At 35.7% G+C, this 144,179-nt stretch overlaps 6 protein-coding genes and 3 pseudogenes across 10 annotated transcripts; 5 read left to right on the top strand and 4 right to left on the bottom strand.

Annotated features, from left to right (window-relative positions):
- Nucleotides 1-15,313: 15,313 nt before the first annotated feature.
- Nucleotides 15,314-25,096, top strand: LOC116142279 (annotated as a pseudogene).
- Nucleotides 25,097-31,739: 6,643 nt separating this feature from the next.
- On the top strand, nt 31,740-38,224 carry LOC116142278 (annotated as a pseudogene).
- A 24,221-nt stretch (nt 38,225-62,445) lies between these two features.
- Nucleotides 62,446-70,522, top strand: LOC116142277 (annotated as a pseudogene).
- Nucleotides 70,523-75,277: 4,755 nt separating this feature from the next.
- Nucleotides 75,278-76,645, top strand: LOC116142255 (hydroxyethylthiazole kinase). The gene is made up of 2 exons (XM_031427696.1): nt 75,278-75,775; nt 75,945-76,645. Exons 1-2 carry the CDS (start codon nt 75,305-75,307, stop codon nt 76,335-76,337), a joined length of 864 nt encoding a protein of 287 aa, XP_031283556.1. The 5' UTR covers nt 75,278-75,304; the 3' UTR covers nt 76,338-76,645.
- A 27-nt stretch (nt 76,646-76,672) lies between these two features.
- LOC116142256 (dirigent protein 16) lies at nt 76,673-77,688 on the bottom strand. Its single transcript, XM_031427697.1, has one exon. The coding sequence runs from the start codon at nt 77,633-77,635 to the stop codon at nt 76,877-76,879; it is 759 nt and encodes a 252-aa protein (XP_031283557.1). The 5' UTR covers nt 77,636-77,688; the 3' UTR covers nt 76,673-76,876.
- Nucleotides 77,689-78,915: 1,227 nt separating this feature from the next.
- LOC116142236 (probable serine incorporator) lies at nt 78,916-86,815 on the bottom strand. 5 transcript variants are annotated; one of them, XM_031427673.1, is made up of 13 exons: nt 86,504-86,815; nt 85,563-85,801; nt 85,072-85,148; nt 84,689-84,848; nt 84,429-84,453; nt 83,730-83,819; nt 83,188-83,359; nt 82,886-82,959; nt 82,251-82,320; nt 81,638-81,709; nt 81,349-81,482; nt 81,149-81,222; nt 78,916-79,741 (listed from the first exon to the last, which is right to left on the bottom strand). In XM_031427673.1, exons 2-13 carry the CDS (start codon nt 85,798-85,800, stop codon nt 79,074-79,076), a joined length of 1,854 nt encoding a protein of 617 aa, XP_031283533.1. In that variant the 5' UTR covers nt 85,801; nt 86,504-86,815; the 3' UTR covers nt 78,916-79,073. The 5 variants fall into 5 exon arrangements, with proteins under 5 accessions (XP_031283533.1, XP_031283535.1, XP_031283534.1 ...); XM_031427675.1 differs by lacking the exon at nt 86,504-86,815 and adding an exon at nt 85,905-85,922; XM_031427674.1 differs by lacking the exon at nt 86,504-86,815 and having other exon boundaries at nt 85,563-85,898.
- Nucleotides 86,816-98,657: 11,842 nt separating this feature from the next.
- LOC116142217 (PHD finger protein ING1) lies at nt 98,658-103,314 on the top strand. The gene is made up of 7 exons (XM_031427653.1): nt 98,658-98,795; nt 99,725-99,796; nt 100,405-100,592; nt 101,611-101,674; nt 101,819-101,918; nt 102,656-102,824; nt 102,921-103,314. Exons 1-7 carry the CDS (start codon nt 98,768-98,770, stop codon nt 103,029-103,031), a joined length of 732 nt encoding a protein of 243 aa, XP_031283513.1. The 5' UTR covers nt 98,658-98,767; the 3' UTR covers nt 103,032-103,314.
- Nucleotides 103,315-118,228: 14,914 nt separating this feature from the next.
- Nucleotides 118,229-118,564, bottom strand: LOC116142276. Its single transcript, XM_031427715.1, has one exon. It carries the CDS (start codon nt 118,562-118,564, stop codon nt 118,229-118,231), a length of 336 nt encoding a protein of 111 aa, XP_031283575.1.
- Nucleotides 118,565-125,519: 6,955 nt separating this feature from the next.
- Nucleotides 125,520-130,270, bottom strand: LOC116142223 (chaperonin CPN60-2, mitochondrial). Its single transcript, XM_031427658.1, has 17 exons — nt 130,204-130,270; nt 129,962-129,986; nt 129,739-129,870; nt 129,011-129,170; nt 128,651-128,826; nt 128,452-128,547; nt 128,215-128,319; nt 128,014-128,100; nt 127,811-127,900; nt 127,615-127,695; nt 127,450-127,518; nt 127,136-127,213; nt 126,862-126,957; nt 126,619-126,718; nt 126,416-126,519; nt 126,009-126,193; nt 125,520-125,891 (listed from the first exon to the last, which is right to left on the bottom strand). Exons 1-17 carry the CDS (start codon nt 130,239-130,241, stop codon nt 125,786-125,788), a joined length of 1,728 nt encoding a protein of 575 aa, XP_031283518.1. The 5' UTR covers nt 130,242-130,270; the 3' UTR covers nt 125,520-125,785.
- Nucleotides 130,271-144,179: the final 13,909 nt, after the last annotated feature.

The raw sequence follows: 144,179 nt of genomic DNA, 5'->3' as shown, positions 1-144,179 counted from the left end.
AACCCAACACGAGTTGCATGTTTGCTAAAATGAAAAAGATATTGTTTATCTTTGTCTCTCACTTTTTATGATCTTTTTACATGTGTCATAACATCCTTAAGTGGTCTTAGGGAGTAAAGTTATTTCCCCGATTTGTTTTGTGGTCCAAACAAAAAGAAGGAAAACTTTCCTTATTTGGACAAACATGCGTCAGTCCCTTGTTGGCTGACTTGGCACTATATTGTTGAGCAAGAAATCCTTCAGTATATAATACCCTTTCTTGCGTGTATGGATCTAACATTTTGACATTTTGTTTCATTGTACTCTGATTTTCTTAAAGTATTTTTCTCTCTTAAAGTTCAAGGTTCATTTCCATATTTGTGCCAAAACTTTACCATATCAAACATGTTATTGATGGCTCTTGGAATGTGGTTCCTTTGTTGATACTGGTACGTGGCATCGGTGCTTAAAGCTTGGTGGTTTACAAGCTATTCACGGATGTGTTCCCAGCATGAAGAAGATCCAAGGCGTTACTGCACATTAAGGGTTAAGTTGAATAAGGAGTTCTTTTTACTATAACTTAGATCAGCTTTGAACTATATCTCGCAATGTGTTTTTAACTTAGTGGATTGCTTCGATTTGGACAAGGTCCCATGGATGTAGGCTAAAAATGGATTTAGTCAAACCATGTTTATGGCTGTGTTTTTTTTTTTTTTTTCCGCACTTGCGTTTGATGTGTTTGAATTGGAAATGTTTAATCTACTTGGTAACTATTCCGCTGCATTTAAAATGGGTAACCACACTCTAACATGAGTTAAATCTCCAACTCTCTCCCCAACAAGTGTTGTATGTGCATGTCCTGATAAGTTGCTTTAGTTGATCCTTACCCATTTTGATTGTTTTCATTTGCATCTGAGTGTCTAGTTGTTAGACGAAATCTGATCTATGTCGCGTTTTCATTTTAGATCCGTTATGTGTCTATGTGTGCACTTCTGATTGTTGTGTTAGCATCTATCTGATTGTTTTTCATCATGAGTTTCTTCTCTGAAGGAGGATCTACTCATAGACCACCTCTATTAGAAGGACTTAACTATTATACATAAAGACCTAGGATTCATGCTTTTCTTAAGTCTATAGATGAAAGAGTCTGGTCCACAGTTGTGAATGGTTGGACAAGCCTGGTTATTGTTGAAAATGAAGTGTCTAGGCCAAAACCTGTTGCTAGTTGGATTGCTGATGAGATAACTCCTGCAAACTATAACTCTAAAGCTCTTCATGCTCTTTTTAATGTTGTGAATGTGAACTAAATGAAAGTCATGGCTAATTGTGAGCTTGCTAAAGATGCTTGGGATAGGCTTCAAGTCAAGAATGAGGGAACTAGTATTGCTAAAAGAAATAGGCTTAGAAGACTTGTCACTAATTTTGAAAATCTGAACATGGAAGATGATGAGACTGTAATTGATTTTTATGGTAGAGTTTGTGATATTTCTAATGAGTGTTTTGCTTTAGGAAGAACATATTCTAATGCTAAACTTGTTAGGAAAGTGTTTTACTCTTTACCTCTAAGGTTTATGTCAAAGGTTTCTACCATTGAAGAATGCCAAGATGTGGATGCTATGGACATTGATGAACTCATTGGCTCTCTCCAAACCTATGAGCTGAATCTATAACTCTGGGAAAAACATAAACCGAGCAAAGGTTTGGCTCTCAAACATGAGGTTGATTTTGATCCTTTTGATGATTGTGATTTAATTTCATTGGATGATAAAAATTGTGCTTTACTTACAAAGAATTTTGCAAAGTTAAAAAAAAAAAACATGAAAAAGCCTCATAATATTTGTTATGGCTGAAAACCTTTTGTACAAAAGTCTTATAACCATCAAACCCCTGGTACCTTTACAAAGAAGTTCTCAAAAGATAAAGAAAAGAAAAATAAAGGTATCAAGTGTTTTGAATGCGAGGGCTTTGGACACATACAATCTAAGTGTGCTAACACACTAAAAAAGAAGAAACGTAAAGCCATGGTTGCCACTTTGAGTGAGAGTGAGCATGATGAGAGTGATGATGATGATTCAGGTGATGATGAGAATGTTTTAGCCTTCACCATGAACCAAGAAGATGGTAAGAGTGAGATTTCGAATGACACTGTTGATATCTATACTAAGTAACAAGAGGCATATGATAAAATGTATGACCAATGGCTAAAGGTTGTGAAAAAGTTGCAATCTCTTGGTATAGAGAATGCAACCTTGTTGAAACAAAAGAAAGCCTTGTCCAAAAAGATCATTATTCTAACTAATAAACTAATTGAGGCTAAGGCCATCATTGATAAGTTGAATACAGGTTCTCTTAAGCTTGATGAAGTGCTTGGTCAAGGAAAATCCTTCGAAGATTGGTATGGTTTGGACTTTAGTCCTGGTGCTAGCATTTAAAAGCTAGTGCAAGCACGTTTGTGAAAGCCACTGAAACTTCTGCTGAAGGTACTATTGTGAGACAAGCTATAAAGGTATCAAAATTCATTCCTATTTGCCATTTTTGTAACAAGAAATGTCACATCAGACCCAAATGCTTCAGGTTCATTGCTTATTTGAAGAAGGTTCTTCAAAACCATAGTTTTGTTGCTAATGTAAATCATAATGCTAACAATGGTTTTTCTTCCAAAAGAATTTGGAAACCTAAGGCTGATGTGAACTGTTTTGTGTCTCATACTTCTTTGCATTTCAAAATGATCTTTGGTATCTAGACAGTGGTTGTTCAAGGCATATGACAGGTAATAAATCTCTCTTGATTGAACTTGAATCAATTGATAGTGGACATGTCACTTATGGAGATGGAAAGAAAGGTAAAATTCTTTGCAAAAGGTCAATTGTGCTACCTGATTTTCCTATTTTGAAAGATGTCTTACTTGTTAACGGTTTAAAAGCTAATTTGATTAGTGTTAGTCAAATTTGTGACAAAGATTTTATGGTTCAATTTTGAAAGGACAAATGTCAAATTTTGAATGGTAAAGGTGTTTTTCTACTTGAGGGAAAAAGGTCAGATGACAATAATTACTTGCTTTCTAACCGTGTGTCCTGTTTTAGTTCTAACATTATTCAACAAACTTGTGGCATGAGAAACTTGGTCACAAGAACTTTAAGGACTTGGTGAGACTCTAAAAAAGGGAAGTGACTACCAAAAGGTAATGTGTTTGTTTGTGTTGATGATTCTTCAAGGTATGCTTGGCTTGATTTTTTGCATGAGAAATCTAATTCATTCAATGCATTTCAAAAATTGGCCAAAAGGTTGCTTGTTGAGAAGAGTTCTAAAGCTACAAAGATAGTGAGGATAAAGAGTGACCATGGAAAGAAATTTGAGAATGCTGATTTTGCTAACTTTTGTGATTTGTAAGGCATAATTCACAAATTTTCAGCACCAAAAACACCTCAATAAAACGATGTTGTGGAAAGGAAAAACAGAGTGCTTTAAGAGATGGTTAGGGTGATGCTTAATGCTAAAAAGCTTCCTACAACACTTTGAGCAAAAGCTAGCTATTAACATGACATGTCATATTTCCAATAAAGTTTACCTCAAAAAAGGTACTGTTCAAACTCCCTATGAGCTGCGGAAAGGTAAGAAACCTAATCTATCTTACTTTCATGTGTTTGGATGCAAATGCTACATTTTGAATGATAGAGAGAATTTAGGTAAGTTTGACTCTAGGAGTGATGAAGGAGTTTTCATTGGGTATTCCTTTAATAGTCGTGCATTTAGGATCTACAACATGTGCTTTGAAAAAAAATCTTAAAATCCATTAATATTGTGTTTAGTGATGCAGAATACTTTTCAGAATATTCTCAAGAATGTGAAATTCAAGACATATATGTTCCTTGTGTGCTCAGTCAAGATAGTGTGAACACATCTGAATCTCATAAACCTAAACCTCCATCAAATGTGCTATCACCTTCTTCTGGTGCTACAGCAATAGGATCTACTCCATGCAAAGAATCATCTACTGATTCATCATTGCAAAATGAAGGGATAGAGCTGGTTGTCGATCTTTCTGATGAAAGCATTCAAAGGAGAAACCAAAGAAGAAAATAGCCACCGACATTGGTTCAAAAGCTCATCCACCTTCAACCATGATTAAAGATCCAAATGAGGTAATGGTTACAAGAGGTAATGGTTACAAGAAGGAGAAGACAAAATGAAATTAGCCATCTTTTTTATGTGTCTCTTGCAAAGCTGAAGAATGCCAAACAAGCTTTGGAAGATGAAAATTGGATTGAGGTTATGCGAGAAGAAGTAGAACAATTCAAAAGGAATGATGTGTGGACGCTTGTACCAAGACTAGAGGGAATCAACATAATAGGAACCAAATGGATTTCTAAAAATAAAACTGACGAGTTTGATAATGTTGTTAGGAACAAAGCAAGTATAATAGCTCAAGGATATACTCAAGTTGAGGGAATCGACTTTGATGAAACCTTCGTCCCCGTTGCTTGACTTGAATCAATTCATGTACTGCTTTCTGTTGCCTATTGCTTCAAGATCAAATTGTTCCAAATGGATGTCAAAAGCGCCTTCTTGAATGGAATGCTTACCAAAGAAGTGTATATTAAATAACCGATTGGCTTTCAAGACCCCCACAAACCTGATCATGTATTCAGGTTGAAGAAAGCACTTTATGGTTTGAAACAAGCCCCACAGGCCTAATATGAAACATTGACAACTTTCCCTTCTAAAGCATAACTATGAACAAGGTAAGCCCACACAACTCTCTTTATCAAGCATGCTAATCATGAAATCATGTGCATATAGATTTAAGTTGATAATATTATGTTTGGTTCTACATTTCATTCACATGCACTTGAATTCATTAGCCTGATGAAAAATGAGTTTCAGATGAGTATATGTTTCTTAGACTTCAAATTAAACAAATGAATAATGGCATGTTTTTTTCTCAATCAAAGTATGCTAGAAACATGTTGAAAAGATTCTGTCTTGAGAATGCAAAGCATGCTAGAACCCCTGTGAGTGCTATACTTAAACTATCCAAAGATGAACATGGTAAAAAGGTAGACAATAAGTTGTACCAAAGCATGATTGGAAGTCTTCTTTACTTAACTGCAAGCTGACTTGATCTATTTTAGTGTTGGTGTTTGTGCTAGGTTTCAAACTAATCCATTTGAGTTGCACTTGAATGTAGTGAAAGGAATCATGAAATACGTTTCAAGTACGTGTGATTTTGGTCTTTCGTACACGTTTGATTCAAACAATTGTTTGGTTGGGTATAGTGATACGGATTGGGCAGGAAGTTTGGATGATCTAAAGAGTATTTTAGGTGGATGTTTTTATCTTGTAAACAATCTTATCACATGGTACAGCAAGAAGCAAAATGCAATCTCCCTATCTATTACCGAGGCTGTGCACATTGCTGTAGGGAATTTTTACACTCAAATTTTATGGTTAAAGAAAATGTTGAATGATTATGGCTTTGATCAAGATTGTGTGACAATTTTTTGTGATAAGACGAGTGCCATTAACATCTCTAAGAATCCAGTCCAGCATTCTAGGACTAAGCACATTGACATAAGACATCATTTCATTAGAGAGTTAGTTGAAAAGAACATCATTGCACTTGCTCATGTGAACACAAAATCCCAATTGGCTAATTTATTTACAAAAGCATTTGACTATGACACTTTTGTTTTCTTGAGGAAGTCCATTGGACTACTTCAACTTGAATAGTTCTTCATTTCTGTTAATGAATAAAGCATGAGCATGCTACTTTTATTTTTGTTTGTCAAGACTCCTTGATCTGTACTAGCACTCTAATTGTCATTAATTTTCTCTTATCTATGTGCTAACTCTAGTATGTTGTGTCCACTAAGACTCTCTCTATAACATGACCTTATTGCATCATGAGTTGATTGTCCAATCTTATCACCATTATGAAAGAGCTACCTTGCATGAAGTGTGAAAGCTATTTTGAGTAATTTTCTGAATTGTGGAGAGACCTCTATATTTTGGAAAATCTACCATTAAGAAGACTACTTTCTTACAAGTGTGAAAGCAGTATTTTGGTTACATTTATGAGAGTAATTTGCCTTTGTTCAAAATGAAAAGAAAAATCCTCATTTTCTATGCTGAAAAAGAAAAAAATACTAAATATAGAAAGGCATGAGGGAAAGGGGAGCTTCTCTTGCAAATCTTAAAAAATTGACCAATGTGTCATTTTACCCCCTTGAGGACACTATCACACACTAAGACAAACTCTTGGAAATTTATCTCACTTGTGTGTATTGAGGAAGTGTTGTTTTGACTGCATTATGTTGACAACTTCCTATGAGTTATTATGCCTTTCAAAGATTGAAAATTTGATCTATTAAGATGATTTGCATAGATTGATTGTCTTGATTTTCAAAAATTCATGTAAAGCATTTCATCATTTAAATTTTATGTTATTAAAATTTGTTTAATAAAGTCTAGTCTTTTGAAAATTTCTGATGTTCTTCTGGGATGTCGTGTGCTCTCATGATTGCAAATGAATGTTCACTTAGAATAGAGTTCTAATTTTGGTATAACTCTTTTTAGGGCATCAGAATCAACGCCTGCCATACATGTTAGCCCTAATTCGTTTGCGCATCAGTCTTCACATTTGATAATCCCTCTTTACGTCGCCTGAGTTTTTTGCTTTCACGATTTTTTTTTTCTCTCAAAATTTTCACATAATTTTTTTATGGATTCAAGGAAGAAAGCATTGGAGGACCCAATGAGAAAAGCAAGGGAAGAATCTCTAAGAAACGGATACCTGACACTGAAAAAGGCGAGACTACGTAGTCAAATGTCGACGAAAAACCCTACTCCTCTAGCGACTGATTCAGATTCAAAAGAAGGAAATCAAGAGGAAGATTCAATCAACTACCCCTGGTTCATCCCCTGTTTCCAGTGATCACCAAGATTCGGAGCTCTCACCAGAAGAGTTAGCCCTTGCTTCACCAGAGAAGTCCCCTAAAAAATCCTCTTCGGCATCGAACAATGCCTCAGACAATAGTCTAATAGCCACTCTAAAATCGCGCAAGGAAGCTTCTACAAAAGCTCCACCTTCAATGTCTTTAACTCTAGCAAAGTTGGCAAAGAAGAAGGGAAAGGTTGTCATGGAGGAACCTTCAACTAGTAGTATCTCTCCATTTGTTTTGCCTACTGCTAAGACTAGATTTAAGAGCCATATTGTCAAGAAGACAATTGTGAGCGAAGCGAATGTTAGGTTAGAAGATTTTGATGAATTTCATGCCATGATGAAGAAAAGAAAATGGCTAGAAACTATCACAGGTCTGATTGCCCCTGTCTAAACTCTTGTTCAAGAGTTTTACGCTAATTTTGGCTTGGACAATGCTGAACCGAATTCAAATGTGCATAATGATCGAGTCTATGTTAGAGGACATTGGGTCCTATTTATTGAAAATGTTGTTAGGGATGCTCTTGGTCTGAAGAAGAGCAAGAAGAACTTTGACTTGAAGAGTTTAGATTTAGACAAAATTGTCAAGGTTATCATTGGTGGCTCTATTGCCAAATGGCCTAGGAATGGTGTTCTGCAACTTGGTGTGCTCTTTACAAATTGTTGTTTAAGACATCTTTGACCAACTGTCACCTTCCATGCACAATTCAACTCTTCGACCAGAACGAGCACAACTCTTTTATGGAATTGCTCAAGGGAAAAAGATTAATTTGGCTAAGTTGATATTTACTAGTGTTAGGGTGGCAACACATTCCACTCATTCTCTACAGATTCTCTCTTTTCCTTCCTTGATTTACAAGATCATTTCCACTTATAAGCCCAAGTTTTACGAAGTGGAACCTGTTTTGAAGACAAAGACTATCACCAAGAAGTCTTTTAGACAAACTATAGGAAATTTGCCTTCAACCTCCTTAGCTGATCAGTTAAGGACTAACACTTGGCAGTCCAAGCTTTTTGTTGCCATGCAGGACTTAGAAACTTCAATGGAGACTGCCCTTCAATATGTGAAGGAAATTCACATTTCCCTCAGTTCTCGAATGGACAAATTGGAGACTGATCTAAAGAAAAAACAAAAGAAAAAGAAGAAACATGTTCTAACAGAACCTATTAATCAGAATGTGATGCCTCATGCTACTCCAGTTGCTCCTGCTGTACCTCCTACTCCTGCTATGCCTGTTGAGGATACTACAGTTGTGATTCTAGAAGAAGAACAGGTAGCTCATGAAGATGAAGAAGACACTGCTCCTGAGGAAGAAGAAAAAGCTATTGATGAGGAAGAACAAGAAGCTACTAATGAAGAAAAAGAAGAAGCACCTGAAGATGCAGCTGCTTAAGATGATACCCATGTGTGCACTAATGATGCCCCTCCAATCCAAGATGAATCTGCTGACACCTCCTCTGCTGCTGTTCCAAATGTTCAAGTGGAGGACTCTTATTTCACCATCACTGCCCCTCTAAAGTGCAAGACTAAGAGGAAAGTTGGTCGCTCTTCACTACCCTCTCGAAAATCTTCAAGACTTATGAACAAAGAGGGGGAGTAAGAAGCATAAGGGAGTATTTTTAAATTTTTTTTGCTAAACTTTGAACTATTTTTGTTGTTATTTCTCCATGGGGGAGTTTGTTGCTTTGTTTGCTACTGTTTTGGATTTGTTTCTTCTGAATTCCTTAGTTATCTTACTTTGATGTTTTATTCGTTTTATCTACTAACCATGTGTTCACATTTGTGTTGTTTTTGGTTGTTTTTGTTTGTATGTTTCTTTTTGCAAATTTACAGGTTTAATTGGTTGATTGTATCAGGTTTGCACTTAATCCTTTTATGTTCTTTGTTCATAAGTTTGACAAAGGGGGAGAATGTGGAAACCTCATATTTGTCAAACTTGTGAACTGTATGTGTGCACATATGTTCTCTATGTACACTGATTGCTAGACTTGAGTCTTGGCTTGTTTCATTTAGAGTGTGTGTGCACAACAATTTGTGCTTTCACTTTCAATTCAAATATTTGCAACCCAACACGAGTTGCATGTTTGCTAAAATGAAAAAGATATTGTTTATCTTTGTCTCTTACTTTTTATGATCTTTTTACATGTGTCATAACATCCTTAAGTGGTCCTAAGGAGTAAAGTTCTTTCCAGTTGGCTAACTTGGCACTATATTGTTGAGCAAGAAATCCTTCATTATATAATACCCTTTCTTGCATGTATAGATCTAACCTTTTGACATTTTGTTTCATTGTACTCTGATTTTCTTAGAGTATTTTTCTCTCTTGAGGTTCAAGGTTCATTTCCATATTTGTACCAAAACCTTACCATATCAAACACGTTATTGATGGCTCTTGGAACGTGGTTCCTTTGCTGATGCTGGTACATGGCGTCGGCGGTTGAAGCTTGGTGCTTTACAAGCTATTCACAGGTGTGTTCTCAGTGTGAAGAAGATCCAAGGAGTTGCTACACATTAAAGATTCAGAGTGTGGTACTAAGTGTAAAGTTGAATAAGGAGTTCTTTTTACTATAACTTAGATAAACTTTGAAACTACATCTTGTAATATGTTTTTAACTTAGTGGATTGCTTCCATCTGGACAAGGTCCCATGGATGTAGGCTAAAAGTGGATTTAGCCGAACCATGTATATGGCTGTGTTCTTTTTTTTTTTTTTTTTTTTTCTGCACTTGTGTTTGATGTGTTTGAATTGGAAATGTTTAATCTACTTGGTAATTATTCCGCTACACTTAAAATGGGTCACCACACTCTAACATGAGTTAAATTTCCATCTCTCTCTCCAACAAACATAACTCACAACAATTAGACAAATGAACATGAACGAAGAATTTTTCTAGCTAGCTTCCAAGAAACCATTCTTTCTTAACGTTATATTTTACAAAAAGCTAAGGACATATCTAAGAATAAATTAAGTTTTAGTTGACTGAAGTGTGATAATACGTATATCATTATAGACCACCCAAGGTTTGCCTTAATGACACTTTCGTATCCCAAAAGTTTCAAAATACCATTTTTCCACCCAACGTTTATATTCCGTTAATACTCAAAATATACTTCACTTTCTCAGCCGGCGTTCGGTGAGTTACCAGGAGCCAGAGTAAAAGGGTTTTTGTAGAGTGGAGGTCGGTGGATCGAATAGTGGTGACCAATTGAATATTTGCCACCAGAATTAGCTAAGAACAAGAAACTTTAGCTTTGTAGTGGCTGACAATCAGCTAGAAATCAGGTGTCGGAGTGAGATGGGTTTTGTAAAGAGGAGACCAGAAATTCAAATGGTGGTGACAAAGAGAATTTTTGTTATGGGAATCGGCTTTGGGTGGTAACGGAATATTAACTTTGGGTGAAAAAGTGGTATTTTGAAACATTTTGTGTGGCAAAGTGTTATTAAGGCAAACCTTGGGTGGGAAAAATCGTCTACTCTATCTTTGCAATAACTAACAATAGACACAGGTGTTCAATTTTTTTTCAGGACAATGAACACTTTTTAACGATTATCATATTCATTATACTTAATTTAATTAATTGAGGAAAAGAGATGATTACAAAATATGATAAATTTGACCCAGATGGAGACATATGTAGTAATAATTTAATAATAGCTATAACAAAGGAAACAGCATCTTCTATCTCAGCATATCCCTTCTCCTTTCGCAGGTCATTAACATATTTTCTAATTAAATACATATTTTTATAAGTGGGGGTGTGCTTTCCAATTTATAAAGAAATCCCAATTTTATTAAGGTACATTAGCGGTGCAATATGATTAATGAGTTCATTAACTTGTAATCTCTTGTATACGTTAGCACTTTTAAAACGCAATTTTTTTAATTAATTTTTACAAAAATTAAAACAAAAACTTATCTTGCTTAAAAATTTGTAAAAAACTTGCCTTTAATCAAACGTCGACTAAGAATTGCATATATATATAGGGGTGAGCACGGGTAGCGGATAGAACCGAAACCGGAACCGGAACCTACCCGGAACCGGTACTGTGCGAGTAGGTTCCGGTTCCAATTTTTTGGAACCGATACTGTGCGATTCCGGTTCCGATTCTTGTGTGTGGAGGAACCGGAACCGAAATCAGAACCGAAACCTATAAAAAGGGTACGCTGTTTGGAATCTATAGGGGATACCCGGTTTAGAACAGATTTTTGGAACCTGTTTGGAACCTGTTTTGGAATCTGTTTGGAACCTGTTTTGGAACCTGTTTTGGAACTTGTTTTGGAACTTGTTTGGAACCTATTTTGGAACCTGGACTACAATGAAATATTTGTTAAATGTGAATAATGGAGGGTTTCTATTATTTTACATATAAAAAAATTTAAAATAGGAAAAGTTAAATTTTTAGAATAACCTAATTAAATAAATATATGAATACAATTATACTTATTACATATAAATTACACCGTATTAAAAGATTTAGTATATTATAATACATTAATATTAAAGTTTTGATTAATTAAGTGAATAATTGGAATTATGATCCAATTAAAAGTGTTTTACATTTTTAATGTTATTAAAAGAATTATTTTTGAATAAAATAGTATATTTGATTAAGGAAAAATATATTAGTTATTACTTCAATTATCAAGTCTAAGTATATCTATAATAAATTAGTAATTAATTAATTATATATGATAAATTGATAGACATTAATAAATTTAATTACTAGTTAAATATCATACTTAATCAATTATAGCATTACATTATAGTTAAATGTACATTAATTAATTATAATTTTTAACATTATTAATTGATTATAGTATAATTAATTATAGCATTACATTAATTGATTACTGCTTAATTAATTGACTTATAAGTTATAACATTTAGTATATACTTAAAAATAATTATAATTTAATTAATTATAGGATTACATTATAGATTTATAGTATATACTAGTGAATTATAACATTTTATTATAAACATTAATACAAACTTAATTAAATGATTAAAAATTTAATTAATTATAATATTACATTAAAAATTTATAGTATGATTACTTAATAGTTAATTCACTATAACATACATTATAGTATGATTATATAATTAATTATAACATACATAATTAAATTATTACTTAATTGGTTATGACATCATATATAAATATTAGTAATTACTAATTACTACATACATTAGCATAATACTAATTAAATGATTAAATTTAATTAATTACAACATTACATTAAAATTTATAGTACGATTATGTAATTAATTGGAACATACATATAATTAAATGATACTTAATTAATTATAATTTCTATAAACAAATTATATAATATTATATTAAAGACTTATAGTATAATTACTTAATTTTTTGTAACATTCACTATTCATTGAGACATTATATTATAAACATTAATTATAACATTACATTATAAACAAATGATTACTTAATTAAATGATTAGAAATTTAATTAATTAAATATTACGTTATAGTTAAATAATTACTTAATTAAATTATAACATTATTACATTACATTATATTATGATCACTTAATAATTATGTTTACATAGTTAAATTATTACTAATTAGTTATAATTTATCAAAAATGCTATACCCACTGAAAAGTTGCACCGAAAAATTGCAACGAAACACGTGGAAGCCGCCACGTTGGACCGATTGAAAACAGAATACATAGGGGGAGGCCGTCCCAATTATCAGGCGGGCGTCCATTCCATATAATATGTTGGACGGGCGTCCATAGAGATGGATGGCCGTCCTGAATTGGGCGGCCGTCCCCTATATGGGTTGGCCGTCCCTAATGATGAACGGTCGTCCTGCTAATTTGGAGCGCCGTCCCATACATGGACCGGCACGACCGTCCCTTAGAATTATCAGGACGACCGTCCACATTTAGGGACAGCCATCCTAAATGAGGACGGCGTCCCCAGTTTGTAAAATTTTTTTATTATTAATTTTTTTTTTTTAATTAAGTAAATATGGACGGCCGTCCCTAGTAATGGACTGGCATCCATCTACTAGGGACGACCGTCAAACTACATGGACCGCAGTCCATCTACTAGGACGGCCGTCCAAAAAAATGGACTGGGTCTATATTTGTAAAATTTTTTTTAATTAATAATAACGAATGGCTTGCCTAATACGCTTCATTTAAGCGCCAAATTTTTTTTTTTTTTCCTTCATCTCCATCATTTGTTTATCTTCGTTCTTCGTCTGCGCCATTTAGTTTTCTTAGCTTCTCTTCTGTGGTTATGATTCCTTGACGGGTACTTCCTCAACAGCCAAGCACCAGCAGCATATCTCGTCCAAGCATAGCAGCAATATCTCGTCCTACAGAGATAACCTTGAAACAAAAGTAAATTCAAAACTGCTAAAGCTAGGATTTGTTTGTGAAGGTAAAGAATTTGACTTATTTATTTCTATTTTAGATTGAATATATGTTTGAATGGATTGATACATGTTTGATAGATAATTTTGTGTGACAGTTGTGAACTAGATTCGTGAACGTAAAACTGGTATTAGTTGTCATGAAATAACTGAATATGGAAGAGTCCAGTTTGCCCGTTTCAATGATGTTGAGGTAATTGTTTGAAACTTTTTTAAATATGGTGTATTGTATTGTTTATATGATGCGTTTACATTCTATTTATTTATTATAAAACCATTGAATCAGGAAATGAATGTGATGAATTAGAAGAGAACGGGATGTGCAGAGGAAGAAGTGGAGCCTCATATTGGAATGGTGTTTGATTCAGTTGATAGTTTGGTGAAGTATTACAGAAGGTATGGGAATAAAATGGGTTTTGAAGCAATGATACGTTCGTCAAAGAAAGGAGATGATGGAATTATGAGATACGGGACAGTGGCGTGTCTTGTTCTGGGAAGGAGAGAAGTATGCAGAAATACCTTGAAAAAACAACCTGTTGCAAAAACAGATTGTAAGAGTCGGATTAGTGCAACTTTGAATGGTGAATACAAATGGGAAATTAAGTCAGTTGTGCTTGAACAAACCAGAGCTTACAAGTCGACGAAAAGAGATATTTCAAAGTAAACCGAACGATACAGCCTTTTGTGAAAAGGGGCTTGAAGTTAATGATCAGGCTGGGATTAGACCGTGTGAAAAATTTTCAGTCATGTTCAGTTGAGGCAGGAGGTGTAGAAATTTGTCGTTTCTACAAAAAGATTGTAGGAATACATTGAAAAATTAGAAGGCTACGACTTGGAGTTGGAGATGCTTCGGCAGTGCTAGAGTATTTTATGAAAATGCAAAAGGAGAATTCCAATTTCTGGTACATGATTGATGTAGATGAAGAGAGTTGATTGAAGAATGTGCTATGGGTTGATGCTAGATGTAGGGCCGCCTATAAAGATTTTGGTGATGTTGTGACTTTCGACAAACGTATCTAACGAAAAAGTATGATATGCCATTTGCGGCTTTTGGGGGTTGATCATCATGGACATTCGACATTGTTAGGTTGTGGGTTAATTTCACATGAGGACACAGAGACATTTGTATGGCTTTTTCGTTCTTGGCTTGAATGCATGGATGTTGCTCCTAATGGAATTATCACTGTCAAGATAAGGCCATGCAAAATGCAATGAGATGTGTTTCCTAGTACAAGACATAGGTGGTGTTTGTGGTATAATGAAGAAACTGCCTGAGAAGTTAAGGGTATAACGATATGAAACTAAAGTTTACGTTCAAAATATTGTGTATGATTCGTTGGCACGTGAAGAGTTTGAATGACGGTGGAACAAATTCATTGATGTGTATAACCTTCATGAGAATGAATGGTTATCTGGATTGTATAAAGAAAGAGTACGTGGGTGCCTGCATTTCTTAAAGATACATTCTGGGCAGGTATGTCTACTAACCAACGTAGTGAAAGTATGCATGCATTTTTCGATAGATATGTAAATTCCAAAACAACATTGAAACAATTTGTGGAACAATATGATAATGCATTGCGAGATAAAGTGGAAAATGAGAGGGAGGCGATTTTAGATCTTTCAAGTCTTGGATACATGCATAACGATACCCCATTGAGAAACAATTTCAAAATGCATACACAACCGCAAAATTTAAAGAGTTTCAAGAAGAGATTGCGGGAAGATTTATTGTGAATTATCTTTTCTGAAAAAGTCCGATTTTATGAGGAGTATCAGGTTTTAGAGATATTTGGTTTGGGATAGTAATCGGCGTGTTCCCTTTCTGGTTTACTTTGAAGAAATTCATGTGATATTCACTGCAATTGTCATTTGTTTGAGTCAAAGGGATTTTATGCAGACATGCCCTTATTGTGTTGATTATAAAAGGGTTTCACACATTCCAGATAAGTCATTCTACGGCGTTGGAGGAAAAACATAAAAAGATGTCATACGAAAATCAAGGTAAGTTATAATGGTGGAGCACAAAGTTGAAGGACATGTTTTGAGAGTTGTCTAATCTAATGTTGACAGTAGTGATAGGCATCAAATAATGAGGAAGACTGTAACATGTTGATGGAATTGATTACTGGAGTGAAAAACAGTTGGAGCAGAAGGAAGATGAGGGGGGGTTTGTTAGTAAAGGGGGGACAATTCAGAAAGAGGGGAATAGTCTAATTAATAGTCCCCGGGTAGCTCGCAGCAAAGGTCGTCCTCCATGCAAAAGAAAACAATCGAAGTTGACGAAATTGTTTGTAGAGCTAAAAATCAAAAACTCCAAAAACAAAGACTTGGTTGAGTTATAAACCCATTCTGACATGATATTTATTTTTAAGATTATTCGTATTTGAAGTTTATTATAATAACTTGATTATTAATGGGTTATGCTATAGGGAAAGAATCATCAGCAGACCGAGCCAACATTGCTGAAACTGTATTGGGAACTCAAGTGTTGTCAAATGATATTGTTGCTACTCAGGTATGTGTTATGTAGTTGGATAATTGTAAAAACTTGAGTTTTCTATAACATGTGCTAAATTGTGGTTATTAAACATTGACAGTTGTCCACTGGTCCGGTTCAGAATCTCGAGCAAATAGTAATTTGTCCTGGACAGGAAGATGTAAATGATGAACATGTTTGTGGGAGAGATTTGTATCGTCCACTGGTGGAGCATTGTTGCATTTGTATTCGGTAGAAATTATTGCATTGTGGTTAATTCTGATGAATGCAGTTGAGCTATATGCGAATCAGTTGTTTGTTTTTATTCTTTTTGTTGCTGATTGGGTAAGAGTAGACTGTTGGTTGTAGGGTGTTGATTCATAATAATAATAGAAATGTATATATTATCCTTATTCGGAATGTTTTCAGTATATTATCGATATTTCATTTAGATTATTCTACATTATTTCAGATTTAGGGTATTGATATTTTTTTGGCATCAGTGTGTATTTTGATTATTTCTGTTGCTAGTTGGGTAAGAGTACACTGTGATTGTAGGGTGTTGAATTCATAATAATAACTTAATGTATATATATCCTTATTTTGGATGTTTTCAGTATATATATCGTCACATTTTATTTCAGATTATCTACATTTCATTTCAGATTATACTGTGCCACATATAATCTTTACATAACATTTATACTAAAAATTAACAGTCATATGAAATTGGAGAAGTTCAGCTAATTGAGATATTGTGAAACAACTATTAAATAACATATTTCTGTAACAATTCAGTATTTGAACTACTCATAATTACAATTAACACGTAGTCGGTGCCCAATTAACTATACAAATGTTGAGAAGACAGAGATTGTTCAGTAGTTCTTCATCCTAGTGTAGGGGGTGAGGCTGAATGGAGGAGGACGAGGCTGGTGAGAATTTCTCATCATGTTGGATATTTCTGTCATGCGTTCCCAAGGATGTCAACCGTTTCTTCTATTCTTGTGCGAACGAGTTGAAATCACTTTGCAAATGATCCTGTTGTTCTTGCATTTTCTCAATATGTGAAAAACTCTCTTCTTGAAACCTTTCAATCCGATCAATTCTGCTTACTATTCATCTAAGGTTTGAGAAGACATTTTTCTAAATTTGAGAAGATCCAGGTTCCATACTCGTTTTTTCTTTCCGCATATAGACTCGTCCTTCATTTTCCCTTCTGGAATAGGGACACCTCCATGCACCGTTGCCTCTCCCTCAATTTCATCTAATCAACAACCATCTCGTCACATTCTTTTTAATCAAACCCATTTTAGACAAAATGACCACACACAAATTATTTGCAGAAAACGTTATCTTATTGGCTTCATCTAAAGGGGTGGTCTGAAAACCAAATTCTGACATATTAGCGTAACAATCATCCCCCAATAAATGTCACTTTTCTGCTTTAATCTCTCCCAACTTTTAATCAATAACTGAGCTGAATTACTTGCTTCCCTGTTACTGCTGCTTCCATCAACAATAAAACTTCACTGTCACATTCCCATTTGTCTCTTTCTGCCATTAAATGTGAATGTTAGAAATCTGTGAAAAACTCTCATGGCAGGATTTCTTAACTTCGTAGATTTACAACGTGGATGATAAACCCTATTCCAGAAACATCCGTCCAAGCTTGTCTGGAATCCACATTTTGGGTACGCATCCAAACCTTCAAAATCAATCCCTATCCAGTTTGCTAAGTCCTGTGGCCTTACTACACAAATCTGATTCTTTAATCTAAAAAAACGTGTATATGGCGGTAAATCATCAGTACTTGTCTCCACAACTTCCAAACTACTAAAAAACTCGTAAATCAAATGCTTATATCCGTCATATGTAATACTCGCCAACTGCTCCCATTTCAAATTACGGATCCAACCATTAATCCATCACCTAAACCCAAACTACTTATAAATTCTATATCCAAACTTCTTCCAAGACAAATCTCTTTTCGCCATCTCTTTGTATTGCTTTTTATGTTGCCTATCCGAAATTGGACTCCAGATGACGAAGAGCCTGCATCCGGAGTGCTTGTGTTTTTTGCTCTTACCTTTTCTGCTTCCTTCTAAAACCCTGCAAAAAACATATCCATAAGTACTATCACAAACACAACACCATAACCATGTATCCACTTTTAACAGTATACTATCAAAATTATCCACATTCTTGGTATGAGTCATATTAAGAGCTGTTTGATTTCTGTATGTGTTTGAATGGGATTTCTTTGGTTATGTGTTATATGATGCATTAAATTTAAATCCAGCCACCTTTACCGCATAATGTGGGCAAAAATGCAGTCCAGAACAATGAATGGAGGCTGAATTACATGGTTCTGGTAGCATTTTGCCCAATTATGCAGGTAAGGTGGTGGGATTTTAAATTTAAAATCCCAGCCACCTTTACTGCATAAATTGGCAAAAAAGCAGTCCAGAACCATGTTTCCAGCCCCAATTATGGTTCTGGATGCATTTTTGCCCAATTGAGCAGGTAAAGGTGGCTGGGATTTTAGCACCTGACCTTTACCTCATAATTGGGCAAACATGCAGTCCAGAACCATGAATTGGAGGCTGGAATATATGGTTCTGGAATTGCAAATTTGAAAATGCAGTCCGAACCATGTAATTCCAGCCTCCAATTCATGGTTTCTAGACTGCATTTTTGCCCAATTGATGCAGGTAAAGGTGGCTGGGATTTTAGCCACCTTTACCTGCATAATTTGGGCAAACATGCAGTCCAGAACCATGAATTGGAGGCTGGAATTACATGGTTCTGGACTGCATTTTTGCCCAAATTATGCAGTCTAGAAGCATGTAATTCCAGCCTCCAATTCATGCTTTTATTCAACAAAATTGCAACCCATAAATGCATATAAAACCAGCCACCAATACATGTAAATTTCGGTCGACATAAAAGTCATAAACTGATGGAACTCGGCACCTTCACAGATCTCTACTCAACTTAAACACACACACACAACTCAAATGCGACAATACAATATAACCAAGCACACATTCAGCAAGATTCCAACACCAAATCCAACGACAACTCAGAATAATGGAAAATGCTATATTGATAATGGAAAAGAGTTAAGGAAACAATGATTGCTGAAATGAAACAGTAAACAAAAACACCACTTCAATTCAAATCAATTCAAATCAACTCCAACTCAACTTATTAAACCTGCAGCTCAACTCAATCCACTTCAAATTTGAACATTAAACCTTCAGCAAAAATGCTTTATAATCCTTATTTCCAACTTACTCAATCAATTAGGAACAACAGCAACAAAAAAAATAAATAAATAAATAAACTGATGTTTTGCATTACAGTGTCTACTGACAAAAACATATGTTTAAGCCTGCATTGGTAGTTCAAGCTCCCAACTCTGATTGTTTATAACACTTGACAGTATTTTGTAGGCTTAATTTAATTGTATCATGCATAATATTGAAAAAAAATTGAAAAACGAAAGTGTAAGCCACACATCCAACAAACGGCCTTCACATAGAGTAGATCACACAACCAACAAAAATGTAAGCATTTTCCAAGCCAAAAACACTCAAAACAGAACACTTCTATTTGTCAATCACACAAACCAATCCCACCAAATGGACTGGATTTCTCTTTATCAAATCAACTCCATTAAACACAAATGTAAATCCAACACATTCATCCAACAAAAAAAAAAAAAAAAATAGAAAATAAAAAATTGAGAAACAGAAGTATCTTATTACCGCGGCTGATTTGCTTTTTTGAGATGAAGAAGACCAAGAACCAGAGCGCGCAGATGGGATGAAGAACCAAACGAACCAGAGCTCAGATGGAAGAAAGAAGAAGAAGACCGCCGCCCGTTTTTTTTCAAACGATTTCCCCAAAAGTGCAAAATAAACCTAAAACGTTTTTAATTCTAATTTTTTATTTTAAAAGTTTTAAATAAACCTAAAACTTTTTAATTTCTTTTTTTTATTTTAATTAGAGGTGGGACGGTCGTCCCATTCCTTAGGGACGCCCGTCCATAGTAAATGGACCCCATCCATATAATATGGACGAGGGTCCATATGAGTGAACGGCCGTCCATATGTTATGGACGGCCGTTCATTAGATCAAATTCAATAACGCCAAAACACGTGGGATGATTTGGATGGTTGAGTCAGCACACACGTCAGCTGGTACAAAATTTCGGTGTAAAAACACCGGTGTCTGTAGCATTGCTGTAAATTTATAACATCACATTATAAACATTAGTAATTTACTACATTATTATTTATTACATTACTTAATTAAATGATTAAAATTTTAATTAATTATAGTATAACATTAAATATCTATAATCTGATTACTTAATTCACTATAACATTATATTATAGTATGATCACATAATTAAATGATTACTTAATTGATTATGAGTTATGATATTATGTTTTAAACATTAGTAATTACTAATTTACTACATAAACATTAGCATAATACTTAATTAAATGATTAGAAATTTAATTAATTATAACATTACCTTATAAACATTTCATTATAAACATTAATTAAGCATTACATTATAGTTAAATAATTACTCAATTAAATTATAATATTATTATATTACATTATATTATGATCACTTACTTAATTATAGCATTATATAGTTAAATGATTACATAATTACTTAATTAGTTATGAATTTATAACATTACATTATAAACATTAGTAATTTACTATATTATTACATTACTTAATTAAACGATTAAAAATTTAATTAATTATAACATTACTTTATATATTTGTAATATGATTACTTAATCAATTATAACATTCCATTATAAACATTAGTATATTAATTAAATGATTTGAAATTTAATTAATTATAATATTAAATTATAGATTTATAGTATGATTACTTAATTCATTATAACATTACATTATACTATTATAGTATGATCATATAATTAATATAACATTAGATAATTAAATGATTACTTAATTGATTATGACATTATATTATGAACATTAGTAATTTACTAATTTACACAATACTTAATTAAATGATTAGAATTTTATTAATTGTAACATTACATTATAAAATTTATGGTATGATTACTTAATTAATTATAACATTCTATCACAAACAATATTACAATACTTAATTAAATGATTAACAATTTAATTAATTATAATATTACATTATAATTAAACCCTAAACCCAAATAGTATATTTGTTAGGGGTGTATTTGTAAACTTTTAAGATATTTTTATCATTTTTTAAACTAATAAGGGGGTAATTATTTTTTATAGGATACCCTGGAAAGGAACCGAAACCTGCATTTTAGGTTCCAGTTCCTTGAATTGAAGAACTTGTACTGTGCGGTTCCGGTTCCGGTTCCCCCGAAAAATGGAGGGTACCCGAAACCGCTCACCCCTAAGATTATTATATACTTAGCCTAAAAGCCACTCTTCAATTGTTCATCTCTCATTTCTCACAACACATTCTCCATATGCAACCTCCTGTGCTTGCATGAATATAACGAAGAGCAAAAAGTGTCTCAATACTTGTAGTTGCGCTTGTTGTTTCATTTGTATTGAGATTAACGTGTAGTAGTAGAGATTATATTCATATTTCCACTACTCTTGACCGACCTTTCAAGCCTCTTACGAAACCTCTCGACAAGAGTTTCCGAGGAAACGCCATTGACTTGCTTCCCACCGACCCTCGTGTTCAGAGAACAGTCCAGGGATTTGAGCCTGAACAAATCTCCGTCTCTCTCTCTTCAACCTATGACTCCGTTTGGGTATCTAGGACCACAGGTCTCCTACTTTTCATCAGTTGAATTTTCTTTATTGCTAGCTTTTATTTCATTTCATTTGGACCATCGACATTTCTAGTATTGCCATAAATTAATGTTTTTTATTTTATTTTTTTATTTTTTTGTGTTTTAGCAACTTAAGGTAGTCAGTGAGTTTTACTTGTAAATGGGTTGTAAAGGTATTTTGTATGCATAAATAGAGAAATCAACATGGAGAGAATATTTAATTTGCATATAACAGATAATAAATCTCTGCAAAAATACTTATGGAAAGTATGAATCAATCACTTAATAAGTACTCTCGCACTTAGAATAGAAATTAGGAATAAATTGTGATTAAGGAACCAAAATGATTACTAATTATTGTAAAAATGAGAGGCTATCTGATCAATCAAAATTTCCTTTTCTTTTAAAATTTTCTATTTCTTTTTTCTAATTTTATGGGAAGATTCTACGTACCAGGACATTAGATAACAATGGAATGATCCCCTTAGTGAAGGAATATACTAGAAGGAAACATTAATGCATAAATTGATTTATTCATACAGATAATCATTGAATCTTTATCTTATTGTGGGCTATTATATTATGGTCACTTCACTTGTCCTTTAGAATCTAATTGACTGATAAAGCTCGGATTGAACTTTCAGGGGACTTCCAAATTGGTGACAACATACAACCATTAGATCCAAAATCTGTGGCAAGCTTTGTTCAATATGGAATGCTAAGATTTCCACTGATTCATCCGGCAGCAGGGTATTCCCAAGTTTACAGTCAACTTTATCCTTTTGAAGGCCTTAAAAACTACACTTCCGAAATCATACACCATGTTCGTCTAAGGGGAATAACTACAATTATAACTACTCTTTCTAATGTTATACCAAATTGATATATTCTGTCTTTTTTTTTTTTTTTTTTTTTTTTTTTAAATACACATATGCTCCAAAATTGAGTCTTCCCTTAATTTATATAGAATCCTATAGACCGAAAGATATTCATTATACATTTCATTTACAAATTTTGAGAGGTAATTCACATGTTCATTATGTGGTTTGGGCAGGGTTGAAACCAAATACCTTGTATTATTATCAATGTGGAGATCCTTCAATACCAGGTTGTCCAATCACAGAAGTTACCCAAGTAGAATTGCATTGTTGGGGACCTGGGGCTCACTTACACAACAACTTCAACAGTCAGCCACATGATAAGCAACCATCCTGATCTTATTCTCTTGGTTGGTGATGTAAGTTATGCCAAGTTGTATCTTACTAATGGAACTGGGGCCGATTGTTATTCTTGTTCATTTCCGCGAACTCCCATTCACGAAACCTATCAGCCTCGTTGGGATTATTAGGGAAGGTAAAACTTCATACTTGTGTTCTCTGATTCTTTCATTTTTTTGATTTCGGAAACTTATTAAAGCAATGTCATAAAAAGTTTAAGAGATTGCTTCTGCCAATTTCTGAGAATTTTGGTTTGTTAACAGATTTATGCAGCCTCTATTGTCTAAAGTTCCAATAATGGTTGTAGAAGGGAACCATGAGTATGAAGAGCAGGCTGAAAATAAGACTTTTGTTGCTTACAGTTCTCGATTTGCATTCCCTTACAAAGAGAGCGGGTCCCCATCGACATTCTATTATTCTTTCAATGCAGGCGGGATACATTTTATCATGCTTGGTGCATACATTTCCTATGACAAATCAGGTGAACTCATGGTCGTCAACCAGTTTATTCCCGTCAACTATGTCCCTTCTCTTTCTGTATTCCATATTCAGTACATATTTGTGGCTAATGATCCTGTTCAAATTTCTCTACTACAGAGGAACAATACAAGTGGTTGAAAAGAGACTTGGCTAAGGTTGATAGACAAGTGACTCCATGGTTGGTGGCGACGTGGCACCCTCCTTGGTATAGCACCTACACCGCGCATTGCAGAGAAGCCGAATGTATGAGAGTAGCAATGGAAGAATTACTATACAAGTATAGTGTTGACATAGTCTTCAATGGACATGTAAGTGCGTAATGTCATACCTCGTCATTTTCTGTTTAATTTCAACAAATTATTTGCATATTAAAAGGATTTTGGACACATTTAACAGGTTCATGCCTATGAGAGATCAAACTGAGTATATAACTACACTTTAGACCCCTGTGGTCCTGTCTGTATAACAGTAGGTGATGGTGGCAATCAAGAAAAAATGGCGATTACACATGCTGATGAAGACGGAAACTGTCCGAAACCATCAAGCACTCCAGATAAAATACTAGGTGGCTTCTGTGCATTCAATTTTACATCAGGCCAACGGTTGGTAAATTTTGCTGGGACCGGCAGCCTAATTATAGTGCTTATCGCGAAAGCAGCTTTGGTCATGGTATTCTAGAGGTCAGTCTCACTCTCTGTCTCTTTGCTTCACACGCACATAATACACAAACTCAACATTTCCAATTCCAGATTAATTTCTCCTATTGCCTGGTGAATTAAATTAGGTGTATATAAGATGAATACAAGCAGCAGAGCTTTGAAATCAATAACATTATAAGTTTATAGTTCCATTCCATTAAACATTACAACTTGCTACTTGCTAGTACTTGGACTTCCTTTAATAGCCTTCCAAAATACTTAATAGATGCTTCAGTTGAAATAATTCTATATTGACATTCAATTTTCTGAATAGTAATGGCAATACGATGGTTTGCAGGTGAAAAATGAGACTCATGCTTTGTGGACATGGCATCGGAATCAGGACTTGTATGAAAGTGCTGGAGATATTGTTAAGAGTCTAAAGAATTATCACAGGATGGCTTTAGGAAGAAATCAGTTGCCAGATTAAACAGATCTAAATCAAGATAAAGCAAGATAACCAAGATAATCAAGCCAGGAAATAAAGGAATGAAAGCAAAGAACAGTAACACAACAATTTATAGTGGTTCGGCTTTGCAGCCTACATCCACTCTCCAAAGCTCAAAATAGGATATCATTGATCATCAAGAGGCCAAGTATTACAGAAAATTTAAGGTAAGAAAAACAAAGAAAGAACACACCCGAATAGAAACCCTTAGGCTCCTCTATGAATGCTCTATCTTTCTCCACAGCCAACAAGATTGATTTATACACAAGAGTCACTCCTAAGATTAGTCTCCACTTGTATGAAGCAATTTTCCAACCGTGAGATGAATAACTAAAATGATTCTTATCCATTTCCATGCTTCACAAAAGAGAATGAGAATGAGAGATGCTTGCAAGAAAGAAGGATCAAATGACACGGCAATAGAAGTTATCCTTATTTGAAACGACGTCACTTGCTGCACCCTATTTTAATTGACTTCTTTGACTCTTATAACAAATGTTGACTCCCCTTCGGCAAAACATAAGCCACATCACCACAGATATAATTTATATAGTGAGACAACCTGAGAGGTGCCCAGTTGAGCCAAAGGTAAACAAAAACAAGCTTTAGATTCACTGCATTGCCAACTTCTATGAAACTAGCTAGCTATAGCCCCTGAGCCTAAACCAGTTCTAGATGAAAAAAAAAATCAGTAATGTATACATAACTCCCATTATATTCAACAAGAAAAGCCTTACATGTTGTAGTAATTATCTTGCATTATGTTATATTTAATCATATGAATGTAATTGATTAGCCGATAAACAATGGAGAATACGAAAAAAGGCAATGATAGCATCGCCGAAGTTTATAAATGTAGATAATTTCACATTATATTGTCAGCTAATTTGTTATAATGTTTCCCTAAGAGTTCTATAATATGAGTAGAAGCAAGTTCCAAGGGATTTCTGGATTCTAAAAAAATTAATGAGTAGATAATTTTTTTGCCAACTGTTAGTTTCGAAAACAAATGGATATTGGGTTAGATTAGCTAAAATCTCAGAGGCAATTATGTTATTCCAATGCATAAAGATTATATAGACAAAAAAAAAAAAAAATTAATTTATTTGTTTTATTTTTATTTTTATTTATTGGGAGAACGACTTACACATACCCAAGATTCATCGTAACGACAAGTTGGTACCCAAAAGGTTTTGAAATGACAAATAGGTACTTTCCGTCATGTTCTGTTAGTGATTTCTGTTTATTACTGTTTATTAATAGTGAAAAGACTAAAATGCCCTTAAAAGTTTGAATTNATCACTTAATTAATTATAGTATTACATAGTTAAATTATTACTTAATTAGTTATAAATTTATCAAAAATGCTATACCCACTGAAAAGTTGCACCGAAAAATTGCACCGAAACACGTGGAAGCCGCCACGTTGGACCGATTGAAAACAGACATAAGGGGGACGGCCGTCCAAATTATCAGGACGGGCGTCCATTCCATATAATATGTTGGACGGGCGTCCATAGAGATGGATGGCCGTCCTGCTAATTTGGACGGCCGTCCCCCTATATGGGTTGGCCGTCCCTAAATGATGAACGGTCGTCCTGCTAATTTGGACGGCCGTCCCCATACATGGACCGGCACGACCGTCCCCCTTAGAATTATCAGGACGACCGTCCACATTTTAGGGACAGCCATCCCTAAATGATGGACGGCCGTCCCCAGTTTGTAAAATTTTTTTATTATTAATTTTTTTTTTTAATATAATGTAAATATGGACGGCCGTCCCTAGTATATGGACTGGCATCCATCTACTAGGGACGACCGTCCAAACTACATGGACGCCAGTCCATCTACTAGGACGGCCGTCCAAAATACATGGACTAGCGTCCATATTTGTTAAAAATTTTTTTTTTAATTAATAATAACGAATGGCTTGCCTAATACGCTTCATTTAAGCGCCAAATTTTTTTCTTCTCTTTTCCTTCATCTCCATCATTTGTTTATCTTCTGTTCTTCGTCTGCGCCATTTAGTTTTCTTAGCTTCTCCTTCTTGCATGTTATGATTCCTTGACGCTGGTTACTTCCTCAACAGCCAAGCACCAGCAGCAATATCTCGTCCAAGCACTAGCAGCAATATCTCGTCCTACAGAGATAACCTTGAAACAAAAGTAAATATCAAAACTGCTAAAGCTAGGATTTGTTTGTGAAGGTAAAGAATTTTTGACTTATTTTATATTCTATTTTAGATTGAATATATGTTTGAATGGATTGAATACATGTTTGATAGATAATATTTGTTGGTGACAGTTGTGACTGATTCTTTGTGAACGTAAAAAACTGGTATTAGTTGTGCATGAAATAACTGAATATGGAAGAGTCCAGTTTGCCTCGTTTCAATGATGTTGGGTGTAAATGTTTTAGAAACTTTTTAAATATGGTGTATTGTATTGTTATTATGATGCGTTTACATTTAATTTATTATTATAAAACCATTGAAAAGAAATGAATGTGATGAATTAGAAGCGGGATGTGCAGAGGAAGAAGTGGAGCCTCAATTGGAATGGTGTTTGATTCAGTTGATAGTTTGGTGAAGTATTACAGAAGGTATGGGAATAAAATGGGTTTTGAAGCAATGTACGTACGTCAAAGAAGGAGATGATGGAATTATGAGATACGTGACAGTGGCGTGTTCGTTCTGGGAAGGAGAGAAGTAAATGCAGAAATACCTTGAAAAAACAACCGTTGCACAAAAACAGATTGTAAGAGTCGGATTAGTGCAACTTTGAATGGTGAATACAAATGGGAAATTAAGTCAGTTGTGCTTGAACAACCATGAGCTTACAAGTCCGACGAAAAGAAGATATTTCAAAGTAAAAGAACGATACAGCCTTTTGTGAAAAGGAGGCTTGAAGTTAATGATCAGGCTGGGATTAGACCGTGTAAAATTTCAGTCATGTTCAGTTGAGGCAGAGTGTAGAGAATTTGTCGTTTCTACAAAAAGATTGTAGAATTACATTGAAAAAGTTAGAAGGCTACGACTTGGAGTTGGAGATGCTTCGGCAGTGCTAGAGTATTTTATGAAATGCAAAAGGAGAATTCCAATTTTGGTACATGATTGATGTAGATGAAGAGAGTTGATTGAAGAATGTGGCTATGGGTTGATGCTAGATGTAGGGCCGCCATAAAGATTTTGGTGATGTTGTGACTTTCGACACAACGTATCTAACGAACAAGTATGATATGCCATTTGCGGCTTTTGTGGGGTTTGATCATCATGGACATTCGACATTGTTAGGTTGTGGTTAATTTCACATGAGGACAACAGAACTTTGTATGGCTTTTCGTTCTTGGCTTGAATGCATGGATGTTGCTCCTAATGGAATTATCACGATCAAGAAGGCCATGCAAATGCAATTGAGATGGTTTCCCTAGTACAAGACATAGGTGGTGTTTGTGGCATATATGAAGAAACTGCCTGAGAAGTTAAGAGGGTATAACGAATATGAAACTATAAAGTTTACGTTACAAATATTGTGTATGATTCGTTGGCACGTGAAGAGTTTGAATGCGGGAACAAATTCATTGATGTGACACTTCATGAGAATGAATGGTATCTGGATTGATAAGAAAGAGTACGTTGGGTGCCTGCATTTCTTAAAGATACATTCTGGGGCGGTATGTCTCACCCAACGTAGTGAAAGTATGCATGCATTTTTCGAAGATATGTAAATTCCAAAACAACATTGAAACAATTTGTGGAACAATATGATAATGCATTGCGAGATAAAGTGGAAAATGAGAGGGAGGCTGATTTTAGAATTTCAAGTCTTGGATACCATGCATAACGAATTACCCCATTGAGAAACAATTTCAAAATGCATACACAACGCAAAATTTAAAGAGTTTCAAGAAGAGATGCGGGAAGATTTAGTGAATTATCTTTTCTGAAAAAGTCCGATTCGTATGAGGAGTATCAGGTTTTAGAAGTATTGGTTTGGAGATAGTAATCGGCGTGTTCCCTTTCTGGTTACTTTGAAGAAATTTCATGTGATATTCACTGCAATTGTCATTTGTTTGAGTTCAAAGGGATTTTATGCAGAATGCCCTTATTGTGTTGATTCATAAAAGGGTTTCACACATTCCGATAGTACATTCTACGGCGTTGGAGGAAAAACATAAAAAGATGTCATACGAAATCAGGTAAGTATAATAGGTGGAGCACAAATGTTGAAGGACATCGTTTTGAGAAGTTGTCTATCTAATGTTGACAGTAGTGATATGGCATCAAATAATGAGGAAGACTGTAACATGTTGATGGAATTGATTACTGGAGTGAAAAATCAGTTGGAGCAGAAGGAAGATGAGGGGGGGTTTGTTAGTAAGAGGGGGACAATCCTCAGAAAGAGGGAATAGTCTAAAATAGTCCACGGGTAGCTCGCAGCAAAGGTCGTCCTCCATGCAAAAGAAAACAATACAGGTTGACGAAATTGTTTGAGAGCTAAAAATCAAAAACTCCAAAAACAAAGACTTGGTATGAGTTATACACCCTTCGACATGATATTTATTTTTAAAGATTATTTACGTATTTGAAGTTTATTATAAATATAATGATTATTAGTGTTCGTATAGGGAAAGAATCATCAGCAGACCGAGCCAACATTGCTGAAACTGTATTGGGAACTCAAGTGTTGTCAAATGATATTGTTGCTACTAGGTATGTGTTATGTATGTTGGATAATTGTAAAAACCTTGAGTTTTCTATAACATGTGCTAAATTGGGTTATTAAACATTGACAGTGTCCACTGGTCCGGTTCAGAATCTCGAAGCAAATAGTAATTTATGTCCTGGACAGGAAGATGTAAATGATGAACATGTTTCGTTGGGAGAGATTTGATATGTCCACTGGTTGGAGCATTGTTGCATTTGTATTCGGTAGAAATTACTTGCATTGTGGTAATTTCTGATGAATGCAGTTGAGCTATATGCCGAATCAGTTGTTTTGTCTATTCTTTTGTTGCGATTGGGTAAGAGTAGACTGTTGGTTGTAGGGTTTGAACATAATAATAATAGAAATGTATATATTATCCTTATTCGGAATGTTTTCAGTATATATACGTATATTTCATTTCAGATTTCTACATTTCTTTCAGATTTAGGGTATTGATATTTTTTTGGCATCAGTTGTTTTATTGATTATTCTGTTGCTAGTTGGGTAAGAGTACATGTGATTGTAGGGTGTGTTGAATTCAAATAATAACTAAATGTATATATTATCCTTATTTGATGTTTTCAGTATATATTATCGTCACATTTTATTTCAGATTATTCTACATTTCATTTCAGATATACTGGGCCACTATAATCTTCATACATAACATTTATACTAAAAATTAACAGTCATATGAAATTGGAGAAGTTCAGCTAATTGAGAATATATTGTGAAATCAAACTTTATTAATTAACATTTCTGTACATACAATTCAGTATTTGAACTACTCATAATTACAATTAACATTCGTAGTCGGTGCCCCAATTAACTATACAAATGTGAGAAGACAGAGATTGTTCAGTAGTTCTTCATCTATGTAGGGGGTAGAGGTGACTGGAGGAGGGCGAGGGGTGAGAATTTCTCACATGTTGGATATTTCTGTCATGCGTTCCCAAGGATGTCAACCGTTTCTTTATTCTTGATGGGAACGAGTTGAAATCACTTTAGACTGGTTGTTCTTGCATTTCTCTCAATATGTGAAAAATCTTTCTTGAAACCTCAATCCGATCAATTCTGCTTACTATTTCATCTAAGGTTTGAGAAGACATTTATCTACCATCTGAGAAGATCCAGGTTCATACTCGTTTCTTCTTTCCGCATATAGACTCGCCCTTCATTTTCCCTTCTGGAATAGGGACACCTCCATGCACCGTTGCTCTCCCTCAATTTCACCCTAATCAACAACCATTCTCGTCACATTCTTTTAATCAAACCCATTTTAGACAATGTGACATCCACACAAATTATTGCAGAAAACGTTATCTTATTGGCTTCATCTAAAGGGGTGGTCTGAAAACCAACTTTTGACATATTAGCGTACAATCATCCCCCAATAAATGTCACATTTTTCTGCTTTATCTCTCCCAACTTTTTAATCAATAACTGAGCTGAATTTACTTGCTTCCTGTTACTGCTGCTTCCATCAACAATAAATCCTCACTGTCACATTCCCATTGTGCTCTTCCTTCCATTAAATGTGAATGTTGAAATCTGTGAAAAACTCTCCATGGCAGGATTTCTTAACTTCGTAGATTTCACCGTGGTGATAAACCCCTATTCCAGAAACATCCGCAACGTGTCTGGAATCCCACATTTTGGGTACGCTATAAACCTTCAAAATCAATCCCTATCCAGTTTGCTAAGTCCTGTGCCTTACTACACAATTCTGATTCTTTAATCTAAAAAACGTGTATATGGCGGTAAATCATCAGTACTTGTCTCCACAACTTCCAAACTACTAAAAAAACTCGTAAATCAAATGCTTATATCCGTCATATGTAATACTCGCCAACTGCTCCATTTCAAAATACGGATCCAACCATTATCTCACCTAACCCAAACACTATAAATTCTATATCCAAACTTCTTCCAAGACAAATATCTTTTCGCCATCTCTTTGTATTGCTTTTTGTTGCCTATCTCGAAATGGACTCAGATGACGAAGAGCCTGCATCGGAGTGCTTGTGTTTTTTGCTCTTACCTTTCTGCTTCCCTCTAAAACCCTGCAAAAAACATATCCATAAGTACTATCACAAACACATACACCATAACCATGTATCCCACTTTTACAGTATACTATCAAAATTAATCCACATTGGTATGAGTCATATTAAGAGCTGTTGATTTTGTATGTGTTGAATGGGATTTCTTTGGTTATGTGTTAAGATGCATTTTAAATTTAAAATCCTAGCACCTTTACTGCATAATGTGGGCAAAAATGCAGTCCAGAACAATGAATTGGAGGTGGAATTACATGGTTCTGGACTGCATTTTGCCCAAATTATGCAGGAGAAGGTGGTTGGGATTTTAAATTTAAAATCCCAGCCACCTACCTGCATAAATTGGCAAAAAATGCAGTCCAGAACCATGTAATTCCAGCCTCCAATTCATGGTTCTGGACTGCATTTTTGCCCAATTGATGCAGGTAAAGGTGGCTGGGATTTTAGCCACCTTTTAGCCACCTTACCTACATAATTTGGGCAAACATGCAGTCCAGAACCATGAATTGGAGGCTGGAATTATATGGTTCTGGACTGCATAATTTGGGCAAAAATGCAGTCCAGAACCATGTAATTCCAGCTCCAATTCATGGTTCTAGACTGCATTTTTGCCCAATTGAGCAGGTAAAGGTGGCTGGGATTTTAGCCACCTTTACCTGCAAATTTGGGAAACATGCAGTCCAGAACCATGAATTGGAGGCTGGAATTACTGGTCTGGAATGCATTTTTGCCCAAAATATGCAGTCTAGAAGCATGTAATTCCAGCCTCCATATCATGCTTTATTCAACAAAATTGCAAACCATAAATGCATATAAAACAGCCACCATACATGTAAATTTCGGTCGACATAAAAGTCTAAACTGATGGAACTCGGCACCTTCAAACGATCTCTATCAACTTAAAAACACACACACAACTCAAATGCGACAATACAATAACCAGCACCATTCCGCAAGATTCCAACACCAAATCCAACGACAACTCAGAATAATGGAAAATGCATATTGATAATGGCAAAGAGTTAAGGAAACAATGGTTGTGAATGAAACAGTAAAAAAACACCATATTCAAATCAATTCAAATCAACTCCAACTCAACTTATAAACCTGCAGCTCAACTCAATCCACTTCAAATTTGAACATTAAACCTTCAGCAAAAATGCTTTAAATCCTTATTTCCAACTTACTCAATCAATTAGGAACAACAGCAACAAAAAAAATAAATAAATAAATAAACTGAGTGTTTGCATTACAGTGTCTACTGACAAAAACATATGTTTAAGCCTGCATTGGTAGTTCAAGCTCCCAACTCTGATTGTTTAACACATTGACAGTATTTTGTAGGCTTAATTAATTGTATCATGATAATATTGAAAAAAAATTGAAAAACGAAAGTGTAAGCAACACATCCAACAAACGGCCTTACATAGAGTAGATCACACAAACACCCAAAATGTAAGCTTTTCCAAGCCAAAAACACTCAAAACAGAACACTTCTATTGTCAATCACACAAACCAATCCACCAAATGGACTGGATTTCTCTTTACAAATCAACTCATTAAACACAAAAGTAAATCCAACACATTCATCAACAAAAAAAAAAAAAAAAAATAGAAAATAAAATTGAGAACAGGTATCTTATTACCGCGGCTGATTTGCTTTTTGAGATGAGAAGACAAGAACCAGAGCGCGCAGATGGGATGAAGAACCAAACGAACCAGAGCTCAGATGGAAGAAAGAAGAAGAAGACCGCCGCCGTTTTTTTTCAAACAGATTTCCCCAAAAGTGCAAAATAAACCTAAAACGTTTTTAATTCTAATTTTTATTTTAAAAGTTTAAATAAACCTAAAACTTTTTAATTTCTTTTTTTATTTTAATTAGAGGTGGGACGGTGTCCCTTAGGGACGCCGTCCATAGTAAATGGACCCATCCATAATATGGACGAGGGTCCATATGAGTGAACGGCCGTCCATATGTTATGGACGGCGTTCATTAGATCAAATTCAATAACGCCAAACACGTGGGAGATTTGGATGGTTGAGTCAGCACACACGTCAGCTGGTACAAAATTCGGTGTAAAAACACCGGTGTCTGGAGCATTGCTGTAATTATAAAATCACATTATAAACATTAGTAATTTACTACATTATTATTTATTACATAATAATAAATGATTAAAATTTTAATAATTTAGATATAACATTAATATCTATAATCTGATTATTATTCACTATAACTTATATATAGTATGATCACATAATTAAATGATTACTTAATTGATTATGAGTTATGATTATGTTTAAACATTAGTAATTACTAATTTACTACATAAACATTAGCATAATACTTAATTAAATGATTAGAAATTTAATAATTATAACAACCTTATAAACATTCATTATAAATATTAATTAAGCATTAATTATAGTTAAATAATACTAATTAAATTATAACATTATTATATTACATTACATTATGATCACTTATTAATTATAGCATTACATAGTTAATGATTAATAATAGTTATGAATTTATAACATACATTATAAGCATTAGAATTTACTATATTATCATTATCTATTAAACGATTAAAATTTAATTAATTATAACATTACCTTATATAGTTAAATATGATTACTTAATCAATTAAACATTCCATATAAAAATTAGTATATAATTAAATGATTGAATTTAATTAAAATTAATATTAAATTATAGATTTATAGTTGATTACTTATTCATTATAACATTACATTATACTATTAGTATGATCATTAATTAATATAACATAGATAATAAATGATTACTTAATGATTATGACCTATATTATGAACATTAGTAAATTACTAATTACACAATACTTAATTAAATGATTAGAATTTATTAATGTAACATTACATTATAAATTTATGGTATGATTACTAATAATTTAACATTCTATAACAACAATAATACATACTTAATTAAATGATTAACAATTTAATTAATTATATATTACATATAATTAAACCCTAAACCCAATATGATTTGTTAGGGGGTGTATGTAAACTTTTAAGATATTTTTATCATTTTTTTAAAACTAAGGGGGTAATTATTTTTTATAGGATACGGAAAGGAACCGAAACCTGCATTTTAGGTTCCAGTTCCTTGAATTGAAGAATTGTACTGTGCGGTTCCGGTTCCGGTTCCCCCGAAAAATGGAGGGTACCCGAAACGCTCACCTAAGATTATATTACTTAGCCTAAAAGCCACTCTTCAATTGTTCATCTCTCATTCTCACACACATCTCCATATGCAACCTCCTGTGCTTGCATGAATATAACGAAGAGCAAAAAGTGTCTCAATACTGTAGTTGCGCTTGGGTTTCATTTGTATTGAGATTAAGTGTAGTAGTAGAGATTATTTCATATTTCCATACTCTTGACCGACCTTTCAAGCCTCTACGAAACCTCCGACAAGAGTTTCCGAGGAAACGCCATTGACTTGCTTCCCCCGACTCTGTTCAGATCGGCGAACGTCCAGGGATTTGCGCTGAACAAATCTCCGTCTCTCTCTCTTCAACCTATGATCCGTTTGGGTACTAGGACCACAGGTCTCCTACTTTCATCAGTTGAATTTTCTTATTGTAGCTTTATTTATTCATTTTTTGGACCATCGACATTTCTAGTATTGCCATAAATTAAGTTTTTTATTTTATTTTTTTATTTTTTGTGTTTTAGCAACTTAAGGTAGTCAGTGAGTTTACTTGTAAATGGGTTGTAAAGGTATTTTGTATGCATAAATAGAGAAATCAACATGGAGAGATATTAATTGCATTAACAGATAATAATCTCTGCAAAAATTTATGGAAAGTATGAATCAATCACTTAATAAGTACTCTCGCATTAGAATAGAAATTAGGAATAAATTGTGATTAAGGAACCAAAATGTTACTAATATTGTAAAAATGAGGCTATCTGATCAATCAAAATTTCCTTTTCTTTTAAAATTTTCTATTTTTTTTTCTAATTTATGGGAAGATTCTACGTACCAGGACTTAGATAACAATGGAATGATCCCCTTAGTGAAGGAATATATAGAAGGAAACATTAATGCATAAAATGATTTATTCATACAGATAATCATTGAATCTTATCTTATGTGGGCTATTATATATGGTCACTTCACTGTCCTAGAATCTAATTGACTGATAAAGCTCGGATTGAACTTCAGGGGACTCAAATGGTGACAACATACAACCATTAGATCCAAAATCTGTGGCAAGCTTTGTCATATGGAATGCTAAGATTCCACTGATTCATCCGGCAGCAGGGTATTCCCAAGTTTATAGTCAACTTATCCTTTGAAGGCCTTAAAAACTACACTTCCGAAATCATACACCATGTTCGTCTAAGGGGAATAACTACAATTATAATACTCTTTCTAATGTTATACCAAATTGATATATTCTGTCTTTTTTTTTTTTTTTTTTTTTTTTTTAAATATAAATCCTGCTCAAAATTGAGTCTTCCCTTAATTTATATAGATCCTATAGACCGAAAGTATTCATATACATTTTCTTACAAATTTTGAGAGGTAATTCACATGTTCATTAGTGGTTTGGGCAGGGTGAAACCCAATACCTTGTATTATTATCAATGTGGAGATCCTTCAATACCAGGTGTCCAATCACGAGAGTTACCCAAGTAGAATTGCATTGGGGGACCTGGGGCCACTTACACAACAACTTCAACAGTCAGCCACATGATAAGCAACCATCTGTATTATTCTTGGTTGGTGGATGTAAGTTATGCCAAGTTGTATCTTACTAAGGAACTGGGGCCGATTGTTATTCTTGTCATTTCCGCGAACTCCCATTCACGAAACCTATCAGCCTCGTTGGGATTATTAGGGAAGGTAAAAAATCATACTTGTGTTCTCTGATTCTTTCATTTTTTTGATTTCGGAAACTTATTAAAGCAAGTCATAAAAAGTTAAGAGATTGCTTCTGCCATTTCTGAGATTTGGTTTGTTAACAGATATATGCAGCCTCTATTGTCTAAAGTTCCAATAATGGTTGTATGAAGGGAACCATGAGTATGAAGAGCAGGCTGAAAATAAGACTTTTGTCTTTACAGTTCTCGATTTGCATTCCCTTACAAAGAGAGCGGGTCCCATCGACATTCTATTATTTCAAGCAGGCGGGATACATTTTATCATGCTTGGTGCATACATTTCCTATGACCAACAGGTGAACTCATGGTCGTCACCAGTTATTCCCGTCAACTATGTCCTTCTCTTTCTGTATTCCATATTCAGTACATATTGTGGCTAATGATCCTGTTCAAATTTCTCTACTACAGAGGAACAATACAAGTGGTGTGAAAAGAGACTTGGCTAAGGTTGATAGACAAGTGACTCCATGGTTGGTGGCGACGTGGCACCCTCCTTGGTATAGCACCTACACCGCGCATTGCAGAGAAGCCGAATGTAGAGAGTAGCAATGGAAGAATTACTATACAAGTATAGTGTTGACATAGTTTCAATGGAAATGTAAGTGCGTAATGTCATACCCTGTCATTCTGTTTAATTTCACAAAATTATTTGCATATTAAAGGATGGACACATTTAACAGGTTCATGCCTATGAGAGATCAAACTGAGTATATAACTACACTTTAGACCCCTGTGGTCCTGTCTGTATAACAGTAGGTGATGGTGGCAATCAAGAAAAAATGGCGATTACACATGCTGATGAAGACGGAAACTGTCCGAAACCATCAAGCACTCCAGATAAAATACTAGGTGGCTTCTGTGCATTCAATTTTACATCAGGCCAACGGTTGGTAAATTTTGCTGGGACCGCAGCCTAATTATAGTGCTTATCGCGAAAGAGCTTTGGTCATGGTATTCTAGAGGTCAGTCTCACTCTCTGTCTCTTTGCTTCACACGCAATAATACACAAACTCAACATTTCCAATTCCCGATTAATTTCTCCTATTGCCTGGTGAATTAAATTAGGTGTATATAGATGAAAACAAGCAGCAGAGCTTTGAAATCAATAACATTATAAGTTTATAGTTCCATTCCATTAACATTACAACTTGCTACGTAGTACTTGGATCCTTTAATAGCCTTCCAAAATACTTAATAGATGCTTCAGTTGAATAATCTATATTGACATTCAATTTTCTGAATAGTAATGGCAATACGATGGTTTGAGGTGAAAAATGAGACTCATGCTTTGTGGACATGGCATCGGAATCAGGACTGTATGAAAGTGCTGGAGATATGTTAAGAGTCTAAAGAATTATCACAGGATGGTTAGGAAGAAATCAGTTGCCCGATTAAACAGATCAAATCAAGATAAAGCAAGATAACCAAAATCAAGCCAGGAAATAAAGGAATGAAAGCAAGAACAGTAACACAACAATTTATGTGGTCGGCTTTGCAGCCTACATCACTCTCCAAAGCTCAAAATAGGATATCATTGATCATCAAGAGGCCAAGTATTACAGAAATTTAAGGTAAAGAAAACAAAGAAGAAACACACCCGAATAGAAACCCTTAGGCTCCTCTATGAATGCTCTATCTTTCTCCACAGCCAACAAGATTGATTTATACACAAGAGTGCACTCCTAGATTAGTCTCCACTTGTATGAAGCAATTTTCCAACCGTGAGATGAATAACTAAAATGATTCTTACCATTTCCATGCTTCACAAAAGAGAATGAGAATGAGAGAGATGCTTGCAAGAAAGAAGGATCAAATGACACGGCAATAGAAGTTATCCTTATTTGAAACGACGTCACTTGCTGCACCCTATTTTAATTGACTTCTTTGACTCTTATAACAAATGTTGACTCCCCTTCGGCAAAACATAACGCACATCACCACAGATATATTTTATAGTGAGACAACCTGAGAGGTGCCCAGTTGAGCCAAAGGTAAACAAAAACAAGCTTGATTCACTGCATTGCCAACTTCTATGAAACTAGCTAGCTATAGCCCTGAGCCTAAACCAGTTCTAGATGAAAAAAAAAATCAGTAATGTATACATAACTCCCATATATATCAACAAGAAAAGCCTTACATGTTGTAGTAATTATCTTGCATTATGTTATATTTAATCATATGAATGTAATTGATTAGCCGATAAACAATGGAGAATACGAAAAAAGGCAATGATAGCATCGCCGAAGTTTATAAATGTAGATAATTTCACATTATATGTCAGCTAATTTGTTATAATGTTTCCCTAAGAGTTCTATAATTGAGTAGAAGCAAGTTCCAAGGGATTTCTGGATTCTAAAAAAATTAATGAGTAGTAATTTTTTTGCCAACTGTTAGTTTCGAAAACAAATGGATAGGGTTAGATTAGCTAAAATCTCAGAGGCAATTAGTTATTCCAGCATAAGATAATAGACAAAAAAAAAAAAAATTAATTTATTGTTTATTTTTATTTTTATTTTGGGAGAACGACTTACACATACCCAAGATACGTAACGACAAGTTGGTACACCAAAAGGTTTTGAAATGACAATAGAGCATACCGTCATTTGTTAGTGATTTCTGTTTTTACTGTTATTAATAGTGAAAAGACTAAAATGCCCTTAAAAGTTTGAATTTTAGTTTTTATAAATTTAAAATTTCAAAAAAACCCTAAGTTTACAAATTTCACTAAATACCCAATATATAAAAATTTATAAAATAACAAAAACACCCCCCACCGCAAGTGCCAGATTCCGGCACACCGCGGAATCTGGCCGAAAGTTGCGTTACGACACAGACCCGTCGGATCTGTGTCGTAACGCGTCGATCTAGCCTTTTCCGGCCAGATCGTGGCTGATCTGGCCGGAAAAGGCCAGATCTCGGCTAGATCTGGCCGTCGACGCCGCAAAACTCCATATGCGGCGTCGAAGGCCAGATCTGGCAGTAGATCTGGCCTTTTCCGGCCAGATCAGCAACGCGATCATGGCGGAAAAGGCCAGATCTGGCTGCTGCTTCGACGGCCAGATCTTGCCTTTTCCGGCCAGATCCGTGGCGGATCTGACCGGAAAAGGCCAGATCGGTACTTTACGGCACAGATCCGACGGATCTGTGTCGTAATACAGTTTTCCGGCCAAATTCCGGCGATGGTGGCCAGAATCTGGCATTGGGGGTGGTGGGGGTGTTTTTGTCATTTAACAAACTTTTTATATATGGGGGTGTTTAATTAAATTAGCAAACCTAGGGGGTTTTTTAGAAATTTTTAAATTTATAAAAAACAAAAATTGAAACTTTAAAGGGCATTTTAGTCTTTTCACTATTAATAAATAAAAATCATTAACAGAATATAACAGAAGGTACCTATTTATCGTTTCAAAACCTTTTAGGTACCAACTTATCGTTACGGTAAACTTTGGGTATGCACAAGTCGTTCGGCCTTATTTATTTATTTATTTGACTTTGATGATGCTCAGACGTAGAGACACAAAGGTATAGTGATAATGATAGAGAAGATAGAGGAAAACGTACAGCATCAAAGGAGCATTTGGTTATAATCTTTTACATTTTAGTTGCAATGTTTAATCAAATGTTTGATTAATTTGTAAAATTAGAAATAAAATGTCTGTTATATTAAATGGCTCTTTTCTATTTTTAGTTTATTTTAATGCCAATTAGTTAAATATTTTTGCTTGTTTAAGCATTGATTAGTCTAGTGTGTTCCAAGGATGTTCAAATTACCTGAAGCCCGAACCGAACCGAAAAATTTGGGTACCCATAAATTCGGTTCAGGTTTGGGTATTAATATTTGAGGTACACGAATATTCGGTTTGGGTACCAAGTCACTTGCAAAAATTAGCCGGGTCAGTTATCGGGTACCTTTAGAGTATGATCCGAATGTTAGGGTCAGTCGGGAAAGGTCCAAACCGGTTCGGGTACCTGTAAATTTGGTTCGAGTTTGGGTATTAATATTTGAGGTACCCGAATATTCAGTTCGGGTGCTAGGTCACTTGCAAAAATTAACCAAGTCGGTTATTGGGTACCCTTAAGTATGACCTGAATATTCGGCTCCGATGGGAAAAGGTCCAAACCGGTTCAAGTACCCGGTTTTGAACACCCCTAGTGTGTTATGTTTATTAATAAAAATATTTTCTATACGAGGTATGTATACTTCTATATGAATACTCATTAAAAAAATTTGGGTAACAATAACATAATCTTCATCCAACATGCCATTTTATAGTAATGCTACATTTAGTATTTTAATAAATGTGATAATTTAAAGGGAGAAAATTAATTTCAATCAATTATCATGTAGGAAGAAAATCAAAATGAAGACAGTTTTTATAAAAACAATTAGAAAGGAACGCAAGTTTCAAAAGGACAAAAATAGGAAACTTAAAAGTAATTTAACAAAAAAAAGGAGTTTATGATATTCACAAGTTTATTATACCCTCACTTATTATCTTTCAGTAATTATATATTTACACCACTTTTTTACATCATTTTTATTACATCATGATGTGATATATGTCTCAATCACACAAAATTTTAATTATTTAAAATTTTTAATATTATAATAGAATTTATGTGGTTGTGGTATAGTCACATCATGATGTAATAAAAATGGTGTAAAAGAGTGGTGTAAATGTAGCATTACTCATCTTTCAGTAATTATATATTTACACCACTTTTTTACATCATTTTCATTACATCATGATGTGATATATGCCTCAATCACACAAAATTTTAATTATTTAAAATTTTTAATATTATAATAGAATTTATACGGTTGTGGTATAGTCACATCATGATGTAATAAAAATTGTGTAAAAGAGTGGTGTAAATGTAGCATTACTCATTATCTTTTATGATATTGACAATTATGATACGGTTTCAAAATATTCAAAATAACTATTCAATCCTTTTTAATTAATAAAATTCCAAAATTGTAAATTAAAAATTATTTTAGTTATGTTGTATTTTAGTACGTCCAATCAAATGACTCTCTCTCTATTTTTTTCTTCATTTTTTTTTTTTTTTTTTTTTGTGAAAAAAGGTTTAATGAATATAATCTCTTTTATACAGATTTTGATATTTCATATTTAATTATTTCACTTACTATGCAATGTAACACATAGATCAAACATTATTTTTTGGTGAAGATTACTAAATCTTTCTAACTTGAAATTTTGACATGTTTGTTACAAATAAGAGTGAGCATAAATAAATCACATATTTAATTTTATATTTTTAAACCGATTATCAAAGTCTTAAAAAAAATACCATTCTTTTGATCAGTTGATTGATTTTTTTTTTTTTTTTTTTTTTTTTTGGTTCTTTTCTTTTTATGTGTTATGACTTTTGACGCATTTTTATCTCTCAACGACTATTAATATTTCTTTTGACTTTTATATTATATAATCATTTAGGTTTACATTTACACCCTTTTTTAAGTTAAATTAAATGGTTTATGGATTCGTTCTTTGTTTAGGGGAAGAGATATTATTAAAGGATACTAACAAAATTGATCAAATTTTTGGGGGTTTTAGTTATTAACCAACTTTCCAGACCCGGTAACTTTCCATCCAAATATTTCAGTTAAATGTCAAAATACCATCATCCCCCAACCTTCTAAAACGTGACTTAAACTTTTGTTCGGGGAAAGTTCTACTAGATCCCCTCAACTATATCAATATCAATATTTACCCAATCGCTTAGGTTTCAAAAATTGCTCTCAACACCCTATTGTTAGTCAAAGTTATTTAATCTATTACCCGATAATCTAAAATCAATTAATTTCTTTATTTAACCCTATTTTCAATAATAATTAAAAAAAATTATTATGCCTGAAAAATCAGGATTGATGTTAGCCTATGTCAGCAAGCACCAATCAGAGTTCATGAAGGCTTTGCACCGTCTAGGAGCTACCATGTTGCTCCATGACAGAAAGAATATGTCTTCGTGTCGCTCGGCCATTTGTTGCCTTTGGAACCAATTTGTATCCCCCTTACAGGGATATCACTAGAGGTCACTCCAACTGGTTCAGTTGGGTTAATCTTGGGGAATGTGAACCCCTTAGGCTTCTTTGTCATCTTTGTGATCTACGGTGGCATAGTTGCTGCATGGCATAAAGATGCGTCAGCAAAAAAAGTCTTCTTGTGTTAATAAAGACTTAAAAAATTTCTGTGTAAGAAATATTTATGAGCTGAACCGTCCAAAGATACGTCGGGACTAAAAAACCCGTACTTCTGAAGGTTGGCAATATTCACAAGTAGCCTTGCGTCGCAACTCTGGTCGGGCAATCGATCAAATGCTTTAATGTGGCTGCGATCAACTAGTGTCAACAATCTAGTCATTTTGTTTCCTGTAAGAAAGCAAAAGATTTGTTAGCCTAATACATTAAGGAAAAGTTAAAGTTAAAAGATGAGCAATCTGGAAATTAGAAGGAAAACCTACTTGGCTCCTTAAATTTACAGACTCGATCGTACTCAAAGAAAAAAATATTTGGTTTCCTAAGCCCCAACATTGTTGGGGTAACCAAATATTCCTCCCTCGATTGTTGATCGCTCAAAGAGGTAGTACAAATCTTAGTCTTTATTCCTTTTTAAATAATAGGCCCAACTGAGTTCCTCTGCTATTGGCTCATCAAGGTTGTGTTCGCCAAATGCGATATACATAGCGACCGTTATCATATATGCATTTGGCATCAATTGGAATGGCACGATTTGGAAGTTGTCGAGGATCGACCTGATGTAGGGGGTGAAAGGGTATCCTCACTCCACATTTAAAGATCACTTCTGAGATCATGGCCAATCCCTCGGGAGGATCCTGAGCAGTGTGCGACATGTGTTGGAACACGTTTACATTGATCGCGTACTGGTCTATTGCTCTGGATTTCTTCTTTCAAAACTATCAACCGTATCACCTTTTCGGGACCCATTGAGGTACCCAGTGGTTGCAAGCTTCCAACTCCGACTGTTCTCACCTTAGGGATATTCATCGTTCTTAAAGTCTATAAAAGGGCGACATGTAGAGATGACTTAAACTCTGCATAAGTTACTGTAAGAATCAGCATGCATGAAGAGTGGTGGAGATGGAGAATGAAAGCATGAAAGCATGGATTCTAAAACCGGTTTTCAAACAAAGCTTGGAAAAGAGATTATACCTACTCCTTTGCTTTGGATTGATGAAGATTAGCTTCAAAAGGATGAAACCTCCACACTTTAACACCACCTTGAGAGATTAGAGAGTGGCCTTGGGTTTGAGAGAGAGTTTTGGTTTGTGTTTTTGTGAACTAGTCAAGAATGAACAAAAATGCAACCTTTTGCACTTATATATACTTGGGCAATATTGCAATTATTTATTTTTCACTTCCAAGCCCAATAAAATCTTATTTTATAAAGGGACCCCACGAATTTAATATGCTACCCTTTGAATAATCAATATTATTCAAGGGCCCATGTAAACTAAACTAGTTTACATTAACAACCCATAAATTTACCCTTTTTACCCTTTAACTATTAAAAGGTTATTTTTGTTCATCTCATTAATCTTAACACTTTAAGATATAATAATTAAATATAATTAATTATTGCTTGACCATTTTAACCCTTAAAATGTCACAAATTGTTTTCTATGTAACTATTACTATAGAAATCCCGTTATTACCCTCGGAAGGTGCTAGCCCTCTTCGGATAATCATTTCTCTCTCTCATCATTCTCTAACTTCTCAAGGCTATTGGTGTGACCATGTAGGTCCACCGTGGATTAGCCGTGAGCCGGTTCTGGATGAATCCGGAAACCTGTCCGGAGGCCCAACGACTATGGTAAACATCTAGCAATGTGCCATAGTCCCTAAACCACGATGAAGAAATACTTCATCGAACCCATTTCAGATCATACGTACCATGCAGGTAAAGTCCCTCCATTGAGATATCCTAATCGAGTATGGATTCATGGAACGTCAAAATCCTAAACTCGATCTTCTACCGAATTGTCGATCAATATGTCCGGAACTTGTCATCACAAACTTACTTTTGTATGACTAATAATAGACTCTGGCCAGAGATTCAGTTTTCCGACATTTATCGATGTTCGTCTAGGAACTCGAATCCGGATGGAGTCAGCGGTACTCCCGATCCTATATTTCCGAGTCAATGGATCCCCTCTTGACCATCGTTCGTTTCCGCATATGAACAACGCATGACCAAATAGGCTTTATTGTACGAAACATGATTAGTCTCGTACTTATACACCGTATGAACCATACGCATCCATATCGGATCCGACTACAATGTCTCAGGTCAAAGGACTACATCGTGCACTGATATAACCAAACGATAAATCATTGACTACATGCTTTTCCAAGTGATTTGTCGTTATTCGGTCACGTTCGAAAAACAGTTCACCAACCGTTAATCCATACCAATGCCCTAGTGACATGACTATCATCGTCATCCATACTTATATCAACTCATGATATCTTTCAAAAGCATCCGGTATGCCTACTGTGCAATATAGTTGCCCAAATTATATTGCTTCCGTAGAGAACCCTTTTCGATAATTCATTTACCGATTAAATGAATCATCTGGACAATTCATATACATACTTTATTTTAAATGCATGACTGAATAAAGGAAGCAATTTACATATATAAATTGAAGAACTCTTTCTTCTATTACTTTATGATATATATATATAGATACAAGACAAAATGCTCTGAAACCGACAACACGAATGGTTTCTAGGGCATACACTAATATACACTAACAGTTGCCTCGTACGATGACTCAGAAGAGTAAAACAACCCTGGTTCCTCTTCCACAACCACCAAAAACCCTAAAAATTCTTGAGAAAGATTTTCTAAAAATCTGTGCCCTAAGTTTTGACTCTTAAAGTGTTTCTTTTCAAACACTACCCAAGATGTTCATCATCTAAGCCTACCAAATGTTCACACCTACCATTATTGTAAAAACTAAGTTTTTTGACAAGAATGAAAAAGAGAAGAAATTTCTTTACCTCTTGATTGCTGGGAATGAATGCTCTGTCGTAGCGTTGAGTTCACATCAACCAGGAAGAGGATGAACTAATCTTTTGAGTGCAAAAATGTTGTTTTTCTCTCTGAAAGTTTGAGTATTGTGAAAAAACTTAGAATGGGCTTTAGGTTTTATAAGGTGGAAGACGACGCTTGGTTTCTTTTATAAGCGACATTTGGGCGGGAACGCGTTTCCAACCCTTGATTGTGACCATGTGTCACTTATCTGCGCGAAGAGTAACCTTCACGCTTTGTGAAAATCAACCAGTATTTCTCTTTATTAAAATTGACTAACACTAGCGTGATTATCTCCTCTACATTAAATGCGCCCTAATCCACATTTAATGCTTCAAAAGGGACTGTCATTTTAGCATGGCTTGCATTTAATGTTCATGGTTGACACTTATTGCACAAAGACATATCTATCAAATAAAGCTCATTTTATTGACTAAGACAGCTGTCAAACGTAATGGATAACATCTGAGAAGGTCGTTAGAATAAGATGTTTTTTCCACATGTCACATTCGAACACTGAGCAAAATAATTCTCAGTTGTCGACAGCAAAATGTTCTAAGTGTTTTCTAGTTGTGAATGACAGGTAGAGTACAAAACACATTTTCATAGCACTAATCATGATCTGGCTCAGGTCGTTAGACCTTTGTGAGTGATCATGTCAGGTTGCATGTGTAGTTCTCGGGACCCATGTCACAATCTACACTCAATTCACTGGTCGAATCAGACTATCAGCCTCATGTCGTTTGTAAAAATGTGACTATTCTCAACTGCTAGTTCGGGCAAACACTCCTCGAGACGAGTCAAATCGCGGCATAATTATGAAGTTCTCAAGATTCAATCTTTGAACATTAAGAACTGGGGAGCTTTTGTTATGCCTAAAAAATCAGGGCTGACGTTAGCCTATGTCAGTAAGCACCAATAAGAGTTCAGGAAGGTTTTGCGCTGTCCAGGAGCTGCCACGTTGCTCCATGACAGAAAGAATACGGTTGTCACCAACTTAGCAGATTCAGGTTTTGTCTATAAGTGATTGAGGACCGCACACCTATCCAAGCCTTAGATAATTTGAGGATATTTCTTAAGTTATCAGACAATGGGAGGCAAGGAAGGACTTGCACGGCACCTACCCACTTGAAAAATTTGTAATCATTACCATGAGTTCCTCTACTATAAATACAGGAAGGAGACTGACTTGATATTCTCTCTGAATTTTCAGAATTTTGATACTGAACCCTCAGTCTGATTGTAATCTTTATTTTCAGAACAAAGATAACATACAGGAAGGAGACTGACTTGATATTCTCTCTGAATATTTAGTTATTGTACCTATGTTTGCTATTCGCTATACGTGACCTCTTGTAACCTCTCATATATAAAACAAATAGTAGACGTAAGATTCACTTTAAGCATCCAAATCACTTTAAAAATCATATCTCTCATTTATTATTTAGTCTTTGTATCTAATTATAATCATTCACGTGTAATTTCTAAGAACGCTTTAGTACTTTGCACATGCGAGTCGTTGGTGTCAATATTACGCATCAACAAAATCTATTTTAATTATAAAAAATGAACCTTTTTTAACATATAGACTAGTTCTCACTGTATAATTATTTGAGTACAATTGTATACGTAATAGTCCCTTAGAAATTGAAAATTAAAATTCCATAAACTTTGTTGATTAATTTGTTGGAATTCAGAGATTTTATATGAATACAGGATTGTATTATTGATGGGTGTTACCCAAAGATGAAGATTTACAATAGGCAAAAGCTGGAGGATTCATCTCCCAACAATTATTCCATGTTGATGATGAGGTTGCAACACAATCCACAGGCAGTTTCGGTTGATTGGTGTAGACGTAAAAATCTACCTATACGGAAGAGGGCTCTGATCCCGTGAGGTTGATGCCACTAGCGATCCGTTGCACCTGCACACGTAGAGAAACAAGCGTGAAGCAAACGGAAAATACCAGGGTGGTGTTAGTGTTTGCCATAAGCACTCCGACGCTCAAGTCAGCAAGGCTGAAAAAGGCTAGTATAGTGAGGGCTAGGGAGTAGAGAGGTTATCAGAAGTCTAGTCGGGGATTGTGACTATTGCAGTCATGTGAAGCTCTTAAGTCAGAGCTTCGGGTGTGAAGGTGTAATGTAATGTGTCTTGTGAGAGGGCTGGCCTCTGTTTATATAGTGATTGTCTGGTCTCCCAATCCTGGTAGAAGTAGGAGTCCCAGTGCGATTCTGATACAACCCTAGAGGAGTTAGGGCAGTGGTGAATTGTCTTACCAGTGTTCGGATAGGAAGGTGATCCCAATCAGGAAAGTAACTTCGAGTAGGAAAATGATCTGAACAAGAAGGTGATCTCAAATAGGAGATTGATCGGGAATAGGAAAGTGATCTGTGGGAGCCGTGGGCTTTGGATTTGTTTGTGGATCTAGGAAGTGAACTGGGATTAGGAGACTTGTGCTCGGATGGTTTGGGCTGGCTGTATCTTGTATCAAATGGGCCCGTACCAGGATTGGGCCCGGTCTCTTCCACACAATCAGGCCTGTTTTCCTATTTGGGTCAAGGGCGATTTTTTGCCCTAACAGTTTGCCCCCTACTCTCTGAGTTAAAAATTTTTAAGTTTGAGAGTAGAAAGTGTTGAAGCGCACTCGGTCTCCCTTCTTGGATGACCGATCGTCGGTGAAGCTGAACAGTTTGACGTAATTGGTTCTTAGTCTTGCATCGTTCGGTATCTATTACCGGTCTGGAGTAGGCCATCATCACTAGAGGGTGTGCTCGATCGGTGTGGAGGACCGAAAGGATTGAGAATGATTTCTGGGACTCATGTGTTCGTTTGGTATGTCCTGCCGACTAGAGAAGTGAGTCGGCATCCCACGGCATGAGTGTTCACTCGGTATGCGGAATTGAGTGATGTAGAGATGGTATCGGGCTAAAGGCTCGTTCGATCGGGGTGCTTGGGTAGGCGAGTGAGTGAGATGCAAGAGCTTCGTCCTTTGGTTTTCCATTCGTCCGCTATGGAAGACTGAATGGCCGAGGCATTCTAGTTTGATCGTCTGTAGAGTGACCGCGAGCTGGGCCATTCCAACTTGATCGGCCAGTCAGGAAGACCTCCTGGGCTTATGAAGACCAGGAGCATGTCGGGTCCACTCCGAAGTCATGAGCTAAGCCGGTCGGGAGGACAGGACGAACGAGCTATAGCTTTCGTACTGGGCTATGGTTTCCTAGGGGCCCTGGATCACTGCCACATGTACGGTTGCCACGTGTACAGTAGCGATCGACCCGTCGTTTCGAGAGCAAGAAGACTATCTGACCGTTGACCAATTGCAAACCACCACGTGTCCAATTTTTTCTTACAAAAATTGAGGAATAGACTGTTCGTCTTCCATTTGTGTTTTCCTTCTATTTTCCTAAAAAAAAAAAAAAAAAAAAAAAAATCTTTCCTTTTTCATTCAAGTTTCTTGAGCGACAGTGGTTTCTCTTTCTGCAGTCTTTCAAGGTAAACATTCTTCTCTTTGGGTTGATTTTCTACTTTGTTTTGGTTGTTTGCTGAATCTTTGGAAGATAGGATGAAGTTTTTGAACTCTTGAGTGGGTTTTGATTGGATTTCGAAGTGTTTTGGAATTAGGATTCTTAGAATAGGCATAGATTTGGATTTTCCAGTGGATTTCCGGCGTGTTGCCAACAATTTTGGTATTTTTCAAATTTTTGGATGGCACAGGGGGGACATCAGGTTATATAACACTTTGGCTCGGTCGGTCTGCCTAACCGAATCAAGCGACGGGCTAACAATTGTGATCTAAGTAGCCTTGCTTGGTCGTCCGTCTCGTCCAACTGAGTGGGGAGGATATCGTATGATTGGTTCAGTCAATCAGGGGCTCGGTTGGTCTGACTAACCAAAGAGAGAGATAACCTAAGGATTTAATAAGACGGGTAGGTCGTCTGGTCCATCCGGCCGAGTTGTAAGGGAGCGTGCTGAGTGAACTGAAAAGGTGATCGGTTATCCAGTCCGAGCAGGTGGTGCAGCCATGCAGGTGTTTTGAGTTGGTAAGTCGATGGCCAAGGGTGAGTAGTCTCGTAAGGTCGAGCTTGAGGGTAGGTCGGTTATTTGGGGCGAGCGAAGAAGGTCTCTGGTGAATCTAGGGCCAGGTCGGTAGCGAGGGTCGACTGGGGCTTAGGATTTGAGAAGTTGTTGGTGGGTAGGTCGGCTGGTGTTGAAGGGTGAGCGATAGCTAGGTATAGTCTCCTTATTCGGTCGATAGCTCAGGGCGAGTGGTCACTTGCCACTTAGTTTTTCGAGAGCTTGGAATTTGAGATCGAGTCAGTTGGTTAGGTTAGGCGATCTGGTCAACATGTCAAATTCTGAATCAACTAGCTCGAACGGGATTGTGGCAGGCACTTGGGATGAGTATGAGCATGCCCCTACCATAGTGATGATGCCCGAGGGGGGCATTCCGATGGGTGTACCAACCAGAGTTAGTGTAGCTGCCCCAGGGATGAGTGCGGCTGGCCCGAGTGGCTCAAGAAGGCATGGGAGAAATGGGGAAGACTCCGAAGGGGTCGGTAGTCCATCCTCGTCTAGTAGTAGCTTTGAGGAAGAGCTGAGCCAACAGGGCAGCAGGATTTTGACCAGGGATTATCTGCCCGTGCTGAAGGACAATGATGTGTGGCGCATTCGGACTCTGTATCACATTTTAAATTTGGTCAAGATTCGAGTGCCGAGGTCGTACAAGCGAGTCGACTGGGCGGCCTAGGGCTGGGTTAGTGTTTACGAGAAGTGGTTTCACGATGAATTGAGGCTACCTGTCCCTCGCCTCGTTTGGGAGGTGTTGAACCACTTCATGATTGCCCTGTCTCAGCTCATGCCGAATGGTTAGAGATTGTTGATGGCTCTGGAGGATCTATGTGTTCGGAACTAGGTGAGGTTCGGGCTACACGAGCTGTTGTACTCGTACTTCCTAAAGGAGAATGACAAGGAGAAGGGTCGGTATCTACTGAACTTGAGGCATGACCGGTCTCACTTGATGACCGACCTGCAGTCTAGCGACAAAAACTGGAAGGACTAGTACTTCTTCATGAAGGGTCAGGCTCTTTTTGGAGAGAGGGGACAGGGCGAGATCCTGAGCGGCTGGTGGGCTACTGGTGAAAACTTTGTTGCCTTTTTTGTACTTTGATTAATAAATATTGATTATGTTTTTTGCTTGCAGAGCTTGAATACAATCGGGCTAGGCAGAGCGGAGACGGCTTGGATGTGGTAAACCAGAGGGTTCTAGCCATTTCGAAGGAGCAGAGGGATTGGCAAGTGGTACTGGCAGAGTCCAATCTCAGGACCAGCATTCTTTGGGCCAGAGTAGAGGCGATCCAACAAGATACTCATTTCCCCTTGCTGAAGTAGACCTGGGACATGCTTCTAAGTCGATACTGCAATCATATCATTTTTGGTGAGTCTGGGCTGAACCCACTAACCGTTGGAGAGTTTGTGCTTGCAGAGACACTGATGAAGAAATTAACCATCCCGAGTGTAAGCGAGTCCATCGCCCGGCATCGGGAGAAGAGGATGAGGGAATCCTTGGCCAAGGAGGACGGGAGAGTAAAGGACGTGTTAACGACACCGTCGAGCCAGCAGCTTGCGGCCAAAGCTGGGTCATCCCAGACCACTGTCATGGATAAGGAGGTCGGGACGATTACATTCAAAATTCCAGCTACCACGTCGACCTACTCTAATGTGACTTCCATGAGCAAGCTGACTAACTCTTTTTTGTTCTAGGCGGACGAGGCACGTTTGAACCAGATGGGTTCAGTTGCTGCAGTTGATTAGGGGGTAGCCCGCCCCTTTCAGGTATGGCAGTAGTTGTCATTATTTTTGTTCCTGAATTTCGTTCTGATAATACTATTTTGTTGTGCAGGTGTTCACTAGTAGTCTTCATCTGAGGAAGTCTGTGGTGGCGTAGGAGAAGCGGATACAAGATGTATCCAAGGTGAACACCAACTTGCGCCAGAGAGAGGTAGTAGCACTTAAGGCCGAGCAGGATAATCAGCAGCTTCTAAGGGACAGCGAGCGTGAGCTAGAGAGGTTAAGGCGTGACTTGGCCGAGAAGACCGCAGAGATCCAGTCTCTCAGAGAGCGGTGTATTTTTATTGATGATGATGCTATCATCAAAGCCTAGGGTGAACTCATGCTTGAGTTCAAGGGAGGACCTCTCACTAGGATCTAGACGAAGACATCCAGCTCATGCGGGAGTTGCTGGAAGAGGGAGATTGTCATCCGAGGGGGGCAGGACGAGGAGCAGTTGCCTGACCTTGCTAGTCGACGGGCTCCGTCAGGTATTGAGGATGTGAGCGACTAAGCTGCTGGGATGGGTGCTGGTAGTGCAAACATGACGACCAAGTCAGAGATGGAGGAGGCGACTCGAACTGAGGATACTTAGCTTAGTTTTCCTTTTGTTTATGTATTTTGGGGCCTACGATGCCCTCTTCCTTGGCGTGTGTGCCTTTTTGTAGTCTGAACTGAGCCATTTGAGGCCTTTTTTGTACTCTGAACCGAGCTGTGTGAGGTTGTATGTATTATACTTGGTTGTTTGTGTTAAAGTAGATGCCCTAGAGCCAATCAATTATTGTAGAATTGACTCTTTGTAATAATGTTCATGAATCAATAAAAGGCATTTTATTCTATATCGCGTAAATCATTATTATTGCAATATGTATTGACATATGTCCTTAGAATGGTAGAACCGTGACGAAGGTATCAAGTGTTTCAAATCTTGATAGTGAGAACCCTATGAGCACATATGGTGGCCATTCTAGAAACGTCCGTAGCCCTAGTATTATTCTAAAGTAAGGGCACAGATAATACGGTAAGGCTATCATAGTGTTGAACAACCCTGTCGAAAGGCAGTGACTGATCTCACTTGTCAAGGTTGTTTGGTGACAACCTGGTGCAATACATGGGTGCTTGCTGTAGGCGATTACACTGCAGCAAGTTCACTGGACTGACCCACCAGAGGATTCCATATGGATGGTAACCCCAGTGTCTATGGAACAAATCCTCTAACGAATGGTGGTGCATGTGATCCTTAGACTTGAGATCACCGGAGCACCTTGTGCACCGATTGGTGTAGTTTGACACTAGCCTAACGCAGTTCTTTTCAGAGCTGTCAATACGGTGGTGATTGGCTGCATCAAGGAGTGTATCAAGACTATGGTGGATTGACAGAGGATTCATCACTCCCGGGTACGGGAGAAAGTTATCTCACGGCGCAATTCAGTATATGGCAATGACACTAAAACTGTGGCCACAGTGGGATTGAGTTGTTGCTCTATCCAGTTTATAATACGGGTCATTGGTCCAGAAACTGAATAAATAATATCGAGAGTAACCGAAGGTTGACACTATTTCTATGCCTTCGTCTCGTCGAGATAACGTATGATGAAAGGATCGAATTGCACGGTAACCATATCGTTGACAGGTAGCTACTTTGCTGAATCCGAATCTATCGGGTGGCCATGATGCCTTGCTAGGGGCCAATCTTGGTCTGTGTATTAGTGAGACGATTAATTGGTGTTAATCGCAATACTATACACTGCCGATATGATGAGGAGCCTAAGGGTCACACACATAGAAGACAATTTAAGATGCAAGAAGAAAGAAGGGCGTTTTCGTCTTTTAAGGCGAAAGGGTATTTTGGTAATTTCACAGTGCAATTAAATTTGCTGAGGTCGTAGCCTTTATTTAATTTGTTAGAAAAATTAAATAAGTGAAATTACGTTTAAATGTGTGTTCGCACATATTTAAATATATTATCATTATTGTTAAATGTTAATATATATTTAAATATATATTAATTGATTTTAATTGAGATAATGATGGAAAATAAAATAAATCAAATTGTGAGTGTTTGGCAACATGGGGCGTTTGGGTTGAAGCCCAAGCCTATTCCGTATGGGATTAGGGCAAATTGTTTTTACTATAAAAAGAAAAGTGTGTTAATTAAATTAAGCAGATTTTTCTTTGAAAAACAAAAACACACAGCCCCCATTTTACACTCCCACGGCAAAAATCTTTCTTTGGCCTAAATCAATTCAATTTGATTTCTTTTCTTCTTAATCTTGAAGCCAAAAAGGATCTAGCAAATACCTCTTTGGTTCTTTTGAGATTGTCTTCGTGTGGACTACGTGGGTTTGATCCTACACTTGGATCGGTAGCAAAATGTTCAAAGACAATCGTGGTGGAGCCTCCAAACGTGCGTTTGTTTCTCTTAACTCATGTTGAATATTTCTGCAAATTCTTATTATGATAAAATTTTAAAATTATACCCTTGATCTTGGCTCATGTAAACGATCCTGTTATATTAATTTTTTGTTTTCGCTGTGTATACTGGACTGTTTACTAACAGTTTTAACTTTTGATGCTTTCTTCATGGATGAGTGAGTTGTTCATTCCCTCTTTACTTGTAGATGCACTATGTTGTGATTGTTACTTTAGTGTGGCCTAGTGGCTAAGGCATGTAGGCCTTATGTTGGGCTAGGTTGGTGCTTTGCTTATTAAAGGTGTAAGAACCATTCCCTCGGTCTGGCCGACCGAGTACATAGTCTCCTGGATTGAATGAAGTCAATCCGAAGGTGTGAATTCTTGGATCGAACAGGGCTGACTTGAAGGCGTGAGTCATAGATCGGGCTAAGCCGATTTGATGGCGTAAATTCATAGATCGGGCAGGGCCAATTGAAGGTGATTCCGTGAACCGAGCGGGGTCGATTCAAAGGTGTTATCGTGAACCGAGCCGGGTCGATTCGAAGGTGCAAATTGGTGGATCAGGCAAGGCTGATCTAAAGGTGTTATCGTGAATCGAGCAAGGTCGATTCGATGGTGCGATTTTGTGGATCGGGCAGGGCCGATCTAAAGGTGTTACAAACAATTGATCGACCGGAGTCGATTTAAAGACGAAAAATTTCTGAATAATACTTCATTAAATGTTTGGCCATGAGGCCGACTGTCTATGAGGAGATGGATAGGCCCACTCATCCTTTTAAATTAAAAAAAATAAAAACAAAAAAAAGATAAGTTCACCTAGAAGTAGTAGCATTTGAGGTGAACGACATTCCAGCTGTTACTGATATCTTTGCCCTCGGGGGTCTAGAGTTTGTAAGCGCTCTTCCCTACTTCTTTGGTTATCTTGTAGGGGCCTTCCCAAGTGGGGCCGAGTTTGCTAGAGTTGATCTCCTTGGTGTTTTGGAAGACCTTGCGGAGGACCCAATCGCCTACTTTGAAAGTCTAGATCCTAACATTGCGGTTGTAGTATCGGGCGGCTTGTTGCTGATAGATTGCGTTTCGGATGCTCGCCCATTCGCGTAGCTCATTGACAGTGTCTAGGTTCTAGCAAAGGTTCTGGTTGTTTGATTCCTCATCCGTCCATTGGAGCCTGGTGGACGGGACTGATACTTTGGCTGGGATGACTGCTTTAGAACCGTATGTGAGGGATAAGGGGGTCTCGCCGGTTGACAAGCGAGTTGTGGTTCGGTATGACCAAAGGACTCCGAGTAGCTCATCTGCCCATGCACCCTTAGCTTTCTGTAACCGCTTCTTTAATGTCTGAATGATGGTCTTGTTCGATGACTCGGCTTGGCCGTTAGACTAGGGGTTACGGGGGGTTGAGAAGCTCAATTTTATTCCCCCCATGTCACAGAAATCCCTGAAGCCTGAACTGATGAACTGGGATCCATTGTCGATGACGATCTCCTTTGGTATCTCGAATTTGCAAATGACATTTTTCCAAATGAAAGCTTTTACCTCTCGATTCTGACTTGTGCGAAGGCTTCGACTTCGATCCACTTGGTAAAGTAGTCTGTCACAGCTAACATGAACACTCGTTGCCTGGGTGCAGTTGGTAGCTTTCCCATAATGTCCATTCCCCACTTCATGAAGGGCCAAGGTGTGAGGATGGAGTGGAGTCGCTCTGGAGAGAGGTGTGAAACGTGAGCAAACCTCTGACAACTGTCATACTTCTTCACATAAGCGGCCGAATCGTTGCGTATGGTTGGCCAGTGGTATCCAACAGTGATCACCCGGTGTGCAAGGCTGTGTCCCCTAGCATGGTTTCCACATTCGCCTTTATGGATCTCGGTGAGAACACTCTAGAACTCTTCTAGGCTTGTGCACTTGAGATAGGGGCCCGAGAATGAATTTCTAAGGAGTTGGCCCTCATGTATGGTGAATATGGCGACTCTTGCTTTCAGTCGGTGTACCTCGTTCTTGTCAGCTGGGAGTTAGTCGTGTTCCAAGTATCTCACTATCGGAGTCATCCAGTAGTCGGCTAGTTTAACACCCATGGCTTCCTCGGGTGGCTTGTTTGGTTGTTGTTCCTTCCAGTTGGTTGGCCACTGCATGAATAATAGAGGGATGGATGATTGGGAAGAACATTTGAGGGTTGAGCCGAGGTTGGCGAGGGCATCAGCGTGAGAGTTCTCCGCTCTAGGGACTTGGATGATGGAGAACTCCTCGAATTGGGCCTGTAGCTCTTTGACCATGCTTAAATAGGATGTCATCTTTGAGTCGCGTGCTTGATACGTGCCTTGCAATTAATTGACCACGAGTTGGGAATCAGACTTCACCTCTAGTCTCTTTTGCTCCAATTTCTTTGGCTAAGGAAAGTCTAGCTATGAGAGCCTTATATTCGGCTTCGTTGTTCATGCACTTGAAACCACATCGTATTGCTCGTTGGATGATGTCTCTTTCTGGTGCAATCAGTACTAATCCAAGTCCGCTTCTATTCACGTTACTCAAGCCATCCACTAAAAGAGTCCATTTGGAGGGTGATCCGCCGTTAACAACTCACTTTCTGCTTGGGTGGTGGTACTCGGGGTGAAATCGGCAATAAAGTCAGCTAACGCTTGGGACTTGACAGTGTGCAAGGCTGATAGGATATGTCGAACTCACTGAGCTCTACTGTTTATTGCAGGAGTTGGCCTGATAGCCCTGGTTTGTGCAGCATCTTCTTGAGTGGGAAGGAGGTGAGTACAACTATTGAGTGGCACTGAAAGTACGGCCTGAGCTTCCTGGATGCATGGATGAGGGCAAGGGCCAGTTTCTCCAGCTGACTGTACCGTGTTTCTGCATCGAGGAGTGACTTGCTTACATAATAGACCGGTAACTGCTTCGTTTCTTCTTCTCGAACTAGTACTGCTGAGATGGTTGTCTTTGAGACCGCTAGGTAAGAGTAGAGCTTTTCCCCATCCATAGGTTTGGAAAAGAGCAGAGGGGAGGTCAGGTACCTTTTCAGCTATTGCAAGGCTTCTTCACAGAAGGTGGTCCATTCGAACTTCTTGGACTTTTTGAGAGCATGGAAGAAGAGATGGCACTTGTCGGCTGATCTGGAGATGAAGCGGCTCAAGGCAGCCACTCGTCCTACCAAGCGATGGACGTCTTTGATGCAATTCGGAGACAGTATGCTGAGGATTGCTCTGATTTGGTCGAGATTAGCTTTTGTCCCTCGCTAAGTCACCATATAGCCCAAGAACTTACCTGACGAGACACCGAATGAGCACTTGGCTGGATTAAGCTTCATGTTGTACTTCCTGATGATGGCGAATGCCTGGCTGAGGTGGTCAAGGTGTTGTTCGACCATCAGGGACTTGACAAGCATGCCATCGATGTATACCTTCATAGTGTCTCCGAGGTGCTCGGAGAACATCTTGTTGACCAGCCGCTGGTAGGTGGCCTCGGCGTTCTTAAGACCGAATGGCATCACCTTATAGCGATAGGTTCCCCTCTCCATGATGAAGGTTGTCTTTTCTTGGTCGTCTGGGTACATCAAGATCTGGTTGTACCCTGAGAAAGTATCCATGAAACTAAGTAGCTCGTGATCTGTGGTCGCATCAACCATCATGTTGATATGTGGGAGCGAGAAGGAGTCCTTGGGGTAGGCTTTGTTTAAGTCCGTGAAATCGATACAGACTCTCCACTTCCCATTCTTTTTCTTTACGACCATGACATTTGCCAGCCATTTGGGGTAGTGGACCTCTCTGATCATACCATTGCTCAGTAGCCTCTCGACCTTTTCATTGACAATTCGGTTACGCTCTGGTTGGAATTTCCTTCTCTTCTGTTTCACTGGTGGGTGATCTAGATCTACCTTGAGTTGGTGAATCATTGCGTCTAGACTGATTCCAGTCATGTTGGCATGAGACCAGGCGAAACAGTCCTGGTTCTATTTGAGGAATTCTACCAACTTCTCTCTTGTCTTGGGCTTGAGGCGAGACCCTATGTGTGTCTTCCTCTCAGGGTCGTCTGGATGTATCTGTACTTCATCTAACTCTTCCATAGATGGTTGATCCGGCTCGGTCGGAGGGGTTAGATGGGACTGTTATTGCTATGAAGAGTTACCCTTGCCCTTAAAGGCATTCTTGTAGCAATCTTTAGAAGCTTTAGGGTCACCCTTGATCTCTCGTATGCCCCATCTGGTTGGAAACCTGACCGTCTTGTGGAAGGTAGATGGGACTGCTCGCATGTCATGGATCCAGGGTCGGCCTAAGATGACGTTGTAGGGAGAGGGGCAGTCGATCACCAGAAAGACGGTCTATTTGTTTACTCTGCCGGCGTAGATAAGGAGGATGATCTCCCCGATAGTGTACTTTTGCTTAGAGCTAAACCCAACCAGCAGTGTCGGGCTCCTATTGATGTTTGCTTCTTCCAATCCCATAGCCTTCACTGCTTCGAGGAATAGGATGTTTGCTGAAGATCCTCAATCTATGAATACTCTCTTTACTAGGATGTTGGCAATTTGCAGGAAAATGACTACAGCATCCTGATGAGGAGCAGCCAAGGTGATCGGCTCATCATCTTTAAATTGAATTACCTGATGAGTGTGTGACCGTGAGACCGGATGGATGGACTGGCCTTCGTGGTGGTGATTGGCTCTGGCATATCGCTTGGCTGATGAGTAACTTACCCCACTAATCTCCGATCCTCCGGAGATGAGCGAACAAAGCCCTTTTGGTGTGGGTTCCCGCGGAGGTGGTGATGGTTCTTTTCAGCTTCTCTGGCTGATGTTGTTCTTCCCCTTATCTGTTAGCAGATCTCAGAGATGTCCCCTCTTCAAAAGTGCTGTGACCTTTAGCCACAAGGCGATGTAGTCTGTGGTGTTGTGTCCATGGTCGCCATGAAACTCGCACCACTTCATCGTGTCTCTCCTTGCTTCGGGATTGAGCTTACCCGGCCACTTAACGGTGGAACCCATTCCTTTCATAATCGCGACGACTTGGGTCGGTTCGACATTGAGGTTGTACTCTGGTATTTTATACCGGTTCGATCTGAACTGTTAGCTCTCGGTCTCAGTTCTTGTTGGTTGGCAATCATAAGGTTTTATGAATCTACTCGTATTACGTGTTGGGGTTGGTAGCGGTGCTCCACTGGTCTATGCTCTGGCTTCTTGTTATTCCTCTTCGAGTCGTATCTGGAGTGAATTGCTTGGTTTATCTTATCTTCATCCCATCTTATTTGGATCACTGCCTGTGCCAGAGCGTCTTCCATTAAGGTGCAACCTAGCTTTGTAAGTTCTTTGTATAGTTCTCCGTCTGGGAGGAGACCCTTTCTGAAGGCATCCACAGCTATCTCGGGGTTACATGCAGGGATGGAGATCTTCTCTTTGTTGAACCTGCTGACATACTCTCTCAGTGGCTCTCCCCTTCTCTGGTATACTCTGTATAGGTCGGTCGACAGCTTCTCGAGTTTCTTGCTACTGGCAAACTGTTCGACAAAGGTGTCGATGAGCTGGGTGAAGGAGTCGATGGATCCGTTCTGGAGATTCGTGTAGCATTGGAGTGCCAGGCCTGATAAGCTTGAACCAAAACTTTTGCACATGCAGGCTTCTCTCAGCGGTCGGGGTATTGAGATAGTGAACATCCACTACTTGTATGAGGCTATGTGATGGTCTGGGTCAGTGGTGTCATTGTACAGTTTCATGTTAGGGATGGTAAACTTCTGGGGCATATCGGCTACGGCGATCTCATCCACAAAGGGTGAATCCGCGTAGCAGTGGGGCCTGCTCTTCTTGGTTGGAACAGGCATTCCTGGGATGCATCTCATCACTACCTCCACATCGGCCAGCCTCTTGGCTAGTACCTGTTCCATAGGAGAGGGGGACACCATTAGGTCATCCTGCTTGACCGAGTCAGCCTTTGCATTCGTCTTCGGCATATTCCGTTGGACCATCTCGCGCGGTGTGATTTGGTGGTTCATTGCTTCGTGCACACCCTGGTAGCCTGGATCTCTGTTTACTCCTTCTGGTTGGATGACTCCCATAGTAATCGATCTGGTGTTTCGCCCTACACGAATGGTCAGGGGGGTTGTTTGATAGTCGGTCGATCCGTCAGGATGGGTGGGCTCGAATGCTATAGTTTGGTTGGGTTGGCTGCCTAACCTGTGAGGGTGAGTCGAGCCGAATGGCGTTTCTGTGAAAATGGTAGATAGGAGGTGAGGCTGGATGGTAAGAAGGGACTAGTCTTGTGGGTGCGGGCTCTCTATCACTGGAGTGCCTTGATCTCGAGACTGAGATGGGTTGGCTGAATGGGGTTCTTCTGGCATATCTTTTCCTTCGTGAGTCATGAAAGAATCATCGACCACCGATGAGTTTAATGGACGCGGCCTTTTACCAGAGACCGAGGGTCGGTGCTCTGGTGTGTGGAGAGGTTGCATGGATGGAATAGGGGCGCGGAACCGATTAGGAGGTACCTGGCCAGGCAGAAACTCCAGATCATAGAATTGACTCACTTCTCTTTAAGTGACTGGTTTTCTGCTCTGATGGATGTGTTTTTGGTCCGGATTGCATTATTCTCGGCTTCCAGTGTGGCTACCTTGTCCGAGTTCTGTTGCATGAGGGCGGTCAGAGCCTATAGTTTGGCCTCGAGGCTGGAGTTAGCGTTGTCCGAGTTGTCAACCATGAAAAGTTCCTCTACGTTGTAAGGTTCGTTAAGCCGAATGATTGCTAGAGGCCCCACGGTAGGCGTCAAACTGTAGATGTAAAAATATACCTGTACTGAAGGGGGGTCTGATCCCGTGAGGTTGAGGCCACTAGCGATCCGTTGCACCTGCACACGTAGAGAAACAAGCGTGAAGCAATCGGAAAACACTAGGGTGGTGTGTGCAGTAGGCACTCCGATGCTCAAGTTAGCAAGGCTGAAAGAGGCTAGTATAGTGAAGGCTAGGGAGTAGAGAGGTTACCAGAAGTCTAGTTGGGGACTATGACTATCGCAGTGATGTGAAGCTCTCAAATCAGAGCTTCAGGTGTGAAGGTGTAATGTAATGTGTCTTGTGAGAGGGGTGGCCTCTGTTTATATAGTGGCTGTCTGGTCTCCCAATCCTGGTAGAAGTAGGAGTCCTAGTGCGATTCTGATACAACCCTACAAGAGTTAGGGCGGTGGTGAGCTGTCTTACCAGTGTCCGGATAGGAAGGTGATCCCAATCAGGAAAGTAACTTCGAGTAGGAAAACGATCTGAACAGGAAGGTGATCTCGAATAGGAGATTGATCGGGAATAGGAAAGTGATCTGTGGGGGCCATGGGCTTTGGATTCGTTCGTGGATCCAGGAAGTGAACTGGGATTAGGAGGCTTGTGCTCAGATGGTTTGGGCCGGTTGTATCTTGTATCAAATGGGCCCGCACCGGGATTGGGCCTAGTCTTTTCCACATAATCAGGCTCGTTTTCCTATTTGGGCCAAGGGCGATTTTTGGCCCTAACAATTGGTTTGGCCGCTTTGACTGTAATTAATGTGAGAAAGAAACGAGTTTAATAGAGAAGTAATTAGAAGACAATTATAAAGGATTGTAGTTTATTTTATATAAATTTAATTCGATACATTTAAAAGAAAAGACATAAAAGCTTTTACGAATGCAAAAACATCCATAATGGCTACAAATATAGTTTATTATAAGAGAAAGTCTATAATATCACGATGCTATTAATATGTGGTATCATAAAAGAATACATGTATGATAAGTAATTATTACATTTAATAACTACCGATTACAATTAATTTAAAGATAGAGAGAAGAGAAAATATTCAAAGATGGTAATATCCCTGTAATATTTTACATTTAACTTTTTGTGAACTAAAATAACATTATTTAACTAAATTTATTTTTGAATAATAAATAATTTCTTAAGATATAATTCTTTTTAATGCAAGTTTAAATCAAAGATAATAAAATCATAAAACTAAGAATAAATTACAAATGTCCTGTCATAAAGAATATGGTTATCAAAGTCGTGTGTGCAAACGTAACATCTTTTACAATCTATTATAAACATATATTAGCTAACCAACTTAATTACAAACCATCCATTTACAATCCTACCACATCAATGAAATTGATTAAATACTTGCCATCCTTTTCCAATCCTACTCACAACATGACTTACACACCTTTAAAATATAACCTAACAAACCTAAGCTCTAGACATCAATACCATCTTGTTAGATTCCGCAATCTTCTTGTAACAAAAAACCTCAAAATTCGTCAAATATCCCTACCTTTAATTATAACCCTTAACACTAGTATTAGCGCCATGACAATTCAGAAGTGTTTTTTGCCTCGTAAAAATTAATCTTCAATAGTTAAAAATTCTATATTTAAATTTCTTTTGTTTTAAAAAAAAAAAGTTTTAATTTATATTTCCCACACGTTATTGTTAGAAATACATTTCCTTTTTAACTATTTTAAACTCCTTGTATGAGCTAAGAGAGAAGAAAGGTACTTATGCAATTTAACTTGCAAGGGGCATTCATGTGATAACCAACGAAAACAAAAACACAAATAACTTCACATGCTTTAGTATTTTAGGTTATAAATACTCACTAACACTTCGTCTAAGATATTATTGGAAAAAGGAAAGCGCAAAACAACATCGCATACAATAGTGCTTCACATTTGCAAACACCCAATAACACTTCATCCTTGGTATCGATAAGAAGACGCTCACTAATGGTTCAAGAAATGAAACAGTCTGCCATTCTTGTGACCTTGTTAACAAAATTTTTATTCTTTTCTCAGCTCTTTCCAATTGCGATATGCGAATTAAGGCTCATCCTCTCGAATGAATCAAAATTGAATAAATGTCTTCACTACAACATCGAAAAATTCAAGGAAGGGAAAGGTAAGTTAAACCAGACAGGCTATAAGTTAAATAAGATGGAATCCAACTTGGACGGAGCTTTGGCCGCGGCAGAGGCTGGTATTAAGGTTATAACTGTTAGGAAAGATGGTAGCTGAAATTTTCGAACGGTGAGTGATGCAATAAACAACATTCCAATGTCGAATGCAAATAGAATGGTTATTAAAATCGGTGGAGGCTCGTATTGGGAGAAGATCACTATTGACAGGTCAAAACAATTTATAACATTTTATGGGGACCCAAATGGCATGCCAAAGATTTGTTTCGATAGGACAGCAGCTCAGTATGGCATGGTGTACAGTTCTACAGTGGCTATGGAGAGTGTTATAATCCCAGCCTAGATCAATCTACTCACCAACAACAATCTAAACACACAATCAATCACAGAAATAAACCACAACACAAGAATTTTACCGTGGTTCAACTATCCTTTAAAGAATAGCCTACATCCACGTTGAGCTCCACAATTGAGGGGCTTCCTGCACTAGAATTAACCTTTGTTCAGTTTATAAAAACATTCAACTCCTCTCAACAGATCTCACAATACTCTCTTGATACACAATTGCAAACTATCACAAAGAAATACTCACCTGACACTTCTTCACAGAGAGTAAACTAAAACCCCCAATATGTGATCACTTGATCACAACTCAGAATACAGCAATCAAGGAGAAAGTTTTATGCAAGAATAAAACCCTTACAGAGAAGAAAAACGCAAAATGAGAGAGAGTTAGATCTGTTTCGTGAGGGAGAGATACTTTTTATATAGTTGGACAGGTGGCACATTCAGAGCCCTTGGATCACTCTTTAATTAAAAGGTCACTAAAGGTGCAAGCCAAAACGCAGCGTTTCTGACTTCACCTTTAAGAATCTCCACCTTGAAGTTAGTCTTCAGTAGTAACACATCATCCTATTCCAGTGCAGAGAACCTTCCCACAATTGCTTCTTAGCTCTTCCAACCCTGTCACCCAATGTGTAGCAAATTCAAGCAGTGCTTGAATTTGGCTATAGTAACCACTTTTGTTCCCATGTCTGCAAGGTTGTCTTCAGTTGAAATCTTCCTCAGTTCTGTCATGCCCTTTGCAATTAAGTCTCTGACGAAATGTAACCTAACATCAACATGTTTGGTTCTCTCATGGTAGACTGGATTTTTGCTTAAGTGTATGGCACTCTGACTATCTAAATAAATGACTGCCATACTGTCTAGTAGACTTACCTCCTTCAAAATTCCTTGCAGCCATAAAGCTTCCTTGAACACATCCGTCATAGCCACATATTCTGCCTCCATGGTTGACAAGGCTACCAATGGTTGCAGTTGTGACTTCCAATTGACACAATTACCTCCTAAGGTAAAACAGTAGGAAGTTGTAGACTTTCTTGTGTCCTTATCCCCTGCAAAATCAGAATCTACAAAGCCAACCAGATCAAGTGTAGAGTTTCTTTTACAATAATTCAATCCCACATGCAAAAAGCCATTAATATATCTAAGCAACCATTTCATTGCATTCCAATGTTCCATTCCAGGGTTAACCATAAAACAACTGAGTAATGAAATAACAAAAGAAAGATCTGGTCTTGTGTTTATCATAGCATACATTATAGACCCTATTGTGTTAGAGTAAGGCACATTTTCCATTTTAATTAGCTCAGAGTCAGATTTGGGACATTGTAACTTGCTTAGGGTGAAGTGGCTTGCTAGTGGCAGGTTCACAGGTTTAGAATTTGACATTCCAAATTTCAAGACTAGTTTTTGTAAGTAAGAACACTGCTAGATCCTTAATTCATGGTTTTTCCTATTCCTTTCAATAACCATCCCTAGGATCTTCCTAGCACACCCTAAATCTTTCATGGCAAATTCTGAATTTAGTTTTGATTTCAACTCAATTATCTTTCATGCAGATTTACTTATTAAAAGCATATCATCTACATATAGCAGCAAGTATATAGGCATTTTATCAATAGAGACAAAATAAAAACAACTATCGTATTTGCTCCTAGAGAACCCAATACTTAACACAAAGGAGTCAAACCTCTTGTACCATTGCCTAGGTGATTGTTTGAGGCCATACAAAGACTTATGCAACATACAAACATGATTAGGCAGTTGTTTATCTATGAAACCAGTGGGCTATCTCATGAATATTTTTTCTTCTAACTCACCATGTAAGAATGCAGTTTTCACATCTAGCTGTTCTAATTCTAGGTCTTGGTAAGCTACTATGGATAACATTATCCTTATGGTTTTAAACTTAACCACGGGTGAAAAAATCTCATTAAAATCTACCCTTTCCCTTTGTGTATAGCCCTTAGCAACTAAACAGGCCTTATATCTTAAGGGTTCAGACGGAGTCATACCTTCTTTCACCTTGAAGAGCCATTTGCACTCTACTAATTTGTGATCTTTGGGTTTGGGGACCAAAGACCACGTGTCATTCACCTTTAAGGATTCCATTTCCTCATTCATTGCTGCCAGCCACTTTTCTTTCTCTTTGGACCTTATTGCCTCTTCATAAGTCTCTAGTTCTATGCTCTATACTTCTGTACCTGCAAGAAGAGAAGTGTAAATTAAATCTGCATAAGAGTACCTAGCAGGTGGCCTTACCTCTCTTTTGGTCCTGTCCCTTGCCAACTGATATTGGGACAGGTCTTTTGGTTGGGGTTCTTCAGCCTCCCCTTCTTCTTCTTCTTCAGTTGCTTGATCAAGTTGAACAGGTTGGGCAGGTTGGGCAGTGTCTTGATCAGGTTCCTCATCATGGTGGAACAGCTTAGGGTAATGTCTTGATGACTCCACCTCAATATGTGTAGTCCCTGGTTGAGTGGGATGCTGATTTATATTACTCATTATACCTGCATCAATATTAGTGGATCTACAAGGGAATACCATTTCATTGAACACCAAATCCCTGCTCACAATTACTTTTACCCCTGGGGATTCTCTATCCAACAACCTATAGCCCTTTGTCCCCTTTTGGTATCCTAGGAAGACACACCTAATTGATCTAGGTTCTAACTTCCCTTCAACTGTGTGTGCATATGCTGCACACCCAAATGTTCTTAAGTGATCTAAGTTTGGCTTCCTTCCTGACCATTTCTCCTTAGGACACATGAATTCTATGGCACTAGAAGGGCTTCTATTTACTAGGTAAGCTACTGTGGCTAAAGCTTCTCCCCAAAATGTTTTTGGTAACCCGGAAGTGAACAAAAGGCACCTCACCTTCTCTAGTAAAGTTCTATTCATCCTCTCAGCGACTCCATTTTGTTGAGGGGTTTTTCTTACAGTTCTATGCCTCAAAATACCCTGATTAGTGTAGAATTTATCAAACTCAGTGTTACAGAATTCCAGGCCATTGTCAGTCCTAAGGGCTTTGACCTTCCTATCTGTTTGGTTTTCTACTAACACTTTCCAGCTCTTAAACTTAACTAGGGCCTCATCCTTGGTTTTAAGAAGATAAACCCAGACCTTTCTACTGTAATCATCTACAATTGAAAGAAAATAGCTATTTCCCCCATGTGATTTGACCTTTTCAAGTCCCCACAAATCACCGTGTAGATATTCTAAGCAATTGGTAGCTAGGTGAGTCCCTTTGGTGAAGTTCACCCTATGTTGTTTACCAAAAACACAGTTTTCACAAAAGTCAAGGCTGGTTATGTTATCTTTACCAAACAGCCCCTGTTGTCAAAGGATGTTCATTCCCTTTTGGCTCATGTGGCCTATCCTTAGATGCCACTTTTCAGTTACATTAGGTTTTGTAGAAACAAGTGCAATATTAGGGTTCTCAATGCAGTGCTGTCCACTTAGTATATACAAGCCATTCCTTTTTATACCCTTTAGGGCTATACTGTTATTTCAATAAACATTCAATCAACCATTTTTAGCCTTATAGCAGCAGCCAGATTCATCTAGTGTACCTAGAGAGATTAGGTTTCGTTTGAGTTCAGGGATGTATATAACCCTAGTTAGCATTACCAACCTACCATCATTCAATTTTAGAGTTATACTGCCCACCCCCTGAACTCTACATGAATTATTATTCCCCATATATACTGTTTCATGATCATCAGTTTCAAAATTTTGGAACCACTCTTTATTAGGGCTCATATGGAATGAACATCCTGAGTCTAGAACCCACTCATGAACCTGATCAGTTTTGGATACAATGAGAACTTCAGTTTCATTTATGCTACCACTATTAGAAGCTAGATTACTTTCAGTATTAAATTGCTTCTGTTTTCTAATCCAATCATAACAGTTCTTCTTTAGGTATCTTGGTTTGTTATAGTGAAAACACTTCTTAGTTTTAGACTTGTTCTTATTAAAACCCTTCCATTTCTTTCTATTCTTAGCATTAGTCACTTTTTGAGCACTACTTCCTGACTGACCTAAATCTGATCTACCCTTCACAAACAGATTACTCCCATTACGTTTCTGGACTTTTAGTTCTAACTCCCTAGCTTTTAACCCAGCAATGATTAAATCAAGACTAGGAACAGTTCCACTATATTGCAGGGTATTTTTAACTACCTGATAATCCTCAGCCAAAGAATTAAGCAAAATCATGGCCAGACTAGTATCTCCTAGTTCTTGGTCAGTCCCTTTCAATATTATAGTCATTTTTTAAAAATCATCCAGGTTATCCTCTATTTACTTAGAACTCTCCATTTTATATGCAAATAAAGCACCCTTTAAGAAAGCTAAGTTTGGAGCAGATTGTAAAGCATAGAGAGATTTGAGTTTACCCCACAACATCAATGGTGTGTCCATACCGTCTACCTTTCTGAGGACGTTGTCTGACAGGTTCATCACAATAAGGTTGTGTGCTTCCTCGTCAATCTCTGCCTTCTTCTTCAGCTTCTCTTCCGACCACTTCATTTCATCCTTCTCCAATGCAATAGCAACCTTATTATGTGAGAGTAATGCCTTCATTTTCTTCTTCCAACTGTTGAAGTCTATTTTTCCATCATATTGGGTAATCTCCATGCATGTAGTGGACATGGAGAAAATTTGTTTGGTACTGGTTTCGAAAGATTTCAAGAAACCCTAGTGTTCTATCCAAGATTGTTTGATATTCTAACAATTGACTACCCGACTAGGAAGCATAACTAATCTAGGGTACCAAAAACTGTAATAGATCAAGAAAGCCCCAAATTTGACAAAGCCTAAGAATTCAAGAACCTATTTGTTTGCTTATTCCTAGAGGTCGAAAACGCCTTAGGTTGTTAGGAAACAATGGATCAAGAAATCTTTAACAATTGCCAAGCACGGACGGAATAATTCTTTCAAGATCGTGAAACCCTAGACTTCCAAGATTCAACAAAATCAACTAATTGGCTTTGATACCACTGTTATAATCCCAACCTAAATCAATCTACTCATCAACAACAATCTAAACACACAATCAATCACAAAAATAAACCACAACATAAGAATTTTACTTTTGTTCAACTATCCTTTAAAGAATAGCCTACATCCACATTGAGCTCCACAATTGAGGGGCTCCCTGCACTAGAATTAACCTTTGTTCAGTTTATACAAACAACATTCAACTCCTCTCAACAGATCTCATAACACTCTCTTGATACACAACTGCAAACTATCACAAAGAAATACTCAACCTGGCACTTCTTCACAGAAAGTAAACTAAAACCCCCAATATGCGATCACTTGATCACAACTCAAAATACAGCAATCAAGGAGAAAGTTTTACGCGAGAACAAAACCCTTACAAAGAAGAAAAATGCAAAATGAGAGAGAGTCAGATCTGTTTTCGTGAGGTAGAGATACTTTTTATATAGTTGGACAGGTGGCACATTTAGAGCCCTTGGATCACTCTTTAATTAAAAGGTCACTAAAGGTGCAAGCCAAAATGCAGTGTTTCTGACTTCACTTTTAACAGAGAGTGATTTTTTTGTGGCTGTTAATATTGAACTTGTGGTACGTACCTTTATTTTCATTATACGTACTCTATTTCAGATTTTCAAAACTTAGCGACAATATATGAATTATATTTTAAGACTTTAACCTTTTTTTCTTTCTTTTGAATTTTTTAATGAGACACGTTGCCATGTTTGCAACCATAACTTACAAAGAGCAGGCGATATAAGCTAAAGTGCATTTGCTACATTTGAGAGTTCATCAATAACTGCACCTTCATCACTCTATTGTGAATATCTTAAATTTTGTTCTTTGTGTGACCTTTTCTTGTAGAATACGGCTCCAATGCCAGACGGAAAAAGAGAGGGTGCACAAGCGGTCGCCATGAGAATATCTGGTCATAAGGCAGCATTCTACAATTGCAAGTTCATAGGTTATCAAGACACACTGTGTGATGATAAAGGCAAACATATCTTCAGGGACTGTTATATCCAAGGCACCGTTGATTTCATTTTTGGAAATGGCCAATCCCTCTACTTGGTATCACACTGCTCATTATTATTACACTCTTGAGTTATTTTAAAATTTATAGTATGAAACATAAATTTAAAAGATGAAAAAGAAAGAAAATATAATTTTTTAAGTAAAGAGCATTTCAAGTAATAAAGGAAAGAGAGTCTAAGATCTAGCTAGCTAGTTAACCATATCTACGGCAGTAAAATGCTTGCACACGGCAGTAAAATGCTTGCACATCAACATATACAAGAAATCATGTTAATAATTTTTGCCACGATTAATTGGAAGCTTAAAACTGGGATGTCGATGCAGAACACCACTATAAGATCAGTTTCAAATGGCATTGGAATCATCACAGCACACGCCAGAGAAAATGAGAGTGAAGAAAGTGGATTCATATTTGTCCATTGTAGCATAATCGGCACCGGTAAAACTAAACTTGGTAGAGCTTGGAAGCAGAGACCTAGGGTGATTTTCGCTCACACATATATGGATACTATTGTCAGCAGCAAAGGATGATCTGACGACATGGTTGACAGTGAACACAAGTATTCGCTTGATCATCATTTCCCTTATGGGCGTTTGGTTGGGGGTTATGTGGGATTACTAGGGTTAAGTCATCTTATATTACTTGATTACCATGTTTGGTTGTCAAGTAATATAAGATATCGGTAATCTTCAAATACCAATAGTGATTATTATTGGTAATATCGGAGATAATCTGATTACCTCTATTTTCTTAGGTATTCTAAAATTACCAGGGTTATCTTTTTTTGTTATAATTATATCCCTTATTAATAAAATTTTAGGACAATAATGCCCTTATTTTTAAATTTATTTACATAAATATAGCTTTTACTATTTCACCCCAATTAATTAACTTTTTTGACAAAATTACCCTTAAATTCAAAACAAATTACAGCCCACCCAAGCCACCACCTCCACCCACCTACTGCCGTCGCCGCCGCCAGAACGGCGCACAGAAGGCCGAAAATGGTGGCCATGCGTCGATATGGCCATTGCCAAATCTGGCCGTTGACGGCCAGATCTGTCACGTCTGGCCATTTTCAGCCAGATCTTTGGCTGAAAATGGTCATACAGCGCACGGAGGCCATTTCCTATCTTCCATGTGCCGTTAGGTTGTCGGCTACCGACGGCCTACGGTGGTTGCTAGGGGTTCTTTGTTGATTTTTCAAACTTTTATTATGGGGTTGTTTTTGATAAGTTTTTAAATACAGGGGGTCATAATAATCCAAATAATAATCAATATTAAAAAATAATAGAATAATAATATTTAATTGAAGGACAATTCAGTAATTTAAATAACATACCCACCAATTTATTCCTCCCAATCAAACATATTAATATAACATACCCACCAATTAACCAAACATATTTTCCTAAAGATTCCCAGTAATCTTTAAGGTAATCTAACTTTCCAGTAATCCAACATTCCCTTAACCAAACGCCCCCTTAGAGTTAACAATGATATAAATTCTTGACAACCTAGTGATTAACTGTCTTTCTTATTTGAAAATTTTTGCAAACCCGTTTATTATGGAGAGTACAAGTGTTGGGGACCTGGGGCAAGTTCTTCTGGTCGAGCCAAATTTGCCAGGATGCTATCTGATGAAGAAGCACAATCGTTTCTGAGCGCAACTTTCCTCAATGGAAACAGCTGGATTCTTCCGCCTCCTAAGGTGTGAACTTATTCATCATTAGATACAACCAAGAAGAATATTTTGTTCAAGATAAATTATACCATAACAATTGGTAGGAATGGGATATATATGCGTGGACCCTTAGATAAAAGAAGATATTCATTAATATTTTGTGTTCTTATTTAAGATAAGACTTCATCCAATTATAGTACTTAGTTTGATCCGTCGTTGGTAATTACGACCCTTTCCATATTCTTATGTCAAAACTTTGTATAAATTCTTTCAATCGAATACATCACAACTGTTTCTTATGTTTAATTAATAAGTTTTATTACATAACAAAAACTCGACTAAATATTCAGACTTAATAAAGAGATGTGCTTAATATGTTATATTGACCTCAAAGTTATTTTATTTAGTAGTGGTAACGGTAATGTTTTTATAAACTTTCATAAAATGTTTAACTTTTAATTATTTTATTCAGCAGTCACTTTGTGAAGCACAAAGATACGAGTATCGCATGGCTTCCTTCCCATCTCTTTGAGGTTTTAAATTTAACTAAGTTAGGGAAATTTGTCTTTTCTATTACCTAATCAATTTAAAGAACAAATAATAAAGTTTCTCCATTTGTCTCTGGACCACATTAAGTTAACTACCATATTAAGCCATAGGAAACTTTCTTGTGGCTCTTTCATCACCCATAAATAATTGTAGCTAGACGCTCGTGCACTGCGTAACAAACATATGTTTGTATTTATTCTTAGGCTTAAGTTTTTTTTACCTTTGATTTTGATTGAGAAACATATGTGCTCCTACGGTGTGAACTTATTCATCATTATATACAAGTAAGAATAATGTTTTATTTAAGAGAAATCATACCATAACAATTGGTTTGATATTGGATACGCATGGACCATTAGATGACGGAGGATAATTATTCATATGTTGTATTTTGATTCAAAATTAGATTTTATCCAATTATAATACTTAGTTTGATAGGTTGTTGGGAGTTATAAAATTCTCCCTTCTTATTTCTTATGTCAAAACTTTGTAAAAATTCTTTAAATGGAATATATCACAGATTTTTCTTACGTTTAATTAAGAAGCTTTATTACATAATGAAAACTCGGCTAAATATTCAAACTTTACGAAGAGATACACTTAATATGTTATTTTGACCTTTAATGTGTTTGGTTTGGGAAATGTTGCATAACTGGGAATGTTATATTAAAGAGAAGATAAATTATCTTAAAGATTACTAGAAATGTTATATTAAAAGTGTTTGGTCAGATTGAAATAAATTTGTGGGTATTTTTAACCCCCAACATTTGAGATTTGGCTAAAACACTCCCACCATAATAAAAGTTTAAAAATTAGCCAAAACACCCTCACCCACCCAAAAGGGCTACTGACCGCCGCCAGAAGTCACTAGAATGGAGCATGACCGACCAAATCGTGTGCTGATTTGGCCTTTTTCGGCTAGATCAATAGTAAAAAAACGGCCAGATGGCCATGGATCTAGCCAGAAACAACCAAAACTATTCTGGCCATTTTTTACCAGATCCATGGCCGTTAACGGCCAAATCATGGATCGGGTCGTGTTTCCCTCCACATCCATTGATCGGGCTGGCTAGAATCGATCTTGCCAAAAACGGCCAGATCCACGTCCATCTAGTTGTTTACGGCCAAATCAAAGCACGACCAACCAAATCCGATCAATCGTGTGCCGTTCTAGTAATTGTCGATAGTGGTGGCTAGCAGCTGGCAGTCCTCTTGGGTGGATGGGCGTGTTATGGCAGGGTTCATGTAAATTGTTTTTAAAAAAATGGGAGGCCATTACTGTCCAAAAAAATTATTAATTAGGGATAAAATCATAACAAAATTAAGATTATTAAGTAATCTTAGAATACCTAAGAAAATTATGGTATTTAGATTACCCCCCATATAACCAATAGTAATCACTATTGGTATTGGAAGATTACTAGAATATTTTATTACTTGACAATCAAATATGATAATATCAGTAACATAATATGACATTACTAGAGTAATGGAAGGTAACCTCCAACCAAACGAACCCTTGGATTACTCCCCTTAGTTTGAAAAAACACATAATGTTACTCTCATCTTTTAAATTCAAATGTTAACTTTAACGGGAGAATGGCATTCTCATCATTTCGTATAAAATACATAGGGATATTATCATTGAGGATACACATATTTACTAGATTATCAATAAGAGGACACAAGTTTTAAAAATATTATAAAAATAAGGGCATTCTTGTTTTAGAATAATTCCTATTCAGTAGGAGATTTGTTTGAGTTTGATTAGGCAAGAAAAATTCATTTTTCTTTCCGTACTTGATTAGGAGTAGAAGTTATTTTCTTGTATCAAATGAGTTAAACTTTGATAAATAAAGTATGTGAGTTCATAGTTTTCTTCAATAAAAGTGCTTAGTTTTGGCTGCCAATTCCAACAAAATCCCAGGTTATCACCCCTGGTTTCATAAATTCCAAATTCTCACCCTTAAATTAACAAAAAAAAGTTTGATTTAACAGATAAAGGGTAAAATGGTCATTTACTCTGTAATAAATATGAAATAAAAATAAAAATTTCAAAAAAAAAAAACCCTTCATATTTCAAATTTCTCTCGCAAGTACCCTTTCTCTAACATTTCTCTCATGGCGGCCAAATTTGGCCTTTGCATGGGTCAAAAAGCAACGGTCAAATGGCTGTTTCTTGGCCCTTGCAATGGCAAGATTTTGGCCACTGCGTGAGGGCTTTGTGGCTCCAAAATTTAGCCGCCATGAGACCCTCACGCAGTGACCAAAATGCGGCCACCGCGAGGGCTAAGAAGCAACGACCAAATGGTTGTTTCTTGGCCCTCACGGTGGCCAGATTTTGCCTGTCGCATGAGGGCCTCGTGGTAGCTAGGAATCTAAGCGCGCGTGCAGTGGGTTGTGTGCACAGCTGCCTGTGCGTGCGATGGACTAGCGCATAGGGGGAGATATGCTTAGGTGTTGGTTGGGGCAAAAGGTCGAGCAGGTGGTGGGTGTAGTCAAAGGTAGGTGGTTTTTGCTGGCCAGAGACGGGAAAACGGCAAAAAAAAAAAAAAAAAAAAAAAAAATACAAAATCAACAACAACAAGAAACACTTCCATAAACAATCAATTTCTCTTCAACCAAGCTTCAAACAAACTCCAATTGAAAACCCAATTTCAACTGTTGTGCAAGTCGTTGGGGAAATGGTGGGTGACAACCAACTAGCAATCACAACTTGGGGTGGTGGGCGTTTTAGAGAGGAGATGCCGATAGATCAAAAGGCGGTGTTCGGATAGGTTTTCATTGCTGGAATCTACCAGAAATTGGCAAGAAGTACACGATTTCACTAAGCAGCGGCAGGTGATTTGGAGGTGTAGAAGGGTGGAATGATAGGAGTTTTGATAAGGGAGGTGAGGGGATGTGTTTGGTGGTGTCGGGGAATTCCAACGATGGTGGAATCAGGCCAATATGGCCTAAAAAATGACAATCGCACGGTGGACGAGGTCATGGGTGGTGATACGAATCCAGTGCAATTGAGCCAAATTTTAGTCAAAAGGGGATTGGGGGAGTTCGAACGATGCTAGGGGAGTGATTCCTACCGAGTTTGGTGGATTTTCCAATGAGGAAGCAACCAAAATGGCCGTCAGAAATTATGAATCCATGGTTGGGTTTTGTCAAGGGCAATAGCGTAATAGCACTCAATAGTCACTCACGACGTTCATTTAAGGGTGGGAATATGGGATTTATGAAACCAGGACTGGTAACTGAATTTGGCTAAACCTTAGGTGGGAACAGTCGTTTACTCTTTAGCTTTAGTGGGCATGCCGGTTATCAATAGTTTAATAACTTTCCCTCTTAGGCTTCTTGGGAATTTGGGTTACCATATTTGGGCTTTTGTGTATTGGACTTATGATTCATTATGGGCCTTTTATTTTTGTCCAACAATGTTTAATCTGAATTCATATTTTTTTCATTAATTTAAATATTTTTATAGAGGGTTATTATTATTCCATATACACATATTTAGAAAACTTAACAAAAAGGACGCAATTCTTTTTTCCTATCAATGAGAGGACAGTTAACTATACATAAGTATTAAAGTTAAAGTTAACTATACATAAGTATTAAAGTTAACTATGCATAAGGTATTTTGGTCTTTGACTTGATAATCCTATATTTGCATGTAAAAACACTTAAAAAGTTTTATAAAAAGAATTGAAAATTGAATAAAACAATTTGAAAAAGTTTTAGAAAAAAACTTTTAAAATAACAAAATTTTAAAATCTGAACAAATAAAATGAAATGATTGAAAATTAAAACAAATAAAAATAAAATAATGAGAAAATTTGAAATAAAAATAAAAAATTTTGAAAAATTTGGAACAGAAATTTTAGAAATAAGATAGTATGAAAGAAATGAAAATCTTACTTTAAAAATATAAAAAAATGTAAATAAAATAATTTGAAAATGTAAATAAAATATAAAATTTTGAATTATAAAAAATTCCGAAAATGGAAAGAGAATCTGAAAAATTGGGAGATTTTTTTTTCGGAGTAACTGAAATAAAAAATCTGAGAAAACTGAAAATAATTTGAAAAAAATAAAAAGAATAAAAAAAATCTCGTGGCATAAGTGTAAACTCTACGTGGCCGTGCCGGTCATTGATGATCACTAACCCAAGAACACCGGTATCTAATCACTATTTGCTTCAACTTTTATAAATAAATTAAAAATAAGTAAAAATTCGCAGAATCGCAGTTCACTCTTTTCCAAGAGGAAGCTACCATGGAAAGCGAACCCATCTCCAACGATCAAAAACAGCAGCAACAACAAGAGCCGATGGAGTGGGCCCCTACAGCGTGGGCCCACCTCTCCGCAGTCCGGAACCAATCGCCGCTCATTCAGTGTATCACCAACTATGTCTCCATGGATTTAGTGGCTAATACTCTTCTCTCCGCCGGTGCATCACCCGCGATGCTCCACTCCGTCGAAGAAATCCCGGACTTCACTCCTCACATCCACGCGCTCTACATCAACGTCGGCACTCTCTCCCCCGACTGGCTACCGGCAATGAAGGTTGCAGCCGAGTTGGCATCGAAGTCGGGTAAGCCCTGGGTTCTTGACCCAGTTGCTGCCGGCGCTTCCGGTTTCCGGTTGAAGGCTTGCTTGGAACTCGTGGGCCTGAAGCCTACCATCATTAGAGGAAATGCCTCCGAGATCATCGCGCTTTCTAATGCCTCTGTGGGCCCCACTAAGGTAATTTCAATTTTATAATTTAAAAGAATTTTATAATTGGAGTCAAAATGAAGTGAAAAATGTTTGAAATGTTGAATTTTTAATTGATGAATGATTCAAGGTTTGTGCCTAAGTGTGTAAATCAAATGTTTAAGTTACCCTTATAGCTGAAATTGGGTTTGGTTTTAAGGGAGTAGACAGCTCTCATGAGTCGATGGACGCGGTGGATGCAGCGAAGAGGTTGGCTGAAGCAGGTGGGAACATAGTTGCTGTGTCTGGAGTTGTTGACATTATAACTGATGGGAAGAGAATAGTTGGTGTTCACAATGGGGTGCCCATGATGCAAAAGATTACTGCAACTGGATGTTCAGTCACTGCTCTAATTGCGGCTTTTGTTGCTGTTGATCCTTCGCATGCTTTTGAAGCCACAGCTTCGGCATTATCCGTGTTTGGTATTGCTGGTGAGATGGGGATGGACATCGCAAAAGGTCCTGCTTCATTGCGAATACACATGATAGATTCTCTCTATGGACTTGATCAAGCAGCTATGCTTTCTCGCGTTCACATCAGGAGTTTGCCATGATAATTGAGGAGACATGTAAATGATATGGATCAGCGATGATTTATTTGAGTTGTACATAACGCTCTTATGTTGAGCCAAAAGAGGACTAATCAATAAGGATGTTGAACACTATGCACACAATAAATTTCTGGGATATACCGGCCAGGGATGGCCACAAGCATCTATGATCCAGTGTCCAGAGCCCAAATTTTCGTTTTTCAGAAATGTCAGAAAAGATCATAGCTTTCATTATCATTTTTTTTAATGGGGTGATGACATAGTTAATCACTGTTATTCGAAATCTGGTATAGACATAATTAGCATGCTATGATGGATATATTCATCTTTGCTGACAAATCAAGTAGGATGATGACTCTGTTCTCAATGACATGATCACATTTCTGCATATGTAAGAGATCATAGAAACAGACAGATTGCTAAAATTATAACATACACTGACTCATAATAGCCATATTGACAGAATGAAAATGTAAAAAACCATGCTCACATTCATCTTCACACCAACAGATGCACATGTAATCTTAAGTTCTTTTACATTTTCAGTATTTGAGATGGACAGTGAATCTCAGCAATGCTTCCGCACCATCTATGACATGTTGACCAGGTGGTATGAGAGGTCGCACCTCAGCAAGCCCACGAGCATTCTTGAACTTTCCGGTACCACCAGTTACTGACAAATAAGACATGGTACCTCCAATCTTGTATACACCATAGAAGTTGAGGCTGTCACCGTACTCCCCTTCTTCAATCATAGCTGTAAATGCCATCATCTGTGTTGTCCCATCTGCAGAGCTTGCCAGATAAACTCCTTGAGCTTTCCCTAGTCGCTGTGTCCCCAACTCAGGACTAGAGGTTAGTATGTCATCTATGACGGTAATTGTTCCGAAACCTAGTCCCAAGCCATCTGCTCCTAGTTGGGTCTGAATGTTGCCATTTTGGTTCTGCTGATTCTGTATTCCAGCAAAATTTGTCCCAGCCAAGCCAGTTCCCAGTGGGATGCCGTTGACACCATTAACTGTCGGAATGGCACCATTAGCATTGGGGATGGCAACCCCGTCTTCTGGGGGAAGGAATCCTATCGACCTGGCAAAGGGTACCTGACCATTGTAGATGTTTCCTAGCAAGCCTGTGATTGGCCTTGCCGTTGGGTTACTGCCTCCAAGTATGTCATGCATATAAAACTCAATGGGTTCTTCTCCGCCAACCGAGGCAGGGTCAACTGCTGACACAAATATCATGATGTTTGCTACTACAAGTAGCAGAGTAATGAAACTAGATGGTGATAATTGCTTTAACATCTTGTAGTGTGCGTATCTGAGGCTTTAAGATCTCTAAGAAATGAAGGCTGAGGGTTTCTGGATGAGGATGCAAGTAATTGGCTAATGTGGTCCTTAAATAGAGAGGCTACAATAAGACTGAGATGGAGTTGTTGGGAATTCTGAAGTTAGTGAAGTTGTTCAAACTATATTAGTTATGAGATGTTTAATCATTTTGTTCCTGTTCACATTCCCCGTTGATTCTTTCTTCTTTAAAAGAAAATTTGTGGCATGCATGGTGGGTTTGGTATGTTATGAGTTCCCCCAGTATCATCCTGTAACTGTAATACTTTAAAGTTGAAATTTGGAAGACCCGGCATGTAAAGTGTAAACTCTAAACTGGAGCTGGAAAAATGCTAGCAGCACTGCTTTTTCGATACTGATGATAATTGATAATAAATATTTCATTTCATTTGAATATCTCATCCAATGATACTCTATTTCCCAATTTTAGTTTTCAGCATTTCTAGTTTAAGTAAAACATAACTTGTAAATATCTTTAATGAGTATTCTTGTACTTTATTGAAGCGACAAAATTATGTGAGTGTGTGGAGAAGAAGTAATTTTAGCTTTAATTTCCATCAAATAGCTTACTTATGAATTACATATTGTAGAAAGGATTCTCTTCATTGGAGTTGGTGGGTGGTGGTGGTTTGACGGAGTGGATAACTGTTCATAACTTGGAGTAGGTGACTGTTTCCATATTTGCAATGACTGATAGACCTTGTAAACTATTACTTTGCACTTTTTAATCACTTGAACAATCTGTGAAAAGTTTTAATCACAGTTCATATGCTGGTTTATATGTATAGTTGAAGTAATTGAGTGATTGTATATATCAACTGAAAGTCTATTTTTCCCCGCGACAATAAGAAAAAGAGATCAGGCTCAAAATTTAGTTCCAGGATGAGGCTTTGCTTATTTCCATAGTGTCCAACGTTCCAACCTTGATTTCAATTCATTAATAATTCTAGGTCTTGTCTTTCTGAAAGAGAGTAGCAATTTTCTTTCAGGAATTAGTTAATGACTTTCTCTCAACAGATGATAAATCATTTGAATTGCTGGCTGCTCTTATTCGGTGGCAATCTTTGTTGACTATAAAGAATAAGTAAGATTTAGTTTTTAGTTGACGGGGGAGTCTGTGGAGGGTTCTGCATAATATTTGGCTTTTGCGTATTAAGATTAAAATCCTTGATTATTTCATAGAAACACCACTGAGAATGATTCCAGAGGGAGAATTTATATTCCAAAATTAAATTTCAATAAAATGCTTAAAATATTTCTGTTACAGAATTACAAATGCAAGGCTAAAAACTCGAAAACATTGATTCGCTGCTACCAGATTGACAAATAACCAATGCCAGGTTCATTTTTCATTTCACACAAAGGATTCACATTTGCTCTGTGTTCAATGCCACTCTCAGTAGCTTAGATGGACAGTGATTCTCAGCAATGTCTCTGCACCATCAGTAACATGTTGGCCGGGAGGTATAAGCGCCCTCACCTCAGCGAACCCGCTTGCATTCTTGAACTTACCAGTCCCACCCGTCACTGACAAACGTGACAGGGGGCTGCCAATCTTGAATATGCCATAGAAGTTAAGGCTATCACCATATTCACCTCCTTCAATCATAACAGTGAATGCCATCATCTGTGTAGTTCCATCTGCAGAGCTCGCCACATAAACGCCTTGAGCTTTCCCTAGTACCTGTGATCCCAACTCAGGACTAGAGGTTAGTATGTCATCAATGACAGTGATAGTCCCAAAGCCCAGTCCTAGTCCATCTGGTCCCAGTTGTATTTGCGGATTACCATTGTTTATTCCTGAAAAAGTTGTACCAGCTAAACCAGTTCCTAATGGAATGCCATTGACACCATTAACAGTCGGAATGGCACCATTGGCATTGGGAATGGCTACCCCATCTTTCGGGGGACGGAATCCTAATGGCCTCGCAAAGGGCACTTGACCATTGAATATGTTTCCTAGCAAGCCAGTTATTGGCCTAGCTGTTGGGTTGACGCCTCCAAGAATGTCATGCATGTATAACTCAAGAATTGGTTCTTCTCCAGTTGCGGTTTCAGGGTTAACTGCAGCCACGAATATTGCAGCTTGCATTTGAGCAATCATCATTGCAAGGAGTATGAAAGCTGATAAACCCTTGAACATCTTGAATGTATGTGTTATATTATGATAAATTGATAGTTCTATGTGTTTAGTCTCTGAAAGCAACTAGGATTATTGTGCAAAAGGGTTTGAGCTTTGCTCTCTTTATATAGACAAAAAAAGATTTGAGTGGAGCTGCTATATTAGACTAAAGAGGTGGTGGAGTTGTTTGAGTTATATACTATTTATGGGAATTCAAACCATTCTGCAAGGATTATTATAAGCAGTCCACTCTTTTGATTTGACTATGAACACCACGGTGGGTGAATTCTGATGTAATACGTGTTCAGCCTCTGATTTTCAGTCAACTTGAATTATTTGATAAAATCACGTTCAAATGCTTTCCCTTATTGCTGAATCATTATTTGAAAAACTGCAGCGAGAGGTAATAAATTTCTTCAGGTGTGTTGGGTACAACTAAACCAAAATCTTGTTTTTATAGATACTATAAACAATGCCAGTTGACCAAGGATCTATATCAGAGAAAAAAAAAGCATTCAATCAGATAGAACTCAAAATCATTTTCATTATAAATTTTAACAATGAAAGTCTGGAAAAGCTGTAAAAATAAACTAAAAAAAGGGTGATAGGCAATCAGTAGAAGACATTTCATTCTCAATCGGAAAAATTTATTATTTTATTTGTTCATATACAATGGCTTGAAGCTTGAATAATATATGATGAACTCGCTAGTAAAAAATGGAGAAAGAATAGTCAAAATACAAGTGGATAAGGAAGATTGTCAATTAAATCATGGCTGGACCGAGTCATCTCTCTGCTGCATAGGCTCTTGATGATCCATGACTTTGGGTTGTCTCACTACAGGGGAAATTAATTTCCATACTGCATATAATGTTTGAATATGGAAGAGGGGAAAGAAGAGAGCTATGTCAGTGCAGTTCAATTTCATGATCAGTGCAGCTTATAATGTTACATACAAGAATTGAGTTATGTTACCACTGGTTCAAACCATGGTGATAACTTGAAGTTGAAGTCAATGCGTTTTTCTAGTCACATAGAAATGGAAAACAACTTTGTATCCCTGAACATGTACCATATGATCTTTGATTTATCAGCTGAATTTTGGATTTGAACTTTTTTATAACTAGAAAAGGGTATTTCTAATTTCCTTTTAGTGTATATGCTTATGATGCATTATGTGTTAAAGCTACTTCCACTAGGCTAAACTGTAATCAGATAGCATTAAGAAAGCAGAAAAAATTATCATCTTAAACTTGATGTTGCAAGGAAATAAAGCCTCAACTCATGAGTATGCAAGAGACAAGATTTAGCATACATGCAATCTGAAGAGACATAAACAATATACTTACAGTATATAGACGCTGCAAACCACTCGTTCACGACTTTCACCCATGTACTTGCCCAGCCGACATCTATGCTCCATCTGATTGTTTTGAAGAGAGTATGACAGTTTAATGCTTAGTTCAAAAAAAAAAAAAAATAATAAATAAATAAATAGAGGAAAATTGATGCAAATGACTGGAAATACCAGTAATTTTTAGTTCCTTACTTTCTCGCCGAATTTTCAAGATTCCAGCTTATGAATAGCATTCCAAAGTACATGGCTCCCAAAGAGAATATCAGGTGGAAAAATCCATACTTATATGGAATGTCATCCTCCAGGTGAACTTTATCTTTGCGAAACTGGCAGCATTAAGAGTACTCACTACTCATTATCTCTTATCAGTATTAAAAATTAACGGTTACTCTAGCTGTTGTTGGAATGTTTGAAAATCTTTGAGTTGCTGAATACCGAAGAAAAGAAGAGAATATAGAACATAGGCAGAGAGAAAAATCACCTGAAATGATTGTGAATCAATTCCAGTAGAAAAGGTTGCCATGACAATGGCACATATGGCAAGCAGGAAACCCTGGAAAAAGCAAAACAAGAGTGTAGGCAGATTAATAAATATCAAAGATTAATAAATGCTTATGAAGCATCTCTTCTAATACTTCTCTTTTTTGGAAGGACTTCTTTTTGTAAGTGAACACTTGATAGATCCAAGAAAAAGATGACGGCATGAAAATTGTCATTATTATGTTAAACCATGAAGAACTATCAGAGTGTCACTTAGACATGGCTTGGTTTTAAGAAATCAGTGATAGAACAAAATGGAATGAATTTATCTTCATTAAGCTTTCTCTGACCCAAGCTTCATTTTAAGGGATAAATTTACAATTTTTGGGGATGAGGCTTGTACAGTAAATAATAGTGCAGTTGTGAAGGATTTTGCATGCTTGTGTATCAAGGGTGACAGCTAGCTATAAGGTTACAGTTGCACAGAGAACTAATGTATATGAGGCCACTATAAGGTAAAACATCATTTATCTGCTAAAAAACTTTCCACTGATTACAAGAGAAATTCAACCTAGGGAAATTGAAGGGAAAAATGGAAAATTTGTAGCTATTACCAGTATTGTGGTCCAATCACCATTCCCATTCACTTGCTTTTGTACATTGCATTTCTCATTAGCCGGTTCACTGCAAGAGCAAAAGGTAAATCCAGAAAATTAGATTTTAATTCCTTGAGGAGGATACTGTTAATTTTTCTGAATAGTATGTGGACGAATAATGCAGAAAAGTTACTGAAATTTTGACCCAGAGAAAGAACAAACAGTTTTCTGGAAAATATAATTTAAAAAAGCATGCAGAATGAAGATTAATTAATATTTTCCCACTGGCAAGCTAACATTGCTAAAATAAAATATTTATTAAAAGCTTTCCTAAAAACAAGGAAAAGATTCAAATGATTTTGTAGTATCGGCCAACACATATGCACTTAACACAGAAAAATCGAGTTAATGTCCCAAATAAATCCAAATGCTGTTGTTTTCCTTGCTGGTGACTTCGTTTTAGGCATACACTGAAAGATCAATTAAACTGTTCTACAGGATGAGAATATGCATCACTCCATAGTTTGATTTACTTTATTGTTTAGTGAATAAATATGAAATTTTGGAGCATCTTAGAACAATGAGCTAGTTCTCCAAGAACCTCAATTATATTCAATGTTCCAAGTAAAAACAAGGGCTGAAGTGATCCTAACCTTCTAATAGCAGACCAACAGAGGAAAACAAGGTAAGCTGCCATGATTCCTGAAGATAATACACCTCTATTAACCTGTACATGAACAGAATAGATTTACATATATAAGATATTCATAAAGGAGGTCCTCTTCTTATCATTACTCTCTAACTATGTCTTCAATAAACAATCATATATAACACAACTAAGTAGGTTGTTTTGAACACAGGAGTTAAAATTCTGAATATGATTCTGTTATTTATTCCAGAAACATTTTTGAATAATTAAATTTGGGGACAGAAGGAGATGCTCTGAAGAACATACCATTGAGTGCAATGATATGGCCATCATCACCATGAGAAGAATTGCAGTCCATGTAATGAAGAATATGTTGAGAGCACATGCCAGTTTTGAGGCATACAAGTAGTACATTAACACAATTCCCATTGCAGAAGCAATGTAAAAAACTTTTGACATGAATAACCCGAGGGAGCAGCTGCAATATATGAAACGAGATGATACATCACCAACTCCACACTTGGTATCTAAAATAAAAATGAGAAAAAAGAGCCTAAGAAGTTTTCATTTTTCTGGTAAATTATGTTAAAATCCTTTCAATGATTACATTAGGCTCTGCAAATCTGACAAAGGTCCATCAAAAACTGTATGGGAACGATTCCAAATTTTTTCTCAGTATAATATGGCAAGTTTTATGTTGCAGTCATTTTTCAAATCATATGCATGTTCGTTTTGTTTAAGAGGTTAAACCTGATGTTTTTAGACTCTTTCACTTTTTCCCTTGACCTTAATGCATTAGTATGCTAGTCAACAAATAAAGGCTTGAGCTGTGGTAGAGAAACTTGTACCTTTGTTTCCTTTCCTGATCAAGCATCCAGTAGTTATTCCACCATGCAATGAACTCAATCACACTCACAAGTTGGAGAGCAAGAAAAATCCTAGATCATGAAAAACAGTAAAAGGAGGATTAATCATTTGACACACTCCTTAAAGATAGCAAGTAAATATGAAACTGTTTCCTTAATGGTGACAGAGTAAGTTTATTATCTCTTTCCCATTGTACCAAAATCTTCAAGTTCACTAAATATTTACTGAGAATGTATTTTGGGGTGCTTCTTTTTACTTCTCAGTTTTAAGGGGTTTTAGGGGCTGTAATTCTTTTTCTTTTAGCAGGGGAAGAATGGATAATTTATTAGATGAGCAATGCAGAAGAGTAAAAACTTTAGTTTGTTCCATGGTACAAGATATGAGAATACAAAAGTGCAAAACTACACTGGAACACAAATTACAAAGGAAGCAGTAAAAACACTAGATGCAATTCAGGAGATGATGTGAAACTATGAAATTGCTATATAATTGGTCTTTTGTTTTCTGCAATGATATCTGAAGCTATATATTTGTTTTGCTTAAACTGGCATGGTGGTATAGGCTAAGGTGGTAAATTCAGTTAGGTAACTTAATTCAAAGTAGGTGCAGTAATATATACAATTATTTGAGATTACATCTTTAGATACTAAATTTCTTTTAACAAAGTATATGAAGCTTACCCAGCACCAACACGAGCAAGTTCACCTGCAACAGATAGCAATGCTTTTAAATTTAAGCAGGCAAAGTAGATGCAGTCAACATTAAATTTGAGCAAAAGAATTAATATTTCAATCTTAGTAGGCACCTTTCAGAACTAGAGCATAAAGAGGAAGCTCAAATGGCTCAAGTTACACTCTTTGTCAATTGTCTAATGAGGGAGTAAAGATACCTTTAAGATAATTTGTAAACATTTGCAACTGGCCCTCAAGTTATAACTTACCATATAAGTGGATGTAAACCGAATTGAAGAAAAATGGAACCGCTATGGATATGATCAACAGGATAAACTTCAATGTCCACCACCCTGTATGCCATTTACTGCGAGCTTCATACAATTTTTGTGTATAACATGTACAGAGAAACATCAAGAAGAAAAATATCTGACCTCATTGTCAAGGATTTAAACTTCAAGAAAATATAAACAAATCAGAGACTTGCAGGCATCTTGTGGGAAAATTCAGAATCAGGTTAGAGAGGGTACTTATAACACTGCCCGTTTCTCAATTCCGAAGATAGAAATCTAATTACTCAAAAGTCAAATATTAAAAAAAAAAGTATTGAAAGAAGAAATGTATTTTCTGTTTCTGTTAATAAGAAGGATACGAAACATCCTAAACTCACACGAAGTACTCCTAGCGTATGAAAGCATTCACGACCCCCAGCTCCGCAAGATTTTAGATCTGCAATAGAATTTTCCCACAAGCAAGACAACAAGAATATCAGCAAGTTTTCCTTTCATTTTCCAACCGTATTCTAATTTGCTTAGGAGATTTGTGCAACAGATACATGTAATATAAGAATTTCATTCAGCAGTTAAAATTTCCGGATGGAGTTTAGTGACAAAAATTTCTAAATAAAATGTTTAGAAGCATTGTTTCCTAGTTACATAATTGTTGAACAACCTCATTGTAATGAAATACAACTGGTAGAAGTATAATTTTTATGCTACATTATTACCAAAGCAAAGAAACAGTATTCCTGATGAAATGTCAGCTCTTATCATTTAATATATGATCTTTTAACATAATTATAAATGAAATTTCAGATTCAAAAATCATATTTCTGCAGTTTTGAAAGGAAGAACAGTAACTCACAATGAAGTTGAGGTAAAACCTTTTGCCCGTAGTCACGAATAAACCAAGCAATAAGATTTATTATTAGGAATATAATGCCATAAAAATAACGAACTTGAAGAGATTTCTTCTTTTCTGCTGAGCAGTTAACGCTCTTTCGCTCTGATGATCCAGTTGCCTCTTCATGATGAACAATCTCAGAGTTGCTTGATCTTATATGTAAAGCTCCATCTTCAATTGCTTCGGCAGACCTACTCATTCTACAATTTCAAGCCCAAAAATCAATTGATTAACTTAAATAACAAATTTGAAAGTTGTAACTTGACTTTACACTCTGTTCTTCCAAAATGGTGGGAAGATTACCACAATATGATCTTTTCAAAAAGAACCCCTCAATGTGAGTATTTATAACAACTCATAGCAAACCATTTAATAGCGACTTTTCCAAGCATTAACAATTGAGTTGTTAAAATTACACTGAGCAGCATTCAAATCCTAACCACCAAGCAATATGGAAAATTTTCAGCATCGGTTATTAAGTTGTTAAAATTACACTCAGAAGAACCAAACCAATTTCCCCCCCTTCTTTTCTCTAATGTGCATCTAAAGAGCATTGCAAACCAGTTACCCATGGGGTCCCGCCTTAAATTCTTACCATTGACCAAAAGGAGTTGGGAAAATTCACAAAATTTGTCAATCTGGTCGAACAAATTTTCCAGTTGAACAAGACTTTTCTTTCATTTCCCAGTCATGTTTATGTTAGGCAGAGCGCCAACTTCTGAAGACTGCCTAAAAGAACCAAAACTCCAATATACAACAATGAAAATAAATGACCCCAAAAAGCATAATAATGGAGAAGCTAATCAAAATATTTATGAAACTTAATAATGCTGAAAGCCTGAAAATGTTCATGTGCACAAGAGAATGAAGAAAGAAATGAGCAGCTGAAGTAAATTTCTAACCTTTCCTTCCTTGTGAGAAGTGTTGTTTGAGCCTAGCTTTGAGGCTTAACCCTCCTCAGGAGGATCAATGTGAATGAAGCTCTTTTTGTTCAATCCCTTTAAGAGATTGAGACTGAGTTCACCAACTTATAGTGAAGTAGAGTTTAGAAATTCCCACTCAAAGATGGTTTAGTGCATAGTAATGTAATTAAACTGGTTGTTGGGCTCGTTCATAGCCGTTAGATCTTTGGTTTGATGCCTTCATTCATGTCCTTTTTCATGATGCCATGATACCTTCATTGATAATTCTTGGTAATTCTCAAGTTTTTAGTATGTTTCTGGCAGTTTTTGATATAGAATTGCTTGTCTGATAAATAAGAATTAGTCATAAGCACAGGTAGACATTAATCTACTATTATATTTACTCTTTTTGTTTCTTTTCACTTAGTTTCTTTCTCACTTTTTGACTTTTGGATGAAGCATTTGACATCCACAGTTGTCCCATCTAGCTTTTTCTTTCTTTAATTAACCTCTTCCAAATAAGCAAGTACATATAAATTACAAGACGATATTAAACCCAACAAGAAATCCAGTATTCAGTAATCGCTTGAGTATTAATATTGAACAAAAAAGAAGCAACTTCGGTGACTAATCATTTCCCAGATACATGCACTAGAATTTAGCAGAAATCAAAAGAGCAAAGGGAAAACTAGAAGATGAAAGTTTTCTGTACAAATATTAATGCAGAAGCATTAAGCATAGGCCAGAACTGGAAAGTTGAAGGTTAGAGACAAACAAAGCAGACAAACTAAAGAGGCCTCATTTATAAAATCAATAAACCAACCCTAGTAGTAGGCTCCAGAATCAGAATTAATGGCAGCGTGTGGGTCCTGAATTACCACGCGGTTGATATAGTAATGGAGGCTCTACTGACCGTTTCTAAAGAAATTAGCATGGTGGCGCCTTCTCCAGACTATTTGAAATGCTGTTGTCCACAAGCAAGCTATTATATTTTTTTATAAAATTGTTTGTCTTTATCTTTGTTATTGAATTGCAGGGGGGATAAGGTTTGGTGAAATTTGGCAAGAATAATTAATGCAAGAGAAGAGGAAGTTTTCTTTTACAAATCCATTCTGTTTCTGCCTCGTGTTCATATAAATTACTTTATTGGTTGGAGAATCAGAATAAGAATGTATTGCAGAATCAGAATCAAGTTAGGGTTTTCAACAAAATCAAAGCAGTTTGTTGAGAAAAAGTATGTTGATAATGAAGTGAACAATACTAGACAATGATTGAAATTGTCCACTGTGTTAGATGATACTGAAAACATGTTGAATACTATTACACACGCTAAACTAGTTTAATAAAAGAAATTAATTGCCTGAGATTCTTGATGAAGTAGGTTAGGATGAAATATTAGATGAGTCATTGTTGAGAAACAGGTGTCGGTTAAATAAATTTTGATAAAATCTCATAAATGTTTAATGTGAAACTTAATTTGTTTTTATGTCTACCGTAATATAGATATCAGTTTTAACTTTGTGGACATAAGATATCTTAACCAAGGTTTAAAACTTGGGCCAGGGTGAAACCCGACAAAATGGCAAAATCCTGGGTTGATCGGTTAAACCAGTTAGACAAACAAGTAAAAAAAAAAAAAAAAAAAAATAAAAAAAAAAAAAAAACAACAAAAAAAATAAAAAAAAATAAAAAAAAATATAAAAAAATAAAAAAAAAAAAAAAAAAACAAAAAAAAAAACGACAAAAAAAACAAAAAAAAAAAAATAAAAAAAATAAACAACAAAAACAAAAAACAAAAAAACAATAAAAACAAACACCTAAACAAAAAAAAAAAAACCCAACACACAAAAAACACACAAATAAAAAAAAACAACAAAAAAAAACAAAAAATAAAATAAAAAAATTTTTGAAAATTTAAATCAATAAAAAAAAAAAAAATAACCAAAATTAAAATCATTAAACAAAAAAAAACAAAAACATCAACAAAAAAAACAACAAAAAAACAAAAAAAACTAAAAAAAAAAAAAAAATTTAAAAAGAATAAAAAAAATAATAAAAAAAAAAAAAAAAAACAAAAAAAACAAAAAAAACAGATTAAACCAAAAAGAAGAAAAGAAATTTTAAAAAATAAAGAAATGCTAAGAAAAAAAGACAAGAAAAAAAAAAAGAAGAAAAAAAAAAAAAGAAAAAAAAAAAAAATAAAAAAAAAGAAATTAAAAATTAAAAAATTGAAAAATTGAAAAAAAATTAATAAAATATACAAGAATAATAAAAAAGAAAAAAAAAAAAAAAAAAAAAAAAATATAAAAAATAAAAGAAAAATAAAAAAAAAATAAAAACAAAAGAAAAGAAAAAAAGTAAAAAAAAAAAAAAAGAAAAGCAAAGGAAAAAAGAACAAAAAAAAAAAAAAATAAAAAAAACAGAAAAGAAAGAAAAAAAAAAAAAAAAAAAAAAAAAAAAAATAAAAAAATCAAAAAAAAGGACTCATGGAAAACAAAAAAAAAATAAAATTATAAAAAATATAAGAAAATATATAGAATATATGAAAATAAGATATATAAATTAAATCAATAAAAAAATATAAGGTTATATAATTAAATTTTAAAAATTATAATTATCGGGTTTACCTTAAAAAAAAAAAAAAAAAAAAATGCAAACGTGCAAGAAAAACTTTTTTACCTCTCAGCACCTCTCTTCATTTCTCTTTAATTTCGTAAAATTACAAATGGGTGGTAGATATAAAGAATCACAGCTTAATGAGATTAATAAGAGAGAACTCATGAAACATTTTTTCATAAAATTGAAAGGTAATTAAATTAGAGACTAAATTGCCGAACTAACAAAATATAATTAATAATATTTTAGAGGCTAGATTCAAACTTAATTAAATTGAAGCGTGAGCTTAATACAACATACTGCATATTCATCAATATTTTTTAATCATTCAACTATATTTAAACACCAATTTTATTTTTATTATTATTATTTTTAATATGTTGTTAATAATATGGTATCTAAACTAAATTATATAGTGTTTTAAATTTGCTACACAATTAATTTACCATAAACCATTTACTGCCAAATAAATCAAAATTCAAATGAATAAACTTAATTAACCCAAAATTTGATAGTAATATTAAATTTCCCATACAATAGATTTAATAGAAAACCAAAACTGAAAAACAAATCAAATGAATAAGCTTAATCAATTCAACAAATTTGTTTGTAACGTTAAAAGGAAATAAAAGCTCACTGGATCCAACACTTAATTATAAAAATTTTAAAAACTAATGACTACACGTTTAAAACACGTTGGACTACTCTTTCATGGCTACACCAAATCTTTTCCTTCCAGAATATGAAATTTATGTTAAAATTCAAGACAAATTAGCAGCAAAACATCAGAAGAATAGCAGTAAAACAGCAGGAAACAACAAGAGAACAGCAGGAAAAACAGCAACGATACTGCAGTGAAACAGCAACGATACAACAACGTCAAGGTGTGCAAAAACACTGTCCTTAAGATCAGAATTTCACCCCTACTAGAAGAATCTTCATGATGCAAAAAGACTCAACAGTGGACTGACTTCCAAGATACAATGACGAACTTTTAGTTAAAGTGCACTCTTTAACAAAAGCTTAGAACAGTATGAGGCAACGTAGAAGTGAAGGAAAGCTGATAGAATAAAGATCCAAAAGTAAAAGTGGATTCTATTGAGTGGAAAGATTGTGCCTCAAAAGCGAATAAACACCCATTTTTATACTTGGCAATCCATTCATAACAGCCCAACTTTTACTTCTGTAACAACCCTTATAATTGCCACCATTAAACTCCAAATTAATACAAGAAACTACCATGCTTTGAATTGCAGTGACCGAAGCAATTTGCTTTCAAATAAAACAAAAAATTGCAATTACTTTTAATTGCATAACAGTCCAAACAATTGGTATTTTGAAATACCAATAACTGCCCAGCTTTTATAACAATCCCCCACATATTTCAAAATAACCAATCACCACTGATTATAGAATTTAATGTTTATGAGTTGGTGCCTTTCGGACTATGAACCAATCATTGAGTAACTAAACGTGAGTTACAGAAATTTGGTGAAACTAAGTTTCTATGAACCAAAAATATCTTTATGTAATTTAGAGGTTGTGTCTGCTATCATATGGTTAGTAGCTTCTGAGTCCACATACCAAGTTTGATCAGTGAGTGTTTGTGGAGTGGCAATAGATGGACTGGAAGAATTTCCAACTTTAGAAGCTGATGAGCCAACAGAAGCAGAATTTGTCAAGGAGGAAGTAACATGTGAGATGCATTAGATAGCTGATGAAGAGTGATGGGATATTGCTGTGAACCTCCAAATTGAGCATGTGAGATTCCAAGAAACTCTGTTCCTCACACTAAATTCTCTGCATTGTATATTGTTTTGCGGTTTGACACTTTATGGCCTTGTGCTAGCCTAGATTTCATGAGTGCTCTAGAGATGCCTGCCTAAGCTCTCATAGGAATCTACCCAATTCCACAATCACATAGGTGAACCTCCATAAGGTGTTAATTGCAGTTTTTCACACCACTATTTATGTTGGCTATGGATTTCATTAAGAGTAATTTTACTCAACCTTATTCACTGCAATCAGTATTATCTCACCATAGGGAGGACTCTTTATAGATAAAATTCGATAATACTTATCAAGATAACAAGTGACTTCTTATTACCCTTATGAACCTACTTCATGGGATCTCCAATCACAAAGGTAGGGTTACCATCACTCTTGCCTTATGCTTTAGGCATAAGTCCCATCTCCCTCGACCTGTATTCCACTAACCTCCTACTTTGTGGTTTAGTCAGAGGATTGGCCAAATTTAACTTTGACTTCACAAAGTCTAGGCTCACTACCCCAGATTCTAGCAGCTGCTTTATAATGGTATGTCTTATCCGGATATGTCTGTTTTTCCTATTATAAATTTTGCTCTTTGCTCTCGTTATTGATGCCTGACAATCACAATGGATTGATACTGAAACATGATGGTGAGTTTCAATAGGAAGATCTGCTAATAGATTCCTTAACCACTCAGCCTCGAAACATGCCTTTTCTAAGGCGATAAGCTCAAACTCCATGGTAGATCGAGCTATGCAAGTTTGTTTGGAAGACTTCCATGACATAGCACCTCCACCAAGTGTAAAGATATAACCACTTGTGGATTTTATTTCATTTGAATCTGATATCCAATTGGTATCGGAATATCCTTCTAATACAGGTGGTGTACTTCCAAACGTTAGCCCATAATCAATGGTGCCCTTCAAATATCTAGTGTCTAATGCTATCTAGTGATTCTTATCAAGATTATGAGTATACCTACTCAATCTAGTCATAAACAATATTAGGCCTCGTACTATTCATTAAGTACATAAGGCTACCAATGATTTGGGTATATCTATTTTGATTTACACTGTGTTGTGTATTTTTCTTAAGTTGAGTGTTTCCATCACAAGGAGTTCAGACAGGTTTACTGTCTAAATACCCAAATTTTCTTAAGAAATTTTCAACATAGTGTTGTTGTGATAACTTAAGACCATCATTTATCTTAATGATTTTAATCCCAAGAATAACATTTGCCTCTCCCATATCTTTCATATCAAAATTTGAGGATAGAAACTCTTTAGTCTTAATTATCACATCCATATTAGCACTAAATATTAACATGTCATCAACATAGAGACATATTATCACGTAATTGTTGTCTTCAAATGATTTACAATATACACATTTATCTGAACCATTAATTGTATAACCATTTGAGACTAACACTTGGTCAAACTTCTCATGCCATTGTTTTGGTGCCTATTTAAGTTCATAAAGAGACTTTACCAGTTTGTACACTTTATGCTTATTACTTGGGATAACACAACCCCCTGGTTTTTTCATATAAATTTCTTTATCCAGGTCTCCATTAAGAAAAGCTATCTTTACATCCATTTGATATATATGTAATTTGTAAATTGCAGCTAAAGCAATTAACACTCTAATTGATGCTATTCTTGTTATAGGAGCATAAGTGTCAAAATAATATATATCTTTCTTTTGTATATAACCTTTGGCTACCAATCTTGCCTTGTATTTATCAATTGATCCATCAGTCTTTAATTTCTTGTAATATATCCATTTGCACCCTATTGGTCTAGTTCCTGGAGGCAAATTAACTTCTTCCCATGTATGATTACTCATAATGGACTCAATTTCATTATTTACTGCCTCTTTCCAAAGGGATGCATCACAAGAAGTCATTGTTTTTTCATAAGTCTAAGGATCATTCTTTGTAAGAAAGACATAGTAATCATCACCAAAACTTTTGGCTTTTTTTACTCTCTTACTCCTTATTTCTAACGCTGAACTTTTAGAAGAATTCTGAAGAGTTTCATTTTGAGGAGAACTCTCAAAAGTTTCATTTTGAGGTAAAGCCTTTTCACAATTGATTTTCTTAGGAAAAACATTCTCAAAGAAATCTGCGTTTTTAGATTCAATGATTGTATTTGCATCATACAAACCAACCTCTTGCTTTATTACCATGAATCTATAAGCATCATTATTTTGAGCATAACCTATAAACATACAATCAACAGTCCTAGGTCCTAACCTTTTCCTTTTAGGTTCAGGAATTAGGACATTAGTAAAACACCCCCACACTTTAAAATATTTTAGGTTAGGTACATGACATTTCCAGAGTTCATATGGTGTTTTGCCTATTTTCTTAAAAGGAATTCTATTTTATATGTAACAAGTTGAAAGCATTGCTTCCCCCCACAAATTAAAAGGTGCTCCAAAACTAATCAACATAGCATTCACCATTTCTTTTAAAGTTCTGTTTTTCCTCTCAACAACTCCATTAGATTGTTGAGAACAAAGAGGTGTAGTCTCATGTATAATATCGTGATCTCTACAAAAGGAATCTAAGTCATTTGACTCATATTGACCTCCTCTATATGTTCTTAACCTTTTAATTTTCTTATTGAGTTGATTTTCAACTTCATTTTTATAAGTTAAGAACATTTTAGTTGCTTCATCTTTACTTCTCAATAAGTATACTCTAGTATATCTAGAGTAATCATCAATAAAAGTTATATAAAACTTTCTCATCTGGTCAACCTCAAAGATCACTATGAATTAAACCAATAAACTCATTTTCTCATTCTAAAACTGGTTTACAAGTCTTTTTAGTGGATTTAGATTCCACACACACATCACATTTATCAATATTTGAAATATTGACATTTGATAATAAACCAAGTTCTTTCATCTTTTTCAGATAACCATAATTCACATGACCTAATCTACCATGCCATAAATCTATTGAATCAATAACATAAGTAGAAGAAGATGTATTTTCATTCATAATAATATTAAGTACATTGAGTTTAAATAACTCTCCAGAACAATACCCCTTCCCAACAGAAGCCCCATTCTTAGACATTACAATTTTGTCACCCTCAAATGAGACTTTCACTCCAGCCTTTCCCAGTACATAAATAGATACAAGATTATATCGAATGTTTAGAACATGTAAAACATTACTCAATGAAGGGGTTTTCCTAGAAGTAAGTTTGAGAAGAATTTTCCCCTTTCCCAAAATAGGGGTAGAGCGGGAATCACCAAGGTAAACACATTCTTCTCCATCCCTCACTGATCTGTATTCATAGAAAGAATTTCTATCTTCACAAATATGCTTTGTGGCCCCATAATCAATTATCCATTCTTTCTTTTCAGCAACCATGTTCACTTGTAAGACAACCACAACAACAACAACATCATCTCCCTCAACCAGATTGGCTTTAAGAGGATTTTTGTTGTCTCTAGTTTTTCTGTATCTGCATTAGCTAGCAAAATGTCTAGTTTTCCCACACACAAAACAGTGTCCTTTCTTTTTGAAAGTGTTGAGGTTTTTGTTGTTAAACAATTTCTTGTTATTGTTCTCAAAACTCTGCAGTTTCTTGTTCCTAGGTTGAGGAGGAGCCACTTGGTTTTCAACAACATTAGCCTTGGATGTCAATTCCTTGGCCTTATCAGCTTTATCTCTAAGCCTGTTCATCTCCTTAATCCTAATATGTACTATCACATCTTCTAAGCTCATTTGCTTCCGCTTATGTTTCATACTATTCTTATAATCTCTCCATGAATCTAGAAGTTTCTCAATTAAACAACTAGCCACAAAAGTTTCAAGAAGAATTATTTCTTCATTTTTTAAGTCATTTATCAATAAATGATAGTCATGTACTTGCATGGATACCTCTTTTTCTTCTACCATTTTAAAATCTAAGAAGTTTCCTATGAAATATTTTTGTGATCCAGCATCCTCAACAACATATTTCTTTTTTAGGATTGTCTATATCTCATATGCAGTCTTACAAGAGTAATAAACATCATAAATCTCATTCGATAATATAGTGAGGATAGTATGGCGACATACCTTATTTCCTTTCTTCCACGTATCAAGTTTTTTGGTCAAAATTGTCCACTCCAAGTTTTGGTTCTTTTGTTAAGAGATACTCTGCAAAGTCGAGCACATCCAAGGAGTGGAATACTTTTCTTGCCTCCTTTTGAAATGAGCTCCGGCAAAGGGCTAAATTTTGGAGATGTTAGGAAGTGATTTGGTTGTGAGAATTGTAGCGTCCATCTCGGAAAAATTCTGATCATAAGATTGTTGAAATTTAATACAAATTAGCAGCAAAACAACAATAGCAAAACAGTGGAAGAACAACAGCAAAACAGCAACAGAACACCAGGAAAAATAGCAATGAGACAGCAACAAAATAACAATGATACAACAGTGAAACAACAACAAACACAGCAACAAAACAACAATGATACTACAGTGAAACAACAACGATACAGTAGCGTCAAGGCGTGCAAAAGCATTGTCCTTAAGATCAGAATTTTGCCCCTACTAGATAAATCTTCGTGGTGTAAAAAGGCTCAACAGCGGACCGACCTCCAGGATACAATGGCGAACTTCTAGTTAAAGTGCACTCTTTAACATAAGCTTAGAATAGTATGAGGCAATGTAGAAGTAGTGAAGGAAAGCTGATAGAATAAAGACGCAAAAGCAAAAATGGATTCTATTGAGTGGAAAGATTGTGCCTCAAAAGAGAATAAACACCCTTTTTTATACTTGACAATCCATTCATAACAACCCAACTTTTAATTCTATAACAGCCCTTATAATTGCCACCATTAAACTCCAAATTAATACAAGAAATTGCCATGCTTTGAGTTGCAGTAACTGAAACAATTTGCTTTCAAATAAAACAAAAAACTGCAATTACTTTTAATTGCATAACAGTCCAAACAATTGGTATTTTGAAATACCAATAACGGCCAAGCTTTTATAACAATTTATTCATCTAAAATCAATGATAACATGAATAAAACTCTTCATCAATCTTTCATTCACTTATGTAGAAGAAATCAATTAGTCTCTAACCACTTTATAGTCTAGGATTACACTTGATGTTAGAATTGATGGAAGAGCTCTGATACCATGTCAGAATTGAGAGAACAAGAGAGAAAAATTTGAAGAAAGTCAGAGTATGCCCGAGAGATATCTTTGAGAGGGCAAGAGAGACAATTGAAAGGTCATAATATGCTTGAGAGATATCTTTAAATGAATTCAATTATATTGTTTTGAATTATTTTGAATTGTGAATATATCACCTATTTATACAAAAGTTTAGCTATACAATAAGGAAACAAAATAATGTAGTTACACTGAATCAGGGAATTGATTGATTAAGTGATTTTGGGTGATTGGCGTAATGTTAGTGATTAGCCGCAATCATGACATTCATATTTCATAACTTGTTTCAACATTAAAATATACTAATAGCATAATTCCTAGATTTTGTCCACACCATAGCAATTTTTTTTTTTTTTAATTTTTTTTTATGACCGAGGTGTTCGGGCCAAGTTGCGCGTACCTTAACTAGTTCCTAAGATCCATTGAACACCTTACAAACCCAATTATCCAAGGTAAGCCACAAATATGATAAATGGCCCCAAGGTTCAAACCTATAAAGTCAATAAAGGAAACAAACATCATTAACCGTCAAGTCAACCCCTTTAGGTTCACACCATAGCAAGTTTTGTATTGCAACCCTCTCTAACTATCCCCTTACTCTCCTTTTTTTTTTTTTTTTTTTTTTTCATAACTTCTCCTTCATTGATGTTCCTTCCTTAAAGTACACATACTTCTTCTTACTATGACATTCGTCTCTTTATTCTATTGGTTGAATTAATTCTAACACAAATCCAGCCTCCCAGCATATTTGTTGTAAAAATTCATGTACGTCATTTAGTGATGCAATTCTTGACCTACTTTGACTTCGTTCATGTGGTACTTCGGATACATAAGTATTGTCTATAGAACTCAATAGTGGTTCGTCAATTCCTCACCAAAATCTTTTGCTTCCATGTCTCAAAATTGAAAAAAAGATATATGTACATAAGAATATTACTAACTGAAAAAATATTAATCAATCAAAGTATAGTAACAGAGAACTAAAAAAACTAAACATTTGATTACCTACAGCTAACAAAACAACTAAATATAGTAGAACCAATTGTGTCTTAGTTTAAGTACCAACTTAATAAATATTCTTTAAAACTAGTGAAACTTAAAACTTTAAATCAACTTTGACGCATTTAATTCAGTCATAGGAAAAAAATAATTATAATTCAAGTAAATCATCAGCTACTTATTTCTAATTAATTCATATTTCTATACAAGTAAAATTTATGATTTAAAAATAAAAAAAATATGTTGTAATTGACTAATTCATATGTAGAGAAATTTACAAATATAAACCAAACACATTAAACCCTAACCCAAATTTTATAACTAAAACCAACAAAATACTAACAGAGAAAACGAAACTAAATTTTATGTTGTTTTGCGTTCCAGTCACATAGTAGGTGGTTTCAAGAGGTATTGTCTGCTGAGCCACATGTTGGACTGTGGTAGGCCCGCACAATTTTTTTCAAAAATGCGCCTCTAGGTGGTGAGGGTGTGCTTATGCTATAAAAGACCAAAACTCTCGTCTCTTAGTCGATATAGGAGTTTGACATCAATACAACCCCCGAACGAGGGGCTTAGGAGGTTTCGTGTGGGTACAAACCGACACGCTTAGCTAGGTAAACCTAGGCCCTCCTCTAGCGCCAAAATATTGTTATGCAGTCTTAGTCACATGGTAGGTAGGTTCCTAGAGGTATTATTGCTTTGAGCCATGGTTGGACTACTGGCAGGCCCACATACTTTTGCCCTGAAAAAGCTTCTCTAGGTGATAAGGGTGTCTTGTGCTATATAAGCGACCAAAACCCTCGTCTCCTAGTCGATGTGGGAGTTTGACATCAACACTGTACAATAGAAAAATCATGGAATAGATAAGTTCTTTGGAAAAATAAAAAAATTATTACATATACAAACTCTATACACAAACTATTCGCTCCAAAATGATGTGACAACCATGTCGGTTTAACATGTAATCTCCTTTAATTATATAAAATTTGTTTTTAATTTAAAATAATTCAATCATCTTAAAACATATCAGTTTGTATATGAAGAATTATCCATGAAAAAAATATACTCCTTTGTGAATTTCTTTTGTTTCATATAATAGTTCATTCTTTTTTACTGCTCATAGGTAATTTTCTAGAATTTTTTTGGAATGGGAGAACTTATAAGAGATAACTTACAACTCAATCTCATAAACTTTTTTTCTACAACCCCGATGTAATAGCTCACAATTGGTTTCTGATGAATTTTATCGCCTAGCCAATTATGAGTGGATTAATTACAAACTACCATATCGAGGTTGTAAGAAAAAGTTTGTAAGATTTAGTTGTAAGTCAATTTTTACCGACAATAAAATAGCCATAAATGATGATGGGGATTGAGAAGATATGTACTGGATCCCACTAGTAGGTAAAACTCTTTGAGTTTTTACATTTAGTATTGGACTAAAATGTAATTTTACATAGCTTGGGATGAAATTTTATATGACATATCCAAATTCACAAACGGCGCCGTTTCCATTGACGGTATAGTAGAAAAAGCTAAAGGCTATAAATGTCATTTAGTCAACTAGAAACCTGATTTTAGGGCTCGAAAGTTCGTTAAATCTGTGGCGGGAACAAATCTGAAATTTTCACCCAAATCAAACAAAATCAGTTTTACATAATCTCAATACAAACCCTAAATTCCATCAAATGTCCTTCCTGGACGAGTTTCAAGCCAGTAAGCCTTCCTTTTCTCTAATCTCAGCTGTTATTTCGAATTATACAAAACCCTAATTTAATAGAGCCAATTCTGATAATATAATTATTCGATTTTCAAATGAAATCTTTATCAATCCATGCATGTTTCTCTGTTCTTTTATGTAAATTGAGTTTGTTTTTCGCTTCCAGATATTTGTTCCTCCTTTTTATGGTTTATTTTTGAATGCAAAGTTGAAAATTTGTAACAAGGGAAATTAGGTTTAGGAATTCCTTTTAATTGTTTTTCAGAAATTTATTAACTAATTAAAAAAAAAAAAAAAAGGATTTTCTTAGTTATAAATATATGGTTATTTGTTTCTAAGTAAGATTTCATTTTGAGCTAAGCTATTAGTTTCAAGGGGGAAATTGCTGGATGTAATGTGGTGACATGCAGTTTGTTCACCTTTAAATTAGTTTTTTAAAGTTTATTTTGTGCATGGAATTTGGAATGTAAAAGGCGGTTAGGGATTGCTGTCTTATCTGAACTAACCTTGAATCCCAAGTGATTGGGGTCGGCTACATGAACCCTTCTGGAGAAGTATCTTTGTTAAGTCTTGGTCTTTCTCTAGTTAATTTGTACCTTCTACATATAGTAGATTGCTGTTGCCAGTTTAACTTTTATGTGTATGTTACACATCTCCAAACCATCATTACAATTTTTGTTCATTTTCTCCTTAATCGGCGCTACTTCAGTGCATCCACATATATATTTTCTACTGATATATGCTCATCCATCATTGCATACTCATTTATACTACACATGTTTTTGAACGTGTGGTTAAGCACCATAAATATGACAACTGAAGCAGCATCCAGGGCACTGAAATTTTGCATTCAACTGGGGGAAAAAAATAGAAACTTTTATTTATTTCTTTTTGTTTAAGTCTTGGCCAATTGCTTTTTGTGTAGATTTAGAATCACTGCCCAACATTCTGCACAAGAAGTATTCTTTGCTGCGTGACCTAGATAAAAGCTTACAAGGTATGCTTTCTACCAATCATTCTGTACTACGTTATATATGAATCAACATAATGGTCATTACTGTTATTCTGTTGTTAAGTTCTTTTCAATTCTTATTTTGGAACAAAGCAATAGATTTACCATATCATAAAGTATAGGTATTGTTAATTTATTACATTAATGGGTTTGTAATGACAATATGAATGTGCTAAGGTTGATCAAACCAAACCTTTTTATTTTTCATTCTGTACCTAAATCCCTCCCCCACACAAACAATTTCTGAGAATCATTGGAAAACATCACTTGTTCTAGCAGCAGTGATTTGGGATCAATTCTTCGAGCATATGCTCTCTATGTTCTAACAAGTCAGTGGTAAGTTTACAAACTCTAAGTCAGGCCCATTGCTGATTTGTAACATTGGGAACAACTTGGGTTTTATGACCCACCCTACCCTATCACATACAGGCTGCTTTCTGTCTTAGTGATGCGTACTCTGTATACAGTAATTAGGTTTCTTATGCAAACGAGTACATGTAAAAGGATGAAGTTTTACGTTGGTAGCTTAATTTTCCTTCTCTTCTTTGAGCTGAGATTCTCAGAGCAGTGTTGTTTTCTGTGGATACTGACAGAAATCCAGAGACAAAATGAAAAACGTTGTGAACAAGAGATAGAGGATGTTAAGCGGGAAATTAGGACTGGAAATATTACACCTAATACTTCACTTCTTAGATTCTCTGACGATGCTCTTGAGGAGCAAAAGCATAGCGTCAGGATTGCAGACGAAAAAGTTACCTTGGCAGTTCAAGCATATGATTTGGTATGTGGAGTGTTTTTGTTGATGTCTGCATTTGATTAATCCAAATTACTTGTTTTGCCAAATTTATGTGATTTTTGTTTCATTTTCTTTAAATTTTGGGTTGTTGCAAAGTTTTCCTTTATGGAATCATTATTTCTCTTACTTAGCAGTACCTTATTTTGGAAGACTGAAAAGTAGTTGATGCTGTTAGATTATGATTAGGCTATGTAAAAGACAAATGAAAATTTATATTTTGATGAGAGTTAGGTTACTGGAGTCATCTATGATGTAAACCTTTGTTTTTGAGTTTGAGATAAAGGTTGTCTGGTTTTGGGTCATTGACCTTTAGAAGAAAAAAAATGCCTTTGAAGCCTCAAAGTTTTCACATGTATGATAAATATAGCAGACACAATAAATCAAGTAGTGCTGCCCCTCTGAAATTAGTACTCTCTTTGCCTAAGTACTAAGTACAAGTGTGAAACCATTGGTTACTTTCACACTGGTTTTAGGGCAGTGCAAACAGGTTTTACTATTTCCGGAGAGACATATGTTTGTTTTCAACATTTTTGTTTAGGTTAAATTCTTAGCAGTTATGGTTTCCTCTTTTAGTAGTCTTATTGTACAGTTACCAATGTGTGATTAATGAATATTCAAAGAAGTTGCAATTTACAACTATGTTTATGTTCATATCACTCAGTGGATGAATTTTGCAGACCATGAATTATACACATGTATATTCTCTAAATAGGTTCTGGAAATCTGTGGAAATTCAAGAATATATTGTTTTTATTATATGATGCTATATGCTAATATGTCTTATTTTTAGGTGTATAAGTACATTGTACTTGTTTGATTTAGACGCAGAACTTTATTGATCTAAAGTTTTGTTGAGGCACTTTCTGTGACTACTCTATACTCTAAGCGCAAGCATATGACTTTGATTGTAGTTAACCTGTCAAAGTTCAAACTTTCAATACTGTAACTATGCTTTTTTTTATTTAATTTTATGGCTAATTGGGATATCATAACCATGCTTCAGGTAGATGCACACATACAACAACTAGATCAATATCTGAAAAGTTTTGATGAAGAGCTTCGACGTGGTACTTTACTTATCTTTTCCACATTCTTGATCCTTTTTTTCATACCTTATGAGCTATGCTTTGACAGGGTTAATGCATGTCTTTCTCAGAGAGTATCTCCATCTTTTGCTACATTTGTTTTGTACTAACATGGTTCTTTGGCAGAAAGAGATACTGTTGCTACAACTGTGTCTCCTGCACCAAGTCTTGATGGTAGCAATAAATCTGGAAGGAGTGGTGAAGGTGGTAGAGGAGGACGTAAAAAGTATCTTCCTTTCCTAGATATCCTTTTTATAATGTCTTTGAAGTATTTACCAAACATTGAATTTAGTTAGGCTACTTTATCTTGAGTTATTATTCCTCCATAAGAAGCTATTTGTTGATGTTGATTGCATTAACTTCTGCTCTATTCGGTTTTGGCTAAATTGTTTTCTTTTTAATGTTGTGATTGATTTAGTATTGAAATCAATACTGTGCACTTTGATAGGGCCCTTTCATTTGTCAATATATATATATATATACCTTGAGAATTTAATATTCATTTCAAAAAAGCAAGAACTTTTAAGCCAAGATGGAAAAAGGTTTGGAAAAATGATAAACTTCTAGGCCCAGCCCAGATTACAGAATTACAGATGTCCGAGTTATGATTTGATTCATTGCTTAGATTTATGTTCAAAACTTCAGCCTACATGTTCAGTCTGTTCCAATTAGGATTTCAATCACTAGGATATTCTAATTTAAGCATTTATTTCTTTATTTATATTATTGTTTCTACTTACTCCCTGACACTGTTCACCAATTCTTCAAGCATTTCATTGATAATTGTGTGAAACAAAATAGAATGCTCGGTTCATTTTTCTGTGTATACATGTATGTAGAAGATGACCAGGTGGGACCGAAATTTCTTTTCTAGATAAGCTATAATTCATTTTAAAATATGAGAGTATCCGTGGAATGAGATGCCATTTATTTCCATGCTGATATGAAATTATACATCTGCAGAACACGCCTGGCAACAGCAGCAGCCGCACAAGCAGCGACAGAAGCAGCAGCAGCAGTTGCAAACCCTACTGGTATGGAGTTAGATTTACCTGTGGATCCAAATGAACCTACATATTGTTTCTGCAACCAAGTCAGTTACGGGGAGATGGTTGCATGTGATAATGCTGATGTATGTTATCAAGTTCTTTATTTATTTTTTTCTTTTCTGTAGTATCTTTTTCTTTTACATTCTTAAACTTATAGAAATGTATGTTTCCTTCAACAGTGCAAGATAGAATGGTTCCACTTTGGCTGTGTTGGTTTGAAAGAACAACCGAAAGGGAAATGGTACTGTTCAGATTGTGCAGCTTTGAAAAATCGCCGCAAAGGCAGATGATTTTGAGGAAAACAATGCTATATGCTATTGTACATCAATGCGTGAAATTAAATGTATTACGGATGCAATGCTTGCTCCACCAGCAATTTCTTCTTTCTTCTTCGGCAATATTTCAAGATTCAAGATTCTTTTTTTTTTTTTTGTTTTTTTTGTTGATACAACACTGAGCTCTATTTAGCTTTTTTTTTTTTTTCTTGGCTTATTGGACTCCTCTATTATCATTTTGGCAACTGTAGTTGTAGTTGTAGTTTTAGATGTATGCCAGTTTGGCACTTATTTACCATCCATCTTGCAGTCATACCCTCCATCTGTGAAGACCCCAAATTCTTTACCTCATAGGATACATGGCTTGAAGCGTGTCCTCAGTGCATGTCCACTTAAAAACCACCAGCTCACAGCAAGTAACATAAGAAACACTGACGTTGCTTACTTTGAAATCTGGCACTTCCATCTGTTAAGTTGGTGAGATAAATCAACATTTTTCACATATGCACCTAAATAGGCTTCATGTAATTTAAATGAACTTAACCGGCAAACATATTTCCAAAGTCATTATATGTACACCAGAGTAAAGAGTCCCAGCTTGGGGTTGATGTAATTTAAGTTAACGATAACTAGTAAACATATTTATCCCAAAAATATTATATATAAAGTAGATGATGATATAATATTATAATATATTTAAAAAAAATTAAAATAAGTCTTTGTAACTTTTAAAGTCAAAGGTTGCATATGGAAAATTCAATTACTTAGGCTCTATTTGGTTCACTTTTTTGCAGTTTTTAGAAAAGTTTTTTGAAAAAAGTTCAAAAAAAAAAAAGTTGAATTGGGCAGGTATTACGATGTATGATTTGAAAATTAATAAAATACCCCCTATGTTTGTTTATTTACTAAAAACCCCTATAATAAAACTTTAAAAGTTAACAAAAACACCCCCAACCCACCCATTGAATAATCATAGCCGGCCACCACCGCCGGAGGGTGGTCGGAGTCGCCGTATCAGCGCATGACCGGCTGGATCTTGCTGGTCGTGCATCGATATGGCCTTTGCCGGCCAGATCCACGGTGGATCTAGTTGGCAAAGGCCAGATCTGGTCGCATTTGCTTGTCAACGACGGCCAAAGATACGACTGTCGTTGATGGTCAATGACGACCATATGTTGGCCGTCGTTGACATCTGGTTACGGCCAAAGATCTGGCCGTCAACAGCCAGATCTTTGGCCTTAGATCTGGCCTTTTTCGACTAGATCCACCGTGGATCTGGCCGAAAAAGGCTAGATCGGTGCACTACCTACCAGATTCAGCCGGTACTGCACCATTATATCAGATTTCGGCCAACTTCCAGTAGTGGTGGCCAGAATCTGGTATAATGTGGGTTTAAGGGTGTTTTTGCAATTTCGAAAAAAATATTTAGGGGTATTTAATTAAATTAACAAATTTAGGGGGTTTAAAAAAAGTTGAATAATATTGGATAATATTGTGAGTTTTTGGGCATCTTACTGTTTAACTTTTTTGGGAATACTAATAATAGTATTCCCAAAAACCAACCAAACGGAGCCTTAAATACTCAAGAATCAACTTAAATTCTAATTATATTTATAAATTTTTTTTTTAACTTTGTTTGGTCATATTAGCGTNTCAACGATGACCATATGTTGGTCGTCGTTGACGTCTGGTTACGGCCAAAGATCTGGCTGTCAACGACCAGATCTTTGGCCTTAGATCTGGCCTTTACCGGCCAGATCCACCGTGGATCTGGCTGGAAAAGGCTAGATCGGCGCACTACCGGCCAGATTAAGCCGGTAGTGCGCCATTATATCAGATTCCGGCCAACTTTTGGTAGTGGTGGCCGGAATCTGGTATAATGTGGGTTTAGGGGTGTTTTTGCAATTTAAAAAAAAATATTTAGGGGTATTTAATTAAATTAACAAATTTAGGGGGTTTAAAAAAAGTTGAATAATATTGGATAATATTGTGAGTTTTTGGGCATTTTACTATTTAACTTTTTTGGGAATACTAATAATAGTATTCCCAAAAACCAACCAAACGGAGCCTTAAATACTCGAGAATCAACTTAAATTCTAATTATATTTATAAACAATTTTTTAACTTTGTTTGGTCATATTAGCGTACATGTAGTTCTTTGATGAGACATCGTGGTCGGACCAATATTCTGAAAATCGAGTCGGACCGGCCGGTTAGCCCGGTCTGATTAGGTATCGTTCAAGACTTTGGTTTACTAATACAACAAAACAGGATTTGTTATTTAGAGCATTTTAAACTGCTATTGGACCGGTGAAACAGTGTCAGGCCGCCAGTCCAATCGGCCCAACAGCAAATCCGATCCACTAAATCAAAATTCCTAAACCATTTTACCCCATCTCCCCTTCTTCATTCGGCATTTTCAACTTCAAAATAGGAAAATATAATCTGTAAAGAAGAAAGAGAAGAGGACGGGGAGAAAGAGAGAAAAAAAAAAAAAGATGAAGGAGGAGAAGAAGAAAGAGAAGATGACAGGGAGAAAGAGAGAGAGAAAAAAAATGAAGGAGAAAAAGTAGAAGAAGAAAGAGAAGGTGACGGGGAGAAAGAGAGAGAAAAAATGAAAATGAAGGAGAAGAAGAAAGAGAAGATGATGGGGGAGAAAGAGAGAAAAAAAAAAAAAAAAAAAAACAAGTGAAGGAGAAGATAAGGTGACAAGTGGGAGGAAGAAACAAAAAAGAGAATATGAGGTGACAGGTGAGAAGAAGAAAGAGAAGATGAGATGATAGGTGAGAAAATATTATATATATATATATATATAGTTGCTAACATCATTGGTTAGACTCGTCGGTTGGACCGTTCAAACTGGAAATTGGCCACTTGGCCGAGTCACCTCCCGATCCGGGTTTCAAAACATTGGGTCGGACCAAGTACGATTGTGCATGGTTTATATGATGTATAAGTACAAGGCTAGTCATGCTTTGTATGTTAAAGCTTACTTGGTCATGTGTTGTTCGTACGAGGAAACAAACAATGGTCAAGACGGGATCCATTGACTCGGAAATATAGGATCAAGAGTACCTGTTGACTCCATCTAGATCTAAGTTCTTGGATGAACGTTGATAAATGTTAGAAACTAAAATCTCTTATCAAACTATAACATTAGCCATACGAAGGCAAGTTCGTGATGACGAGTTCCGGACATATTGATCCACGATTCAGAATGATATCGAGTTTAGGATTTTGATGATCTGTGAATCCGTACTCGATCAGGGTATGACAATGGAAGGACGTTACCTACATGAAAAATATGACCTAATACAAATTTGATGGAGGTATTTCTTAATCGTGGTTTTAGGGCTATGTCACATTGCTAGATGTTTACCATAATTGTTGAGTCTCCGAATAAGGTTCCAGATTGATCCGGAAGTGGCTCACTGCTAACCCACGGTGGACTTACATGGTCACACCAATAGCCTTGTGTAGTTAGAGAAGGAAGAGAGAGAGAGAAATAATTAACCGATGAGGGCTAGCATCTTTCGAGGGTAATAATAGAATTTCCATGTCATTGCATGTTCCTTGACAACACGAATGTATGAGCATGGTGGTGGAAATGTGATGGAAGCATGTCAAAGAACATGCAATGACAAGTTATGGATGCAAGGAACGTAAAACATAAATAAAAGCTTAGTTTATGATTATACCTTCTCCTAGTGCCCTTATTTGATGAAGCCAAGACCCAAAAACTTAAGTCCTTTACACTTTAACACCACCTTAAGTGAAAGAGAGATTGTGTTTTTGGTTCAAGAAAAATGAAAAACTTGTCCAAAAATGCAACTTTATTTGACTTGTATAGTTATAGGCCAATTTTTAATTACCACTTTTGCTTGGATGACCTTATAATAATTCTCAATTAAATTGTGCCAACCATTTAGTAATTTGGCCTTTGAATAATCAAATATTATTCAAGGGCCCATGTAAACTACACTTGTTTACATGGACAACTCATAAGTTTACCTTTTAACCTTTTAACTCTTAAAAGGTTATTTCTAGCCCATATGACTTATCTTAACACTTTAAGATATTATGATTAAATCCAATTTATTATTATTTGACAATTTTAGCCTTTAAAATGTCATGAACAATTTCTATGTAACAATTTACATAGAAATTTCGTTATTACCCTCGGAAGGTACTAGCCCTCTTCGGATAATCATTTCTCTCTCTCATCCTTCTCCAACTACACAAGGCTATTGGTGTGACCATGTAGGTCCACCATGGGTTAGTCGTGAACCAGTTCCGGATTAATCCGGAACCTTGTTCGGAGGCTCAATGATTATGGTAAACATCTAGCAATGTGTCATAGCCCCTAAAACCACGATGGAGGAATAGCTTCATCAAACCTATATTAGGTCATATTTTCCATGTAGGTAATGTCCTTCCATTGTCATATCCTAATCGAGTTTGGACTCATGGATCGTCAAAATCCTAAACACGATATCATTTTGAATTGTCAACCAATATGTCCGGAATTTGTCATCACGAACTTACCTTCGTATGACTAATGTTATAATCTGATTAGAGATTTTAGTTTCTGACATTTATCAACGTTCATCCAAGAACTCGGATCCAGATAGGGCCAACGGGACTCCCGATCCTATATTTTCGAGTCAATGGATCATATCTTGACCATCGTTCGTTTCTGCATATAAACAACACATGACCAAGTAGGCTTTAACATACAAGGCATGGCTAGCCTTGTACTTATATACCATATGAACCATGCGCATCCGTATCTGGTCTGACCACGATGTCTTAGGTCAAAGGACTGCATCGTACACTAATATGACCAAACGATAAATCTTTGACTACATGCAATTCCATGTGATTCATCGTTTGTTGGTCAAGTTCGAAAAACAGTTCACCAACCGTTAATCCATACTAATGCCCTAGTGATATGACTATCATTGTCATCAATACTTATATCAACTCATGATATCCCTTTTTTTTTTTTTTTTTTTTTTTTTTTTTGGAAGCATTCAGTATGCCCACTATGTAGTATTGTTGCCCAAACAATATTGTTTCCATAGGAAACCTTTTGGTAATTTCATTTACCTTTTAAATGGATTATTAGGACAATTCATATATATACTTTATTTAAATGCATGACAAAGTAAAGGAAACAACTTATATATATGAATCTAAGAACTCTTTCTTTTATTTATTAATGTATCGATACAAGACAAAATGTTTTGAAACCAACAACACGAATGGTTTCTAGGGCATACACTAAAAAATCCCACTTGCACTAAAGCCATTGCTATTGTATCTCATACCCATCTTCTCACGATGATGGTCCAACTGCTTCTGTGTCATTGTCTTAGTTGGTGGATCAGCTACATTTTCTACTGACAGTGTCTTCATAATTATAATCTCTCCAGGTCTAACGAATTCTCTTAAAATTGTAATAACTAATCAAGAAAAATGGCCAACAATGTTCTCGTAAGGATAATGGACAATAACATATTAACCAGAACCAACTTTAAGGATTATCTAAGAAATATCATAATCACTCTAGGTTTCGAAAGGATGGCTTATGTGCTGGAAACACCTCTTCCACTCGATATTGGACCCGATGCTCCTCAAGATGAGCAGGATGCTCTTGAAAAATGGAAAGATGATAGTAGGAGGGCTTGTAATTACATGTTTGCTTCAATGAATAGAAAACTTCATACTAAGCACGAAAATGTTTCAAATGCTTATAATAACCTCGTAGCTCTACAAGAGTTGTACATCAAGAATCCAAGAGGGGTTGAGTATGAGTTGTGTGCTTCCCTTTTTAACATGAAGCTGAGGGAATGATTACCTTCAGATGATCATACAATTAAGATAATCAATGGATCATGATAGCTGGATGTGTATGGGGTGGTCATGCCAGACCACGTCAAAGTGAATTTGATTCTACAATCACTTCCTCCAAGTTATAAACTGTTTATAACCAACTACAATCTGAATAGGATTGAATGAACTCTCCCAAAGTTGTTAAATGAGCTTCAAGAATTCTATAACCAGAATATGAAAGGGAAAGGACATGAGAATGTTTTTCTGCCTCCATGAGCAAGGCCAATAAAAGGCCCAAAATGCAACAAAAGAAAGGTCCAAAAGTTGGACCCAAAAAGAAGAACTTCAAGAAGCTAGCGGCAAAGGTAGAGAAGGCTAATGCAAAAGGAAAATGTTTCCAATGTGGAGAAGATGGGCATTGGAAGAGGAACTGTCCTAAGTACCTATACAGTTTGAGAAAGGGCAAAGGAAAAGCAGGTTTGAACCAATTTCTTATGATTGAATATGAATTAAGTGTTAATTCAGCTAATCATTCCTAGATACTAGATTCAATAGCAACATCACATGTTTATATGTCTTTGCAGGTACTTCAAAATAATTTTGCGATGGCAAAAAGAAAAATCATTTTGAAGATGACAAATAGAGCATGAGTTGTAGCCGAGGCCATAGGGACTTGCCCAACAAGACTATCTTCAGGACATGTTTTAAATTTGTATAAAGTATTATACTTTGAGAAAGCCACCATATGTGCTCATAGGGTTCTCACTATCAAGATTTGAAACACTTGATATCCTCATCACGGTTCTACCATTCTAAAGACATATATCAATACATACTGATATGATTTACACGATATAGAATAAAAATGCCTTTTATTGATCAATGAACATTATTACAAAGAGTCAATTCTACAATAATTGATTGGCTCTAGGGCACCTACTCTAACATTAAGAATAAAGGAGAGTGGGCTAAAGAACTTTTGGAACTCATACATACAGATGTATGCGGACCATTTAATACTTTGCCCTAAGGAGGATTTGAAGACTTCATTACATTTATCGATGATATATCATGGTATGGGTATTTGTATTTAATGAAATACAAATTCGAATCCTTTGAAAAGTTTAGAGAATTCAAGAATGAAGTACAAAAACAGACTGGAAAAAGTATTAAAGCACCACGATTAGATTGTGGAGGTGAATACTTGAGTATAGAGTTTCAAGAGTTCTTATAGGCAAATGGGACCATTTCACAATTAACTCCTCCATATACACCCCAACTTAATGGAGTGTTTGAAATGAGGAATCATACCCTATTAGTGTTAGAGTAGATGTCCTAAAGCCAATCAATTATTGTAGAATTGACTCTTTGTAATAATGTTCATTGATCAATAAAAGGCATTTTATTCTATATCGCGTAAATCATCATTGTATGTATTGATATATGTGTAGAACCATGACGAGGGTATAAAGTGTTTCAAATCTTGATAGTAAGAACCCTATAAGCACATTTGGTGGCCATTCTAGAAACGTCCGTAGCCCCAATATTGTTCTGAAGTAAGGACACAAACAATACGATAAGGCTATCATAGTGTTGGACGACCCTGTCGAAAGGTAGTGACTGATCTCACTTGTCAAGGTTGTTTGGTGACAACCTAGTGCAACACATGGATGCTTGCTGTATGCAAGTTCAATGGATTGACCCACCAGAGGATTTCATATGGATGGTAACCCTAGTGTTTATGGAACAAATCCTTTAACGAATAATGGTGCATGTGATCCTTAGACTTGAGATTACCGGAGCGCCTTGTGCACCGATTGGTGTAGTTTGACACTAGCCTAACGCAATTCTATTCAGAGCTGTCAATGAGGTAGTGATTGGCTGCATCAAGGAGTGTATCAAGACTATGGTGGATCGATAGAGGATTCATCACTTCCGGGTACAGGGGAAGTTATCTCACGGCGCAATTGAGTAAATGGCAATGACACTAAAATTGTGGCCACAATAGGATTGAGTTGTTGCTCTATCTAGATTATTACTCAGGTCATTGGTCTAGTAACTGAATACATACATATCGAGAGTAACTGAGGTTGACACTATTTCTATGCCTCGGTCTCGTTGAGATAACGAATGATGAAAGGATTAGATTGTATAGTAACAATATCGTTGATAGGTATCTGCTTCGCTGAATCTAAATCTATCGGGTGGCCATAATGCCTTGCTAGGGCCAATCTTGGTCTATGTGTAGTGAGACGATTAATTGGTGTTAATCGCGATACTACACACCACCGATATGATGAGGAGCCTACGGGTTACACACATAGAAGATAATTTAAGAACCAGTTTATAAGAAGGGCGTTTTCGTCTTTTTAGGCAAAAAGGTATTTTGGTAATCTCACAGTGCAATTAAATTTGCTGAGGTCGTAGCTTTTATTTAATTTGATATTAAAATTAAATAAGAGAGATTACGTTTAAATATGTGTTCGCATATATTTAAATAAATTATCATTATATATATATATATATATATATATTAATTGAATTTAATTGAGATAATGATAATTAAAATTAAAATATCTAATAAGGGGCTGTTTGGGTTGGAGCTCAAGCCCATTCCATGATGGAATAGGGCAAAGTGTGCACTACTTTGTGAATTAAAGAATTTCATTCATTCAATCATTTAGACTAAAATTCCAGCCCCTTTATTCTCTCTTCCACTTCAGTTTGCATTTTTGCTTGAAATCAAAGTTTGCTTGATTTCTTCTTGGTTCTTAAAGGCTAAAGAGGATCTAACAAATTCCTCTTTAGTCCCTTGGGGTTGTCTTCATGTGGACTACATTGGTTAGATCATACTCTTAGGTCGGTAGCAAAATACGTTCAGAGACAAGTTGGAGGAGCCTCCAAATGTGCGTATGATTTCTTAAACTCTAAACTGAAAATCTGCAGATTCTTATTTAATGTGTAAACTGTAAATTTGTGCCCTGATCTTGGTTCTAAGGAACGATCCATGTTGTTAATAATTTTTTTTTTTTCCGCTACCATAACTTGATCGTTTCCTAACAATTAGATATGGTGTGATCAATGGTAAGTTTTACAGACTTGTCAATGTCACTATAGGGATATGCTCTCTAAACGTTGTGCACATCCTTAACAGGGTCCCGTCTAAATCTATTCAAAAAATTCTGTATGAGATACGGTATGAAAAACGTCCAAGTCTGAATTACATGAAGATTTGGGTATGTTAAATTAGTTAAATCTAATAAGCTGGATGTTAAATCCAAGAAGGGTCAGTTCATTGGATATCCTAAAAATAGTTTAGGATATTACTTTTACTTCTCATCTGATAAAAGAGTTTTAGTTAGTAGAAATGCATGTTTCCTCAAGAATGAGTTCTTAAAGGAAGGCGGTGTTAGAAAAAAAAAAAATTGTACTTAAGGAAGAGTCCGAAGAGCCAAGAATCGAGACTACTAAAGTTGGAACGTCCACTCAACGAGCCTTAGTATCAGATACTATGGTTCCAATATGAAAGTCTTCTAGAATATCTAAACCTTTGGAAAGATCTAGGTTTCTACATTAGCAAGATTTTGAATCTTACTTAGTGGGAGTAAATGATCATGGTGATGATCTTAGAAGCTACGAAGAAGCAATACTGGATAGAGATTCAAGAAAATGGCAGGGAGCAATGAATTCTGAGATAGAATCAATGCATGCCAATCAATTTTGGTCACTTGTGGATCTACCAAAGGGAATAGTTCCTATAGGTTGTAAATAGGTCTACAAAAGAAAAGTTGGCAAGGATGGGAATGTAAAGACCTTCAAAGATTGACTGATAGTGAAGGGTTATACTCAGAAACAAAGGTTGGATTATGAGGAAACCTTCTCGCCCGTAGCTATGATTAAAGTCATTCGTATAATGCTAGCCATTGCAGCATACAATGATTACGAAATTTGGCAGATAGATGTCAAAATAGCTTTCTTTAATGGGTTTATTGAGGAAAACATTTATATGGAACAGCCAATAAGTTTTATATCCTCTGTGAAAGATATAAGGTATGCAAGTTGCATCAATCCATTTATGGATTGAAGCAAGCTTCAAGAAGCTGAAACATCTGATTTGACCACACAATCAAATCGTTTGCTTTTGTTAAGAATCCAAATGAGCCTTATGTATACAAATGGGTTAAAGATCATGCCATCACATTTCTCATATTGTATGTAGTTGACATTCTTTTGATAGGAAATAACGTAGGCATGATGATAGAGGTTAAAGTATGGTTATCCAGAACCTTCTCAATGAAAGACTTAGGAGAAGTGACCTATGTCCTTGGAATTCGTATATATAGAGACAGAACGAAAAGGGTAATTGGATTATCCCAGAAATCATACATAGAGAAAATGCTGAAAAGATTAAGCATGGAGAACTGTAAGACAGGTCTCTTGCCCTTCACTCACGGTCTTCATCTTTCCAAAGAGATGGGTCCAAAGACCGATAAAAAGCGACAATGGATGCATAATGTGCCTTGTGCCTCGGCCATATGGAGCCTAATCTACGCAATGTTATGTACAAGACCTGATATAGCTTATGCTGTAAGTGTTACAAGCAGATACTAGTATAATCCAAGGGAGAAACATTGGTCGGTTGTAAAATTGATCCTCAAGTACTTGAGAAAAACTAAGGATCTGATTTTGAGTTATGGATGTTTAGAGTTAAACATCCAGGGATACTCAAATTCTGATTTCCAATTAGATATTGACAATAGAAAGTCCACGTTAGGGTTCATTGTTATATGTAATGGAGGTGTTGTTAGCTAGAAAAGTTCCAAGCAGACAACTACAGCATACAACACTACAAATGCTGAATATATTATTGCTTCAAAAACAGCAAAAAGGGGTAGTTGGATGCGCAAATTTGTATCAAAACTTGGTGTGGTTTCAAACATAACTTATCCAATAAGCATGTTCTGTGACAATATTGTAGCTATTGCACAGGCAAAGGAACCAAAGACGCAAAAAAAATCTATATAATTCGTTAGAGTTGGAGAGATTATAATTCTAAAGACACCATCAGCAGAAAATGTAGATGATCCACTAACTAAGGCGAGGACACAAAAGCAACTAGACCATCATCTTGAGAAGATGGGTATGAGATACAACAGTAAATAACTTTAGTGCAAGTGAGAGTTTGTTAGTGTATGCCCTAGAAACTATTTGTGTTGTTGGTTTCAAAGCATTTTGTCTTGTATCGATATACTAATAAATAAAAGAAAGAGTTTTTTTATTCATATATGTAAGCTGCTTCCTTTATTTTGCCATGTATTTAAATAAAGTATATATATGAATTGTCTTGATAATCAATTTAATAAGTAAATGTAATTATCGGAAGGTTCCCTACAAAAGCAATATTGTTTGGGCAAAAATACTACATAGTAGGTATACTAAATGCTTCCCAAAAAATAAATAAATAAAAAAGGGACATCATGAGTTGATATAAGTACGGATGACAATGATAGTCATATCACTAAGGCATTAGTATGGATTAACGGTTGATGAACAGTTTTTCGAAAGTGACAATGAACAATGAATCACATGGAATTGCATGTAGTCTATAATTTATTGTTTGGTCATATTAGTGTACGATGTAGTCCTTTGACTTGAGACATCGTGATTGGACTAGGTACGGATGCGCATGGTTCATATGGTGTATAAGTACGAGGCTAGCCATACTTTTTATGTTAACGCCTACTTGGTCATGCATTGTTCATACGCAGAAATGAACGATGGTTAAGACGGGATCCACTGACTTGAATATATAGGATCGGGAGTACCTGTTGACCCCATCCAGATCTGAGTTCCTAGATGAATGTTGATAAATGTCAGAAACCAAAATCTCTTATCAGAGTATAACATTAGTCATACGAAGGTAAGTTCATGATGACGAGTTCCGGACATATCGATCGACGATTTAGAATGATATTGAGTTTAGGATTTTGATGATCCGTGAATCCGTATTCAATCAAAATATGACAATGGAAAGGACGTTGCCTACATTGAAAATATGACCTAGTACATGTTTGATGGACTATTCCTTCATCGTGGTTTAGGGGCTATGGCACATTGCTAGATGTTTACCATAATTGTTGAGTCTCCAGACAAGGTTCCAGATTGATCTGGAACCAACTCATGGCTAACCCACGATGGACCTAAATGATCACACCAATAGCCTTGTGTAGTTAGAGAAGGATGAGAGAGATAAATGATTATCCAAAGAGGGCTAACACCTTTTGAGGGTAATAACTGAATTTCAATGTAAATTGTTACATAGAAATTGTTCATGACATTTTAAAGGCTAAAATGTTCAAATAATAATAAATTGGATTTAATCATAATATCTTAAAGTGTTAACATAAGTAATATGGGCTAGAAATAACCTTATAAGAGTTAAAGGGTTAAAAGGTAAACTTACAGGTTGTTAATGTAAACTAGTGCAGTTTAAATGGGCCCTTGAATAATATTGACTATTCAAAGGCCAAACTACTAAATGGTTGGCACAATTTAATTGAGAATTATTATAAGGCCATCCAAGCAAAAGAGGTAATTAAAAATTGCCATATGACTATATAAGTGAAATAAAGTTGCATTTTTGGACAAGTATTTCATTTTTCTTGAACCAAAAACACAATCTCTCTCTCTAAGGTTCGGCCATTCTCTCTTTCACTCAAGGTGTGTTAAAGTGTAAAGGACTTAAGTTTTTGGGTCTTGGCTTCATCAAATAAGGGCACTAGCAGAAGGTATAATCCTAAACTAAGCTTTTATTTATGTTTTATGTCCCTTGCATTTATAACTTGTCATTGCATGTTCTTTAACATGCTTCCATCACATTTCCATCACCATGTTCATACATTCTTCAAATGGCATCAAAGCCAAAAGCTCCTTGCATGTCCATTTTATAAGCAAAGATCAAGTTTTAGACATGCATGTGATTCCGTCATCCTTGTTTGTTCATGAAAAATTGTTTTTCATCTTGATCTAATGTGATTGGATGTGGTTAATGGTTGTTCCATGAGATGTGATAAGGACCACATGCATGTGCTCATTTTAATTTAGGATAATGAAATGTTCATTGTTTTCTTTGCATGACATTCGGCCATACACAAATCCTTGCCATGAATTTTTGTTTCATTCATATCTTGTTTGAAAAATGTTTTGGAAGGTGTTCCATGATGTATGGTCACATGATTTATTTAAGAAATAATTATGCATGTTTATTTCTATGACTTTGATTAAATTTTTTTTTGCTTGACATGCTAAATGATATATCCTTTAATTTGGTTAAAATGTATTATGTATGAATAATGTGCAAATGTTTCAAGTGTTTAGTGGTGGAAAAATATAATGGCATAAGGTTACGGGTTATTAATTCATATGATGAATTATATTCATGATGATCATAATTTTATGCATAATATTTAATTTGATTAAATTATCATATAATACATCACTGCATGACATACATTATTATATTTTTTAAATGTAATAATTTGTTTGTGAATATATTTAAAATTGATGATGCAAGATGACATAACCCTTTTTTGAAATGATATATATCTGTCATAGAAATTATTATTTTATAAAAAAATCATTTGTGTCATAAAATGATTACTCTTGAAGTAATCAAACTCATTTTTCTATGTCATACATGACATTTTTGAAATGTCTTGAAATGAGAAAAATCAATATTTTATTTTTGGGTGGAAAATGACAGTTATTTTGTGTAATAATTCCTTAAAATTGTGTAATTGTTGCATGCCCCAAATTTTTAATAAAATTACCACATGCATATATAATATATTTATTCATATATGAGTATAAATATATGTGAGATATATATAATCATGCCTTTAAATAATTTTTTATTTCATTTGGTATGAATAGATTAATATTCGGCTATGTGATGGATTGGATTAGATTAGAGGGTTGATCATGGGTGCCATTATTTTTCAAAAATATTCAAATGGTTTGTAATATTCTTTTATTTAATGGAATGTAATAATTAATTTTATTTAATTATCTATTTTATCAGGCCTGCGTGCTTAAGATCCAATTTGTAATTGAATCGCCTAGATAGAAACACGAAGAGCATTCGGATGGCGATCTGATCGAAGATATAGAATTAGGGTAAATAGTTTACCTTTAGGATGTATTTTCGAAAACCCCATGGTTAACCCACATGCTTTAATTATGCATATATATGCGATATGTATGGAATGAATGTTAAATAAGCATATTGAAATTAACTAATGTTAAACCTAAATCTCCCTAATGAAAATTATTAAATCCATGCCTCCCATAATTAGACCACAAAATTATTTAACATAAATTTTAATATCCTAAGATTTCTATTATGTGGGGGATATGATTTTTATGTCATAGAATTAAGTTAATCTTGTTCTCGGATGTATATTTTCATCTTGACCAAGATTCTATTATGCGAGGACATGATGAAAATGTCATTTTAAAAACGCATAACGGTTCGGATTTAACTAGTCTAGGGTACCAAAACTTCTATTATGTGAGGTATCTGAAGTTAGGGCAAGGAATATGAATAAAGTCTTATATAGTGATATAAAAGGAAAATAGTTTCCTATTTATTAAACTTAATTGACCAAAACTTCTATTATGTGAGGTTGATTGAATTTAATAAGAAATTGATTCCCCACTAAGAAATTTAATCCAACAAAAATTTCTGGATCCTACCTAAGGGAGTGTGGAACTCGAATAACATAGTGGGAGCTAATTTGATTTTGTAATAAAAGGGTTTAAGATAACAAGACACTAATAAACATTTATTTTTCTTTGTAGTTTCATCTTAAAATTGTGATAACTAATCAAGAAAAATGGCTAACAATGTTCTCCTAAGGATAATGGACAATAATATATTAACCGGAACCAACTGTAGGAATTGGCTAAGAAATATCAAAATCGTTCTGGATTTCGAAAGGATAGCTTACGTCCTAAAAGCACCTCTTTCACTCAATATTGGATCCGATGCTCCTCAAGATAAGCGGGATGATCTTGAAAAATGGAAAAAGGATAGTAGGAGGGCTCGTTATTATGTGCTTGCTTCAATGAATAGAGAACTCCAAACTAAGCACAAAAAAATTTCAAATGCTTATGATATCCTCATAAAGATAAGGGTTGTACAAAGAGAATCCAAGAATGGTTAAGTATGAGTTGTGTACTTCCCTTTTTAACATGAAGCTGAGGGAATGAGTACCTACAAATGATCATACAATTAAGATAATTCATTAATTATCAAGTGATTGTAGAATCAAATTCACTTTGATTCGGTCTGAAATGATCACCCCATACACATCCAACTATCCTAATCCATTGATTATCTTAACTGTATGATCTTCTGGAGGTATTATATCCCTTAGCTTCATGTTAAAAAGGAAAGCACACAACTTATAGTCAACCACTCTTGGATTCTCGCTGTATAACTCTTGTAGAGCTACGAGGATATCATAAGCATGTAAAACTTTTTCAAGCTTAGTTTGAAGTTCTCTGCTCATTGAAGCAAGCATGTAATAACAAGCCCTCCCACTATCCTCTTTCCATTTTTCAAGAGCATATAGCTTATCTTGAGGAGCATTGGGTGCAATATCGAGTGGAAGAGGTGCTTTCAAGACATAAGCTATCCTTTTGAAATCCATAACGATTCTGATATTTCTTAGCCAATCCCTAAAGTTGGTTCTGGTTAATAGGTTATTGTCCATTATCCTTAGGATAAAGTTGTTGGCCATCTTTCTTGATTAGTTATCACAATTTTAAGATGAAACTACAAAGAAAAATAAATGCTTATTGGTGTCTTGTTATCTTAAACCCTTTTATTGCATAATCAAATTAGCTCCCACTATTTTATTCGAGTTCCACACTCCCTTAGGTAGGATCTAGAAATTTTTGTTGGATTAAATTTCTTAGCGGGGAATCAATTTCTTATTAAATTCAATCAACCTCACATAATAGAAGTCTTGGTCAATTAAGTTTAATAAGTAGGAAAATATTTTCCTTTCATATCACTATATAAGACTTTATTCATATTCCTTGCTCTAGCTTCAGATACCTCACATAATAGAAGTTTTGGTACGCTAGCTAGTTAAATCCGAACAATTATGCATTCTTAAAATGACATTTTCATCATGTCCTCACATAATAGAATCTTGGTCAAGATGAAAATATACATCCGAGAACAAGATTAACTTAATTCTATGACATAAAGATCATATTTCCCACATAATAGAAATCTTGGATATTAACATTTATTTTAAATAATTTTGTTATCTCATAATGGGAGGCATGGATTTAATAATTTTCATTAGGGAGATTTAGGTTTAACTTTAGTTAATTTCAACATGCTTATTTAACATTCATTCCATACATATCACATATATATGCATAATTAAAGCATGTGGTTAACCATGGGGTTTTCGAAAATACATCCTAGAGTGTGTTTGGATCGGGGTCATATAAGATAACGGGGGTAATCTTCGTTTATTTTGCAAGATTCCGCTATTTGGTTTGCAAGTAATAAAATATTACAAGTATCCTTTATTCCAAATAGTGTTTATTGTTGGTAACATAGGGGGTAATCCGTACCCTCCCCCAGAGGTGTTCTTAAAAGATTACTAGGTAATCTGATTTTTGTACCTATTTTGCCCTTAATTAAATACCATTTTGGACACAATTGTCCTCAAATGTCTACAAATAACCATTACCCGGCCCCCCTACATTTAAGAATTTAGCTAAAACACTCCAACCACAAAAAAGTTTAAAAGTTAACAAAATACCCCCAACCACCCAAGACCACCACTGGCTGTCAGCCACCACCGCCGGCGTCAGTCGTTGTAATGGCGCACAATCCATGAGATCTGGCTGTTCGTGCACCAATAAGGTCGTTTCCCGCCATGGATTTGTGATCCATGGCTAGAAACGACCTGATCTAGCCGTTTCTATGGTCGTTTCACGGCCAAAGATGTGGTCATGAAACGGCCACAGATCTAGCCGTTTCATGGCCACATCTTTGGCCATGAACCGGCCATGGATCTGTGATCCATGTTCAGAAATAGCTTTGTCGGCATACGACTGACCATATACGGCTAGTCGTTTGCCATTCTGTCGACTGTCGACGGCGGTGGTGGCTAGCTTCCGACATTGGCTTGGGGTGAGTGAGGGTGATTTTGCTACAAATCAAAGTTTTATATGGCTAGGGTATTTTAGCAAAATTTCAAATGTACGGGGGTTAAAAAATATTTGAATAATAAAAATAATATTATATTAATATTTAAAAAGGAGGGCAATTTAGTAATCTATATAACATACTTACCCATTTATCTTCCCAACCAAACATATAAATATACCATACTCACCAATTTATTCGAATCAACCAAGCACATTTCCCTAAACATTTCCAATAATCTTCAAGGTGATATATCTTTTCATTAATATAACATCCTCTTATAATAAAACATTATATGATCCAAACACACCCCTAAAGGTAAACTATTAACCCTAATTCTATATCTTCTATTGGAACGCCATCCAGACGCTCTTCGGGTTTCCATCCAGCCGATTCAATTATAAATTGGATCTTAGGCACGCAGGCCTGATGAAATAGATAATTAAATAAAATTAATTTTTACATTCCATTCAATAGAAGAATATTACAAACCATTTGAATATTTTTGAAAACTAAATGGTACCCATGATCAACCCTCTAATCTAACATTCATCCATCACATAGACAAATATTAATTTATTCATACCAAATAAAATAAGAAATTATTTAAAGGCGTGATTATAAACTAACTAACTAACTCTCTCTCTCTCTCTCTCTCTCTCTCTCTATATATATATATATATATATATATATATATACATCCTCTTATAATAAAACATTATATGATTCAAACACACTCCTAAAGGTAAACTATTAACCATAATTATATATCTTCAATTGGAACGCCACCCAGATGCTCTTCAGGTTTCCATCCAGCCGATTCAATTATAAATTGGATCTTAGGCATGCAGGCCTGATAAAATAGATAATTAAATAAAATTAATTATTAGATTCCATTCAATAAAAGAATATTTCAAACCATTTGAATATTTTTGAAAACTAAATGGCATCTATGATCGACCCTCTAATCTAACATTCATCCATCACATAGACAAATATTAATTTATTCATACCAAATAAAATAAAAAATTATTTAAAAGCATGATTATAAACTAACTAACTATATATATAGTAATTTTATTAAAAATTTGAGGCATGTAACAATTACACAATTTTAAGGAATCATTACACAAAACAACTGTCATTTTCCACCCAAAAATAAAATATTAATTTTTCTTATTTAATCAATTAGCATCATTTCAAAAATGCTATGCATGGCGGTAATTTTGTTAAAAAATTGGGCCATGCAACAATTACATAATTTTAAGGAATCATTACACGAAACAACTTTGTCATTTTCCACCCAAAAATAAAATATTAATTTTTCTTATTTAATCAATTAGCATCATTTCAAGACATTTCAAAAATGCTATGCATGCATGGCATAGAAAATTAGGTTTGATTACTTCGAGAATAATCATTTTATGACACAAATGATTTTTCATAAAATTGTCATAAAATAATAATTTCTATGACATATATATCATTTCAAAAAAACGGTTATGTCATCTTGCATCATCAATTTTGAATATATTCAAAAAAAATTATTACATTTAAAAAATATAATAATTTATGTTATGCAATGATATATTATATGATCGTTTAATCAAATTAAGTATCATGCATAAAATTACCGTCATTATGCATACAATTCATAATAATTCATCATAGGATTAATAATCCATAACTTTATGCCATCATATTTTTCCACCACTAAGCACTTGCAACATTTGTACATTAACCACATCATTCAGCATTTCTTTGCAGTTTCAACTTTCAGCTCCTCTTTCTTCACATTCACGAGCATCATATGTTGTCATGTTTAACGGGTTGAATTTCTCAAAATGGTGGGAGCAAGTTCATTTCCATTTGAGACATTTCAAGTAAACTACAACACTATTAAAGATAAGTAGAGTTTAAATAAATTGTTCAATAAATTAGTACCGGAGAAATTAAGGTTGAAGAATCACGGAGGTCATTCACTTAACCTTGTGATGCTGGTAACAGGAAGACAAATAGAATCAAGAAAAAAGGATCGAAAAAGGATGAGTTTAATACTTGTATTTTGTTAGTATATTTACAAACTTCTCCAAGCACTTCTCTAGGTCTTTACTATCTTTATTAACTTAATACTCCTTTCACTTCAAAAAAAATAAAAAAAAAAATAAAGAATTTGTCACATAAAAATAAAGAAATTTGATTTTTTTTTAATGAAAAAAGAAAAATCAAATGATCAATCTAGAAAACGTAGTCATGGCAGACTATTCGCAAGTGTACGAAATCACGCAAGTAGTAAAGCTCGAATAAACGAGTGTCAAATCTCAAGAGAACTACCTACCAAGTACCAAACTAATCTATCTTATTGCTATTTGATGAAACTAAATTTTAAGAATGAATTAATGAAAAACAAAACAAACTAAAAAGTAAACAAAAGCTTAATTGTGTTAATACTTTGGTGAAAAGATTAATAAGAATAAACCTAGGTCACAGAATTCACACTAATTTAATCTTATGTATTGACAATTATTGCTAACCTAATTAAGTTTATTCTAAAGGCCAAACTCCCTAATATTTCACTAACTTTCTCTCGAAAAATTAGTGAATTAATCCTTAAGCAACAATCCAAAATATCTCTAAAGTGGATTTAGAAGCTAAGAGATTATTAAATTCTATGGAATTTATTAGAGTCTCACAGATCGCGGTAACCTATCTCTAGTGTTCGCTCAATCTATGATTTTATTGCCTTAGACTAATCAGGTTTCATCTCTCGATCTCAACCCAACCCATAAAATCATTCAACTCTCGAGCCCTTAAGAATTGAAAGCATTACACACAATAATAAAACTTAGAATTAATGCTCAATTAAAATTAACAACAATAAAATCAACACATATTCATAAATTGGGCTACATCTTTAGCCCTAGAAAAGGAATTTAGTTCATAATTGCTGTAATAAAAACAAATATTGTATTAAGAAACATGAGTCCAAGAAAGAAAATATAAAAATTTCTCTAAATTGGTGAACAAAAACTGCAAAAATTCTGATCTCCAAAATAGTAGCCGTTCTTTCTCCTTCTCTAACCTCCCTAAAAACTATATAAAGACCCTTATTTATAGTGCTAGGGTTTGGAGGATAATATGAAATAATTAGATGCCTTAAACTATTCAGATTCGAACTAGGAAAATACAATAACCCAAACATACCCGTGATCCATCGTTGCGGCAACAAAAACAGTCGCTGCGGTGATCGTTCTTTTTGTCCCACTAGTCTGGAATCTTCAGAATTTGGTGGAATTATCAACACAAACTTTGTAGCTCTTTGAAGAAGCTTTCCAACGCCATAAGAATCATTAAATTCTGATTTCTATAGCTCAAGTTATGATTAAAACATCGAAGCATGCTCATCTTGAAGAATTTCTAGATTTTAAGTCTCATATTCAACGCGTCATAATTTTCTCATTTCAACTCCGATTCTTACACCGTTTGTTCCTATTCGTCACGAATTTTATCGACATCATTCTTCTTTATTCAAATATCGTTTTTAACCTGAAAATACTCGAAATACACCTATGATCTCATAAAATGTATTTATGAAATAGTTAACTCAAATTTCACATTAAAAACACATTTTTCCACAAATAATCCAATTGAATCACTAACAAAATATGTATTTTCAAGTCTTTATCAAGTCACATTGGCGTAATAAATACTATAATTAATTTGTAATAAGACATAATTATTAATATATTTATTACTAAATAAAATTATAATATTTATTTTATTCTTTCCCAACTAGATCAATTAAAAAACACAATATTATAATTAAATAAAAATACTTTTTATTTCAATTACTTATTATAATTAATTTGTAATAAGACATAACTATTAATAATTTATTCATTACTGAATACAATTATAATGTTTTATTCTATTTTTCCCAACTAAATGAATAATAAAAGCCCAATACTTTATAACTAAATAAAATTAATAAATAAAGGAAAAATACTATTTATTTAATGTGGAATTTTTGCTTTTATGTAATATTAGAGTCTTTTCTAATTTTAATAAAAATTATATATTTTAATTTTAAAACAATATTACAATTTTATTATATTACATTTAACTAAATAAACATTAAATTCTCTCTAAATTAAAAAAAAAAAAAATTAACCAATTATATTATTAAAATAAGAAATGAAATATATATTTTTTTAAAATAAATAGTATACAAAAGAGTTACTTTAATTTTATAAAAATTAAAAATTAAATGAAACATATTAAAAAAAATTAAAAAATTTTGGTTATAAAGCCAACTCGTGGCTGGGATAGTTTTAGAAGTTAAGCGCAAGGGATAAAAATAGAAAAAATGAATTTGAATAAAAAATCTAATTTATTAAATTAATTAAAAAGATATCACATTTCAATTTAATTTTTTAAAATAGAGGACATTTAAAATAGAGGATATATATATATATATATATATATATATATTTCAATTACCAAGTTGAAACTCAAAAAATAGAAATTGATTGTTAGAAACATTTTTTTTTTTTTTTAATGATTCAAAAATCTTCTTTGTGAATATGAGTTCTTCATTAATTGTATTGTTATCAATGTTTTAAAAACTAACCTGAGGCTAAACCCGGAAAAGTGGTCAGGTTCTGAGTTGACCGACGAGTCAAACCAATGACGTCTACATAAAAAAAAAGAAAAAAAAATTATTTTCGATACACATTAGCTTTTTGATGTTTCAGGCATCTGTTAGCACGCGTGAATGCCGACCTTCTTTTCCGTTTTTGTTTTCTCACCCAAAATCACTCTCGTCACCACCATTGGAACCCCTACCATCTCCTCTTCAAAACTATACCCTTTATCCTCTCTCATCACTCACCGATCACCGCCCACAAAAACCACGTCAATCAATTGTCCTTCGCCAGATTCCAACCGTTTTGAATGACAACTCCAACCATCACCACCCTTAGACTCACCGACTATTCCCCTACAAAACCCCCAAAGTTCCTAAGTCATTCCACCAACCAATCGCCGACAATCAAAAGCTCGGGTTTCGCCGTTTCTTGGCCAAATTCCAACGATCCAATGACTAAAACTTGATCAAACACCACCTCCCAACTCACCGTGATTTACTCTTCAAAACTCCCTAACCTCGATTCATGTTACAAGCCCAATGCCAACCAAAAGTCGTTGTTTACTGCATTTTGATTCACCCAATTTTCCTCAAAAATCGGTTGAACTGACGTGTTGCTACAATATCCTGACCAACTCACCAATCAAACCAGGGCTAGGTTTTAAAACAATGATTATTATACGTTCAAATTATGCAAACAAACTAATATTATTTACAATTAACAAAATATTTAAAATAAGATAATTAAATTAATAAATGACGATAAAGAGTTTCCCATAGCCAAATATGCAAGGAAGAGAATGTTTTATTGAAAAACAAAATACGGTTTTCAATACAAACCAATTCTTCCAAGTTAACATCAATCAGAATTGCCCGACTAACTACAGTTCGACCTCTCATTATGATTACAAGGAAGCCTTATGACTCAAACAATTAGAACTCTCTTTCAGCTTCAGCAGTCCATGAACCCTAAAATTTAGTTTCTATAAATTAAAAAAGAAACACATTAAGTGCCGCAAAAATTTAGATCACTCTGTTACATTTGGGGGACTTTCAATAATCCATGCCACCCATGCCGCCGCCCATTGCCGGAGCTTCCTTCTCATCCTTTGGAAGTTCAACTACAACAGCTTCAGTTGTTGTCATCAAAGATGACACGCTGCGCCAACAACCAACAAATGGCTTCTTTGTTAAAGCATTATTACTAACAAATACAATGATGATTGACAGGAGAGAACCCATAAATCAAAACCCAGATAAGAGCTTTTCGGCTTACCTTGCAGCATCGACCAAAGCAGTTCTGATCACTTTCAATGGGTCAACAACTCCGGCTTTCACCATATCAACATATTCACCTTTTGCAGCATCGTACCCAAGATCAGTATTGTCCTGCTCTAATAGCTTGCCAACAACAACAGCACCCTCAACTCCTGCATTAGAAGCAATTGTATGCACTGGCGTCTGCAATTGAAAATGAATTGATCAATTGCTCAGTTCACAACACCGCAATACACATTCTTGTCACAGAGCACCTTTGGAACCAAAAAAGTAATATATAATATTCAAGAAAAATGAAAATAAAAAGGTTCATTAACTAAAATTAAGGTCCTGGAACAATGATGTCTCATCTCTGCATATCAATTCAAGGTGAAAGCTTCTATACATAAAAAGGCAGATACAAACCTTCAGAGCATTTTGAATAATCTGCACACCAATTTTCTGGTCAAAGTTGGCAGTGGGCAATTTGTCCAACTCTTTTGCTGCATAAAGAAGAGCCACACCACCACCTGGAAGTGATTCAGACAAAAGTACAAAAGTTAAGATTTGTCCACATAAGCTTCCAACAAATTCAGAAGAATAAAACAAGAACGAGGAAATTTAAGTACCTGGTACAATTCCCTCTTCTACAGCTGCCTTTGTAGCATTTAAGGCATCAGTAACTCTATCTTTCTTCTCACCAACTTCAGCTTCACTAGCTCCTCCGATCTACAAAAGAAAAGCGAAGTACTCAGAAATCTGTACAACCATATACTGGAAGAACTATACAGTTAAGCCAGGTTGTTGAGCTGTTGCAGTGTTGAGTCAAGAGGATACAAATGTATGCAATGGGATATAAGAAAGTAGCAGACCTTCAATACGGCAACACCACCAGAAAGCTTTGCCAATCTCTCTTGCAATTTCTCCTTGTCATAATCAGAAGAGCTCAATTCAATTGCTGACCGAATCTGTTAACATAACAGAAAGTGAAGAAATTAAGCAGGCACATAAATCAAGTTATAATTTTGAAAGTTTAGTAAAGGTTATTCTCATTGTTTATTTCTAAATTAACCAAGTGCACCTAATAAATTATCAATCTTTCAGCAAAGGATGAATTGACAGATTCCAGAATGAAGAAAAACATACCTGTTCACATCTTTCCTCAATGGCCTTCTTATCACCAGCCCCATCAAGAACAACAGTGTCATCTTTCGATATTGTAACCTACAACATAAAAATTACATATTGAAGACAAAATCTACCACAGATTTAAGAACATGTTAAAGCTATTACACTAGTCCTAGTCTCAAAATTAAAAAGGACAGAAATCTTTACCTAAGATTAAAAAAGGGAGAAAGGAAAACTACAACCACATCAAGGAAAACTCTCATGCTCATAGTAAAACGTGATAAAAAAGCTAAAATGCTAATGAGCTGCTCATCAATGATAATTGATCTTACCTTTTTGCAAGAGCCAAGCATATCTAGATTCACCTTTTCAAGATCCATACCAAGCTCCTCGGTTATGAGCTGCAATGCCCAACAAAGTATATCATTTTAAAGGTCATATCATACAGCACCGTAACCTGAAAAAAACTTAAACCATGAACAGGAGGGTGCACTTACTTCACCACCAGTGAGAGTGGCTAGATCCTGCATATTGGCCTTCCTGTTCTCTCCAAAACCAGGGGCCTTAATGGCACAGACCTACAAAACGCATAATCCCCATTAGATCATGAAATAAATTTAAAATCCCTGATCAAAAGGAAACTCAATATAATGGAATGAAGAGTATTGTTAAATTAAAAAAATAAAAATCAACCTTGATTCCAGCACGAAGCTTGTTTAGGATAAGTGTAGCTAGTGCATCACTTTCCACATCTTCAGCCACAATTAGTAAGGGCCTTTGTCGCTGAACAAGATAAGAGAGAAGTATCCAATTTAGACACCCAACAGTAAAAATTACTCAAACTCTAGTTTCAAGCAAATAACCACAGAAAAATTGACTAACTCTAAAGTGCTTACCTTCAATGCCAGCTCCAATACTTTCACAACAGCATTTAAATTTGAGATTTTCTTCTCGTGGATCAGAATAAGAGGATCTTCTAATTCCTGCATTAAAAGACAAAAGCACCATCAGCTCTAAAGTGAAGTCAACGTTTAGCAAAATGACACAGATTTTCAGCACTTTATGCTAAACCAATTGAGTCATGAGAAAAGGCTTACACATTTTTGGTTTTTCTGATTGGTGATGAAATAAGGGGATATGTAGCCTCTGTCCAGCTTCATCCCCTCAACAACTTCCAACTCATTATATAATGTCTTCCCATCCTGCAATATATCGTACATAGAATAAGACCCATGAATTAAAAAAAAAATAAAAAAAAATAAAACAAACAAACAAACATAAAAAAAACCCCAAATGCAAGGATAAGAAAACAGAGGTAATTCTGTAAGACTTACTTGAATTGTGATTACTCCCTCTTTGCCAACCTTTTCCATAGCTTTTGCTATTAATTCGCCAATTTCTCTCTCTCCATTTGCTGATATTGTCCCCACCTATCAAAGTAAATTCATATAAAGAACCTCAGATTAGATATCCAAGCATTGCTAGCACCAACATAATCAAGCTGCTATAGGGAATGAATCCCAATAAGCAAACCTGTGCTATTTCCTCTGATGTGCTGATCATTCTTGCTCTACTCTTCAAGTTTGTCACCACAGAATCAACTGCCATGGTGATACCACGTCTTAGGTCCATTGCATTCATACCCGCAGCAACTGATTTGCAACCTTCAGTAAATATTGCTCGGGTAAGAACAGTTGCACAAGTGGTCCCTGCAATCACATTGAAAATCTTACACTGTTCAATATAATATGGTATTTAAGAAAAGCAAAATTAAAACAGAATATGGGATATCGATTTCTCCCAAAAAAACCATTTTCAGCATTTATACTTTAACAGATAGCACCTCCATAATCAAAGAACCCACAGGTAAAGATTAAAGGGCTGAAATCTCACCATCACCAGCAACATCATTGGTGGCATTTGCAACCTGTTTCACAAGGCTAGCACCAATATTCTTAATTTTATCCTTGAACTCAATGCTCTTTGCAACAGTAACACCATCTTTGGTCACCTTGGGAGCACCCCAGCTTTGTTCAATGACCACATTACGGCCCTTTGAACAGAAATACATTGTCAATTCTAATTATCATATCGCTTAATAGACAGAAAAATTAATCAAAGAAGAACGAAGACCAAGAAGGAAGCAAGATATGGAGAGCAACAAACACATGGCATCTTTGATTTAATTTCTTTTATGCTTATACCCCAAAAGACTACAAGATCATTTTTTTTTTTTTTTAATACAAACTTCTTCCATGGATTCTACATTCCCAATTAGTAAGTTCTCTATTAATCCTAGAAATTCAGACCCTTCTCAACATTAAAATTTAATCGAAACAAAAAGTACACATATTACTTAACAAAAATAATAATGATTAGAAACTCAAATATAATGAGTAGTGACCATTCTAAACAAAAGAGTAAAGCCAAAGACAAATTCTTCATTAATTCTAATCTAATTCAAGCACAATAAACTAAGCTAAATAAATTCGGAGTGCACTTCTCAACTTCTGAAGATTGCAATTGTCATCCGTGATCAAGGCCATCACTTTTAAATTAAGAAGAGATAAAACTAAGAAAAAGAAACCAAGAAACTTAGCAAGGTTTGGTTAAAGAAGAACCTTAGGTCCCATGGTGACTTTGACAGCATCTGCGAGCTCTTCAACACCCTTAAGCATCAAAGCTCGAGCCTCCACTCCAAATCTAATATCTTTTGCTGCATAGTTCCTGTTCCAACTCAATCTACTCCCAATCTAGTAACACAACAAAACGTCTTATGTATCAATAACAAAGTCCTCGTATCAAAGAAAATATAAAAATAGAAAAGCTATAATCAACAATCACCTGCTGGGTATTGTTCCTAGCGATCCTGAAAACCAAAAAGAAGAAAAAAAAAAGTAAAGAAGAAAAAAAAAAAGTCAGAACTATAAAGAAATTCAAATGTCGTTTTGATCTCATTCCTTTAGCTCAAAGCGTCGTATTAGATCTTTAAACAAAGAATAAACTCAAAGACTATAAAGTGAAGTAGAGTAAGTTCCCTGCATTTTCTCTGGAAACAAAGGGAAAGTGATAGAAGAATGATGTACCTGGCTTTGGAGGCGAGGCTTGAAGCGAAGCGATACATAGTGAGACGTCTGGAGATTGAAGAGATGTTGTGTGTGTGTGTGTGTGTATGTGAGAGAGAGAGAGAGAGAGTGTGTGTGTGCAGGACTGCAGGAGTGCGGTAACGGGAGTGGAGGTGATTTGGTTTTAAAGAGAAAGGGAAGACTCTAGAACCAGGTGCAGCTTCTAGTTTTTTATTAATTAGTAGTGTTTAGGGTTTAGGGTTTTGCGTTTTCTTTTTTATTTCAATTCAACTTTGTCGACGTGGTTTTAAGAGTTAAAAGACTGACCGTTTGACAGTTACGGCTCTCTCTGGTTTTTCGGAGTTGCTTCATGCGGTTTATTCCTGTCTTAGATTTCTTTCTTTCTTTCTTTTATTATTTTTTTTTCTTAATTTTTTTTTTCTAATGGTAAATTAAGATAGGATAAAAAAAAAATCAACATAATTAATGATAATAAGTAATCAGTAAAACTGTAAAAGTATGGACTTAGTCAGGAGTTTGATGTAGGCGGGGCAACTTAAAATAACACAAAATTATTATATTTAAGAAAAATAATTAACAAAAATTAAGATGTTAATACTCATTTATAAACATAAGTTTCACTTTAATATAGTTTATAATTTAGGATTTAAAGATATGGTTAATTTTTTTAACACCCCTAAAATTTGGTTAATCTATAATATCTCGTATAAAAACACATATAAAAGAATAACTTGTAATGTATTAAAGGCATATTAATAATGTTAACCAAGCTTTAGTGGTGTTAACAAATTAATCCTATCTTTTAACCCTAAATTATATTAACCAATATATACACCTTTTGACATAAATACCCTTTTGTAATTTTCTTTTCTATCACAACTTCTGAAATCGTATCCCTGTATTACAAACCCAAGTTCACATAGGCGAATCTCTACTTCTCTAGTTCATCTTCTTCAATGAAATTTACAAAATTCCCTATTATTATTATTATTATTATCATTATTATTATTATTGTCCTTAACACAATAACAAGTTAACAACATATAATAACCTTAGCCTAGTGGCTCAATTGTCAACTAGGATTCTTGGTTGTATTACCTAAAAGATCTTGAGTTCAATCCACCTAAGTTGATAATAGGGATGGTCACTCAGGGGATTTACCCTGCTATTAACTTCAGGGCTCCGGGGGATTAGTTGAAGTACTCATAAACTGACTCGGACACCCCTTTTCACCAAAATATATATACATATATATAATAACCTCATATAATCATATATTTTATCAAAAAAAAAAAAACTATATAAACTAATATATTAACTCCAAAATGCAAACTTCAATTCAACTTTAACATACTCATGCTTTGCAAACCAAATTTCCTGTTGTGATGTAACAATTGACCTATGCCCACGTGGAAGTCAAATTATAATTTGGATGGTCAAAGTTATTTGTTAAAGACTAAAGGGACAATTCTGTCAAATCCATTCTTCAATAAACCTAATGCAAATTAGGTTTTGTTCATTCTGTTTTCTCGAGCTTTCTCTCTTGGTTACAGAGAGAGAAAGTTTGTTACAAATCTTTGGATGTGCTAGAAATCTGAAGAGCGTTGATGGAATCAAACGGTGGTGGTAGGTCTTAGCTGGATTTTTCTTTTTGCTTTCACTTGTGTATAAATTTGTCACTAATGTTTGGTTATTGTGCGTGATGTATGAGAGGTGAGGAGATCTGGGTTTTACAGAGGGGTTTTTCATCTGGGTTTTGTTCTGTGTAAAGGGTGAGCGTAAATCTTTGTAAGGTTCTCTATTCTCATAGTAAATTCTTCTTATTGCCCTGAAGAGTGGATGTAGGTAATCTGTGTGATTACCGAACCACTATAAATCTGTGTACCTTTTATATTCAGCTTATTATTTGTTTATATTGCTTGTGATTTATCTGCTGTTTTGGATTATGTACTGCTTTGGATTTTCATTTATGGTCTCTGTTTGCAACAAGTGGTATCAGAGCTAGGTTTTCATTCTAGCACCTAGGGTTTATTCTAGGTTGAGAGATTGGTGTGTTGTCATAGGCACCCAGAATTAAAACCCTAAAAATACACATAGTAGTGTGAGTAGGGATCGTTCCCACGGAGAGTGTCTAGCCGAGTTTTATGTTACGTGAACCAGTATGGTGGGGGGGGGGGGGGGGGGGGGGGGGGGGGGGGATTTGAGTAAAAACAGAAACAATTTCAGGAAAAGAAATTCAACCTAAATTACATAAATCAATCAAAATAACGAAACTTGGTCTAAGTCAACATCCACCATCGGAATCTTATAACTGATCACTGATGCAAAAATAAATCAATTCTTATTCTGAGTATTCATTGTTGGAACTATTTTCCTATCTCTCCTTAGTTGTAGTTAATTAGGAAACATGCGATCTAATTAATCTTACCACTAAACAACCCTAGACAAGTGCTAAAGATTTAATATAGTGGCAGCCTTAAGAACTAGAGAGATCGATGAAGCTAAACAACACAAACTCAAGCGGTTGTATTTAATTTAGTTGAATGTTCTTCTTAAGACTTAATAATTCCTGACGCAGCAAATTCTTAAACCCTAATTGCTTCACAAGTTAAAAAGATCAAACAATTACGGATTTGATATCTAACTTAGCAGTAGATTGCAACAAATAATAAACTAGTAGGCCTCCTAGTAATTAAACGCAACAATCATGACAATATGCATAGAAGAACATCCAATACTCAAAACATAAATTGAACACTAAAAACAGATAGATCTCACAGTTTTATTGATTCCGAGGTCTCCGCTTCCTTCGACCAAGTTATAAAAGTTTAGCCGCTTATGGCTATGAAAAACTCAAAAGAAAATGAATTCCAAAAATTAGAAAGAGAGGCGTGTATGATATATCTCAATCTGATCTCCCTTTAAAAATATCTAATTCGAATTCTAATTCTACTCAATCTCCTCAAAATATTCCAATATCCTAAAGTAACATTTATCCTAATCTGATTAACTGAAAATAAAATAATAAAGTCCTAAAATAAAATAGGAAAATGGTGTTTTCTAGCTGTAATTTGCGTGCAACAGGTCTTTATAACTTCCTATAAAAATCTGCCTATTTGAATTGCATGACAAGGCGGAATGTTCCAGTACGTCAGCAATGCAGTTGCGTCAACTTCAAGCCCGATTACAACCTTGATGCAGCGATTATCTCTCCAAACTCAAAAAATTAAAGTTGTATATCTCTTTCTTAGAGTTCCACAGCATTTTGAATCATCTCAATCGGAGCTCAGATGAGAGAGTTATGCCCATATTACAAAGCAATGTCGAAACTGTCCGAATTCATCTAATTAGTTCCGTTTTGCATTTAACGCCTCCATTTGCCTCCTAAATCAAAATAGAATAATAATGAGTACATTTAGGCAAAAAATAAGTATAAAAGACTAGACATTAAGGTAGGGTAAATATGACATTTTGCATTCTCATCATAGATCCTTTTTAATCTAAAGTAATCTAGGCTTAGATCTGATTTTTTCACAACTGCAAATTTTTAGGGTTTCTACTAGTCTCTGGTAAATTGGGGCTTTTGTACTCTTGGCATTTGTGAAGGTTAAGAACCTAGAAATGTCTAAGTTTGAGGTGGAAAAATTCACAGGGGATAATGATTACGGATTATGGAAGATGAAGATGAGGGCTATCTTAGTTAAGGATGGACTGTCTGATACTTTAGAGGGTGAGGATAGTTTACCAGACTCCCTATCTGAGAAGAAGAAGAAAGACCTGTTAAATAAAGCCTACAGTACCTTAATCCTAGGTCTGGGGGATAAGGTCTTAAGAGAAGTTAAGAAAATGACCACACTAGCGAAAATTTGGGAAAAATTAGACTCTTTATACCTGTCAAAGTCTTCTCCTAATAGGTTAGTTTTAAAACAGAAACTGTTCAGTTTTAAAATGGATGAAAACAACATATTAGGAGAAAATATGAATGACTTTATGAAACTAGTACAGGATTTAGAAGGGCTTAGTGTTAAGTTGAGGATGAAGATCAAGCAGTGATTCTTATTAACTCTCTTTCCAAAATATTTTCAAATTTTGTGGACACCCTTAAGTATGGCAGACAAACCCTTAAACTAGATGAAGTAGTGGTATCAATTATTGCTAAGGATGCTGAATTTAAAAAGGAAGGTAAACTAGATGGTGAGGGGTTATATGTGAGAGGAAGATCTGAAAAGAAAGGCCACAAGAAAGGGAGTTTCAGGGGTAGATCAAAATCTAAGTCCAAATTCATTAGAAAATGTTTCCACTTTCATAAGGAAGGTCATTTTAAGAGGGACTGTCCTAATAGGAAGAAAAAATTAGGGGAAAAGGATGTTAGTGGGAGTGTAGATATAGTTTCTGATGGTTATGAGAGTTATGATGTGTTAGTAGCTTCTAAAAATGAAACTGATGCTGAATGGGTACTTGATTCTGCCTGTTCTTTTCACATGACTCCAAATAGGAGTTTTCTGTCAAACTTTAAGAAACTAGAGTCTAGAAATGTGTTGATGGGTAATAATGCAGTTTGTAGAGTCTTAGGAATAGGAGATGTAAGGCTGAATTTGCATGATGGAAGTTCAAAATGGCTCACATATGTTAAATACATACCAGAACTAAAAAGAAATTTAGTTTCTCTAAGAAGCCTAGACACAATTGGCTATAGTTATAAGGCTCAAGGTGGAGTCCTTAAAGTAACTAAAGGATACTTAGTTATAATGAAGGGTGAGATGAAGAATGGGTTGTATATTCTAAATGGTTCAACCATCACTGGAACAGCAACTGTATCTTTATCTCAGAAGTCCAATAGGACCACTTTATGGCATAGGAGGTTAGGGCATGTTAGTGAAAAAGGATTAGTTGATCTGAGTAAGCAAAAGGTTCTAGGAGGAGATAAAGTAAAGAAGCTGGATTTCTATGATCACTGCATTTATGGGAAGATGAACAAAATTACGTTTAGTGTGTGAAACCATTATTCTAAGGCTATTTTAGATTATATCCATTCAGATGTGTGAGGGCCAACTAAATATCCATCTTTGGGAGGTTATAGGTATTTCATTAGCATCATAAATGATTACTCTAGGAGGGTCTGGATCTATTTCTTGAAAACTAAAGGAGAGGCCTTTAGGAAATTCAAATATTGGAAGGTCCTGATAGAAAAGCAATCTAGGAAGAAAATTAGGAAACTTAGAACCAATAATGGGTTAGAATTTATCAATGAAGAGTTTGATAGTCTATGTAGGGAAAGTGGAATTTTGAGGCATAGAACAGTAAGACACACACCCCAGCAGAATGGTTTAGCAGGAAGGATGAATAGGACCATCCTAGAAAAGGTTAGAAGCCTATTATCCTGTTCTATGTTACCCACCAGGTTTTGGGCAGAGGCTGCCCACACAGTTGTTTATCTAATAAACAAAATACCTTCCTCAGCTATTAGTTTCAAAAAAACCCATGGAGAAATGGTCTAGGTAACCTTAGGGTTTTTGGCTGCACTGTGTTTGTTCATGAGAAAACTGATAAGTTACAACCAAGGGCTATTAGATGCATTTTCTTAAGGTATCCTGATGGTATTAAAGGTTACAAATGTTTGGATATTGGAGGGAAAAGGTGCATTATTAGCAGAGATGTGAGGTTTAATGAGGATGAGCTGGGTGGATTGAGTCAGAAAGAAAGTGACAATGTAGATAGGACAGATGTGTTTAATCTGGATCTAGGTGGAGAAGTTCCAAACCTGAACAATCCTGCTTCAGATCCTATTTTAGTTTCTCAAACCCAGGTGGATGAACCTAGCTTAGATGATAATGATAATAATGATGGTGATGGAAATGATTTACAAAATTATTAACTAGCTAGAGATAGAGAAAGAAGGGAAATTGAACTACCTAGGAGGTACTCACATGCTGATATGGTAGCCTTTGCTCTTCAAGTTGCTGAAAAGATTGATGAGGAACCTAGAACTGTTAAGGAAGCCATGAATAGTAAAGATTCTAGGCAGTGGAAACTGGCCATGCAGGAAGAGTATGATTCTCTAATCAAGAATCAGACCTGGATTTAAGTTAACAAACCTGAAGGCAATAGGGTGGTTAAGTGCAAATGGGTTTTCAAAAGGAAAGAGGGTATACCAGGGGTAGAAGGACACCCAGGTTTAAAGCAAGGTTGGTAGCCAAAGGTTTCACACAGGTTGAAGGAGTAGACTATAATGAAATTTTCTCACCAGTTGTGAGACACACCACTATCAGAATTCTCTTATCCTTGGTAGCTCAGTTTGATTTAGAATTAGAGCAATTAGACATCAAAACAGCCTTCTTAAATGGTGATTTAGAAGAAAGAATTTTGATGGAGCAGCCTGAGTTTTTTGAAAAGGGGTCTAAAAACCAAGTCTGTTTGTTGAAAAAAAATCCTTGTATGGATTAAAGCAGTCACCTAGGCAGTGGTATAGGAAATTTGATTGTTTTATGGTGAATCTTGGTTTTATTCGAAGTAGCTTTGATGGTTGTTTTTATTTCAAGTGTTTGTATGGTGAATGCTACATCTATTTGGCTTTGTATGTGGATGATGTGCTTTTAGCTTGTAAAGATCTTTCTGAAATTGCTAAATTCAAAGGAGAGATGAGTAGACAATTTGAAATGAAAGATTTAGGGCAAGCTAAGAAGATCCTATGAATGAATATTGAAAGGGATAGAAAAAATGGAAAACTGGTGTTGTCACAGAAAGAATATGCTGGAAAAATCATAAGGAAGTTTAACATGAGTAATTCTAAACCTATTAAAACACCTTTAGGACAACATTTTAAACTCAATACAGTATAGTGCCCAGAAACAGAAGAAGAAAAGAAGGAAATGGCTTGCATTCCGTATGCAAATGTAATAGGGAGCTTGATGTATTTGATGGTTTGTACCAGACCAAATTTGGCCTTTGCAATCAGTTCTGTAAGTAGGTTTATGAGTAATCCTGGGAAAAATCATTGGGAAGCTGTAAAATGGGTGCTTAGATATGTAAGGGGTACACTGGCCACTGGTATTATTTACAACGGGGGGGCAAAATCAGGTGAATCTCATTGTAGGATATGTGGATACTGATTATGCTAGAAATGTAGACAATAGAAAATCCATGACTGGTTTCTGTTTTTCTATCTGGGATAATCTAGTTTGTTGGAAGGCTAACTTGCAGGCAATTGTTACTCTGTCAACCACGGAAGCAGAATATGTTGCAATTACAGAGGCAGTCAAAGAGGCAATGTGGCTCAGGGGAATGCTTGATGAAATGGGATTGAACCAGCAGCAGGTTCCAATCAAGAGTGACAGCCAAAGTGCAATTTTTCTGTGCAAAAATCAAGTTTTTCATGAGAGATCAAAATACATTGATGTCAGGTTGCACTTTATCAGAAATTTGATTAAAGACAAAGTCATTAAGGTGGAGAAGATTCCTGGAAAAAAAAACCCAGCAAACATATTCACTAAGTCTATTATTTTGGACAAGTTAAGGCTCTTTAAGAGCCTTCTGCACATTGAAGAAAATTATAAGAAGTTCTAGGGCAGTAAGGAAAGGCAATGATCAAATGCCAAGGTGGAGATTTGTTGTGATGTGGCAATTGACCTATGCCCATGTGGAAGTCAAATTATAACTTGGGTGGTCAAAGTTATTTGTTAAAGACTAAAGGGGCAATTTTGTCAAATCCATTCTTCAATAAACCTAATGCAAATTAGGTTTTGTTCATTCTGTTTTCTCGAGCTTTCTCTCTTGGTTACAGAGAGAGAAAGTTTGTTACGAATCTCTGGATGTGCTGGAAATCTGAAAAGCGTTGATGGAATCAAACGATGTTAGTAGGTCTTAGTTGGATTTTTCTTTTTGCTTTCACTTGTGTATAAATCTGTCACTAATGTTTGGTTATTGTGCGTGGTGTATGAGAGGTTAGGAGATCTAGGTTTTACAGAGGGGTTTTTCATCTGGGTTTTGCTCTGTGTAAAGGGTCAGCGTAAATCACTGTAAGGTTCTCTATTCTCATAGTAAATTCTTCTTATTGCCCTGAAGACTGGATGTAGGTACTCTGTGTGATTACTAAACCACTATAAATCCGTGTGCCTTTTATATTCAGCTTATTATCTGTTTATATTGCTTGTGATTTATCTGCTGTTTTGGATTATGTACTGCTTTGGATTTTCGTTTATGGTCTCTATTTGCAACATTTCCAACTCTTTCAATAAAATTTTTTGACTTTATTCAATTTTAATCTTAGAGAAGCAACTGATTAATGTTGAAAATAATACTTCGATTTGTCAAGAATTTGAAAAGGCTCAAAATTCGAATTTGAAAAGCTTTGATAGAAAGAGAAAATCAAAGGAGAGAAAGAAAGAAACTGAGAGAAAGTTTGGGTTATACATAAGGGCATTTTAGAAAAATTAATATTTGTTGGTTGATTAGGCTTAGGGTTTGGAAAGATTTAATTTTTAACCCCTTTGTTTTTGGTTAATTTTCCTATATCCTTTTTGGTATTTGAGACCATTATTATGATTATTTTCGGAATAAATGCTATTAAATAATAATAATAATAATAATACTAATTATTATTGTTATTATATATTAAATTCTAGTTTTTGTTTATACTAAATAATCTACCTCAAAGACATATATACTTCTAGAAATAATAACATAATACATAATAGACAATATTCTAGGAATTCTTAAATAAAATTTAATTAAGAAACTTAAGAGATTTGTACGCTTATTTGTACTCAGACAAATGGATTGAGACTTAAGAAAAGGTAATAAAAAAAATATTAAATTTTGAAATTTTTGTTGTAAAAAAGAGAACATCACCAATAAATAATAAGCTTTTTTAATAACTCTGGAAATATTTGCTCATAAAATGGATATTTTAAGTATTACTTATTGAAAAAATTTCAAAGTTAAAGGAGCGGCAATGGTTACCCAAAGCTTTTCTCAATGCTTTGTAAGTAACTTGCCACACAGAAATCCCCTATGAATAGCGATTGAATAGTGAAAAGTAATCATCCAGTTGCATTACCTTTCTTTTATAACCTTCGTATTATCTGTACCCGTTAAACTTGAATGCAGACAATATAATGTGTTATCGTCACTGTGTTCTCATCCTCTCGGTTTGTCAAGTCATTATTCAAAAAAAAGACTTGTCAAATGCTGATACTAGATTGTTTTGTGTTTAATGAAGTACTGGACATGTATCCTCTCAGTCGCAAACCTAGGTAGATATTACGAGAGTCTTCCTGGTGGTTAAATTGAAGCAAAATCCAAACTCATACCAGTTGAGCCTAATATTCACATCGTTGACATGGAACCACATCTCTTCTACTTTAGCCCCTGACTAGTTATCTGTCTTGGTAGAAAAAATTGGGTAAGCACCATGTTGAGTCTAGAGGTATTGAAGTCCTAGAATTGTTCGAAACAAGTTTCTTGGAATAATTCTCACCCTAGTGGGCTAAAGCTTGTTCTATAGTAACCTCATTGCATATTTGTGGCTACGAACAATCAACACATCACTGTAATGTGTATTAAACGGGTACTTATAGAGTATTACGTTCTCCTTTTCTTCCTCTTCTTATTTCCAATAATTTCCTATTTGTCTCTATAAATTCACACGACCATAAGTTCAATTAGTAAGTGAAAATGGCATTAAAATGCATTTAGCATATATTTAAGTAACTGTAATTTCGTGTGTTATTTGCTCTAACTGATCTTAGACAAATTTCACTTCATGCTTTGTTAATTCAATTAGTGTAAAAATCACGCTATCTGCATTTTTGCTAATGTCGATTTGTGTAAACCCAAACACACTTAGTGTGAATTTCATGTCAAGTGCATTTTTGCTATTGTCAATTCGCATATATCATTATCAAAGTATCACCCATTTTGCATAAACTTCACGCTAATAGGGTAACAAATATGCAAACTCGTTGAAACATCAAATTCCTCGCAAATCAGCCAAAATAAACAATAGCACTTCTAATATACTCAATAATTAATCAATATATCCACCGTAACAATATCTTATAGAATCATCATATTACTAAAAAAAAATCACACATAAACAATATTGGATGTATGGGCCAAAAATTGTCTTGGGCCTTATCAGGCCCAAGCAGGTATTTTCTACCATGAAGGCCCAAGGTCGGGGTCCAATTTCGGTTGGGCCTACGTTAGAATTCATGTCATGGGCCGAGCACACGGCCTAAGCTCAACCCCTCTCCAGATTGGGCATCACCATTAACCCACCTAGGGCCAGACCTGTTGGTCCAAGATGATTATGACTCTTCCTATTTGGATTCTATCCTAATTCGCCCAAGATCTCATATCTTATGTGAATTAGGACTCTTAATCCTACAAAGCCAAGTAAATCAGGATATTTTCCTATTCACTAAACCTCTACCACTATTGATTCAAAGTCTTACTAGGATACAAAGATCCTACATCTGCTATATAAATAGGGGTCACTCCTCTCTTTAAGCATTCCATCTCCACTGAAATAACCTACTTGCTCCCGAAACCTAACGCCTTCACCGTAGTCCTGGTCTCCGACAAAACTCCTGGTAATCTTATTTCCCTTAATTCTTATTAAATAATCTCTTTCAACATTGCTGACTTGAGAGTCGGAATGCCTAAGGGAAATACCACCCCGATGTTTCCCGTAAACTTCACGCTCGTCTCTTCATGTATGTAGGTCCAGCGGATTGTCAGTGGCCTCAACCTCACGGGATTAGACCCTATTTCTGTAACCGTAGATTTTTTGCATCTACAGTTTGGCGCCCACCGTGGGGCCAGTGGCAATCAACTCTCGTTCAAACTCCTGCTCTACGAAGAATCAGGTCATGGCTGAAATCACAAACACTACCTCAACAGACCTCGCAACTAAGGTTGAGGCTCTCTCGGCACTAATGCAACAACAGGCTGACAAGATCACAACACTGGAAGCTGAAAATAACAACATTCGAGCCGAGAATCAAAGCCTACGGGAAAAGGTAACTCAATTCTATTCTCTTGACTTCCCATTTAATCAAATACTGGATAACCGCTTCTGCGTCCTGGTAAACTCCATGCAACCACTCATGACCCCAGACCCCAGATCCTCAGCCTCAGATCCATAGTCTTCCCAACTCCAGTCATCCATAACGGATGGCTTGGCACCCACCATTACTGACGTAGCAAACCTAGCATGCAAACACGACCCCAATCAGCTAATCCCTTTGTAATATCCCACTTGAGGTACGTATTTAAGATTTGTTGTATTAGTTAAAAGTTTATTGTTTCAACTTAAATTGAGTTTGTATGTTGAGTTGGTTGAATTGTTGCCTTGAAAATGGGTTGAGTTTTGGTGAAGTTGGAAATCCAATCTTCGCCGGGGCGAAGAAGAAGCTTCGCCGCGGCGAGGAGGAGAAGTTACACTACGGGTAGGTTCTGCCCTATTTTGCCGAGGCGACGAAAAATGCTTCGCCGCGGCGACGAACCTAGGACAAAAATTCTTGAGTTTTCTAGAGAATTCTTCTTTTGGGACACAATGACCATTCTACCCCTAATTAGTAGGAAAAATTGGGAGTAAATGAAAGGAAATTTGTAGAGATTGTGTTTGAATGGGGGTGTAGTTGTAAGAATCAAAGGATATGGATGGAATTTCCAAGGAAGGACAAGGGCAAAATGGGAAATGAAGCTTATAATATGAACTAAAAGAGTAAAGTGTAGAGAAAGCCTTTATTCATTTCATTCCACCGCCTCTTCCATTTGCCCATATTCTCTCAATTTCTCCACCCAATTTTTTCAAGAGTTCTAAGGGATTTAAAGAGGGTTTTGAGTAGAGTTTCATCTAAACGTTCTAAGGTAAGAATTCATGCTTTAGATTTGAGTTTTCTTCGTATTTATAGTGAAGTCTTATTGTGTTGTTGCTGTCCTTGGTTGTTTTGATTGTAGAGAAAGACAAGTCCACAAAAGGAAGGAAAAGTGCTAAAGAAGCCATTTTTGCACAAGGTAAGTAAATCCAACCAACTTGAGTTTTAAACAAGCTTTTTGTGTAAGATGTATGCATGATCAGTATTTAGTATGATTAATGAGAAAATTGAGTTGAGATGAGTAGTTATTTTGTAGTTGTTGGATTGATTCCAGTATGAGAAGTGTTTTAATGTGTATTGAGATTGGAATTTGAGATGAGTTGAGAGAGTTGTTTGTGAAGCTTTTTGGAGTGCTTTTCTTGACAGGGATTATATTATTTGAGGGAGTTTTTCCCCATTTTGGATGGCTAGAAAAAGAAGTTTAGTAGTATTTTCGTAGGGTTTTATATGCACATGAGATGTTTGAGGAAATCTAAGTGAAATCTGCCCTGCTCACTGCCGTAACTTTCTAAGTAATTTTTGAGTATTTTACGGTTCGAACTGGGCTGAGACCAAACAAGAAGATTAGCCCTGTTTCTAAGCTTTGAAACGAGACCAGAATCGTAGTAATCCGAGTGTATAGCAAGTTTGGCCATTTAGTGTGACTGTGCAGAATGACTGTTTTGAGGAAATCTTGTAGTTGGCATTCCATTAGTGCATTAGGGAGCATGAGATAGCTCTACACCTTTGTTTATACACTTGAGGTAGCTTGAGATTTAGTATAGAATGTATTATAAGTTCTTTAAGAGTTAAGAGAATAGAGTAGGTTGTGCGATGGGGAACCCGTGAGTAATGGGTAGAGTATTCCCATGTACGCCGCATTGAGAGCGCGGCATGAGTATCAGATAGAGAAGTGGTGTAGCCCATGAGAGTGCATGCGGATGAGGGCTTACCCGAGTACCAGAACCTGAGAGAGAGAGATTATATACTCACATGGCCAAGGTGTTCCGAATCCATGCATAACCGGTCCGATCGGCTAGAGTGAATAGAGGTCACGTAGGGCGGGAGTGGTCCCCCCGTGCCCCGGTGATGGGGTCGTGATTTATGAAAGAGTTATGAGAAAAGATTTTCTAAGAGGAAGAGAAAGGAAAGAGAAGCTACCCAAAGAGATTTAACGGGGAGTTGTAAGGAAGACTCAGAGAGAGAGTTACGGGGCTAGCATAGTAGAGGATTTACTTACTGAGCATTGTTTAGTGCTCACCTCGTTTGTTTTCCTATTTTTTGCAGGACCTAGGTGAGGACACTGTCGGATGATGTCGGCGTTCGAGAAGGATGTGGCTACACTGTCCCTTATGTTTTTGTGACTTTTGTATATGTCATACATTTTGTGTAAAAGTATATGTTTGAAAAGAATATGTATATATGTTTAATAAAAAAATTTTGGGCCCAATTCTTTATTTTATTTTTATGTATTTCATTATAATCTTTTGAGTAGTATGTGCTATTACATTTTTGGTATCAGAGCCGAGATTTTGGGATTTGACAGTGTGCCATTCTTCTCGCTACGATGTCCGATAGCCGACTGTGTGATTTAATTCTTTTCTTACTTTAAGTGTTCTTTTGAATTGTGTTTTGTAGATGAGGCGTAGTAACAGGAGGAAGGGTAAGGGTGTAATGCATGGGGAGAATCCTCCAACCCACCAGAATCGACTCCCCCTACCCTTGATGAGACGAGAATCGAGCTATAGTACATCAGGTTTTAGCAGAGAGTCAGGGGAGAGTTGTTCAGAAGAACTGAGACTTCCAATAGAGTACCGCCTCTGAGACAAGAGCGAGAAGGGCCTGGTACCTCAGCCAGTACAGACTCGAGGTGATCCATTCAGGGGCTTGTAATCAGCATCAACCGCCAGCTTTAAGGGTACAAGACCTGCTAAGCAGAGAATGGTTTAAGTCCGTAGAGCGGACGGCGGCATTGTTTCCCCTGAATGATCGAGAAGCCAGATATGCTAGTTTCTTGTTTAGGGAGATGCCCGTATAGGTGGGAATTAATGGAGGAGACCCATGACAGTAGCCTCATGACTTGGGAGGAATTTAGAAGGTTGTTTGAGGCCGAGT

This window comes from Pistacia vera, unplaced genomic scaffold, assembly GCF_008641045.1.
Source record: "Pistacia vera cultivar Batoury unplaced genomic scaffold, PisVer_v2 Contig406, whole genome shotgun sequence".
Lineage (NCBI taxonomy): Eukaryota > Viridiplantae > Streptophyta > Magnoliopsida > Sapindales > Anacardiaceae > Pistacia > Pistacia vera.
The sequence above is the reverse complement of the archived record's forward strand: the minus strand, read 5'-3'. Positions and strand labels throughout refer to the sequence as shown.

Coding starts and splice junctions, on each gene's coding strand:
- LOC116142255 (XM_031427696.1), top strand. CDS start 75,305: ATGGAAAGCGAACCCATCTCCAACGATCAAAAACAGCAGCAACAACAA. Junction 75,776..75,944: donor CCTCTGTGGGCCCCACTAAG/GTAATTTCAATT, acceptor TTTGGTTTTAAG/GGAGTAGACAGCTCTCATGA.
- LOC116142256 (XM_031427697.1), bottom strand. CDS start 77,635: ATGTTAAAGCAATTATCACCATCTAGTTTCATTACTCTGCTACTTGTA.
- LOC116142236 (XM_031427673.1), bottom strand. CDS start 85,800: ATGAGTAGGTCTGCCGAAGCAATTGAAGATGGAGCTTTACATATAAGA. Junction 84,454..84,688: donor GGTTTACATCCACTTATATG/GTAAGTTATAAC, acceptor TATCTGTTGCAG/GTGAACTTGCTCGTGTTGGT. Junction 82,321..82,885: donor TGTTGGTCTGCTATTAGAAG/GTTAGGATCACT, acceptor TTGCTCTTGCAG/TGAACCGGCTAATGAGAAAT.
- LOC116142217 (XM_031427653.1), top strand. CDS start 98,768: ATGTCCTTCCTGGACGAGTTTCAAGCCA. Junction 98,796..99,724: donor CCTGGACGAGTTTCAAGCCA/GTAAGCCTTCCT, acceptor CTTTTTGTGTAG/ATTTAGAATCACTGCCCAAC. Junction 99,797..100,404: donor CCTAGATAAAAGCTTACAAG/GTATGCTTTCTA, acceptor GGATACTGACAG/AAATCCAGAGACAAAATGAA.
- LOC116142276 (XM_031427715.1), bottom strand. CDS start 118,564: ATGGATTTCAAAAGGATAGCTTATGTCTTGAAAGCACCTCTTCCACTC.
- LOC116142223 (XM_031427658.1), bottom strand. CDS start 130,241: ATGTATCGCTTCGCTTCAAGCCTCGCCTCCAAAGCCAG. Junction 129,987..130,203: donor AGCCTCGCCTCCAAAGCCAG/GTACATCATTCT, acceptor TTTGGTTTTCAG/GATCGCTAGGAACAATACCC. Junction 127,519..127,614: donor CCACTCTCACTGGTGGTGAA/GTAAGTGCACCC, acceptor TGGGCATTGCAG/CTCATAACCGAGGAGCTTGG.